General features: G+C 39.4%; 1 protein-coding gene across 1 annotated transcript; it reads right to left on the reverse strand.

The window, feature by feature from the left end:
- Positions 1–22193: 22193 nt before the first annotated feature.
- Positions 22194–81714, reverse strand: SLC28A3 (solute carrier family 28 member 3). The gene is made up of 18 exons (XM_060762118.2): positions 81584–81714; positions 75473–75565; positions 72155–72231; positions 70666–70757; positions 65436–65625; positions 63731–63875; positions 59098–59211; positions 56658–56735; positions 48111–48191; positions 46868–46948; positions 42449–42574; positions 40715–40845; positions 38194–38362; positions 33955–34152; positions 29678–29759; positions 27782–27880; positions 27069–27168; positions 22194–25426 (listed from the first exon to the last, which is right to left on the reverse strand). The coding sequence occupies exons 1-18, from the start codon at positions 81641–81643 to the stop codon at positions 25309–25311; spliced, it is 2034 nt and encodes a 677-aa protein (XP_060618101.2). The 5' UTR covers positions 81644–81714; the 3' UTR covers positions 22194–25308.
- Between the last annotated feature and the right edge of the window lie 62465 nt (positions 81715–144179).

Below are 144179 nucleotides of genomic sequence, written 5' to 3' on the forward strand. Positions count from 1 at the left end.
CACAACTCCCCAAACTATTTCTATTCATTAACAAGGATCTGCCTGTAAAGACTGTTGCTTGACAATGAGAAAGGGAGAGGTAGAGAGGCCACATTACCTGGAAACAATAATGGAGTGCAATATTGCATGAAATTGTAATTAGGTATAACTAGGTCCAGGCCACAGTGGCTATAATCAGTATAACTCAAAATTCATTTCATACTTATGAAAGGATGTGAGGTGAGATTGATTTAACAGTGACCAAAGCTACCTGGCCTCCCAGAATCCACAACCTTTTGAAACGGAGACAAAGATGGGGGAAATCACTGTATTATTAGCACATTCGAAAGCATCCTGTCTCTTTCACGAAACAATACACCGCCTTTTTAATGAGCTGTATGGGAATAATAATGTGCTGATTATCATCTGAACCCTCAGACTTCTGTATTAACCTTTAGGTTTTAAAGAAGTTAACATCCAATGCAAATGTCAGAAATGTGTTTTTAACCTTTCAGTAAATTTTACATTTAATCAACAATGGAATGCACTCAGAAAGCATCAGGTAGGACACAAGGGACGTAAGACAAACCTAAATGGAGTTAAAGTTACACTGTTTACTATTGTTCTTCCATTGAAATCTCTATTCACACAACATATGCACATCAAGTCATAGACAATCAGTCCCATGGTCTCATGACATCACCAACATTTTTTTGTTCTGGCCCAGCTTACCTGTCTGAACGTATCTCTCCTTATGAACCAGCTAGGAGCTTAAGATCTTTTGGGGAGGCTCTGCTCTCGATCCCATCTTTGTTGCAGGTGCGCCTGGCGGGGAAATGAGACAGGGCTTTCTCAGTGGTGGTCCCTTGGCTGTGTAACTCCCTCTCTAGCGATATTAGGTCGGCCCCCTCCCTAACTGACATTCCAAAAAAAAGTAAAAACCTGGTTCTTTGAACAAGACTTTGCAATCCCATGTAATAGATAAATATGGAACGAGGAAAGAGTGAACATGGAATGGCTTAGATAATGCTTTTGGAAAATGAATTAACAGGAAGTCACTGGTGATTATATGTTTTTAATGATTTTTACATGGTTTTTATAATTTATGCTACATGTTTTTAATTGTGTTTTATGACTATTGTGCCATCAAATTGCTGCCAATTTGTAATCCGCCTAGAGTCGCCTTTGGGCTGAGAAAGGTGGCATAGAAATATCGTAAATAAATAAGTAATAAATTTGTACTGACTACAGTGGGCTCTTAATATCTGCTGAGGTTTGGTTCAAGGCTCCCCTGTGAATACTAACATCTGTAGACGCCCAAGTTCTATTATACACAATGGCATAGTAAAGAGTTGTTTTGCATATACAATGTTAAAATCAAAGTTTGTTTAAAAATATCTACATGACTTTTAATATGCTCAAATCATGGATAGCTGGATCTGCGGATGCAGTACAGTGGATGTGCAGGGCCGACTGTACAGTCGTTTCTTTGTGGCAAGTGTTGATTTCCAGAGATCCCCTGCTCCCTCCGCTCTCTCCCATATTAGTGATGTTCTGGCCTCATTAGTAAAGTTCTGCCTGCCTGTAATCCCCTGGCCACATTTTGAATATATTTCCTGTTGGATGTAGGGGACATAAGTATGTACAACTCTTTCACATAAGCTTTCATGTGTGCCGAAACAGTGGGGTGACATGGGTGTAGGGAAAGGGGGATGATGGAGAGGACCCATGTGTTGAGTAGTCGGCTGAGTTTGGAGCTGGCCTGCCCAAAGTGCAGAGCAGCTTTAGAGTTTCAGCAAAAGTCCAAAGACTTCCCCCACTTTATTTAACACAGGTTAAACTGTTTTAGCTCAGTTTACTCTGTGTTAAAGACATTTGTACGTGCAGGAGCAACTTCTGGCCCACTTGCTGTGCAATAATCTAATTGGAATATGTGCAATGACTATGAAACGGCCTTAGACTACAATTTCTGGGTGGCGTGATTTTAATATTGAATGTAATTTTAAATGTTTAATATGTATTAATTTTAATTCAATTGATTTCAAGCTTAATGTTTGTATGTGTTTAAGGCATTAAATAATTGCCATATGTAAGCCACTTTGAGTCCCCCTTGGCTAGAGAAAGGCAGGGTATGAATAAGGTAAATAGATAAATAAATATCATGCCCCTTGGCAGTGTGACACTGCATTCCCAGATGGGTGGCATGAATTCACCTTCTTATCCCAGATTATCTAGCAGGTGAGACTCATAATCCATTTTAAAGCAGATAATCTGGAATCAGATCTTGGATTATAGCGCATTGTAAAAGGGACGTTACACTGCCATATAAAATCCAGATTATCTGCTTTGAACTGGTTTATATGGCAGTGCACACCCATATAATCCAGTTCAAAGTAGATAATGAAGATTATCTGCTATCTGGCAGTGCAGACAAATCCTGGATCGACAATAACCTATATCCCAGGATATGATCCCAGATTATCTTTTTATCCCATATCATCTGGCAGTGTAGAGTCAGAGTGGTTCCAGACAGCACCAAATCACACACTTTGGCCAGGGACAAAAAAAATCCGGTAGCTGCGAGCAGGCCCTCACACAGACCTGGTGGTCCCGGGATTTCTGCCTCTGTTATCCACACTTGCTGCTTTGTCCTAGGATTAAAAGAATCAAGGGTCTGGAGAACAAGCCCTATTAGGAGCGACTTAAAGAGCTGGGCATGTTTTAGCCTTCAGAAGAGAAGGCAGAGAGGAGACATGATAGTCATGTGAGGGGAAGTCAGAGGGAGGAGGGAGCAGGCTTGTTTTCTGCAGCCCTGGAGACTAGGATGTGGAACAATGGCTTCAAACTACAGGAAAGGAAATTCCACCTGAACATGAGGAAGAACTTCCTGACTGTGAGATCTATTCAGCAGTGGAATTCTCTGCCTCGGAGTGTGGTGGAGGCTCCTTCTTTGGAGGCTTTTAAACAGAAGCTGGATGGCCATCTGTTGGGGGTGGGGGGGGGGGTGGGGTGGTGGTACTTTGAATGTGATTTTCCTGCTTCTTGGCAGGGGGTTGGACTGGATGCAAATATGCAAATATACGAATCATTGTATAAATTCAATTCCTGGATTATATAAGCTGCAGGGCCATCTGTGCAGACAGGTTTCATGGTATACTTGTGGCATAGAACAACAGGGTGTTATTTCTGGGTTATGCATGTCTGTTCCTGATTGCTCTTATTGTGAAAAAATATACAACGTTGATTAGAGGGCCACAACTTTGTGCTGGCCAGAGAAAATGTGCCCTCCACACATTTCATGAAGTTTCTGGCACACAAACAAAGTTTTTGCATTCTACTCAACTGTCACCTTCTTTTAGGAACTGACCAATCAGTAACAAACATCTAAAACCCAGAAACAAACCCAGATAAAAAAATCCCGCGCAGCAACACATAAACATTTAAAGATGAGGATTTTCAGCTCAGATCCGGGATATTTGTAGTAATTGTCTCTGTGTTTACAGGGAATGGCATTTGGCCACCCTCCAGGTTGCTGTGAGAGCTTCTGGGATAAAGGTACTGTCTGGACGGGCCCTCATATAATCCAGCTCAAAGCAGATAATCTGGGACCAGGTCCTGGGATATAGGGCAATGTAGATCCAGCCTTAATGACAACCATTACTTCTGATAGCCAAATGCACATAAACAAACAAGACTGTTATATCTTAGTATTCAGAAACAATGTACCTGGAAGCCTTTAAAAATACCATTAAGACTATAAACAACACTCTAAAGCTGCATTTCGTAAAAGGGGCACCAGGGAAGGTTCTATTTTCCCCCAGTATTTCAAGAGGTTAAAGCTCATAGATGGTCTTCCGTCTTCAACTTTGAAGATGAATGAATAGCCTACCCCACTATCAGATGTAAATAGAGTGTTTCTACCTAATTCAATTCTAATTATGGCTTGTCCTAGAAGAATAGCATTGTGTTGCATTTTACCTTTCTGCATCTCTTAACGATAACACGTTTTGGTAATTGAAGAGAGAGATTGGCTTGTCGTGCGTTTGGATTGTACCTTTATCCGGGAAAGTGGAATTCTTATTATGTTTCCTCGACAAATTATACTGTAGGTATGGTAAAAGAGGGAATGTATGTTTTAATTGTAGGAGATGGGGCAGCCACAACACAGAGCAGTCATGCTAATTGCTTAACTTCCTTTTCCTCCTTCTTTCAACATTGCAAGATTGCTTTTAATGGGGAATACTGTCAACCGTTTCAAACGCATTGAATGTAGGCAATAATTGTATAGTTTGGATTCAGATCAAGGCAATGTTTCTATTGCAGGAAATTAACATTTTTCACAGCATTCAAATTACAATGTTTTGTTTCTGAGAAATTGCTCTTTGCTCCTCCAGTTGAGCATCTGTTACTTTTGTGGGTGTTTCATGGGACGTCTTTGCATGACATGGACATCCAATAGGTAATGCCTTTGACATTACTAAGGAAGAACAGCATGACTTTCCTCCTTTGATTATGCCAGTTCAGAATTCTACTTGAATGTCTATAAACAATAATAAACAGAAACGTAACATTCCACCATTGTACTACACTGATGGTATAACCAAAAACTTTTTTTTAAAAAAAATAACATCATTAAAATGATCTTCCTTTGTGCACATGTAGCACATATTTTAAACTTTAAAAAATTGAAAACACAATGTGTTAATACTTAGGCCCCTTCCACAGAGTTATATAAAATCCACATTGAGCTGGAATATATGGCAGTGAACTGGATAATCCAGTTCAAAGCAGATATTTGGATTTTCTGCCTTGATATTCTGCGGACCCGTCTAGACAGTACCTTTAATCCCAGGAGCTTCTGCAGCAAACAGGAGATTGATCAGACACCATTTCCTGTAAACACAGAAGCAATCGCTACAAAAGACAAAAAACACGAGATTTCCAGGTATGGGAATATTGTGGTTTTGAGCCGAATATGTGATCTTTGCATGTCTGTATGTCCCTGATATCGGAAATCACGTTTTTTTTAAAAAAAATCTGGGTTTGTTCCCAGGTTTTAGATGTTTGTTCCTGATTGTGCGGTTGGATGCCCTCTATCCGCCCTCCATCTTGATCCAATACAGAGAAAGCCTGTGAGGATGGTAGGAGACCCAATCCTGGGACTAACAGGCCTGTGTAGGGATCTGCAGTCAGGTTCTAGGATTTTTTATCCCCTCCCCCATTTTAAACAAAGATTTTGACAAGTGCCTTATGACACCATCTACACGGCCATATAAAATCCAGATTATCTGCTTTGAACTGAATTATATGGTAGTGTAGACTAATATAATCCATTTCAAAGCAGATAATCTGTATTATCTGATTTGATAATCTGGAATATATGGCAGTGTAGATCCAGGGCCCTTCCATACAGCGCTATATCCCAGAATATCAAAGGCAGAAAATCCCACATTATCTGAGTGTGGAGTCAGATAACCCAGTTCAAGCAGATATTGTGGGATTTTCTGCCTTGATATTCTGGGATATAGGGCTGTGTGGAAGGGCCCCCAGCCTCAGTAGTTTTGAAGCAGTCGGTTTGCAGAATGTTCAATTTAGTGTAAAGTAGGAGCTGCATCATACAGTATGGCCACTTCAATGGTGTGTGTTTGTGTGTGTGAAAGAGAAGGGGAATACTAATTTGGCAAGTTAGATATAAAGATGACTTCATAAACATAAAAACTCATTGTATTTCAAGATTTGTTGTTGATGGAACATTCATTGTCAGTGCTCTGCTTCTAAAAATTGGTTATGTTTTGTTCATGCCCTATTACAAAACCCTTTTAAATGTAGTTGAACTTATTTCCCTAATACGTTTCTAGCATGCATACTTGTGATGTGCTGCCATCAGTATCTGGCACCTGTATGGGCTTCACAATGAGGGTTTTAAAAGCCACATTTAGTTAGGAGTTAAGATCCCAAGGTAGTAAATATTCATTAGGCACTTACATTATTGTTTTAAAGCAGCTTTTGTGATGTGTAGAGCATGCTTTCCCCCTCCCCCATCAGCTGCTCAATATTTATTTTAAATGTATTAAACTCCGTTGGAAATATTCATTGCACGAAACCCCTTTCGGTGCTTGAGTGAATTAAATTTACAAGTTCAAATTAACGCTATAAATTGAATTTACATAATTCATTTGCCACAAAGCAGCATTTGTTTTCCATGTATAGCTGTTAATATATGCACTGGAGGGGAATACACCAAACTGTATTGTTGCCCACATTGATAATTTAGCTTAAGCAGAGTATATAACTCATTTCTGTGCCTATCTGTTGTTTATCTACAGTATGCTCCACCACCAGACCCTTATTTCACAATTAAGCCAGGTTACTTGCCTTGTCAACTAATTAGAACTTTCTTTGGAAGGCTGAAGCATGTCCTCCAGCCCTTGAGAAGATAAAGTGTATATTTAAAATCTATTATTAATGCTTTGCTTATTAGTACATAGAAGAAAATGCACCTGGGGAGACTCATGGCAGTTAAGAGGGGAGGAAAGCTATGTTGGACAAGCAAAAGACTGAAAAGGAAATAACAGGAAACAGTTATGAGGATTTTCCTATTACATTTCAAGAAAGGCAGATTTAGAAGGTTGCAAATGTTTATTTAAAACAATACATTTATGAAGACTGGAAGAGTAAGCTGGCCCCAGATCTTGGGACAAACAAACCATGTCCCTTTCCCTCGCAGGGTAAATTTTCAGTTCAGAAGTATAGCTTTCACATTCTGAGTCTATAGAGCAGTGTTTCTCAACTTTCCTAATGTCGTGACCCCTTAATATAATTCCTCATGTTGTGGTGATCCCCAACCATAAAATTATTTTCATTGCTACTTCATAACTTCAATTTTGCTACTGCTATGAATAGTAATGTAAGTATCTGATGTGCAGGATGTATTTCCATTCACTAGACCAAATTTGGCACAAATACCTGATACGCCCACATTTGCAGTATCATATGCAAGTATCAAATGTGAGTACATCAATAGGTACCGCTCCGGCAGGAAGGTAACAGCACTCCATGCAGTCATGCTGGCCACATGATCTTGGAGATGTCTACGTACGATGCTGGCTCTTAGGCTTAGAAATTGAGATGAGCACCAACCCCCAGAGTCGGACATGACGGGATTGAATGTCAGGAGAAAATCTTTACCTTTAACCTATGCTACTGACATGCTTATCAAAACCATCTTCTATGTCTTGAGTTAGGTTCAGTACTTGTGATGTGCAGCCTTTCCCTTTCCTGAAACCAGCTTGCTGAGGAATCATACATGGGTCTATTTTTTTCCATAATTCTATGCAAAATAAGTCTCTCCAGAACTTTATAAAGATGGCACAACAGGGAGATTGGTCTATAGCTTTTTGGATCATTACAGTCTTTGCCTGGTTTCAAAATGGCTATGTCTCTTGCTTTCCTCCAGGTTTTAGGGATCTGATAGGATACAATGCAGTTGTTCATCAGCTTCAGCAGTCAGCAACTGGCTTTTGAATCAAATTTCTTAATTTGTTTCATCCGAAGATTGTCCAGGCAATCTGCTTTGCCATTTTTACATTTATTGAGAGCCATTTCAAGTTCAGTAGAAGTAAAAGGTTAATAAAGATTGTTGTTCTCATTTTCTGGTTGTTTGACTATTGGTTTCCTTCCTACTTTGGTGGCAAGGTTGGGTTTCTCATTCATCAGAAGCTGATGGCTACACAGTAAGGGGAATATAACATAGCCAGTGTAAATATCAATTTTGAATAGGGCATTCTTTTCCATGGCCAAAGCCTAAATGAAGCTTCAACTTCAACAACAGGAAGACTTTTAGTTTGTAAATACAATATTTTCTTTGTAAGCTCACATAGTGTTACCTTATTTTCCTGTTTTTCAGAGAAATGGGTCATGGGACAAAATTTTCTCCTATTCTCTTGTAGTTGGACATTCACGGCATAGAAATTATCTTTGAGCAAATGTTCACAGATGAAGTTACAATATTAATTTTGGGGAAAATGTCTTGTTTGCAACATAAAATTAAAATAATTATGGGAAATAGACTGAGTTTAGAAGTGCTGAAACTCTAGAGCAGTGGTTCCCAACCTGTGCTCCATGGAACCCTAAGGGCTCTGAGTGCACTTCCCAGAGACTCTGCAGCTGCTCCAGAAAAATAAAATAAATACAAATGAAAGGAAATTATAGAGTAAAAACAAAAAGTAGAATCAAAACAAGAATATTAGAAATTACATTCTGAATGAAAATTTGCCAAGTTGGTCATGCTACTAGCCCCAAAATTATTTTAGTGTGAGATAGACAGATGAAGAGGCTGAGTAGGGTGCTGGCTTGCCATGCATGCTCTGTTGCATGCTGTGCTTTAATGGCCTTTGCTTTAACTGAATGTCAGAGTGGTTTCTTGGAACTACACATTCGAGAACTTTCTTGCTCATTCTCAACCTTTCAGGAATTCCTGGAATATGGTCAATGCTTCTCAGAACTTAGTTCCATATAAACAGAGGCTGGCTAGTTGATTTGGAGGCACTTCATAGTGAATTTTCATAGCGATAACATTGTGATTTCGTAGCAATTCTGTGAGTTTTCTGTACGTTTGATTTTGTGATGTTTAGTTGTGTCATTCGTAGGTGTTCATTAATAAAGTATTGTTTTGTTCTACTTGCACTTTCAAACCCTGAATTACTATGATAGGCTTCTAGTAGAAAAATGTTACATTATTAATTGCTTTTATTCGTTTTCAAGTAGGTAAGTGCTTGTATTTTGTTATAAAAATTATTTGCTTTATTTTGTATTCTGGGTTATGAAATATAAATTTGGGGTAGTCTCTTTTTTTCTCTCTCTCTTAGGGTAGGTCAGTAATTGACAGGGCTATTTTATTTTCCACCTCTCTCTGTTTCTCCCGGGTGGTGTTGGAGAGCTTGCCTGTATATCCAATGCCCTTATTAGTCTTTCTTGATACATGATTGCCTTCTACCATCTCAGGTACTTCTGTGCCAAGAGGATCTGCACTGGCTGTGTCTTCTGCAAGCTCGCCATGGGTTTGTGGGAGGTGACCAGAATTTCTACTCCTGTCTTAGCTAATTCTCAAAATACAACAGGGCTTTCCCCTTCTCTTTTACATGTTGGTATGTTACTTCTACTTCTTAAAGACTTAAAAACGACAAAGAGGGAAATGGATGGGTCTCCCCTAGGTCCTGTGTTTGGAACAGACTGAAGGATTCTCTCAACCTCTCTCCTTTCCTCCCTCTAACGAACTGATTTTGTTTTTCTCCCACCAGCAAGTTCCAGCATATTTGATTCCTTGAATCTTCTCTAGATAGAATTTCAGGAGGGTTGAGGCTTTTGTCACCATCAATTCTTGTGGCTACTACTCATCTTCCTTTCAGTATTAATACCAATAATCCATCCTGAATCTGGACTATCTGTTAGAAGGATTGTGGTCTGGGAATCCCACAATGGACCACCTTGTCTTTATGCTGAAGGAGAACCACTCATTTTCTATTTAAAAATCCAGAGGGGTTTCCCTCAAGAAGTTGGTCCCAATTAGTTGGGAGCTGCACAGGCCCTAAACTTCTGCTTCCTCCACAGTACATCCATTTCTGGTTAGAGGCAGCCAGCAGTCAACATCAAGTCTAGTTTTTCTAGTGTGTCCATCTGGATCAAGATCCCTAAAGCCCCTCTGCTGCCTTCCTTGCCAAGCACTCTTAAGCAAAGTCTAGAATGTGAAGTTACTTGCTCTGGGATCAGACTGAAACACCCAGCAATGCAACTAATGCTCAGAGGAGGAAGACACAATTTATTTGGCCTTTCCTACATGAGGACCTCAATCTATCACCTCACAGTTAATCCTATTCATGATTGGGCTGAGCTGGGCAGTGGGTGGTAGCCCCGAGTAGAAGAAGAGAGAAAAAAAAAACCAAACTGGTCACAATCTGAATTTGAGTAGAGGGGTTTGAGGCAACTCCAGGGCAGATTATTCTGATATTTCAACTAGATTATTTTGCTGGTGTGTCCATAACTGGGATTAGGATATGTCAGACTGGGGAATGCAGATTCCTTTTCCTTTTGAAAAATTCTTCAAAAATATGTAATGCTGCCCCCGCCCTCTCATCTTGTACAACACTTAAAAAAAAGATCCCTTGGAAGCTTCAGTTTTGTAAAGCTACAGCTCTGAACTTGCACTCATCAAAATCTCCTTGGACTGCATTGATTTAAATAAATGGTGTTGCCATTCACTTCAGAGCTAAAATGAAATTGTTTCCATGGGAAGCTTGTAAAACAGCCTTCTTGAATTGGTAAGTCTTTATGTAAGTGGAATTAAAGAAACCTGGCTCTATGTTACCATAGCAATGGATCTACCTAAGAAACAGAGGAAGAAGAATGAAAAGTTCATAAATGGAAATGTAATATGTTGTGTGTCAATTAAAAGCTATGTTAGTGGATGAGTTCCCTGGGCAGTACAAAGAATAAATAGGACAGGAATTCTTAAATCCTTTGTGGTTGCTAGGAAGGGATGCAATAGAAAAGTGTCTTCACCCTTTCCCCCTTTCTCCTAGGATCCAATCCAACAGCCATTATCTGAGTCCATATTGCCATATAATTCAGATCAATGTGGATTTTATACCACTGCGTGGAAGGGCCCCTAATGTTCTTAGGCTGCAAGTACAGAAGCCTTAGTGCACGTCAAAGGGATCAGATTCTAGGATATCAGACAGTGTAGATCCAGCCTGAGAGAATAAGGGCCCTTCCAGATAGGCCCAAAAATTTGGGTCTGTTGTGCTTTTACCTGATGTGTCCAAATGATGCTTCAGGTAAAAGCAAATTAATTTGGATCAAACTAGGGGAGGGGAAATAAGGGATTTACAAGCAGGCTCCATGCCTGCCAGCTACTTTCTGGTAAGTCCCCACAGCCATCTCACACCATTGGGATCCTGGAGTTAAGGGTTCTAACCTCCCCAAAGGGTTCTAGCCCCTCAAAAACCTGGTTTACTCATGAACTTTAACCTGTTAACCAATTTATGAGTAAACCAGGTTTCTTTTTTAACCTGGCACATTTTAGGATAAGGTTGAACTTTTAAACCCCACCCCACCCCCAGCTATGGTCCGGTGGGATGGCCCCCACTCCCTTCCCCCAAACCCCAAATTTAGAGCCTAAAACATACTGGAAAGCAGCTGGCAGGCATGAAGCCTGCTTGTAAATCTCTCATTCCCCTTCCCTTCTCCTCATGCACTATTTTAGTGCACCAGAAGGACTTTATGAGAAGGCTTCATGACTTCCTGCCAGTTTTGGGTAATGCAGATTGAAGGGAACTGCAAAAGATATAGGACTTCTGCTGGAAGTTTTCTTTTCTTTCTTTTTTTCCTTATTGATGCTCTGAAATGTGCTGCACCTCATAAGCGCTGGTGCGGATATAACAAAATACACACAAGCAGATTTCCTGTCATTGCCTTTCCTCACTCTCCTGATGCCTTTAAGTTTGCTCTCTTGAACTCTGTTTCCCTTTGGAGTCACTTGCCTGCCATGGTGGTGCCTCCTGTGTAAATTCAGGCTCTGTTTAATTTCAGAAGTATGAGAACAGAGAAATGGTTGGAGATAGTTTTCATAAGAATTGCTTTCCACTTGAGCTTCCATTTGACTCCATCTGTTTACAGCCCTCATTAGCTGTTTCGGGATTATAAAACAAAGATAAGCGCTAGAGCAGTCTAAACCAGTATATTGTAAGGAACTCTTGTGGGTTTGTTTTGTTTGAGTGCAGGGATATACATTTCTCCATAGCAGCACATTTTTCACTCAAATTCCTGAGTCCAGTGAGTTAGAATGTTATAATTCTTTTGCTATGCAATACTGAACGTAACTTCCATGATGCAAGTTACTCAACCATGGAGTGGATTGTGATGCTGTATTTGTCCCTAATAAGTAGGAAAGCTCTTGAGTACGTTCTTCAGCATTTGTTGAGGATAAGGCTATTTCTCTTTTCTTAGTCTTGTGCACACAAATATTATATTTCCATACGCAATGCATACATAAAAGGGAATGTGGCCAGCCATTTCATTGGGAGAAGGTTTGTACTGTGATTGCCTTAATTTAAACAAACAAAAACAACATTATCTATTTGTATGGTCCTTAAGTTGAGATCCTGCATTGTCACATTTTCCAGTGCCTCTCCCAAGTGCAATTTCTGTGTTGTTGGGCCATGGGAGAATGACATTCAATGGTAATGTAATTAACTAACAAGATTAGTATTACTCTCTCCTCATTCAACATATTTGGTGCTTCCAGAAACTTGACAATGTGGTTTATCTATGAGGGAGAGGGAGAGTATGAGATTCTTCTCTGATCTAGTTATGTGATTTGTGGTTTGTGATCCACCGGGGGAGGGGGACAACAGCCTTGCGAACACTACTTTACCCATAATGTCTGGGAATCGCCAGAAGGCTAAATGGAGGGCTGCACAAACACAACAAGGACCAAGTACCAAAAGCACAATAATCCCAATTAAACAGCTCAAGGGAAGATCCCAGGGGCTCACATGTCTTTACACTAATGCACAGAGCATGGGAAATAAACAAGACGAACTCCAACTTTTAGCACAACACCACAAATATGATATCATAGGGATCACTGAAACCTGGTGGGATGACTCCTATCGCTGGAATGTAGATATCGAGGGGTATAACCTCTTTCACAGAAACTGAACAAAGGGGAGAGGAGGCGGAGTAGCCTTATATGTCAAAAACTCTTATGCTGCAGAAGAGATTCAAGACAGCAATCTGGGAAACCAGCTTGAAATCATCTGGATAAGAATCAAGGGAACTGGGACTCAAAAAGATGTCGTTGTAGGCGTCTACTACAGACCCCCAAGCCAGGAGGAAGAACTTGATGAAGTCTTCTGCCAACAGTTGACCAAACAGGCACAGAGAAGAGATGTAGTAGTCATGGGTGATTTCAACTATCCCGATATTTGCTGGAAAACAAACTCGGCCAAGAGTACAAGGTCCAACAAATTCCTCGCTTGCCTTGCAGACAATTTCATGGTCCAGAAGGTAGAAGAGGCAACAAGGGGATTGGCGCCGGTCTACATGGCGGCGGTGCTGGAGTACCTGATGGCTGAGATCCTGGAGTTGGCGGGAAACGCGGCCCGGGACAACAAGTAGACCCGCATCATCCCCCGCCACTTGCAGCTGGCTATCTGCAACGACGAGGAGCTCAACAAGCTGCTGGGCAGAGTCACCATCGCCCAGGGAGGCGTCCTGCCCAACATCCAGGCCGTGCTCCTCCCCAAGAAGACCGAGAGCCACAAGGCCAAAGCCAAGTAGACACCCCGCTTCCCTTCCTCCGAAGCCAGCAAAGCTACTCTTGATCTCATCCTAACAAATGCGGAGGACCTGATCGATGCGGTCGAAGTGGTAGGATCCTTAGGGGCAAGTGACCATGTGCTCCTGCAATTTGAGGTACAAAGGAAGGCCGAAACTAAGACAAGTCAAACCCGCATTTTGGACTTTAGGAGAGCTGATTTCCAAAAAATGAAGGAAACGCTGAGCAGCATTCCGTGGACACAGATACTAAAAGACAAGGGAGTTACGGATGGATGGGAATTTCTCAAGAGCGAAATACTCAAGACGCAATTGCAAACCGTGCCAACAAAGAGAAAAAATAGGACAAGTGCAAAGAAGCCAGAATGGATGTCCAAAGAACTTCTAACTGTGCTAAGACACAAAAGAGACATGCACAAGAAGTGGAAAAAGGGAGAAATCACCAAAGAAGAATTCAAACAAATAGCCAACACCTGTAGGGAAAAGGTCCGCAAGGCTAAAGCAAAAAATGAGCTCAGACTTGCCAGGGACATTAAAAACAATAAAAAGGGCTTCTATTCTTATGTCAGTAGAAAAAGGAAAAACAAGGAGGCGATAGGACCTCTTCGCGGAGAAGATGGGGCAATGCTGACAGGGGATAGGGAAAAGGCAGAACTACTTAATGCCTTCTTTGCCTCGGTCTTCTCACAAAAAGAGAGTCTTCAACCTCAGCAAGATGGAGTGGATGAGGGATTGGAGGACATCCAACCCCAAATTGGGAAAGAAGTCGTCCAGGAATACCTGGCCGCTCTTAATGAGTTCAAGTCCCCAGGGCCGGATCAACTACACCCCAGAGTATTGAAGGAACTAGCGGAAGTCATTTCGGAACCATTGGCAACCATCTTTGAGAGTTCTTGGAGAACGGGAGAAGTTCCAGCAGATTGGAGGAGGGCCAATGTGGTCCCAATCTTCAAGAAGGGAAAAAAGGATGACCCAAACAACTACCGTCCGGTCAGCCTCACGTCGATACCGGGCAAGATTCTGGAAAAGATTGTTAAGGAAGTGGTCTGCAAACACTTAGAAACAAATGCAGTCATCGCTAATAGTCAACATGGATTTATCAAAAACAAGTCATGCCAGACTAATCTGATCTCTTTCTTCGATAGAGCTACAAGCTGGGTAGATGCGGGGAATGCCGTGGATGTAGCGTACCTGGACTTCAGTAAGGCCTTCGACAAGGTCCCCCATGACCTTCTGGCAAGGAAACTAGTCCAATGTGGGCTAGGCAAAACTACGGTGAGGTGGATCTGTAATTGGTTAAGTGGACGAACACAGAGAGTGCTCACTAATGCTTCCTCTTCATCTTGGAAAGAAGTGACAAGTGGAGTGCCGCAGGGTTCCGTCCTGGGCCCGGTCCTGTTCAACATCTTTATCAATGACTTAGATGAAGGGCTAGAAGGCATGATCATCAAGTTTGCAGACGACACCAAATTGGGAGGGATAGCCAATAGTCCAGAGGACAGGAGCAGAATTCAAAACGATCTTAACAGATTAGAGAGATGGGCCAAAACTAACAAAATGAAGTTCAACAGTGACAAATGCAAGATACTCCACTTTGGCAGAAAAAATGAAATGCAAAGATACAGAATGGGTGACACCTGGCTCGAGAGCAGTACGTGTGAAAAAGATCTTGGAGTCCTCGTGGACAACAAGTTAAACATGAGCCAACAATGTGATGTGGCGGCAAAAAAAGCCAATGGGATTTTGGCCTGCATCAATAGGAGCATAGTGTCTAGATCTAAGGAAGTAATGCTACCCCTCTATACTGCTTTGGTTAGACCACATCTGGAATATTGTGTCCAATTCTGGGCACCACAATTCAAGAGAGATATTGACAAGCTGGAATGTGTCCAGAGGAGGGCGACTAAAATGATCAAGAGTCTGGAGAACAAGCCCTATGAGGAGCGGCTTAGGGAACTGGGCATGTTTAGCCTGAAGAAGAGAAGGCTGAGAGGAGATATGATAGCCATGTATAAATATGTGAGAGGAAGCCACAGGGAGGAGGGAGCAAGCTTGTTTTCTGCTTCCTTGGAGACTAGGACGCAGAACAATGGCTTCAAACTACAAGAGAGGAAATTCCATCTGAACATTAGGAAGAACTTCCTGACTGTGAGAGCCGTTCAGCAGTGGAACTCTCTGCCCCGGAGTGTGGTGGAGGCTCCTTCTTTGGAAGCTTTTAAGCAGAGGCTGGATGGCCATCTGTCAGGGGTGATTTGAATGCAATATTCCTGCTTCTTGGCAGGAGGTTGGACTGGATGGCCCATGAGGTCTCTTCCAACTCTTTGATTCTATGATTCTATGATCCAAAACTACTCCACTCATGGAGGCCCCCTTTCCTGCCATACCAAAAGATTCCCTTCCCAGAAGAGCTTTCCAATTCATACCTCACCAGCATTTTTCTTTCATGCTAAGAGCAAAGTGTAGAAGTATTATAAACACTAGTGTTCTTGATAGGTTTTTGCCAATGCTTTGGATGGCAGCTCAATTTCAGTTCAATATCCTTGCCCAGAGATACTTTGATTGCCTTTAAGTTGAGAATATTCAGGACTGTAGGAAAAATTACTTTAATAAACAAGGAATGAAAATAAGACTTAAAAAAGCAAGTAACTGCAACAGTATCTATAGTACAATTGAATGGCTTATTGGCCTATGCATTTTGACTAACCCTGTATTTGTGAGCAAGCAAGCTTGGAACTATTACATCTAATTGGGAATCAAAAGAATTCTAAACTTAATCCAGGGACTTTGTCAAGAGGGAATGCTTAAAGATCCCAACTGCAAACAAAAAGAAAGAGAAGCATAAATGAATGACAGGTGGAACTTTTCAAATAGTTAAGGACAGATGAAATGCAAAAGTGAAAGGTGACAGAAATAGGGTTAGAACCCTGAATGCAACTTTTCAATGCAGGGACACAAGAATACTATTATAAATGCAGAGAAATAGATGATGAAATAAAAAAGGAAGAACAAGATACTTATTCTACAAGAACTGGGGGACTGATGGAAACATTACACTGAAGAACTACAGTAGACTCAGGCCCATTCTACACTACCATATAATCCAGATTATAAAAGGAAATAATTCACATAATCTGTTTTAAACTGGATTATAAGAGTCTACATTGCCATATAATCCAGTTCAAGCAGATAACCTGAATTTTATATGGTTTTTTAGATGGGGCCTCACTTACCTGGAACATTCACACCTAGCTCCAACAGACAAGAGTTCTTTCTCCTACCTTGGACATTCCACAGATAATTAAACCCCATTTTCCTAGTTTCCAACAGACCTCACAACCTCTGAGGATACTTGCCAAGGATGAAGGTGAAATGTCAGGAGAGAATGCTTCTGGAACATGACCATACTGCCCAGAAAACTCACAACAACCCAGTGATTCCGGCCATGAAAGCCTTCGACAATGCAACACAGAATTTATGGTATGGTATAATGTGGAGTATAGTATTATGCCTATTTTTAATAGTAACTCTCAAACAAAGAGAAAATATATTCATCTGGCATCTACCAATCTCAATGGGTGCCAGTTCACTGAGAGTCAAGTATATCTAAAAGAGATGAAAAAGGGGCAGACTTGTTTAATGAAGAACAATTTGAAGATAAACCTTAGAAAACTTAAACCACTTGGGAGAAATGAAACTAGAAACAGATGGCATATCAATAAATAACAACAACAACAACAACAACCACAACAACAACACTTTATTTATATTCTGCCCTTCTCACACCAGAAGTGACTTGCAGTTTCTCAGGTTGCTCCTGACATGACAAAACAAACAAACAAACAAAACAAACCCGAAAGGGACTCAGGGTGGATCACAGTACACATACACAGCAAACATTCAATGCTGCTTTGCATAGACAACACACAGACAGACAGAACAGAAAGAAGGTGTTGTCGACTCAATGTCTAGCTGTTTGGTTGGTGTCAAGGAAGTTGAGTCCAGCCACACGGGGTGCTGTTGCCCCATTTTCTATGATGAAGAGCCAGGCCCGTAGCCAGGATTTCGATTCGGGGGGGGGGGGGGGTGAGTCTGAGTGAAAGAGGGTCTACCCTAGCAAACCTTTTGTATCATTACCCCAATACCCCCATGGATATGGGATATATTGATTATAGTGATCAGATCATGATATTAATAAACATAGCAGTTTAAATATTGCACCAGTAAGGCCTTTTCGCGAACCACCATGAGAATTTCGGGGGGGGGGGGGCTGAAGCCCCTCAAGCCCCCCCCCCCCCTGGCTACATTCCTGTGAAGAGCCATCAGGACTTCCTCCTTCCTTTTTGGTCGCCCAGCATTTTCTGATCGTCTTTCTTTATGGTGTCGTAAAACACCTCCCCCACTTTTAGCGATATCTAATTTCTCTAATTATAGCTAAAGCTGTTTTCGAACTGTTTAGGTAAATAGTGACCAGGGCTGACAGTCGACCACTCACGCAGACCCGGGACTTCAAACTTGCAACCTTTCGGTTGACAGATCTTCTAGTTGCTGGTGATTTATCAGCAGTGCTAAACCTCCAGCCCTATATAAAGCTGCTCCAAACTACAGAGGTTGAATATGGAAAACAAAAGAGTGACTTAAGATTGGAAACCCCAATATAAATGCCAGGTCCCTAAAACTGGGGACCTCAAGCATGGCAGTAACTACATGACCATTGTATTAATCTCACATGAAAGCAAAATGATGCTCAAAACTCAGGAGTGAAATTCACTCCTGAAAGAGTTATCCTGGGGAAAAGGTGCCTGAGCTGAAGCTTTCTCATTGATCCTAGTTTCTACAACAAGCCATTTTTTTTTTCAAAACAGGGGCAGGGACAGAAAATGAGGTGAAATCTTCTGAACAGGGGCAGAGATGCAAAAAACAAACACAGGAGTGTTAATCTTTCAGGAGTGAATTTCCCTTTGCTATCCAAACTTTATATGTGTGTGTGTGTGTGTGTGTGTATGCAAGTTTTGGATAGCAATGGGAAGAAAGCAAAGAATTTCAAAGAAAGGTAGACTGCACTTTACAGGTAGCAAAATCTTTCATTAAGTAAATCATGGAAAACTTTGGATCATGCCACAGGAAATGGGTGTGTCACAACACCTGAGTGCCCTGATGTATAATCTGTATTCAGGACAAGAGGCTATTTTCAGGGTAAAATACAGAGAAGTTGAAAGGTTTCCAATTGGCAAGGAGGTCAAGCAAGGCTGTATTTATCAATCTGCTTAATTTGTATGCTGAACATATCATGCGTGAATCAGATTAGATTTAGTCAAGGACACCATGGCCTGTAAACTGGAGGAAGGAAGTTCTTCCAGTTTCGAAGATTCTTGAAGAAAGTAAAAAAAGAAAATGCAAAGGAAGGTTTCACATTGAACATTAAGAAAAGAAAATAATGACCAATGATTCCTAATCTTTTATTTACCCTCAATAACGTTTGTAGCTGTGGATGACCAAGACAGCATTATTTAAAACCCTTAAGGGCATCAGATATGTATCTAACATTGCTCATCAAGGATCTTCAAATTTGGAGAGAATGGAGAAATATGTAAATGCTTAGGACCAAAAGCAAAGCTCAGAAAAGTTACATTTCTGAACTTCTATTTCCAGCACCCCCAAATCAGCTGTGTTGGAAGACAATGGGATTATGGCACCCTAGCATTTGATTTCTGTCTTTTCAAGACAGACAGACTCGCAGTTGACCTCAAGCCAGGCAGTGATGTGGAGGCACATTGTTAGAGTTGATATTGGGCAGTTCAGTGCTCTGAGGAGTGACCACAATTGACAACCAGGCTCTGTTTAATGCTACTACTCTTCCCCACCCCACCAGACCATGCCCATTCCCTTGTCTCTGCATTAGCATCCACATCAACATCAGCTGCTAATCAGGCCACAGTTTGCCCATCTCAACAGCTCCAGTTCACCAGCTCCGCTATGCCTCAACAACCATAGGATGCCCACTGAGCACACCTCCTGCACAATAATCTCAGTGCTAGTGCCATGGAAATGCCACCACAAACAATGGTTGGGGTGGAGGGGAGAACGTTTGATTTACTTCCTTTCATGTAATGTTTTTTAACTGTAAGAGACTTGGTGAATTTCCTGTAAGGATATTGTGGCCTCCTGGGGTTCCAAGGATGAAAGGTTAGGAAATGCTGAAATACAAGAGGACAACATTGAAACAGTGGAGGATTTTCTATGTCAATGATTAATGAGAATAAGAATCGGAAGGGCAGCTATAAAGGAACTACACGAGATTCTGAAGTATTAAATTTAGCATTGAACACTAAATTTAAGTTTGTCCATTCCATCATGTTTCCAGTTCCTATGTATGACTGTGAAAGCTAGAGAATGAAGAAACCTGATAGGAAGAAAGTCAATCCATTTGAAATGTGGTACTGGAGGAAAGTCCTACAGATCATGTGGACTGAAGACAAAAAAAAAAAAAAAAGACAAAGTCATCTTGGCTTCTAGGGACTCAAGCCTTAACTCTCCCGAGAAGCCAAGATGATTAAGCTGAGATGGAGGTACTTTGTACATATCAGGAGAAAACATGACTCTCTAGTATTCACACACAGACACACACCCTTTGGGGAGGTGGGAGGTAGTAGAAATTAAGAAGACTGCATTATAGCCCTGAGTCTGTAACATCTGTGAAGGAGGTCTCTCATTCATGGGATGCCATAAATTGAAGTCAACTTAATGGCAGTTTCAGAAGAATGACTGTGACTGACTGATTCCTTTTTTTAAAAAAAAAATCACTTTCCAAGTTTTGCATCATCATCACGAATGGGATGTTTCTTTTACAGTTTCCTATTGTGAATGTTAAATTTCAAAGGGTTAATTTTCATAAGTTCTGAAAAATACAGATGACATTCTCTGGGTCAAAATCGCAAGCAGGTCTTCCTATACAGAAAGCAAACTTCTACCTTCTTCCTAAGGTATAATTGTTGTAAAATCCTGCCACCTAGTGCTTCTTTCTTAAGAAAAATCTGGATGGGGTGATCTGCTCAAAGTACTTCAAGAAAAAAATGTAAAGACCACCAAACAGTAAAACACTGTATGTTCACCCTGATATTTAGGAATCCCATGACACTATTAGAGTTCCCTTTAGTTTGACTACAGCACAGTAAGAAATAATTTTTTTCATAGAATTAAATAAATCTTCTTTAGATAACCATGTATATTATTGTATAAGGTGTTATGATGTTAACTGTTTTTATACCGTGTTATTGTAGTATCGAATTTTTGCTGTTCTGTTGTTAACCGCTGTGAGTCGCCTAAGGGCTGAGAACAGTGGTATACAAATAAAGCAAATAAATAAATAAATAAATATGCAGTAATTTATTCTGCACATGGAGAATTAGTATTTGAACAAAACTCCAAACCAGCATGGCTTTAAATAAAATACTGCATGTTGGCAAGAACCTCTAGCTCAGAGGGAAGGAAGTCTAGGCAAGATACTGAAGTTGCGTCTTTATTTTTATTATTTAGTTAACTTGGGTACCCAATGATGCTCAGGTTATTTGAAAAGGTCATTTTTTTATTTTACAAAATAAAAAGTCACAGTTTATTTGCTTACAGCTCACGAGGATTGGCCCCCAATGGGTCTGGGTCCTGTCCCTGGTCAGCCAACCTGCCAGCCACTGTTGTCTGATAACTGGTCCAGCACAGGTTATCCATCATGACTGCCTGAGACAATCTGCTGATCCACCCCAACTGTGATCTGTCTCAGTCCAGAGGTTCCTGGTGTAGTTTGTGTCTACCTCTGCCTGGGCAGGACCCTTCCAATCTGCACCCCACATTGGTTCCACCATGGGAACCTTGGTATTTAACAGTGCCCACCTACACTTGGTCTTCTATCCTGGATCCAAGACTTGTGTCAACTGCCACAAAAGAGGGTTTAAACCTGACTCTCACCAACCCAAGGAGCTGCACTCAAGGAAAGCAAATTTAACCCAGAAATGCCCCATCAGCTGCTAGGGACAGCCTGATATAACCAAAGTCCCAGAGTCTGTAGCTTTAGTCTTCCACCACACCTGGCCCAATTCCACATGCTGCTTGCAGTGAGTACATATCTTGAGGGTCTTTTGTTTCCCCTATTAAAAAATTAAGTGCTAGGTCAAACAAAAGAAAAACAACAGAAGAGAAGACATGCTTATCAAATTTGCAGATGACACCAAATTGGGAGAGATTTGTCCCTAGAGGACAAGATCAGAAACCAAAATGACCTTTATAGATTAAAGAGCTGGGCCAAAACAAACAAAATGAATTTAAACAGGGAGAAATGTATAGTACTACACTTTGGCAATAACAAGGAAATGCATAGATATAGGATGATTGACACCTGGCTAGAAAACACTCAATGTGAAAGGAATCTAGGAGTCTTTTAGTAGACCACAAGCTAACCATGAGTCAACAGTGTGATGCAGCAGCTAAGAACACCAATGCAACTAGGCTACATCAATAGGTGTATAGTGTCTGGATCAAGGGTAGTCATAGTCCAACTCCATTCTCTTTTGGTCAGACCTCACTTGGAATATTGTGCCCAATTATGGGCACCTGGCAAGCAAGAACGTGTCCAGAGAAGGGTGACCAAAATGACTAAAAATTGGAAACCAAGTGTTATGAAGTATAGGTTTAGCTTGAGGAAAAAGAAGACTGAGAGGGGACATGATCGCCATGTTTAAATATTTCAAAGTAGCAGGGGGGAAACTTATTTTATGCTACTCTGGAGACTAGAACACAGAGCAATGGATTCAAATTGCAAGAAAAAAGATTCCACCTAAACATTCGGAAGAACTTCCTCTTTTGTACTATTTTAATTTATTTTTAGAAGGAAAGAAAGAAAAACATACTAAACCATAAGATACAAAGAAGAAAATACACACAAAAACCAAGAAAATGTAACATAATCCAATTCAACAATAAATAAAAAGACACTACTTCCTTCCCTCCCTTTGAAGAAAAGGTTCTTCTTAAGTCTTCTGGTCTCCATTTGGTAAAAAGAGGAACTTAAATTGTTATTTTTCATTCGCTCAGTCATTTCCGACTCTTCGTGACTTCATGGACCAGTCCACGCCAGAGCTCCCTGTCAGTCGTCACCACCCCCAGCTCCTTCAAGATCAATCCAGTCACTTCAAGGATACCATCCATCCATCTTGCCCTTGGTCGGCCCCTCTTCCTTTTTCCTTCCATTTTCCCCAGCATCATTGTCTTCTCTAAGCTTTCCTTTCTTCTCATGCTGTGGCAAAAGTACTTCATCTTGGAACTTAAATACCCAATGCTTATTTTTGTTTACTGCAACTACATCTTCCTTAAAATATTTCTCTGTTTTCTCCTACTCTTTCCACACCTTGCTTAGAGAGCTCCCTTTCATTATTCTAGTTAATTTGTCAATTTCCATGACTTATCTTAATTTCAGTTGCCAATCATAGATGGAAGGTACTTCAGTTATTTTCCACTTTTTACCAGTACTATCCTTTCTGTTGTAATCATATACACAATTCTTCTACTTGTAGGCTTATTGATTTGTACATCTATCATGTTGAGGAGGTACAACTGCAGCGCAAATTCTAATTCTAATGGTAAAATAGTATTAATTGTTCTTTCAATAGTTCTTAACGTTTTACAGTTCCTTAACATATGACAGAGTGTACCTTTTTCTTTGCCACATTTCCAGCATAAGTATTTCCTGGTTTTATATATTTTAGCTAGCATCTGTGGAGCTAAATCCCATTGATATTGGACTTTATAACAATTTTCTTTAAGATTGCTAGAACACATAAAACTCACCATGTCTTTCCAAATATTTTCCCATTGGTCAATATCAATTACCCTTCCAACATTTTTTGCCCAGGTTAGCACATATTCTTGTTCTTTCTGTTTAAAAAAAATATTTTGGAAATAGTCCTCTTGGTAAAGCTAAAAGGTTCCCCTAACATTAAGTCTAGTTGTGTCTGATTCTGTTCATATAATACCAAACAGTTGCTCATAGGAAGCTCACACACAGGGCTGGAGTTTAGCAGCCATTTATGGTCCATTCTTTATCCATTCCTCTTCTGAAACATCCAAAATTATCAGCCACTATTATGTCTTGTGTCAGTGAATCTGACAGTTTAACTTTGTGTGATGTGATAAGAAATTCCTTTTGTCTGTCCTGAATCCTTACAACATTCAAGTTCAGGCTCTAACCTTGCAAGAGAGAAACTCTTCTATGTACATGTTCCATTCCACAGATAATTTTTACACCTTCATTGTGCTTTTTTATTATGTCTTCTTTTACTCACCTCTTTAATATATCTCAAAAGCCACAACCATGGAGTTCAACTTTAAAGTGGTCATCATTTTCACAGAGCTTTCACCATAACCTGAAGATTAGTCACTGCCAGCGCAGATCTATGAGTTCAGACATTTTAAACTGGTTTAGGAGGCTAGATGGTAGAACTGCCCATTTTGTGCACTTTGTCTTTTTAAATTGTAGTTAATTTTGATTTGTATTATGTCCTGTTTTCTAGACTGTGCTGGTGCCGTTAGCTTACAAAATGTATACACCAACTCAAAATCAATAAATACATAAGAAAATAAATAATGTACCAGCACAGACTAATCTTGTTTCCTAGGAGGGGTTTTGAACATACATGGAGTTCCCGAATAGGCATGTATTTACCAAGAATGCAAACAGCAATGATATATGTACTACAGAAAGCATTATGCATGTGCTGAAGTATGTGTTCTTTTATTAGTCAGTTAAAATTATCTGCGCCATCAATATAGTCTTACTATAGAAATGATGCCCAGTTTATTATGGGAAAATGTTTCCAAGCATAAGGAGACAATTTCAAGTATTCAGGAAGGCAATGTCTTTTGGGTTTCTAGAACTGGATAAAGTATTATGAAGAATATGACAGAGGTTTACTCAAAACTTGAAACTTTTAACTTTTCATTCTGTACAACAAACCCTTTTGCTTCCCTAAGATAAATCATGCTGAAGACCCAACTATCCTTTGCCAATAGCCAATTAGAGTACAAGAAAGTTACTATTTCGCATCTCCTTACATACCATCTACACCAGTGGTTCCCAATCTTTTTTTGACCAGGGACCACTCTGACCAGGGACCACTCTCCAACTTTAGTACCAAAAGGGTTATGAATCAGTTTTTGGTCAACTTAAGATTCGGTTTGGTTATTTGAGGTGCTGATTCAGAAAATTGCATTGGCTAGACCACATCAGCTCTAGTTTCTGATACAGAACATATGCTATCCAGTAGTCACCATCTGCTTGTCCACAAAATTTAATAAGCCTCGGCACTATAAGAGGGTTTTGCGAGACCAGTCACTCTCGTTGTAATGGTGTAGCAACGATGAGGCTGGAGGCCATATTTTAGTTCTTGTGGACCATTGGTGGTCCATGGACTACAGGTTGGGAACCACTGATCTACACTGTTAGCATTTGTCTTTGTTTTAGTTGATGGAATATTTTCTTTTCTTCACTGTTTCATCACAAATTCATTTTGTAGAGACCGTGTGCCTTTTGATTGCTGTTTCAAAACCAGACAGTATATGACATTAAGTTCCAAATAACTTCTTCTTGGCTTTTAAGATGATGATGATTATTGAACAAAAAGACACAGATGAAAATATAAACAAATACAGAGGAAGGCTGAATGGGAGCAGGAACCTAACTCCTTGCCAAAAACAGTCCTTCAAAGAGCTTTTTTTGCTCTTGGAAGTATCAACTGGGTGAGGATAGTTTCCCAGAAGCAATGTGAGTTAAATAAGCAACACACTTAAATAAAGCAACACACTTAAATAAAGGATGCTGTGCTGCATGACTTGTCGGATATTTTCTCCCCCCCCCCCCATTTTGTTATTATGTTTGCCACAAGATACACTTAAGACCCCTTCCAGTGAGGAAGTTTTTATAGGTCTGTTTCTTACAAAAAACATCTCAGTTTAAAATAATGTATTTGTCCAGCTGCAGTTAATTGTGGGTTGGTACAGAAATGTACAACATCCAGTCAAGGTTACATTGCTGTTTGTTTTCAGGAAGATCTCTGTAGAACTGTTTGCACTGGTGGAAAAGGGAAAAGAAATTTGAATAATAAAACAAAATTAATTTGAAGCATATTTAATTAGAATGCTTTGGGACAAAACCAATCGTTTTCTTCAGCTAACTGCATAGGGCTTGGAAATAATAGCAAGGTGGTCCATGGAAAGATTTCTGGGGGCCCATAACCTTTGTTTGAAATCTTTATTTCCTCTGACCTCTGACTGAAATCTAGTATTTCCTTCACATGTGAATGTATGCAGTAGTATAAATTTACAGGAATATTAATTTCATATTACATTAGTTGCTGCATATCTTGAAAAATCACTTATGTTCATCCATACTTAAATTATGGTGATAGTTAGCCCCAATGCTAGATAACACATGATCACAGTCCTGATGTGTACAAATTATGGTGTGATATGCCAATGTTATATATAATAAATAATAAATAAAAAATTACTTATACCCCACCACCATCTCCCAAAGGGATTCAAGGTGGCTCACAAAACACTCAAAGGTGCAGATATGCAAAATATAAAAATGCAAAGACATAACACAGAAGCAATAACAACCAACATAAACATCACAAACCCCTGATTAAAATCAGTAAAAAGCAAAAATAGTTGCAGATATAAAACAACTGTAATTAATTTCAGTGTCATAAACTGTGCGGTGAAATAGTCTCTAAGCTCTCAAGTACGTACATCAAGAGACATGGCCAAAGGCTTGTTGAAATAGCCATGTCTTCAGCTGTATATGGAAAGCTTGGAAAGTGGGGGCTAGCCTAATCTCCCTCAGGAGGGCATTCCAGAGTCAGGGGGCCACCACCAAGAAGGCCTTCTCTCTCGTCCCCACCAACCGCACTTGAGATGGAGGTTGGACCAAGAGGAAAGCCTCCCGGTAGATCTTAGTGCCCGTGCCAGTTCATAAAAGGAGATGTGGTCAGAAAGATAAGTGGACCCTGAAGCGTGACCGCAACGTTGACTGTAATAAAATTATCTGCCGCTACAGTCATGGTTTTCACCTGACTAACAAAGGGGTCCATGGAACAAAAAAAGAAAGTTTAAAACCCCTGCCCTATGAGATTTTTATAAAATGGGCATATGCTTATTTCAAAAGTTTGTAAAACATCCAAGAACTTATTTATCAATAGCAAGCAAATATGTAGTAAATTAATAATCATAAATATTACATTCAGGTTCTTGCTTTGTGCAGTAAAGTACACTATGGTACAGAGCAGTATGAATCTGTGATATATTTCAAGCCAGAAAACATGAATTAACTCCTTCTGTTTTCAGCAAAAGCTGCCAGTACAAACAGTTGAGTGGATGGCCCTTGCGGCAATCAAGAAGTCTCTCCCTACCAATGTCTGGAGTTAAGTTTTAAATTTACAGATATTCTCGGAATAGAATCCCATCACCACAGAAGGGCAGTGCAATGGTGGGATCTCTATCAACCTCTATTTGACATATTCATAAAAGGAGAGACTATATATGCGAGCTTTCACAAACCCAGCATATGGGACACAACAAATCTCATTATTCTCAGCCAGCATATCCAGGTTAGGAAAAACTGATAGATACTATTCCTGTCACAATTAAGAGCAGCAATTTGATTTCACAGGTGATCCCTATGAATTGAGATAATATCCTTTTATAATTACCTGTTGATGAGCTTTAAACAACATGTAACTATCTCTGTACTATTGGTAGTCATGTTTTCTAATAAAGCAGTGCATGGATCTACTGCCACAGATAATATTCCTGAAAATAGAGCAGAAAAACAACCTATAAGCAATAATTGTAACTTTTGGATGCAAACTTGGAAAAACACAGGTGAAATCAAAACAAAATCAAACCTTGAAATTCTCATTACTTCCAGATATTTTTTCCTGTTCTTTATGAGACCTTATTCAGTGTAGTTTTGGTGAATGGGAAAAAAAAAAAACACTTTTGAAAGTGATGAGTAGGACCTTGTTTTCTAATACAGTAGATTCAATTAACCTGCATCTGGAAGATGCCAGATATATGTAGTTTCTGGTTGCTTGAGAGTTACTATTAAACTAACACTATTCCCCATAACATATTATACCATAAACTTTGTTGGCTGGATATTAATATTGAAATATTAAAAGCAAATAATGACAAACTTGACTTAATGTAACACAATTTTGCCATTTTACTATACAATGCCTGTTCTCCTCCCTACCCTGCCATTTTTCTTACTCAAGGTGGCCTTTCTGGGGCAGATTTTCATCTTATGGAACCAACATATTTTTATAATGATATTTATCACACTCCAGAGAGTCCAGTGTGCTGAAAACAGACATTGACAAACCAAAACAGTGCCATCGTGTGGTGTCTGAGGCTGTGTTACCTGCAATGCAAGCAGTCATGAAGCAGGCCACAGTGCCCGCAACCATGGCCCGGAAGGCCCCATTGGCAATGTCTTTCTTCCTGGAGGGAGCTAAGGCAGCTGAGGAAAACATTTGAAGAGGAGTTTTAATGTGTAATGTTTAAACAGCAACCAACAACAAAAGAACAACAACACACACTATCTCTCTCACACACACATTGCTTATTAAGAGACAGACATCCCTCAGATCTTTGAAACTGTTTTAAATTGTCTTAAACCTCTGTAAGTAACTCAAGCTATGATGGGCTTAATTGTAATTTTGTGTGTGTGCATTAGGAGCAACTTGAGAAACTACAAGTCACTTCTGATATGAGAGAATTGGTCATCTGCAAGGACGTTGCCCAGGGAATGCCCAGATGTTTGATGTTTTATCATCCTTGTGAGAGGCTTCTCTCATGTCCATGCATGGGGAGCTGGAGCTGACAGAGGGAGCTCAACTTGCTCTCCCCAGATTCGAACTACTGACCTGTTGGTCAGCAGTCCTGCTGGCACAAGGGTTTAACCTATTGTGCCACCAGGCAATGGGTTAAATCCTTTGAAAGCAGCAGAGAAAGCAACAAAAAGAAATCTTCTATGGGTCGGCTGGGCCACCATTTGGATAGCTCTGCTTTTGTGATAAGACGATGCCAGAGCCAAGGAATAAAATTTTGATTCTTTATCCTCTTGCGCTACTCAGACAGAATTCCACAGAATATAGTTGGCAATGATTGAGAAATAAACAACTTCATATTGCATCTTTGGCTGTAATTTCACCACAGCAATGAGGGAATTGCAAAACAATGTTTAAACTTCTGTGATTTTAAAGTTCTCCATCTTTTGAATCTTCAGTGCACCTGACAATTCACCTGTCAGTGCACCTTTCGAACGAGTTTGAAAGTAGACAAATTAATTTTAATGTATTTATCTTTTTTGACTTATCTTCTATAATTGAATGACTTGTGACTAACTGTAATAAATAATAGAATCAGTGAATACATATCGGGTATCAGAGCCAGGCCAGAACCCCCGGTGGCGCAATGGGTAAACCCTTCTGCTGGCAGGACTGAAGACCGACAGGTCAGAGGTTCAAATCCGAGGAGAGTACAGATGTGCTTCCTCTGTCAGCTCCAGCTCCCCATGCAGGGGCATGAGAGAAGCCTCCCAAAAAGATGGTAAATCATCAAAACATCTGGGCATCTCCTGGGCAACGTCCTTGCAGATGGCCAATTCTCTCACACCAGAAGTGACTTGCAAGGCACTCCTGATACAAAAAACAAACAAACAAACAAACAAACAGAACCAGGCTGATGTGTTCTTATGGAATCCCCACATTTCATTTCACCATTGCAACTATATAAAATCTTTTCATGGTTTTGCTATTCTCTCTACTTAAACTAAGGATAGATCTTCTCTCTGACATCTACAAAGATTTCTGGAGCACCTCTGTAATTAAGGTTAAGGGCAAAGGTTATATATCTTCCCAGCCATCATCAAGAGTGGAAAACAAGATATTTTCATTCTGTATAATAGCATGAGTTTTCTTTACTGGATTACAGTGAATCCTCCATATTTGCTGCTGTTAGAAATGCAGAACCCCCACAAAAGTGGAAAAACCATAAATTAAAAATGCTAGGATTTTTCAACTCAAAAGAACATCTCTTTAGGAATCTCTGCGTCCTCTGGGATGACTTTATGGTCAATTCCTGCTACAAATTAACTGTAAAGTTACATTGGATAAACTTAAATCATCTTGAGAGACAATATTAATGAAATCCACAAATAACAATAAAATCTGCAAAAGTTAAAGCTGCAAAAGTGGAGGGCTGACTGTAAACATATATAATAAAATATTCCATGTAGGATATATAACGTTCTTACTCAAAGCACTAATTACCACTCCTAAGGAACCAAAGTTGGCAAATCCACACAGGGCATAAGTGGCAATGGTTTCTGACCGGATCTGAAAATCAGGCACAAGAGAATATCTTATTCAGTTACATTAACTTACTATTAAATTAAATTAAATAGGATTCAGCAGTTCTTGCTAACATGGCCAAAAAGCATAATAAATGCACACTTTACAGCAAAATTAAAGGATTGTGAGTAATACAGTTTTTAAAAAGGTACCTTGTTTTGGTAATGTTACACTTTCCAGTAAATAGTTGTGCAATGATGTTATAGTTAAAAAAAGTAAAGGAATGAAGTTAATTTGTAACGAGTAACATTCTCTCCTAATGCTTGAGAAACGATCACTAAATATCTCTCAACATCCCCAACAATTAACAACATTTTATACAGAACAATACAAGGAGAAGGTCAGAAAACTCCTGGATCCTACTATATACAGAAAACTTAAACAAGACCCAACTTCCAAAATAACCAGAAAAACCAACACTCTGATTAAGAACTCCTCGATCAACTTCGACCTACACCAACAACTATGTAAATCGAAAGCCCTTCCACCTAGGCTTTATGGACTCCCAAAAATCCATATGGACTCCACCCCACTCAGATCCATCGTGAGTGCCATTTGATCCCCCACGTATGACTTAGCAAAATTTCTGGCTGCACAGTTACAAACCCATATTGGGCTCACTACACACTACATCAAGGACTCAGCCCACTTCATAGAAAAAAATCGGCAATCTCAAGCTAAATACCAATGACAAACTGATCAGCTTTGATGTGGTGTCTCTATTTACCATGGTTCCGGCAGCAGACACCATTGCACTAGTCAACCAGAAGTTCCCAGAAGACATCACAGATCTGTTTCATCATTGCCTCACCACCTGCTACTTTCAGTGGGACAATGAATTCTATGAACAGAAAGATGGAGTAGCTATGGGGAGTCCTCTCAGCCCAGTCATAGCAAATTTTTACATGGAACACTTTGAAAAACAAGCCCTAGAAAAAAGCAACAAAAATCCCACTATATGGTTCAGATATGTGGATGGCACTTTCACCATTTGGAGCCATGGACCATCTTAACAGCATCCACCTAAACATCCAATTCAACATGGAAAAAGAAAATGAAGGAAAACTGCCTTTTCTAGATGTCCTAGTCATCTGCAAACCAGATCAACAATTGGGTCACACAGTTTACAGAAAACCCCCACACACAGATAGATATCTACATAAAAAGTCCAACCATCACCCAAGTCAAACAAGAAGCACAATTAAAGCCTTGGCAGACCGTGCAAAAAGAATCTGCGAACCCCACCTCCTCCAAGATGAACTGAACCACCTAAACTGGGCTTTACAGACCAATGGATACTTCACCTCAGACATCAGAAGAGCTGCAAGACCGAGAACAAGCAACGAGAGTAAAGACAAAGATCCACCCAGAGGAAAAATGTTCTGCATAGGGAAACTGATGAGAAAACACAATCTACAAACTATTTACAGACCTACCAAGAAAATCCAACAAATGCTACGTTCAGCAAAGGACAAGAGGGATCCTCTCACTTCTGCAGGAGTCTACCATATACCATACAGCTGTGGAGGACAAGTCTACCAAATGCAGCTCCCAAACATGAATCAAGGAACATGAAAGGCACTGCAGATTACTCCAACCAGAGAAATCAGCCGTAGCAGAGCACCTGATGAACCAACCTGGACACAGCATATTATTTGAGAACACAGAAATGCTGGACCACTCTAACAACCACCATGACTACACAGAGAAGCCATTGAAATCCATAAGCATGTGGACAATTTCAACAGAAAGGAGGAAACCATGAAAATGAACAAAATCTGGCTACCAGTACTAAAAATCTCTAATATTACAACAGCAAAACAACAGAGGCACTAACAAGCCACACCAAAAAACTGCCAGGCCATCAGATGCTAATCAAGGTGGTCAGTTGAAACATTCCCACCTAGCTCCAACAGACAAGGGTTCTTTGTCCTACCCTGGTCATTCCACAGATGTATAAACCCAATTTTCCTAGTTCCAACAGACCTCACTACCTCTGAAGATGCTTGCCATAGATGCAGGCGAAACGTCAGGAGAGAATGCCTCTAGAACATGGCCATATAACCCGAAAAAACCTACAGCAACCCATTTTATAGGTAATTATTTCAGATAAATAGATCAAACAGGAGAGGAGGTGGAGTAGCATTATATGTCAAAAATATTTACACCTGGGAAGAGATGCAAGACTTCAATACTGGAAAACAGGTTGAGAGCATTTGGATAAAGGAAACAAGGGCTGGAAAAGAGGTAGTTGTGGGGCTCTACTACAGACCTCCAAGCTAGATGGAAGAACTGGATGAAGCCTTCCTTGACCAGATGACCAAACATGCAGAAAGAAGATATATAGTAGTCATGGGGGATTTCAACTACTCTGATATTTGTTGGAAGCAAACTTTGCGAAGACTACAAAGTCCAACAAATTCCTGACTTGCCTTGCAGACAATTTTACTGTCCAGAAGGTAGAAGAGGCAACAAGGGGATTCACCCTTTCTGGGATCGTTTCTCCTTATATCCTTCAATAAAACCTGGATGAAAGGCATCAGACTTAAGAAACTGCCCCTTCTGGGATCTCTTCTCTTTATAACTAAGCATAAGAAGAGTTCCTGTAATGTTTTTTGACTAGAGTAATGTTTTTTGACTGTTTTTTCATATTAATGAAATTTTATCTGCTGTCAGCTTTACAACGTCCAAAGAAAAAACTGCCTTCTTCTGAGCAAACTTTTCTGGTCTAAGAAAGAAAGAAAGAAAGAAAAGAAAAGAAAAGAAAAAAAGAAGAGCATCTTAGTTTATGGCAACAGACTCCACTGTGCACAGCCTTCTGTTCCCTGCTTTTAGTAAAATCATCTTAGTACTTGAGTTGATTAGATGTTCATTTCTGCCCCTCATGTTTGTAAAGAAGCAATTTGTAGATATTTCTTTTGCTCTATGCATATACAGAGAAAACTATTTCAAGGCCTCACTGGGCATATTTTTTCCAGGAAATGATTGAAAGCCAGGAAGCCTCATTGTTGCAGGTTGCGGAGGTGGACATGAAGCTAAGTACTCTCCCTTTGAGAGAGATACTTGTACCTAGTTTTATTAGAGACCTTCGAGGGCAATTTTAATTAAATGTTCCAACTTCATTTGTCAATGTCATGTTGAAAACATCCTGAAATCCACAAAACCGGAGACTTATTTATGATACAAATATTTGAACTTAAGAAGGAAAAACAAGTTCAGGAGTTAAGCAAAACTAATAGAAAAAAGAAAGAAAAGAAGAAGATTTCTCTAACTTTGAGTGCATATACATTGTACAATTAATGTAGTTTGATATTGCTTAAACCGGCATGACTTGATGCTGTTGAAAAATGAGTTATAATTTTGCAATATTCTTGGCCTTCTCTACGTCACCAAACTAAATGTCACACATTTTAACATGCCAGTTAAAGCAGTGTCAAATTACATTAATGTTACCCTTAGTCTCAATGAAACCTGGCAATTTTGGATAATTTATGGTTGTTTTTGAATGTCCTGAGAAGTGGATTTCCCTCTTCCCTCTCCTGATGAGTCATTCTTTGGGGACTACAATCTGCGCCAAAGCTTTAACCTGTTTTGGCAAAGGTTTTAGCCATGTGTGGAAGCGTGCCAAATCTCCATGCACCGTTTCTCCACACAATATAACCTCTTGCTATATTACAGATTATACTGCATAATTTAGATTTGGTATTGGGACATGACAGAAGCAAAGGAATATTGGTGATATATTTGCTTTCTTAACTTAGGTGTTACTGTTAATAACCCATGTACAATGGAAAAAATGGTTCCTAATTCACAATTCTGTTGCACCTCAACAGGATTTCACCTTGCTCACAGCACTCACCTAGAACCCAAACATGGTAATAAACAGTTTACTGAATATATATATGTGTGTGTGTGTGTGTGTGTGTGTGTGTATGTGTGTATAAATATACGGCCAAAGGCATCTTAACCAAATAAAAGAGTAAAAATCCAAGAATTAATAAAGGAAGCCAGTCCCAAAAGCAATAGTTAATCCAGAAAACAATGGTTAAAACATGAACATTAATCCAGGAAACAAAGAGCAGAACATGAGTATGAATCCAAATGTAAATCCACAAAACAAGGGCAAAACTTGACCATAAATCTTGGGACTTGAATCAAAAAATTATACAAGAATACTCACACTCAAATATTGTTTCACACCATTACTGTACAATTCCCCTCCTTTCTTCCTTAGCTGAATCAATTTTGATAGGTGTTCATAAGCCACAAATTCATTGAAGAAAGTCTTATAACCTAGAAGTCCACCGACAATAAAACTGTCTTCCCAGTCGACTCCCATGATGAAAGAAAATGGCATGAAAACATAGGCACAAATTATCTGCACAAAATTGAAAAAAAGAGAAAGTGAGATTAGATGAAAAATTGTAGACCACATATTGGGATTTCTCAAAATGGTTTCCTATAGAAAGTGAGATTAGATTAAAATCATCATCATCATCATCTTTAATTACTTATTAATCGCCCTCCATCCGAGATGCTCCAGGCAATTTACATAGCAGAAATTATACAGGATAAAACACATACATACAAATATTAAAATTAACATGGGTCAAATACTCTAGTAAAAAGCCAGGTCTTAAGTGCTAGGATAAAATGCCCTGAGTCACGTATGGCTCTCAAATATGGAGGCAAGGAATTCCATAAGGCAGGGGCAGAAATAGAGAAGGCCCTGTGTCTGGTGCTTTCCAAGTGCACTTCCCTAGGACCCGGTATATAGAGCAAATCGCGTTGGGATGGTCGTGGCGACCTCCCAATATGTAGGTCACATATTGGGATTTCTCAAAATGGTTTCCTATAGAAGTAAAAAGGACAGAAGAGATGCAGAGGTGTATCTAGATGTATGTTCTGCAGTAATTGAAGCTTGGAAAATTAGTTCCATGATCTAGCACCAGGGCTAAATAGCTCAGTCATAAGGGTTATTATTTTGATTTCAGAAAGTTACAAATTCCTTAACAAGCTTTCTTTCTGCTACATCTTTCAGTGGACACAGGAGTGCTTGGACACTGAGGCAGCATGTGCAGTTGAACATTAGCCTAAAGCAGATATTTCATTTTTGTGACACACTTTTTAGACCTGTATCATTTCATGACATGGTAATTCAGTTTTACTCAGAAATCAGACGTTAAACCAATCCTTTATAAGAGATACACACATATATAAATTGTAATAATAAAATATATGGTGACACAACATATCTCATAAAAACCTTTAATTCATTTTAAAAATACTGTATATGATTTATTGCTTATTTTACATCGAACCAGAAATGTTTTGTTACACACCTATACATTGCACCCGATACACTAATATATTGTGACACACAGTTTGGAAAGCTCTGCCATAAAACATCCCTCTAAATAGTACAGTATTATTGAACTACAACTTCACTCAGCTTTAGCTATAGCAACCAATGGTAGAGGACAATGGAAGTTTCAGTCTAACATCTGGAGGGCCACAAATTACCCATTCTGGGGGATCATGAAAGAGGTTTGCAAAATGATAAATGAAGTAGAGAGAAATTATTTGCTCTCCAAAATGCTAGGTTACAAAAGCAACCAATTAGGCTGATGAGCATCATTAAGTCCATTAGTCCAATGAATTGCATCTGGAAAGACAGGAGATGGCACAATTTAGATGGCAAAGAAGAGGTTAGAGAGGGATGCTTAATACTTCTAATTGCTTGCTTCACCCAGGCACTTCTGCCTTAAAGCTGAAATTCTGTCTTGCATTTCTGATAAAAGCGATGGTCAAATAACCTCTGGAGGGCTACAAATATCATGTGGAAATACTAGCCCAACTTTTCTGTTGGCTAGCATTGCCTAGATTTCTTCAGTTTGTTTTGCAGCCCAGGTAGCAACACAATTCTTTGAGCATACATAAAACAAGCAAGCCTCCTGTGCTTTAACTTAAAGAGGAAACCTACCCTATTAATAAACAATTCCTTCCTTTCTCTCAATAGTTAGGTTATGGGCGGATTGAACAATGCAGGTGATTAATTGCCATGAGGAGAGTGAAAAGGAAATGTCCTCCACTTATTAATAACCCTCTTGCGTAAATCTTGCTTTATTTCTTTGTAAATATCTTTTGCAATTAGTCAATGAGCAAATAAACGAAGCTCACATTTAAGGCCATATTGAAAAATATGCATCGTCTTTCATTTAAAGCTGAAGTGATTGTCTGTGTTCTCCATAATTAGGAAATATCAGAAGGAAGATGAAGGATCTGTGTTTTATTTATTACTAGCTTGGGGACCCGGCGTTGCCCGGGTTATTAGAGAAAGTGGGTAATGTTGGTTCTGTATGCCAAGTTTGGTCTTTATTGGTCTTTGTATAACGGCTGCATTATTTTCAGGAAGTGAGTGAAGGTACTTGAAGTCACATCATCCATGGCCCATCCTCCTACAAACAGCAGCAGGATATACAGTGGGTCATGGGGGCTCTGTGTGCCAAGTTTGGTCTTTATCAGTCATTAGATGAGGGTGGCAGTGGTGTCAGTAAGTGAGTGAAGGTAGTGCAAGTCCCATCATCCAAAGTCCATCCCCTTTCAACCTGCAGCAGGATGTAGAGTGGATCATGGGGGCTCTGTGTGCCAAGTGTGGTCTTGATTGGTCATTAGAAGAGGGTTGCAGAAATCTTCGGAAGGGAGTAGAGGTACTTGAAGTCCCATCATCCATGGTCTGTCCTCCTCCAAACTGCACCAGGATGTAGAGTGGGTCATTGGAGCTCCATGTGCCAAGTGTAGTCCTGATTAGTCATTGGCGAGGGTCTCAGTGGTCTCAGGAAGTGAGCAAAGGTACTGCAAGTCCCATCATCCATCTCCAAAGTTTTCCAAACAACACCAGGACGTAACGTGGGTCATGAGAGGTCTATGTGCCAAGTTTGGTCTTGATCCGTCATTGGATGAGGTTTGCAGAGGTCTCAGAATGTGAGTGAAGGTACTGGAAGTTCCATCATCCATGGTCCACCATTCTCCAAAACTGCAGCAGGATGTAGAGAGGGTCATGGGGGCTCTGTGTGCCAACTTTGGTCTTGATTGGTCATTAGATGAGTTTTGCAGCAGTCTTGGGTAGTGGAGGTACTTGAAGTCCCATCATCCATGGTCTGTCGTCCTCCAAACAGCTCCAGGATGTAGAGTGGGTCATTGAAGCTTCATGTGCCAAGTTTAGTCTTGATGAGTCATTGGCGAGGGTCTCAGTGGTCTGAGGAAGTGAGTGAAATGACTGCAAGTCCCATAATCCATTGTTAAATTCTTCCAAACTGCAGCAGGATGTAGAGTGGGTCATGCTGGGTCTCTGTGTAAATTGTGGTCGTGATCCATCATCGTTGGCAGTTGTAATGGTCTTCGGAAGGGAGTGCAGGTATTGCAAGTCCCATCGTCCATGGTGCATCCTCCTTCAAACCGCACCTGGATGTAGAGTGCGTCATGGAGACTCAGTGTGCCAAGTTTGTTATTTATTGGTAATTAGATGAGGGTTGCAGTGGTCTGAAGAATTAAGCAATGGTACTGCAAGTCCCATAATCCACGGTCCATCCCCGGCCAAACCACACCAGGACGTAAAGTGGGTCATGAGAGGTCTATGTGTGAAGTTTGGTCCTGATCAGTCATTGGATAAGGTTAGCAGCGGTCTCAGAATGTGAGTGGTGGTACTGCAAGTCCCATCATCCATGGTTCATGCTCCTCCAAACTGCAGTAGGATGTCGAGTGGGTGATGGGGGCTCTGTGTGCCAAGTTTCGTCTATATTGGTAGTGTTGTGACCCAGCCCCCAGCCTTTCCTTTCCTTTCTTTCTCATCTCGGAATGTTGGATTTGAGGCTGGCCAATCAGAGAGCATATGCAAATTTCCTTCTGTCATGCCCTGTTTCTGCCATGAACCCTCTTCTCCACCAGGGGCTCCTATTGAAGCTGGCCAATCAGAGACCATATGCAAATAGCACCACAGTTGCAGCCAATCAGAAAGCTGGCACATACACTTCCGCCCTCCACACTTCCTCTGTCCTATACAAACAAACACTCTTCTTTATTATACAGGGTTAGTCAAAATGCATAGGCCAATAAGCCATTCAATTGAATGGCTTATTGGCCTATGCATTTTGACTAACCCTGTATAGATAGATTGACAGATAGTTTGGCCACACGGACTACACTACATATTGTATCTAAAATAGAATCTGAAAGAGAAAAAGGAATGTTCTTGGAGAAACTATCCCGATTAGCTGTTTTCTCCATTGTTTGTCCTGATGCCTTTTTGAAGCCATCTTTTCTATTTGTATAGTTGAAGCATGAGAGGACATGTTGCATTTATGACGTGTGTGAGAGGAAAAAGAAGCCACATTTCAGCTAAAAGCTTATAGGCCAGTACCTCAAAGTTGAGCTGCGGATAGTCAAACATGTTTCCCAGCCAGGACAAGGCTGCATTACAGAAAGCCAAGACGGCAAGGAAGGCAATCAGAGTCGCAGCGATGTTTGCCACCAGGAAGATGGACGAAGAGGCACCTTGGCTGGCTGCTTCCAACAGATTTTGGGAGTCCCTTCGCCAAGAAAACAAGAATGAAATATGGAATGAAATATTTGGAATTTATTTGGTTAGCAAAGTAAATGCATGAATAAAACTTGATAGATCATTAAAAAAAAACAGGATAATCAAACCCAGAAAAAACAAAGAGACTAATATAATATTTGTAATGCCACACACACAGTTTTTGTAAGCACTGAAAGAACTTCAAACTTTCTTTATCTCCTGAATAATGCCAGGAGAGAAAGAATTCAAGTCACAGATACAAGGAATCTGTGACTTGAATTGCAACTGCTCCTACATTTAGTTTTATCAGGTCTATAGCTGTGTGACCGACACAGGCTGAGATCTAATATGGTCCAAGCAACAGACTATTTTTTCGTACTCCCTTTGAGCTCACACAAGGAAAGGAAAGTGGAGGCAGTGATGGTGGGCAGTGTAAGCTATCATCTCCATGTAACTTGTTCCTCAAATGCCCGTCTTCTGTTGGCTTGCATTGAACCAATGACACGGGACAAGCAATTGGCTCAGATTCATGACCCATGCTACCTCCCTCAACGTTTTGGATTGTCCACCATCAGCCACAGCTATTGTCTTGTCTTCTTCTTTTTTTTGGAAATAAGTTTTTTTCAGAAAAAAAAACAACAACTCAAATAAACAATTAAAAAAGGGAAAAATGAAAGAAAGGATGGGAAACATCACAGGATATAGAATGTAAGTTACGGAACCATGTTAGTTAAATAGTTCTATGCATGAGTCTATTGTATTGTTAAAGACATAGATGGGGAAAGAGTATCATTATACATATTATTTAGTATAGAAGGAAGTAAAAGAAAAGAAAAAATCCAATTATGACATCTTCTCTAGCAAGAGAAACAGATTATCCTTCAGGGTTCGCATTGACTTCTTTTATCTTTTTATATTGTCCTCTTTTTTTCCTTCTCTGCTCTTCCAACTCTGCATAGTATTCCTTCTCCTTATTTTATCAATTAACTAATTCAAATGCTATTTTTCTACTCTTGATGACTGCCAACTATATACATAATTTCTTTTGTTACTAGATTAGTAATATGCATGTAAGTATTTATTATAATTATCTATCATGTAGAATATACACATAATAGATCTTCTTATATAAATATATATTTCTATAGTATCAACCTTCTTGAAGTTATACACTTTTCTACTTTAATTCAGAAGAATTAACTCATCAATTTTCTAAAGCATTTTTACTCTTACATCCACAAGTTATATCATTTATACACATGTATTATTTCATAATACTTTTAGTTTGCAAATCCTGTTGCAGTCATCTTCTTCTGTTTTTTTTAAAATAAAATCCATAAAAGGTTTCCATTCTTCTTGCAGCTTTTGTGTATTATCTTGTTGTAGAGTTAATGTTAATTTGTCCACTTCAGCCAAATAAAGTAACAATGAAACCAGAAACTTTTTGATTGGGACTATTGGATAAGAAAATACTGAAACACCAGGAAAGAATCTTCTTATACATGAGTACAGCAGCAAGAATTGAATATGCAAAACTATGGTGTTGGTGTTCTTTGTTGCTTCCATAGTTTTGCATATTCAATTCTTGCTGCTGTAGTCATGTACAGGAAGATTCTTTCCTGGTGCTTCGGTATTTGCTTATCTAATAGTCTCAATCAAAAAGTTTCTGGTTTCGTTGTTACTTTATTTTTCATTTCACTGTTGGGTAGGTTTTAACATCAGGAACTTTTTCCTAACAGAATCAGATGACAAGGGCAGGGATTTCACCTAACCTTTGGTTTGTGTCCTAATTACTGGAGAAGTAGAAAACAAGCTTGTTCCATTTTCTACATGGCATGCCTGCAAATATTTGGTGATGGCTATTGTGTCACATCTTTCCTCTTGGCAAGGCCCAAAAATCCCAGCTCCCAAAACCATTCCTCATGTGCTTAGTTTCCAGATTGACTTGGTCACCTCTTCATTTAGAACAACTTGGTAACAGTGGTGACACAGAGGAGGTGGCAGCCCAAGAGGGCCTATGCAGTCCCAAGTCACCTGAACAATGGCCACAGATTCAGCATATAATGCTTGTTCCAAGGATGCTCTGGGCCAGATTTACAAGAGAAGGAGAAAAAAGAACAAGGCAACAAACCTGAATGATCCGCTTGTGTTACAAATAGTGTTGCTGATTTTGGTAACAATGGCAAATCAATAGAGGTTGCAAAAGATGTGTGTGTGTGTGTGTGTGTACAATCAGAAGCATATTTTCCTTGCCAAGTTTTTAGATAGTTTTTACATATTAACCAGTGTAACAGCTAAACCTGCTTATATGATTTTCCAGTTCTCAGTCAGTCTTGAGCCGTGCAAGCGTAGATCTCATTACCCTTTCCCAAGGTTCGTGCTCCGCTGTACAGTTATTTGGGGTTGCTCAGTTTCAGGCCAAAAGAGCTTGGCAATAGCCAAAGCTGCTGGAGCTGACATCACAGAAGCAGTTAATAAATGGGTAGCTGAAACCTGAGATTTGAAAGGACAAAAAAGAAACTCTTAAGGCTTATTTCTGTTTAGGAGAGCTTCCCAACAAAGTGCCCTTCAGATTTGATTGACTACAAACCTAATTGTTCAAAATCCATAATCTTTTTGTAGTCTAGCACATTTGGAAGAGGCTACAATGGGTATGTTGGGAATTAAAGTATCATACATTTGAAGTATCAATACATCAAAATGTGAACTGGCTTTTTGAGGGGCGGGGGTGGCTTTTCCCAACATAACACACTAGGAAAAATGAGAAGCAATATATCTTTGGTAGAGTTTGGCTTGAGTTGGGAAAGGTGAAATTGTATGAAAGAATTGTATGAAAGAAGAAATATACACAGACTCTGAAATTCATATATACTGGGAATGGGGTGGGTTAACTGGTAACAAATTTAAATTGAATTTATATCATGTTCAGATGTTATGGAAATTTTGCTTTTAAAATGATGCATTATTGATGTAGGAAGTTGGGGCGATTTATATATAATATTGTAATTGGATGTGTAAAGAGAAAACATTATGAAAGATTGTTGTTCAAACTGATAGATAAGCAGTAATGGATAAACCATTTTGTTGGATGAGAAATAAACCATTAGTTACTTTTTTAAAAAGTCTGGAAGCCCCCTATGACTTTTTGCAAAGGAAAAAATGACTTACTAGTTTGGATTTATTTATTTATTGTGTCAGAGGGTACAGTTAAAATGCATTTAAAAACACAAACAAAATTTTAAAAAAACTTGGCATTATGTTTTTTATGTTTTTTACCACACTGTGGGAAGCTTCTCTCATGTCTCCGCATGGGAAGCTAGAGCTGAGACAGGAGCTCACCTCACTCTCCGGATTCAAACCACGGACCTTTCCATCAGCAGTCTTGCTGGCACAAGGGTTTAACCCATTGCGCCACTGAGGTTCCAAGGATTTGAGTAAGAAAAGATGATTTGCATATATGTTAAAGAGTTAAGCATGATTAAATAAGGTATGCAATTATAGCCGTTGATAATAAGAAGTAATCTTTTTTTCATTCTTTAGTGTTTATTTTCAAAATTCTTTTAATGTACTGAAAATGTATAATTAAAAAATAAAAAGAAGAAAAAAGAAGAAAAAATTGCAAAAATGCTTCAATAAAAAAAAAGTTGAATACAAAATTGCATATTTTTAGAGGAGGGAAATATTTACAAATATCTGTATTAAAAAAATACAAATCTTCTAGTCAACACTGAAATGGAGTAGAATGAGATTACTAGTAGAATGAGATTACTAGTGGGAAGAAAATGAGAACAATAACTGGGTTTTCATATTCCTGGATAATACCAGGTTTTTGCTTTTCTGTCCATAGTGAAAACACAGCTTTTCTCAGATGAGACATTATTTTCCATCTGTGCTACTTGCTTTGTTTTTTCATATTTTTCATAGAACAAAAAAACAGGAAAAAAAATGGTTGGGAGACAAACTGGGGATAAAATACTTATTTTCTATAAAATTCTATGGTTGATGGGGAAACAGTTTTATTTCATATGGTAGCCTATCATTTTGGGAGGAGCAGGAAAAGGAGGGTTTGAAAATAATAGTGTATTTTCATTCTTACCCCAAAAGAAATATATGCCCCTAAGACACTTCCAGCAATGGTGGCAAACCCTGCTGTCATGATAGCATGGAGTTCTGACTTTGTAACATATGGCAAATAGGGTTTCACTAAGAGCGGAGATTCTGACTGCAGAAAGGGTGAGGAGAACAAAAGAAAAGAAAACAAGTAAATTCTGGTCATATCTTCACATTACCAACATTTTACTTTATCCATGGAGTGGAGACAAGTGGCCACCATTTCAGACAAACTTCATAAATAATACAAAAAGTGAAACACAATAAAATACATAAAATGGAATAAACAATTAGTTATACATCCAATTGATACAAAACAAAAAAATACAGTCATGTAACAAAATAAACAATAAAGTTATGAACATTAAATAAAACACACAGTCATTCCTATAAGCAAAAGGGGGTTTGCTATGTATCCCATGAACAGGCAGCATATTTCTGGTCAGTTATTTAATTTTATTACAGTTTCATTTTTTTACTGCAAGGAGGGGGAGGATGCTGTTGTGAGATCTTCTATTCCAGGTGCCAAAATACCTAGAGTAACCTAGAGTTATATGCTATGGGCCTTGACATTTCAAGGACATGTGCATGGATATGCAACCATGCCTTGGGCAGCAAAATGTTCTGAGTCAGCATTCCTTGTACTGTTTGGTTGCTTCAATGACACTATCTCTAATGTGTTCCTACCTATTCTAATCTGTTTACTACTTTTTAAAATATAAACTGTTTGCCCTTTTTATGCATCTAACTTTACTATTTTCTTTTTGTGATAGGAAAGTTTACTAATGATCCAGATTGAGTATCCCTTATCCAAAATGCCCAGGACAAAAAGTGTTTTGGATTTTTTGGGGGGATTTTGGAATACCTATATTTATATGAACAAAATGAGATATCTTGGAGATGGGCCACAAGTCTAAATATAAAATTAACGTTGTTGGCCTTCTCTTTTCCATACTATATGTAGGCATGCCAACCAAATCTCAGATTGTGCCCCTCTAGACTAAGTAAAGCTCGATTTTCTAATTTGATCCAGTCCTTTAGCCAACAAAAGCCTGCAGCTTCATAATAGTATCTAAGATCTGGAAACACCAATCCTGCCCTATCTTTTGCATCTATTAGATTTCTATATGCAATTCTAGCCTTTTTACCATTCCATATAAATTTAACCAATTCCTTTCTCCATTTTTCAAAAAACTTCACTCCCTTAAATATTTGTCAATTTTGAAATAGAAACAGCATTTTCAGTAAAATCATAATTTTTAGCATGGCTATCCTTCCTAACCAGGATAGTTGAATCCTTTGCCATCTATCCAGATCTTTTTTAACCTCCCTCCATACTTTCCCATAATTATCTTGATATAAATTATTATTTTTATTAGTTATCCATATTCCTAAATATTTCCTGATAACCTTGCAGTTTGAAAGGCAACAAAATGTATGGAGACACATGTGTTATGAAAAACTTTATCTTATACTATATATATACACGCACACACACACACGCACACACACATGCATATATACATATATATACATACATATATTTCAAAGATTTTTGTCATTTTCATTATGTTTGTGTGACACACTGTGGTGAAGTGTGAATTTTAATCTACAGTTATGTATAATTCAAAGTGCTGGCGTTGGCCTTTAAAGCCCTAAATGGTTCGGGCCCAAGCTACCTATCCGACCGCATATCTGCCTATGAACCCACCAGGAGTTTGAGATCTTCCGGGGAGACCCTGCTCTCGATCCCGCCTGCTTCTCGATCCCGCCTGCCCACCACCGAGGGCCTTCTCAGTGGTGGCTCCTCGGCTGTGGAACGCCCTTCCTACGGACATTAGACTAGCACCATCTCTAATGGTATTCCGCAAAATAGTGAAGACCTGGCTGTTTGAGCAGGCGTTCCAATAATTAGTGCAATGATTGGTTAATGAACACTGGAATGGAACAATGGATGACGAATCTGGAACATGTTTTTGATGACGAGACGACAGTGAATGGGTATTGTAGTAACTGTTTATTAATTGTGTAATGTGTTAGGTTGTTAACTGTTTCTATACTGTAGCACTGAATTTTTGCTGTTCGTATTTGTTGTGAACTGCTGTGAGTCGCCTTCGGGCTGAGAACAGTGGTATATAAGTAAGGTAAATAAATAAATAAATAAATAATAAATTATAGATAGGTGTTTAAAAGGGTAAGTATTTAAATTAGCATAACGGGGGGGGGGGGATGATAGCCAGCTCAGCTCACACTGAGCTGGGTTGCCATGGAAAAAGGGGTGGAGCCAACTGCCATTTGGCAGGGCAGCCATTTTAAAATGGTTAGTCTGTAGTCAGCAAACTACAAGGAAGGCTGGTTCTGTTGTGTGTTGAGAACCAGTAAGGTAGTCTGTAGTCTAAGAACTACAGGGAAAGGCTGATTCTACTGTGTTGAGAATCAGGAAGGTTTTGGCTTTTAGCCTGTGTAGTTTAGATAGGTCGAGTTGACTTATTTATATTAATAGTCAATGTATGAGCAAAAGGGGGAGAGAACCCTAATAAGAATCTTTACTGCAACAGAAATAACATAAGGAAAGAATAAGCTTGTACCTGAAGTAATCTGTTAAAGAAAGAAACACATTTTGAAGGAAAATATGTTTAAAACCTGTTTAGTGGAAGGAATAGTCCTCTTAAGATTTGTTTTATGAAATGTATTAAATGTAACCTCTGAAGAAATGTGCCTCTAAGAGTTAAGATGCATTGAAACCATCAAGCTTCTTCTATACTTCAATAAACTTGTTACAGTTTCTTTTAAAGCCAAGTCTCTGTTACAAATACTTTAAAGTTAAGCCACGCTACACATTGAAGAAAGACCAATTCAATATTACAAGCTATTAGTTGTGTTATCAATGTAGTAAGTCCTTACAAAGTGGTGGCTCCTTTACAAACTGTTACAAACTAGTGGCATCTTTACAAATTAGTGGCATCGTTACAAATTGGGTGCCTCCTTTACACACACCAACACACTGCAGCTGGCACACTAATGTGTCATGACACACAGTTTGGAAAGCTCTGGTGTAGATGCACCCTCAGTTATAGTTGGATAACTTCAGCAGTTCCATGTTGCGCTCTATCCCTGAGACGCCTTTTCACCCAGCACCACACCAGAGCCCAGTAGTCCTAACTGCAGCACTTTATTGAGAAAAGCATGTACAAAGGGAAAAAGGCATTTCCCAAAAAAGGCAGCAGAGAAGAAAATATAAAACATGAGCAGTCCATTTACAAATCAGTAGCAATCCAAAAATGGCAAGGCACATGAAATGAAGAGAGCTAAAAACTCAGTCATAAATCCATAAGCATGAAAGCAAGAACTTTTCTTAAGGCAAACACAGGAACATAGGCAAACACAGGAAACTTGAACTTGAGGATAGGCATACACAGGAACTTGAGAGTTAAAACAATGCTTCTTTTAGCAATGTTGTCTCCATTAAAGGCTCCAAGTAAACATTACCTAATTTAAGCCCAAACCCAACCAGGAAGCCATGAGGTCATGTTGGATGCAGCTGGGCTTCAAGGCCTTCTCACGGGCCTTCTCAGGGAGTCTCTCAGAATGCTTAATTAATCTATCTTTCACTCTCTCCATCCAGATAACTAATCTGGCTTCATGGGAAATCCCTCTATCATCCGAAGGTTGTTTCCCAACGGAGCTGCAATCTTCACTGTCTGTTGCTTGGGAACAAGCACAGGAATCCCAAACTGGGACCTCTTTGGCCTGCAATTCCCTCAAGTCACTAACAGAATCTGTACTTTGAAACCCATCAATTCCCTCATCCTCTGAAGAACTATCAGAAAAATCCCCAATCATTTGCTGAGCCACAACACTCCACAATACAATTTACACAAAGACACAATTGCACAAAAGATGGAGAAAAGTTTACGTTCTTCAGAAAGATTGGTATTCTAGCACTGAGAGAATTATCTTTGATAAATATCTACTCCTTCATGAGAAAAGAGAACAAGGTAGGTCTATGGAGTTTTGGAGGAGATAAATTAGAGCAACATGGATGGCCAGATTGCAGTATGTAGGGAAAGGCAAGACGCTTGGAGCAGACAAAATGAAAGATTGAGCTGTCCTTATTCCAACTGGGTGTCCTCTAGATGTAAGAGCACTGGGTCAGGAGAAGATGCCGCAATGGATGTCAATTTCCACCCCTGATGGCATTCTATGAATTTGAGATAACCATGTTCTTGTCTCATTAATGGAAATGCTTCTCTACTAGAGTGTACATAAGTTCCAAGGAAGGATATATATTTGCTCTACTTTATCTCGTAGGAGAGAAAAATTGCTTAGTATGATGACAAACCATGGTCTATTTCAAGAAGGGGGCTTCAAAGCCAGTAGATTATTTCTTTGTTGCCCAACTTACCTGCCCCACAAATATATTGCCGGCTGCAACTAAGGATTCAACAGGGGTTGTCCCTAAGGTAATTTGCATTATCCATCCAACCTAAGAAAAGAAAGTTATTATATGGAAAATTACTTTTCTACTGTTATCACACTGCTTAAAAGTACCATTTCCCCACCTTCCATGAGGTTGACTTATGTTCATCTCATTCACATAAATATAATTTTATTACAATATAGGAATTCACAAAAAGTAGGAGCAGGCTTGCCTGGGAAGAAGGAGATGATGACTGACTGTTGCCACCAGGGAGATGAAGTAAGTATTTTTTTCCACTGGACTAAATCTAAGCTGCAACTTCCTATATGACAATCTGTTATTCAAAGAAAGGGTGTCTTCAGAAACCAAAACAGGCTAAGAATTTGACCCTATTTTGTTAGGATAACATGTTTTGGTCATGTTTTGTACAGACACTTAAAACATCTAAAATGTGACTTCTATCAACCATTTCTTACCAATTGGAGAGGCCTAGAGAAGAGACCCCCATTATAGTTTGAAAAATGCATAATTTGGGTTGGTAAACTTTTAGAGAAGAGATGAAAAAGAGAGATGGATATTAAGAGGGTAGCTAAGAAGGTTTACAGAAGAATTTAGAAACCTAATTTTGGATTCTGAGACTAAGGCTGGATCTACACTTCTTAAGCTATGTAATGCAGAGGACTGGCAGGTTATTCCTACCAATGTGTCAGAGACTGGAACCATTTTTTTTATCCATTGACCATTCTTTCCTTCCTGGGAACTTGATGCAGAACAGTAGCCAACAGCTCATGGACCATCCCTAGGCCACAGAAGACCACTTTAAAATCTGTTTAAAGTATTTCTCCAAGGAGTAGGGCTGGTCCATTTACTTTAACTATTTTTTTAACCACCTTTGGTCATCAGGCCATAAGAGGAGTTCTCAGGAGCTACAATGATGGAAGACTGTGCAGCCCGCCACAAAGCAGGATTCTTGACATGCCTAGAATTCTTCTATTGATTCCCCCCCCCCCCCCAATTGCAATTTCTCCCAAAAACAACTCTGGGCACACAGAGTATTGCATTAAAGGCTTTAAAGACAGTTTCACTCCCCCCCCCTCCACTACCAAACTGAAACCTGAAAGCTGTGGTCCACTGGAGGGTTCAGCATTGCCAAAATTGAGGGCTTTCTGCTGCCAAAACCCTCTGTGTGTGCCAACCCCTGCTGTAAAACATGAGCCTCAGGCTTTACCTTTTTAATAAGCCACTGCATGAATCCAACGTGGTACAGCACAGACATCACAGTGCTGAAGAAAATGACTATAGGCAGCACCTGATTTGGATAAAAAAGAACAATTACAAGTATGAAGAATGTCCATTTTCTACATTTCAAAACAGAAATAGTGACAGTCCCCAAATTATGAACAAGATAGATTCTGTAGGTTTGTTTTTAAGTTGAATTTGTATGTAAGCCAGAACAAATACATTTTAAAGAAGTAATTCTAACCAAATATATATGCATATTTAAGCTTTCGATAGCATAAGGAAGGGTTAACGCCCATGTGGCCTTTATTTTGCTGTCTGTCTTCCTGTTCAGGAGATTTCACATCACTTTCTGTCCCTGTGAAAATTAGGTTTTGAAAAAATTGGCTTGTTGTGGAAACAAGAATTGGTGAGAAAGTTTCAGTGGTGACACGTTTTCCCCATGATAACTCTTTCAGGAGTGACTTTCCCTTCCTAGGGGTAGATTCCTGTTGTCTCACCCTCATTCTTAACTAGGAGACATTTGTAGGTCAGATTTTTGTAACTCAGGGTTCACCTGTAAAATGAATTGGAGAGGTCTCCAGGCTAAGGCCATCAAACAAGAATAAAACAGAACAACTTGGAAAATGACTAGCAATATTAACAGCAGAGATTATTTACAGACTACCAAAGTTTGTAAGCTACTAAAAGCACAGGTAAATAAAAATATCACTGACACTTCAGCAGCATACTAATGAACATGCCTGGAGATTAGGGATGGAAATAATATTGGCAAATATTTGAAAACTGTTGTTCAAATGTTGAGAAGATTTTATAAGAAGGATGTTGGGGCATATCTACACTGACATATTAACTCATTCAGGGCACTTCCAGATAGCGCCAAAATGAGGGACAAAGTGAGTTTTTAAATCGTGGAATCTCAAAGGGAATCCAAACACAGACCTGCCAGTCCCGTTGCATAGTCCCCCATTGTCCTCACAATTGTTTTGTGAAATGGATTAAGTGGAGGCAGGATGGGGGACATCCAGAGCAAGTTTATTAAAACTTCACTCCAGAGATGCATATGTGCATATGTGTATATGAGGTCCAGCGCATAATGGAGCAATTAAAAAAACTTCCCTCAGATCTCTGTCTTCCTCCAACTGTTAATTCAAGCTTTGTTTAACATTACCAAGTGTAAAATACAGAATTTGAGAGAACTGTATTTACTTTCCACTTGTGATTCCCTGAGCCACCCGTGTTTCCATTTGACAACTGATCAGCTGATCAGTTGTTTCAGGCTTTTGAGAAATGCATGGGCTCTCAAGAGTCCACACAGGGAGGAGGGAAGGAAAGCACATGTTTTCCATGCCTGTTGGGATCCACAGACATGGAAAGCAGCATGTTTCTCAGAAAAACAGGTTCAAAGTGTACCTTTGAAATGAGTGTTTTCCAGCCCTCAACTCGATTCCTCCCACACTTTGGCTAAACATCATTTAGCCACACACTCCTTTTTTAGAAATAACATTATTATTATGAAAAATTGGCATTTTTTTTCTCACACACAGAGAAAAGGAAAGTGGAAGTGTTGGGTGTAAAAGAAAGGGATATGTGGATGGAGGTGGAGATAATGGAGAACTAATTAAGTAAAAGTTTTACTTTCCTAATACATGGTCATACTAGGGGATAAAGGTGCCTGGAACATGAAAAGGGCATACAAAAATTTAAAAGTATTATTCAGCTGGCTCTGATTTACATAAATATGTTTGTGACTTGCTAAATAATTACAGGAAATGGTAATGCTGATTGGAATATAGACTTTTGTCCTATATTGCCTTGTTAACAATAATAAAATCCTGATTAATTAAAGCACGTTGCTAGCCATGAGTTTTACCTAGCAATGAACCACATTCCAACATTGAATTCTGTGGTCAGGGCCAGCTGTCCTTCACAATAAAGCTTTTGATTATTGTACCAATGCAAGGTACTTTGGGACTGTGCATCAGTGAGCAGGAACACAGAGTGCTTTTAAAATAATAATTTGAAAATTCTGCCAGGCTTGTAAGTAGAACAGAAACAGGAAGTCAAAACAGCACATCTGTGACCATCAGAATAGCAGGTAATTAAGGGTCTGTTTCCCTTCAGAACAAAATGTCTGTAGCATTGGTTTTCAGCCTGTGGTCCTTTAGATTAAGACTTTCATTTCCCAGAAGCCCTAGAGTACATGGATCACAGTAAATTATATTGGGAGTTGAAATCTAAAACATTTGAAGGACAAAAGGCTGAGGATCACAATTCTTTGGGCTGCTCAGTAAATATAAATTTTGAAAGCAGGATGATTCTGTTCTCCTGTGTAGCAGAAATACTAAAAAAAACCCTGATGTGGACCAGGGATGAATATGGACCTCCCTGATTTTCAGGTGCTTAAATATTTATTGTCATGTTTGCCCAATACAGAAAGTACCACCTATATGTATAGAGATCACGCTATGTAACACATTTATTTTTTGTTTTTGGGTTATAAATCTCATTTCCTAATTGGTTCTATCATAAAAATATGGAAAAAGTTTATTAAACTGACATCCTGCAGCATATTTTGCTATAGCTTTTCAATGAATATCTTGTAGAGTCTCGACCAATTCAACATAGTGTGTCACAGCCACAAAAACAAAGGTTCTGGAGTATAACAAATACTTTCAAAGCTAGTGCTGCACAATTAAACAGGAAAATAAAACTTTTGAACCAGGAACAGACAATTTTTTCAAATTTGTTATATAGTCTGATAAACTGTTGTAGAGTGATTGAACTTTGGATGTCAGAAGGCAAATCAACAAGTTGGAGGGGAAGACATACTCCTGTGCTGGCAATGGGTCTAGTCTGGGGTGGACAACAATATGAAGTTAGGGACCTTATTGTCCTCCTAGGAGACCTTGGAGGCCCATACTCCCTCAAATCTTTTGCTTTCTCTCTTTCTCCCCCTTGCTCTTTTTGTTGCTTCAAAATGTACCTGAATGGACATTAAGACATACCATACTTTTGATGTCCTCCCAGTCATTTTAAACTCTTTCCCAAACAACTGGAAGTCATTTCTTGTTCGCTTCCTCTTTTAAGCACACAAAAAGCCACTCCTGGGCCTGAAATGACCCGAAGGGAACACAAACCTGGCAAATTGCCCCTTCTCCCTACAGACGGCAATAATTAGAGTCAAAATTAGCTCTTGAGGCTCCACTCTGCCAATCTTTTCTCTAATAGCACTTGAATAGAAAGAAAGAGATGGACCTAAGGCATCAAACAGGGAAAAGGAACATGCATCTATCTCTGTATTGTTTGAATGCAATCCCCACCGCACCAGGGCAACACAATCAGTTGTTGGGGATAATGGCAGTTGCATTCCCATTGCATTTGGGGGAGGCAGCAATGTTTCTCATGTTCACATAAATGAACACAAATGGAAGAAGTGCCATCAACAGAAATTAGTAGGAAAAGGAACAAAGAAGGAGGAGGAAGAAGAGGCGGAGGAGGAGCTTACAGGTCTTGGGATGGGTGAAATGGCTGGATTTCACAAATGGACAACTGTGGAGGCAATCAGCCCAATGTTAATGACCCCAAATGGGAAAAAAACCCAGTATGATCTGCACAATGACCCATTAATTTTAACCATAAAACATTAGCAGATTGAGTTTCTAAGGCATTCTTTAATAAAAACTAAACATGACCAGAGGAAGAACAAAAAATGTGTATCCTCTCCACTCATTAGAAACAAATATTTTAGTAGTTTACACTTAAAAATATTTGTATTAAAAATCTTTATTTAAAAAAACCAACTAGCATTAGAAACTAATTTGTTAGGACTCATATACTCTTGGTTCAGTGGGCAGAACCAAACCTGCCATTCGTTTGAATATTAAAAGCTTCTGACTGAGTTGTAGGATCAAAGGTTTAAAGTTTGTCAGAGAGCCAGGCATATTTTGAGAAGTGCGGGGAGAAATCTTTGCCTGTTATCTCCTATGGCATGGAGACCAGGCGGACAGAGCCTTTTCTCAGCCTCTGAAGAACCTTGTGTTCCATTCCTACTGATAAAAACCTGCAGATGTTGTGCTGAGAGCTAATTCGATATTCCTTAAATGGGTTGCAAAGGTCCACAAACTGTGATCTGCTCAATCATTGAAGATTTCTCTCTAAAGTATATGTTCCTAGAGCCTGAAAGTATTGCAGTTATAATTAACAATACAAGTTACAATGAATTCTATTTTTGCATAACATTTGTTTATTACTTTCCACAAAGTAATAGCGTTAGTGCTGAGTACTCCTTTATTTGATGTAATAAGTGATCTTTCCTCATTTGGTAGGAACAGTACTTAGGGCAGCCAGCTGCTACACCCCACCCCCCCAAACCGTTCTTCATTTTCTTGACAGAGACTTGGCTGTTCAAGGCTAAGAACATCCTGGAAACTCTTCCAGGACTTCTAATATCTTAAGTCTCCTAGTTTTTTAAGTCTCCCCGGAGCTCTAATATCAAAGGGACATGAAACTTGTTTTTGGTGAAATTTCTATGGTTGAGTAGAAGATCTCCAATAAACACAGAGAGTAGCATACAATCACTACTGCCATGAGTCCCCTTGGGCAGGATATATTTTATTTATTTATCATATTTATATACCGCTTTTCTCAGCCCAAAGGCGACTCAAGGTGGTTTACATTCAGCACAATTTGATGCCCCCCAACATATAAAGCACAATTTAAAACATTATCATATAAAATATAGGTTCATAAAAAGTCAATAAAAAGATAAATCCTCATGTCTCCTTACTGAAATCACTATTCAATCGCATCGTCAGTTGTTCCGTGGTCTATCATTGCCTGTTACATTGCATTTGCAAATGCCTGCTCAAAAAGCCAGGTTTTAATCTTTGTGTGAAATGTTAAGAGGGAGAGGGCCGATCTAATATCCCTAGGAAGGGTGTTCCACAGCCGAGGGGCCACCACCGAGAAGGCCCTGTCTCTCATCCCCACCAAACGCATCTGAGATGGAGGCAAAACTGAGAGCAGGTCTTCTCCAGATTATATAAATAAAGATGATGATGATGATTGTTAATATTTATTTATTTATTTGTTTGTTTGTTTGTTTGTTTCATGCATTTGTACCCTGTCCTTCTCACCCCCAAGCAGGGACTCAGAGCAGCTTCACAACAGGTAACGATTTGATGCCAACACATAAATTATAAATAAACAGTTACGGTGAGAACAACAGTTAAAACCAATGATTAAAACATTGATTTAAAAATTCAGAATAATTGCTATTACATTTTTTAAAGTGTTATGGATCCTAGTTCTCAGGGACAGTTGCATGTGTTGATTGAGAAATAGGGTTTTTGTTGTTTGTTTGGGAAACACATCAATCTTAGTATACTAAATGGAACTGCTTCTTATGAATGGGACAATGGGCTGTTGTAGGTTTTTCTAGAACATGGCCATATAGCCCAAAAACCTACAACAACCCAGTGATTCCGGCCATGAAAGCCTTTGACAATACAAATGGGACAATGCTTCCTTAAGTTGCCTCTGCCAGTAGTTACATAGATATTATTTGTCATTGTTTCAGCTCAGTACTTGAACTGTTATGTTTGAAAAGTAATTCACTCTAATGTTTGAAAAGTAATTCACCTACAACCTCTGAGGATGTTTGCCATAGATGCAGGTGAAATGTCAGGAAAGAATGCTTCTAGAACATGGCCATATAGCCCGAAAAACCTACAACCACCCAATTAACTATTCGTTACACTCAACCTTTAAAAAGCAAATGTCACAAATTACTGAAAGAACAACTCCTTATGTCACCAGGACTAACAACTTTCAAATTATTAAAAAACACCAATTTAATAATTTAATTATCAATTTGATTAAATTCCATTTAGGTGAATTAAAAATTTTAAAACCACCCAAGGATACTAAAATATATTTGGCAAAAATTCCCTAACACAGCAGTCCCAGAGAATATTTCACAAAACATATCCCTTCAAAGGGTTAAAAGGCAGGTGGACTTTCTGGACAAAAATATGACTTTGTTTATCAACATGCCAATCCTGCAACTGATACATCTTCCTGCTGGGTATTCTATTACTTGAAGTACTCAAAATAAAAGGATTGAAAAAATGTAGGGACTTTTAAATGAATCACTTCCTGCCCTATGCAATCTCCTTAGTCCAATGAATAGGAGCGCTGAGAGAGAAAGAGAATGAGAGGGAAAATATCTGATTGCTTCATTTCCTCCATCCAAATAGTCAAGAGACATGAAGGACAGGTTGCTGGGCAACATGTTCCTCTTAAGAGGTCAAGGATTATTGAGCCCTTTCCTCAGTCCATGAAAGAAATGAGAGAAGGCCTTGGAGAGGCATTTTATTGATTTCTGTAATAAGTACACATGTGGCCCAAGACCGCTTTTAAAAAAAAGACCTTCCTGATAATCCACTCAAAATTTCAGAAACTTTCCTTTTAACTGTTCTTTAACAAAAAAAACCCCAAAACAAAACAAAAAACTAGACTTCATGTATGAGTCTAGAAACTTTAGACTTATCTTTGAGTCAATGTAAGTCTGTACCTTAACTCTTATTTAAAAAAACAACAACAGTAACCATTCCTTTCTCTGAGTAGAGTGGCAAATTTTATTTATTTATTTACAGTATTTATATTCTGCCCTTCTCACCCCACAGAGGACTCAGGATGGATTACAATGTACATATACATGGCAAACATTCAATGCCATAGACACACAACATATATAGACAGACACACAGAGGCTATTTAACTTTCCAGCTTTCATGAGGGTATTCTGGCCACCAGGGGAGCTGTCGCTTCACCATCCATTTGTGACACTGATGGAGCACTTCCTCATTCTTTGCTTGTTTGCTGGAGATTTTATGGCATCATAAATTAGTTAAATTAGCCTTCCCGCATAAGTGGTACCTAAATTGCCTACTTGACAGATGCAACTGTCTTTCGGGCTGCAAAGGTCAACAGCAAGCTACACAATGGTTGGAAGCTCACTATGACCTGGGCTGGCTTCAAACTCATGACCTTTTGGTCAGTAGTGATCTTAATGTAGCTGACTCCCAGCCAGCTGCACCACAGTTCCGGTGCAGGCAAGAACTTAGCCCATCTTGAGAGAACCAAAAGAAGCACTCACCCTCTCTATTCTGTCTGGGCCCTTCCAGACAGACCCTATATCCCAGGCTCTGATCCCAGGTTTTTGCTTTAAACTAGACTGTTTATCTGGGATAAACAGAAAACCTGAGATCAGATTCTGGGGTATAGGGCCTGTCTGGAAGGATCTCCTGTCTCTTCTGGTCTTTTTGAATCTCTGGATGAGAAAATGGCACTAGTGCCTTAGCACTTTCTTGCAAAGGAGCATTTTTTTTAAAAAAAGAGAGTTAATATTGCATTTTAGCTTTTATTTTAAAAGGGACCTTCTCTTTCTATGAGTACAAATTGAGGAGAAAATGGTTCCTTGAGGTGGTGCTGGTGCTTTCTTCTCTCTGAAGAATGACCCATGGATCATGTCAAGATCCATAATTGTGCCCTCAAAATCTTTCCTCTTCACTTATTTATGATATTGATGTATACATGAGTATATACAATATATCCAACTATTAATCCCAACTAGACTAGACCCACTTAACTGAAACTCAAATAAGTGTTGATTTATCAAGTTCCTTCTAATTCAACCGGTCTGCTCTAGATGAGACTAGAATTTACATTTTGGCAAGAATGGGATAGTATTAGTGCTCAACTTGGGGATAGTGGAACAGCCTAAGAGGAACACTTTAGTAAATTACTTCTGAAGAAATCTTTCCCCCTCACTAAAAAAACAATACCTGAGATAGGGTTATCATAAAGTGAAATTGACTTGATGTTGACATAATTATGACAGATTATCAAGGTTATATAAGCAGCAGAATATGTTGGAGGCCTGCACAGTTGATTTAGCCTGTAGATCCTTAATAAAGTTTGTCTCTCAGAGAATCGCATTATTCTCCGATCTTTTGCTTTCTCTAAACTCAGTATCTGTGTGCTGGTAAGTATAGGAGAGTCTCGCTTATCCAACCTTTGCTCATCCAACATCCTGTATTATCCAACACAGTCTGCCTCCCACCCGGATCCATAGCTGTTTCAATAAATTGCAATGTTTTGGTGCTAAATTCATAAATACAGTAATTACTACATAACAGTACTGTGTATTGAACTGCTTTTTTTGTCGATTTGTTGTAAAACATGTTTTGATGCTTAAATTGTAAAATCATAAGGTAATTTGATGTTCAATAGGCTTTTCCTTAATCCTTCCCTATTATCCAACATTTTCACTTATCCAACTTTCTGCCAGCCTGTTTATGTTGGAGAAGCGAGACTCTATTGTATATCGCGTTGTTTTATTAGAAGATAATTCCCACTATTTTATTCTTACACAGCTCATTTCTCCTGCAGAAGAGAGGACCTGGTAAACATATTCCTAAACAGATACTCTCCTCTTTGATGAGATAAAACAACAACAGTTGTAACTTACCTTGAAGGCAAAGAAATGATCCATGTATTTTTCCCCAAACACAAATTTAGACCCAGCATCTGTGTATCCCAAGAAAGTCTTAAATGAGAAAGAAAACACACAATTTTTAAAAAAACCAAACGAGCAATAGATAATAATATATTGCAGTTTATTCATATATAGACAATAATTTATTGCAATTTCTTAACTTATCCCAGTTACCTTGAATTGAATGGATGTGTTAGTATGCCTCAGCAGGTGGTCCTGTTCACTTGAGAACAGTTAGGAAAACAGATCCTGGAAAAATTGGATTTTCAAACTACAAAGTTAGGGATCACCCAGAAAGGCTTTTGCATATTTTTTGGGATATCAACCAACACAGATAAGCAAAAAAAAAAAAAAAAAGTTTTCACATAATAATCCTAATTATGTGCTGCCCCATTCAGAGACCATTTGCAATTATAATGTGAATTATGGATGGCAATGATATTTGTAGATTCCATTGATATCTACAACATTTGCTCTTGATAATCACACAATCTTAATGTTTCAACTAAGTTTATGATTTTGTGTTAGGCTGGATTTATGGGTGTCTTGGGCTCACATGTGGCCCACGGGCTGCAGGTTGGACAAGCCTGATCTAACCCAACACTGTTTATTATATCTCTGAGGTCTCAAGCCAACTTATGCCTCATCTCCATTACTTATGATCCTGGGTGAGAAAAAGTGGCCATCATTCTCATATTTGTAAGGAGTTCCACATATCCATCTGATGATCCCCTAAGCAGCCACTATATGACTTGTTGGTTCCTTGCTGCTTTTTGTTAGCAATCAATGCCTCTCCAGATAAGGGTCAAAATCTTATGAATTGATGAATTGTTTATTGTACCAGCCATAGGCAATGACATGACAATAAGCACATTCCAATAAAACTTTAAAACTTATTCTATATATTAGCACTTTAAAATAACAGTTGCAGTGACATGATAACAATAACAATGCCTGATTTGCAGCATCCCAAACTATCTCCATTTCCATTTCTAGCCTTTACTGTGGACTTTACTAATTAGGCTTGAATTTTTTGGGTTGAGGCACAAAAAATTATGGGGTGCTGATGGAAAATAAAGTTCCACCAGCATACTTATACTAAAATTCCAGGAGGAAAAACTACCAACAAAGTTATGACTTGAGGAAACCTTCACAAGGCCCTCTTCTCTGACTGACCCGTGACCTTTTAGATCAGAGAATAGACTGAGATGTACCCAGGCATTCTCCAAAAAACCCAAACCATTGTATTGTACTGCAACATCATTTTGATACAAACAAATATTGTAGATGGTTGGAAAGAATATTCGTGTATATTTGAATCCATTATTTTAAAAACCCAAGGAGAATCATTGACAAAGGTAGAATCTCCATAGCCAGGGACTTACTTTGTGCATAAAATTCATGTGGGATTCTGTGCTGAATATGGCATTTCCTGCGCAGCTATGTTAATTTCTATGTAGAAAACAAATTTTCTCAAAAAGAAAATATTATTTTCTACATAGAAAACACATTTCTGTACAGGAAACAATGTTATGACTATTTTCTAAGAACTCCCCTCCTCGATATTTATTTATTTATTTAAAACATTTATATTCCACCCTTCTCACCCCGAAGGGGACTCAGGGCAGCACAACATATATACGGCAAACATTCAGTGTCAGAACATAAAATAAACTATAAACATACATAAACACTAAAATAATTTATCTCTTCATTAAAATCAACTGTTTAACACTGTCCCAAATCATCCATACCAAATCTGGTTAGCAGAGTAAAGTTTCCTATTGTTGCCTTTTTGCACTGTCCCAAAGGTTTGGTCCTGAAGTGTGAATAAAAATTTCCCACTGTTTTTGGAATTTTTTTTATTGTGTCAGAAGCGATTTTAAAAACTGCAAATTGCTTCTGGCGTGAGAGAATTGGCTGTCTGCAAAGACATTGCCCAGGGGACACAATGCTGCATTACTATCCTGTGGGAGGCTTCTTTCATGTCCCCACAAGAGAAGCTAGAGTTGACAGATTGGGAGCTCACCCCATCTTGCAGATTCGACCCACCAACCTTCGGGTCACTAGTTCAGCTGGCTCAAGGGTTTAACCCATTGCGTCACTGTGGCTCCTGTTTTTGGGGATGATTTGTTAAATGACACATTCCTACTCATAGAACCAAAATTTGTGTTGATTTACTTATCTTTGTATTATTCAGGAATATACAAGGTAATTCCTTATATAATATCAAGGAAGTACAACATGCTAGAACTACTGCCAGCTATGCTAAATTAAATAATCCTACTGATCCCACACTGATTTCCTTCACTTTTCTATAGACACCAATTCCGGTCCTTGCTAATGGTATACTTATATATATATTTTAAAGGAAGGAGGGAGAATACAGCCATATATTTCAGCCAGTGCTTACCTGTACTTGTGCACCAAGCCAATCAAATGCATCAAATCCTACTTTTGTTCTTAATGTTATTAGTCCAAGGACAAATTGCAGTCCTATTCCCCATAACACTGGTCTCCATATAACCTATACGGAAAAACAAACAGTAGAAGCAAAAAGCTTTTTAAAATGGTTTTTATTTCAATTATGTTTTAATAGGAAAATATGTTTAACCACATTTTACTATAATTCACTGTGTTTTTGTGTCTGGTGTTTAAAAATCCTATTACGACCTGCCCTGAGTCCTTGTGGGGAAGAAAGGCAGGATAGAAATTGAATACATACATTCAGCTGGCTGTTCATATTCCTAGATTCAACCATCCATGGCTTGAACGAAAATATTAACAATAAAAACCAAAAAGCAATTTGGATTTTGCCATTTTATGTAAGGGACACTATTTGTGTGTGTTGGCTTTTGTCAAATTGACCATACTATTATGGGAAAAGATCACATGGAAGAATCCCACTAGTACTGGTTATTGATTTTAGAGCCCAAAGCAATCCACTGTCCCCCCCCCCCCCCTTTGACACTGTATCCAGATGTGCCATGCTGAACAAGTTTAGGAGTGCCGGGATCAAGCGAAGCTCTATGATACATCCCATATTAATGTAATACAGTTGGGCAACGAAGACATAGGGATGAGTACACAAGAGTAGCTCATTAACATTCACTTCAGCTGTCTACTCCATGTGGGATTATGTATTAACAAAATTATCAAGGTAGTCATTGTTCCAGAAAATGAAGTGTTATTGGGAGACTGGCTTATTGGAATTTTTACCTGTAAGAAATCCCTTGCTATATTTCTTATTTCCTCAGACAGAAAAAGACTTGAAAGTTTTAGAAAAGAGATCAGTGACACAGTGAACTGAAGCAGTGAATTAATAATATATGAATCAGATGAAAGCCTTGTTGGGACTAGAAAAGATTGTTCTTCTAACGTCACTGTCACATATATGATCGGAGCAGGCACTGTTGTAGTTCTTTTCAAAATAAACCTAGAACAATAGGAAAGCTGGGATGTTCAGAAAACAAGGTGAAGGAGAAAATAGACTACTAAAAAGATGAAGTTTGGCATATGCTGTGGCAAATCATCAACAACATCCTTCTTTTTTAATTAATTGATTTTTTTCTCCCTTGAAATTGTCCCAAACCAGTGGTTCCCAACATTTTCTTGACCAGGGACCACTCTGATTTTTTTGTTGTTAGCGGGGACCACAAGTTTCAAGAATAATAAACTATGTTGTTGTAGGTTTTTTGGGCTATATGGCCATGTTCTAGAAGCATTCTCTCCTGATGTTTTGCCTGCATCTATGGCAGGCATCCTCAGAGGGTGTGAGGGCAGAGGTTGTGACCTCACAACCTCTGAGAATGCCTACCATAGATGCAGGCAAAACATCAGGAGAGAATGCTTCTAGGACATGGCCATATAGCCCGAAAAACCTACAGCAACCCAGTGATTCCGGCCATGAAAGCCTTCGACAATATATAATAAACTGTATATATAATAAAGTTAATCTAAACATTAACTAACTTTAATCAAAACTTTTAACATAACTTAATAGTAAGATTAATTAAGAGTACTATTATAATATAAAAAGGACATATTTAATAGAAAATTAAATTTGGTTTGCATCAATTTTATTTATTTGTTTGTTTGTTTGTTTACAGTGCTTATATTTCACCCTTCTCAACCCAAAGGGGACTCAGGGTGGATTACAGAACACATAGGCTCAAACATTCAATGACGATTATACAATGACAAGACAGACAACAGATTTTAGGCTTTTTTCTCATCATTCATCTTTTGCAGGTTATGCTCAGTTCTGGCCACAGGGGGGTCCTGTCTCTCCATCTCCTTGCTGAAGAGCTTTCTTTGTTTATAAACTTTCCTTCGAAATGCCATGCCTAAAATACCTCCCATTGCTGTTTTCAATCTGCTAGGTGGACGGTGGAGCTGGGCTGACAGTCAGGAGCTCAATCTGACCCAGTTTTGCACTGTCAACCTTTTGGTTGGCAAGATTTACTACAGCTGCAGCTGGTGATTAACTTGTTATGCTAATGTGATTTTTGAGCTTGCATCTTCTTAACAACTTGGGTTATTCTGGGGCTAATATTATTGTTCAAAGCTACACACATATCATTACTTACTTTCAATTGATTCCTGGATTTTTTTTAATTATTAGCAAAGCAGAAAACCTTTGTTTGCATAAATAAGTTGTGGAGAAGAGCATAAGATAGCACAAGGCAATTCCTTGAATTTTAGTATAAAGATTGCTTTTTTACACTAAAACTCCTCAAGAAAATTATTATTATTATTATTATTATTATTATTATTAACTTTATTTGTACCCCGCTAGCATCTCCTGAATGACTCGATGCGGCTTACAAAGGCCAAGGCCTCAAAACACAACATAACAATACACAACCTAAGTAAATTAAAAACACTCAGTTCTTGTGGGTTTTTTTGGGCTATATGGCCATGTTCTAGAGGCATGCCTCTAGAACATGGCCATATAGCCCGAAAAAACCCACAAGAACTGAGTGATTCCGGCCATGAAAGCCTTCGACAATAAATTAAAAACAGTTAAAGCAATATTAAACAACAAGCAATAAAACAATACACCAAGACGCAATAAAACTGGGCCAATGGGTACAGATTAAAAGTGCTGACGTGACAAGTGGTATGTAAGGATTATGGGGTAAGTGCAGTGTGTCAGAATCAGATTCAAATGCATCCTTGCAGTTCCTACCATTTTGAAATTCAGTGAGCTCTTCCTGGATTTATTCTGCAATCTCTCTAATTTCAATCATCATTAAATAAGTCCAAAATTAATATGAATATTGAGGGCTCACGGTCAGTAATAGTACTGGAACCATCAAATACCTAATCAGCAAAACAGAATCACTGACACAGCCGAGGAAGACAAAAGAATGTGTGTGACTGACTGACACTGGGTGGTGTGAGTACATGACACGTTACCTCTATTGCTTGCCCTCCCCCTGGCCTCATAATCTTTTTCTGGATGACTCCCAGGGAAAGATCATAGGCTAAATGTCAGTTTTATTCAAGGTAAAAATCATCATACTGGCATTAAATGCTTGTTTTAGATTGTCCAAGCATGTCTGGAAGTGGACACAAAACTACTCATATCGCCAGTATTTCCAAGTTCTAGACAGGCCTTTCTAAATTGTTTCATAAGAAGGTTTCTTGTCAAAAGTTCAAGGATCTGTGGCCATAGGTTCCATCTGCTATATACCCATGAGTGATAAAGATCCCATTCAAAAATGTATGCAGGTCAAGGCAATCAAAATGAAGACTGGCCAAGAAATCAGAAGGAGATTAAGCCTGTATCTACACTATATAATGCAGTTAGTCACTTCTTTAACTGCCATGGCTCAGTACTATGGAATCCGAGATTTGTAGTTTGATGAGGCACCAGAATTCTTTGACAGAGAAGGCAAGAGACCTTATCAAACAACCACTCCCAGTGTTCCATAGCATTGGCAATTAAAATAGCATCAAACTACATTAATTCTACAGCCTAAGATTCTGAAGGATAGCTATGCAAGAACTAGATAAGATCCTTAAGTGTAAAAACATATTATTAAATACCAAACCCAGAAACATCCATGCCATATCATTTCTGGTTTCTAGATATGATTTTGAAGGCCTGACAATGAATAAAGCTGATACCAAGTAATCAACTCACTTACAACGTGATGCTGACAGAGACATGCGCTATGGGTTTCCAAAATGACTAATAATTGAGTCTTAGAGCAAATGAAACCTGAACTTTCCTGGAAGCCAAGATGAGTAAACGGATACTGTTGTACTTTTGACAATCCATAAGAAGACATGACTCACTAGGAAAAGAGCCAATAAAGTTTGGGATAGTAGAAGTTTGTAGGAAAGGATGAGTAGAGTCAATCATGGAATATGGTTAGACTCAATCAATCAATCAATCAAACAGATGGATAGACTCAATCTAGGAAGGTGTGAGTCTGAATCTGCAAGAAGAAGGGTTTTGATGACAGGATGGTTTTGAGGCCCTGTCTGAAAGATCTGAGTGGTGTGGTCTGTAATCCACAGAATAGCCATAAGTCTGAGTTAATTTGATGATGAATAACAACAAATTTAGGTTAACATCCCTCACCCATGGAAGGCTTTCTTACCCTTTTATGAAGATTGGTGTTTCACAAGTATTCAGAAAGGGAGAGAATGAGAATAAACTCTGGTTAAGGTTGAACAACCAGAGCTTGGGACACACTACATTTTTGGCCTATAAATCATTCAGCTTTCTGCCAACACTTGTCATTCTGACTTGGAGATTCTGGGATTTAATACCCTCACCCACATGTACTGTTACTATGTATTATAAATATTTTATAGAAGGAACTTAAGGGATTCTTCATTTTCAGCTAATGCAACTTTCTCTAACCTTGACACCATCCAATTTTGTTGGATTAAAACTCATATCATTCCTACTCAGTGACAGCTAGTCATAGTCCAATGCATCTGCATAATTCAGCTCAGGAGAGGATGAATTAATGCCTAGCAAATATATAAGCACCAAAATGGAAAAATGAAGGAACAGAAACACTCACCTTTGTTGGATATTTAGAAAAAATCAGCATCAAGAGAACATACACAACTAGTCCACCAAAGGATATGAGCTGTCTGGTTCCTTGTTTGGCAGTGTCAAAGATAAGCCAGCATACAATGGCAGTTATTAGAGAGATCCACACTACCCTAGGCAAAATGGGTTTGAAAATAGGACAGTGAATGACAAAGGCTAATGAGAAGCTCATAATCTGATAAGAACACTTTATCTAATTTGCTATATCTTTATCTAATTTCCTTTATCTAATTAGACCATTTTGTTACCACATTTCCATTGAAGAAACTATATCCTCTAAGCCAAACACAATATGTCATTTGTATGTAGCTATCTATGAGGGGCTCAGTAAATCATTACGTGGGTTGCAAAGGACCAGGTAAGGCATCAAAGTGCTCTGTTGCTCCTGGAAATAATGGATTGGATCTGTTGTGAGGGGAAGAGGAAATTCCTTCTCTAAAGCTCCATTGCATCATTTCCAGGAATGGTGACTCTGTACTTTTTAAGTGTTTATTAGAAAAGGAGGCGAGGGAATGCAGGGTGGCAGTGCAGCAATGCCATCTTGGTTTGTTTGGGCTCCTAGAGCCTGAAAAACCAGGATGGTGTAGAGATTGACCCTCAGGATCATGGAAGACAATCCTGAGACTCAGTCACAAGAGGGCCCACACCTACAAAGATCCGGATCTTATTGAAAGGCCTGAATCTTTGCAGGTTTTTCCTGAACCTGCAGTTAAACCTGGAAATCCAGGTTTACTCTGGGTTAATCCAGATTAACCTGCCTCAGGCTAATCTGAAATCCATAGTGGGCTTTAGGCTTGTGTAGAAAGGCCCTAAATGTTCATAGCTGAGAGCTCTGCTATAGCTCCCTGCTCACCACTCCAAAGTTTGCTGCAATATCCCTTTCAACAGCCATTCTGTGACTAGAGGAGAACACAGGGCATCCAAGAAGCATCTGGCTATGCTCTTTAACCAGACACAGACAATCAGCATCTTCTACCAAGATCACCTGGAGTCTTCCAGAGGTTTCAGTGGATAAGGTAATAATTTTGCATCTGGCTACAGGAACATAGCCAGATGCGTCTCCAATTCCCCATGTTCTCCATTAGTCATGAAATTATTATTCAAATGGATAATGCAGGAAAACTAAGAGTTGAGGAGTGGGACTTTGGTCATTGGGGGTGGAAGAGAATACTAACCTCTCCAACAACCAAAAAGCACATGTGGGTACAAGTAGACTTACACTTTTATATCACCAGCAGGACACTAGTCAATATGTGTTAACTGCTGCATGATAGATCAGTGTTTTTTTATTATAAAAAACGGTTATAGGGGTTGTTTTATGATATAATCACATATTTTATAGTTTGCATGTTATGGATATATCGGCTGTTATTTGTTTAGGACAGAGGTGGAAATTATGTAGGCCTCCATAACTACAAGCCCAACATTTCCCACCATTGCCTTTTCTGGTGAGGGATGATGTTACAGTCTAACAAGATGGTGAGGATCAGATTATTCCCACCCTAAAGCTTTCTTTTTATTTTCTTTCTATTTTATGATTCTAAAATGTAATTCTTAATTAACTAATTCCTACTACTATATCTAAAAAAAACAAACAACAAAAGAAAAACATCAACAATTGAGTCTCCTTTTTGATCTAAAACAACAAAGAAAGAAATTCATCACATATTTACCATTTCAGCCAAAACCACTGTTTACTCAGAAACTTTCCAAAAGGAGAAAGAGATTTAGCAATTCTGTTCTCATATTTGGCCATCAGAAAGTCCCAGCAAATGAAAAAGATGGCAAGGACGGTCAGGACAAAGAGAGGCAAAGCTCTGTGAAAATTCAAGGTACAGGCTGCAATTACCATTGCCAGATAAGCTGTCATGGAAACAAGCACATGGACACATCAGTTAGTGGTAACTCAGTCTACTTCCTTGCTTCCTCCCAAATAAAGCCCCAAAGTTTTAGCTAAGTTTAGCCAAGGATGCCCAGTTTTAGTCAAGTTTGCTTGGAAAACAATAATCCATCAAACAATCCTGCATGTAGGATTCAGGGTGCTTAGCCACAGATTTTTCTTTCTACTTGCAGAAAAGCTCACCCTTAGAAAGCAGAAAGCAATAAGGATAAGAAGTAAAGGTGTCCCTTTGGTAGACCAGGGTTCAAATCTCTGGTCTTCCAGAGTAGCATTTTCTAATTCACTTCTGAGACAATCATAGAGGAAAGTCCAAAGAAATTTCAAGGAAAGATATCTTCTTAAGATATTTTCATAAGTTCATAAGTCAAGCATAAGGAGAACAATCACACAAAGCTTGGGGCTTTGCTACTAGTCAACAATTATAGTTTCAGTCTGAGTTTTGAGTCACACAGATTCTTCAACAAAGTATTTTTAGAAAGCACTTAACTGCATATACCATCAACACACACTGCCACTATACAACACTTATTTTCTTTAATATCGGACTTGTAAAATTCTTGGGGTTCTTGGAACATAGGGTCAAAATTTCCCAAAGCATAATAGATTGAGACTGCATCTACAGTGTATAACGAATGTAGTTTGACACCACTTTAACTCCATGCTATAGAATCCCAGGAGTTGTCATTTTACAAAGTCTGTAGTCTTCACTGCCAAAGAGTGCTAGTGTCTTAGCAGACATCATCTTCCAGAATTCCACCCCATTGAGCCATGACAATTAAAGTTGTGTCAAAATTGCTTCATTTTACTGTGTAGATGCACCCTTTCCTTACGCATCAGAAAGGATATGGGTTGGGAGTATGAGGAAGGAAGAGAAAATTGTCCTAATTACTACAGTGAGTGGAATGTAATGAATAAATGTAGGAAGGAAGAGGAGGGTGCCCGTTATCCTGCCTTTCACTGCTGCATCTCTGCTAGCCTCAGCTTCTGTATTCTGGCTGTTTCACGGAAAATGAGTGCAGACATTCCTGTTTACTAAGAGTTTTAAATCATGGAACAAATTTACGCACTCCTCCTTGCAGAAATTCCACCCACCACCCCTTGAGACTAGGGGCGCATCCAGACAGTACCTTTATCCCAGGGGTGAGAAAGGTGGTATATAAATGCAGTAAATAAAAATAAATAAACAAACAAGCAAATAAATAAGGGAAAGTATACTTAGGAAACTTGATTTAAATCAACAATGGGGGTACAAATATTTTTCTTGCAAAATTTATATCACTATTTAAATCAATCCACCCTGAACAAATACCCTATAATGAATGTTGACTTAATGCTAGCAGGGATAATTTCATGATTACAGGTGAAGTCAAACACTGCCAGTTACAAGGAATCATCCCTTTGATACCTGGCCAATTTCTGGGCTAGTTCCATTGAGACCAGTACTAGGGCAACAGTCCAGGCAGGGCCAGTCGTTCCAACATAACCAGTCCGGCTGATCATGCAAAAGCACAAAAAGAAACAAAGAGGCTAATGAAAGGAAATTACAACCATGAACTAATAAAATCGGTATTGATTCTGTTTGTACTATTTGACCATTCTAGAGAGAATGGGCTTTCAATCAGGGGCTCTCATGATGGGGAAAACAGATATATTTTTTGGTTCACTCCATTCTATGGGATATTATAGGGAGGATAATCTCTTTGATAAATAGAATAAAAGACCAATTTTTTCCTCTTACATACTGGTCCCTAGGTCCTTCAGAGAACAAAAGAACTGATTACAAAATTGAACAATTTATTTGGAGAAATGTTTTTGGAGAATTTTTTTCTTTTCAAAGCAGACCAAAGCCAGATTTTTGCAAATAATCTGATCCTATGATTGGCTCTCCCCATTCTTGGAAGTAAGAAACAATAATTACAATAATGGACAAAAAATTACCTAAATTATGAGAGTTCAGATAGTGACTCCCAAACCGTTTTGGTCATGGACCCCTTCAGAGGATTTTTTTGCTCCACAGAACTCTAAATTTGTTTCTGATTTTTCCACAGAACCATACGTTTGCCCCTAAGCATTGTGAACCTGCACAGTTCTTTCTTCTTTCAGCTACTCCTATTATCTGTGTGTTTTGCATACCATAGTAGCTTTGGAAATAAAGAGACGAGAGTTTCATTTTTAAAGTAGAGGTACATTGAGTTTCAGTAAGATCTTCCTACTCTAGTACAAGCATTTTTACAAGCATTTTTTACAAGTCTTTTTGTGGAACCCTTGGGTTCTGTGGAACACAATTTGGGACTGTTACTCTATAGAACCAACTTAAAACATGTGGGGAAAGGAGAAAGGGGGGAGAAAGAAGAAAGGCTGGTAGTCTAGAAAGTATTTTTTTAAAAATAAAAACCTCAACTTGCTCTCCTGGTAGGAACAAAAAGACTTTTGAAAAAAAGGAAAGAAAACCTGAAATGTCCTGGAATTACCAATGCCACATCTGGATTTTGGAAACAAAAGAGCGAATTTATACATGTGTATGTATTCATGTTTGTACCTCAAAGGCTCCTACATGGCTTGATGGATCAAGAATTAACTTGGCACACCCTTTATTATCCAAAACAAATAAAAATGTATGTATGAATGCAGAAGTCAAATGCAACCAAAAGGAGAAGTACCAGTACATAGATAAGAAGTATTATTAGTTACTTACATTCCACTCAAGCCCTGACTGCTTAGGTTCTTTTCCTTTAGGCATCAGAAAACCTCTCTTTCTTTGGAGGTCTTGTAATGCTCTATGCATGGCACTTGACATCAGGGCATCCACATGAGCTGCAAAGCCAGGAAGGTCCCTTTATATTGATCTTATTTTTCTCTTTCTCTTAGCACCTAGGTGACCTCTCTTAGAGGAATTTTGGTACCAGGAGCCACAGCAAAGACTCTTGATGACTTATCCCTCTTCCATTTCATTACGAAATATTGGAGGTGAACTCGAGTACAAAATGAAGCATTTTCATTCATCACTTTAGGTGCAAATCCAATATTTCCCTGTACCAAACTAAAGGTGTGTAGTTATATTTAAAATGTTTTCTCTTTATTTCCAAACCAACCACATTATACAAAACCTGAGTCCCTCTGCAGAGGTTGAGATAGGACAAGATACAAATGTCCGAAATAATAATAATAATAATAATAATAATAATAATAATAACAACAATAACAACAACAATAATAATAACAACAACACTTAAGCAATAGGAGTAGATGAAAAAGGAAGATCTTTGAAGGTTCACAATGCTTAGGAACAGAGTTAGGGTTCCGCAGAGGACAAAAGTCTTCTGATAGGTTTCATAACCAAAAAAAGTTTGGGAATTAAATCATGAGAAGTAATAACCTCACTCAATTCTGCTTTGGTCCGACCTCATCTGGAATGCTGTGTACCATTTCCTCGCAGAAATGCTATTATTGTTTTCCAATCTTTTAAAAAACAACTTTATTATTTTTCTCTAATCAAGATCATTATTCTATCTCAGTTAAATCAGACAGTTTCATCAGCCCATCTTCTTGCGATGGGATCACTATATCTTTTCACCTCTCTGCATACAGCATTCTAAGACCTGTATTCACCTGTATTCACATGTAGGGAAATTCTTCCACATTTCGTTTTCATGTGTTTATCCATCAATCCCCAATAAGAAGAGTCCTGGTTTCAGCTGAAATAAGTCTGATCCATGTAGCAATACTGCCCCTCCCCCCGCCCGCAAATAATTCAGTTTTTCATCTAAATGTAATAGCAAACTGAGAGATACAGTTTCAAGTTTTGGAGTTTTGTGATACTTTGAATCTAAATCTAGGAGTGTTGTCAAACAAAATTGGAGCTTTGTTGGGGGGGGGGAGCATTGCTCAACTGGTATTCCATTAGAATTGTTTGAAACAAATGTGGCATCTTGAGTAAAATATTCTAAGAAAGGAGTCTAAGAATGCTTGAAGTGTGATGCTAATACCATCTCCAGTGGCTGAAATGTGGTGGGATCTGGTGGCTCTTTCCTGGTGATTTGGACCACCTGAGCACCAGGAATGGGACTCCTGCGTGGAATCCCATGCCAAGGAGGCAATTTACGCTGATTTGTGACTCCTCAAAATCACAATTGCCAAATCGACTGCCTGTTACTCATCAGATCTGCAAAGGGCCATGACCATTTGGTGCCAATTCAACCTAGAAGTCCCTCAATGGAGGTCTGTGGTGATTTGTGTGTAAAGAGAAAGAAAACTATTGCCACCATTGCTGTAATCAAACTGAAGAAGATAGCAGAAAAGGTAGAACAAGAGACCTCTTCCACAAGATCTGAGAAATTAGTGAGAAATGTAAGATGAAAGTATGGATACTTTATAATCAACAGGAGGACAAATATATGATCCACATAAAATAAAAAGACCACAGAAGAAATATGCCGAGGAACTCCAGCAAAAAGATTACTGTAAAAGAATGGGAGTGCCACATAAAGGGATTGTTCAGATTAGGAAGTAACTGTCAGAATATACAGACATAGAATGACTTCCAATTGGCAAGTGGGTCATACAAAACATTACATTTTCCTACAATGGATTTGATAGAAGGGTGGGAAACATGTAACCCTGACTGCAAACTCCATCAGTCCCAGCCAGCATAGTCAGTAATGAGGAATATTGGGAGTTGCATTCCCTCAATAACTGGAACGCTACATGATTCCAACTTTGTCAAAGGGTGATTCTATGTAACTAATATTGCAGGCTGGAATCAGCACCCAAAATGTAGGCGGTTGTTATGGAAATCCCATAAATGGTATTTATAGCATTTTGATCTCAAGCTTTTCAAGGCTCTGAAGGTAAGTACCAGCAGCTTGACATGGATTTGAACGTGAATAGGAAACAAACAACACAATTCCTTCATAAAGGAATGTACAACTTAGGTTAGAAGCTTCTAAACCTAAGTTGTACATAAAAGGAAGACATTTCATTTTACCCAAACTTCAAATAAATACCTGCGGCCAATATTCCATAAACCACTCGTCGAATTATGGTTTTATGTTTCTTGAAAAAGTGAAGGGCCATATCATATTTCTTTTCAAGATACCTGGAATAATAATTGAAAAAATGGTGTACGGCTGTGAATAAATAATAATTCTCAAACATCAATATATGAAATGTTGACAAATGTTGTTGTAATCAATATAATGATTGTAACAATTTGCACACTGGTAATGTGGGTATTTTAGACTTCTCATACTTATCTGGTAAACCATTAAAAACATAATAGAAATCATGCAGTCAAAATTAGACCCTTGCTGGGATACCATTGCTTTAAATGGAAGCACACAGTTCCATTTCTCCTATTAACAATTGAATGCTAGGCATGTCTACCCAAACGTAAGTCCCATGGAGTTCTATAGGTTTTTCACCTGAAAACAGTTTAGAGGTTTATAGCCTAGGTCAATGAGACGTCAATCTACTTATAGCATGCAGAATTTAAGATTTTTCAGCCCAGGCACCAAATGAGTGGCTTGAGGTAAAGTGATAACATTAGAACAACTATAGTCTGCTTCACACTGTGTCTTCATTCATTCATTTACTTATTTAGAGAATGTTTATCCTGCTTTTCAGCCACAAAGGCACTGTGTGTCTTGCTGGCTGCCTCCCTCCTACTCAATTACTACCAGAATGGCAACTGAAAGTAATGGGAAGGAGGCAGCCCATGAGACATTGCTACATCATTATATACCATGATCCTATTTAAATTGTCATAGCTGCATGCTATGGAATCCTTGGAAATGTAGTTTGACGAGTCACTGGTGCTCTTGGCAGAGAGTTTGAAATACCTTAGAAAACTACAAATCCTACACTTTTCATGGGATGAGGTCATTATAGTGAAAGTAGAATCAAAGTACTATAATTGCATATTGTACAAAAATACCGTAGTCAATTCAACCATACAGGGCTGTTCTAAGGGCCCTTCTACACAGCAGAAAATGTGCAGGGAACCGGAGCTTAACATCCAGTTCCCTATTCTTTTGCTTCTCATGCAGGGGGCTTCTTGGCAAGGGGACAGCTAGACAACTAACCAGCCCCTGCCCCCTCTCAGGCTTTAAAACGTTAAAAAAGGACTCCTTTCAAAGAATGGTGGCTTCCATGGGCTCCATTTTGCATCTAAAGAATGCAACAGCGTTTTGGAGAAGAGGCAGGTTGCTGTGGAGACTCCTCCTGAGCTGAAACATGGAGGGAGATAGTTCTTGCAGCTCCATTCTGGGGCCAATGCTAGGCTCCAAAAACATATCCTGCTCTATTTCAGCTACCCTTGAACGCCTAGGGAAATAGCTGTCACCTTACACTGTGCCAGAGCCTGCTCCAAATTTCCCAGATGTAAAAGGGCATCTGGAACATGACTACATCCACCCGGATAGTAAATCAGTGGCCTTTGGGACTTCACATAAAGAGGAAAATTGGTAGGTGGAGAATCCAAAATGAAATGATTACCTTTGGAAGACAGATTTTGAATGTGATTCATGTTTACTCACTTGGTCATCCATCTCAATATTGATGTTTGCATCATGCTGTGGAAAGAAAGGGGGGGAAACCCCATGATGATGTGATTTGCATCTCTTGTTTTTGCATCATACGTTTTTGACCAGTTATAAGGAAAGCAAGGTTTTTATTTGCAAACAAACCTCAAGCAGCCTCATGTCAATTGTTTTCCCACCACCAGTGTCACCATCATCTCATAACCAGATACTCTTAATAATAGCTAAGATCAGTTATTGGGAGAATTGAGGAACTGTACTGAAAATGTCACATTACGAACATTGTAATAAGCTGTGGATAAGCGAGTGAGTGAACTTCTATGTTATTCATATCGTTAGATAAGGAAACTTTGATTTTTCTTCTTCCCAGATTTCAGCAATGTGGGGGATCCAATTTAAATCAGGACACATAGTACAACCAAATGTTTACAGCCCCCCCCCCCCCCATGTCACAGTCCTGAAAAGCTTACTTCCTAAACTTTTAAAAAATAAGCAAGCCAGGACTAAAGTTTTGAATTTCAGCTTCTTTCTCACATAAATTATAAGTGCCATGGGGCTGAGGGGAAGTACCTCCCTCCCTATGCATATATATATATATATATATATATATATATATATATATGCATTTTAATTAATTTTAATTAATTTTTATTCAAAGAAACAAACCTACCATTATACAAAGACATATGCAAAGAAACGAATTGCAGCAAACAAAATGACAATATTCTCCACACAAAACCAAACATTTTTCTTAATATAAAACTGACAAAACTACTTAAACAAATACACCAAACATATTATACACTAAAGCAAATCTAACTAAGAAAGATAAAAACTAATCTACTGATCTCGCACTCTCTGATGGTTTTTTTTAGCTGTGACTTGTCTGCTTCCTTTAAGAAATATTGTCTAATCACACTTCTATATTTAGGAACATATCACTAACTTATAAATCCCACAATTAGTCAATCCCCAACTTCATATTAATCAATATATCCCCAATCGCTATTAAAGTTAGACAAATACTTCTCCTCCATTAACCTAATCAATTTGTTGATCATAATTATTTTGCAAATCTTTGTTAGTTGTTATCTTAAACTCTAGACATCTCTTTTCCATTCAATTTTCCATTCAGAAGCAGGAGATCATCCTCCTCTTCTTCACTTCTCTCTCATTGTATATTATGGATGTTCTCATGCTAATGCTTCCGCAGCACAGCCCAATCACAAATCTGCCCTCTTATGAAGTTCTCACTGCTTGTCTATGCAGATTTTTCTGTTTGGCTTCAAGCCTCTTATCATCCCCTTTTTGAAGACTTTACGTATAGCTTCCAGGGAAATTCCCCCCCCCCCCCCCTAATCTTACTATTTCCTGTTGGATTTTGAATTTCAATTTCACCAAATTCTAGCTTGTCTGAATTGGCTCCCCAGTCAGCTTTGCCAGAGAATTATGTATTATGTATTATTATTATTATTATTATTAACAACAACAACAACAACAACTTTATTTTTGTATCCCACCACCATCTCCCCAAGGCAGCTTACATGGGGACAAGCCCAGTTAAACATAGAATTAAAATATAGCAAAATAAAATTAATTAAAAACAACATCATAGCACAACATAAAAGCAACATAAAATAACACCATCAAACAAACCGACTGACATAGTAATCAACTACTAGACTCGGGTGGGAGGGGCTTGTGCAAAAAAGTTGTGATTATAGGACAGGGCAGGTGGAAAAAGTGCAAGAGCCAGATGATACTGTAGTTAGGATTAGAAGGGCGATGTCGATTAGAACACTATATCTTTAGGGCAGGGAGCAGTGGCAAAGTTTCATTGCTGGTGTTACTTCTTTTCCCATCCTACTGGTGCCAAGTAATTGGCCATTGTGCCTTTCGTAGTCATAGTCATACAATACATTTTCTATCTTTCTTCAGTTTTTGTTGTTGCTGCTGCTGCTGCGAACTACTGGTTTACCCCCAAAAGGAGGTGTTACAGTTCAAATATATATTTCCTGTTTCTTCGCCCTGGGAAAAGTAATTTCTTATGGTTTTGAGGGGAAAAAAACTTTAACCTTTGATGGTTATGTATACTTCTAGGTGTCACAGTCGAAATAATTTGTTAACCTTGGCATTTCTTAAAATACTAGCTCTGGGGGAGTTGATGACAGCTGTTTCTAGTTGCATTCCATTTAGTTCCAGATAAGAGATTTAGATAACTCATGTCTTCAGGAGCAAAAGTTGAATGCTGGTGGGATTATTAATTGTCCAATATCCAGAAGTGAATCACAGGATACAGTCCTGAAAAATCTTCTTTGAAGATGGCAATTAGACATTCCTTTTGCTGTTAGTTACAGCTGCCATGCTGGAGCAGGAGTTTTTTCTTCCCCTACCTCTTCTGCTTGCTGAGACAAAAACAATGTCTTGGCAGGACATTACCGGCAGAAACTGGGTTTTCATGAAAACCCCCCGCTTTTTTCCTTGCCTGGCAAAATGCCAACACCAGTCAAAGATATCTTGAAACTGGTGATTATCCACAAGTACTGACGTCCCCAGAAGCTTACTGGGGGACATGTTGACAGATGGCCATATTTGCCTACTCTGTCACCATAATATCATTTATATATTTTCTTTAACAAAACAGATGCAATCACACAGTGAACACTGAACAGTACTAGGAACATTGTCACCATACTGGTTTTGGTGGACTACAATTCCCATCACATTTTACCATTTCTATGCTGGTTGGAGTTATACTAGAGTCTCAGTTAGACAACCTTCGCTCATCCAACATTCTGTATTATTCAACGCAGTCTGCCTCCCGCCTGTATCCACAGCTATTTCAATACATTGTGATGTTTTGGTGCTAAATTTGTAAATAAGTAATTACTACATAACGTTACTATCTATTGAACTGCTTTTTCTGTCGATTTGTTGTAAAACATGCTGCTTGGGTGCTTAATTTGTGAAATCATAACATAATTCGACATTTTATAGGCTTTTTCTTAATCCCTCCTTATTATCCAACATGTTCGCTTATCCAATGTTCCGCCGACCCATTTATATTGGATAAGCAAGACTCTACTGTATAATCCAAAACTCTGATATATATTTTGATCAGAGCACTTTTTTCATCAACTCTTATGCTGGCCTCAGGATATTCTGAGCCATAGTTCAAAAAGTAACTTTTCCTAGTTTTAAATTGAACAGTTAGTTCGATTTTGGTTTAGATGTACCACTGTTTGTAGTAATCTAGTAGGAAAAAAAATCTTACTTCTTCAGGATGTAGAGAATTGCCATTTTCCAAGTTTCTGTTTCTAAATGCAATATTATTTTTCTCATTTGGACTGTCTTTTTCAATATCCCCCTAAAAGACAAAAAAAAAAAAAAAAGGAAGATGAGATAAGCAGCATATTGACAGCACTTTACAAGAATGAGTATTAAGTATACCTAATAATGTTTTTCACAAAGGTCTTTAGGAGTTCATCTACATCCAACAGCCTCAAAAATGCAACCCTCCAGCTATTTGGGCCTCCAGCTCCCAGCAGCCCTAGCCAGCGTGTTCAATGGTCAAGATGTCTGGAAGTTGGAGGTCCAAACAGCTGGAAGGCCACAGTTTGAGTGTCCCTGATCTACATGGACCAAATAATTTGCAACACCTTGTAAGGGGTCTGAACTGGACACATGACATTTGCAACAGTTTATTTACAATATGTTTCTTTGGGCTTTAAACCGCATTACAGAAAATACAGACTTTTAGGCATATGTCCAGCCCTCCAGGAAGCATTGTTTTGCTGCGGCATTGTGGGGATGAGTTAGTGGTGGGCAAAATTAGTTGACGGGAGGTGATCCTTCTCAATAGGATTGGCTCTTTCTTGGGTTGAATTTTTGAAAATAAATACCATTTATACCATTGATACCAATGGTATTTAACACCCCAAAAAACTCTCAAAACATTACCAAAACACTACAGACAAATGTTGGAAGTGCAAAGAGAATATTGGGACTTTCTATCACATGTGGCAGACATGCAAAAAAGCAAAAATATATTGTAAGGAAATTTATGAAAAAATCCAAAAAATATTAGGTATACATTTCCAATCTAAACCCGAGTCTTTCTTACTTGGAATGACAGACTTTGAAATGGAAAAAAGCCAAATTATTCTACTATTTAATAACAGTGGCTAGAATAACATACGCACAAAAATGGAAATATTTTTTTTTACTAACAATGGAACAATGAATACTAAACATGACAGAGCTAATGAAAATGGATCTATTAACACAAGTAATTAACCATGATTCACAGAAAAAAAGACAACAGATTGGCCAGCAATTATACAGTTTATGAAACAAGATTTCCTTTTTTCCCATCTGCTAGCCAGAGCTGACCCTGCTTAGTTTTCAAGATCAGATGGGATCTGGTAAAATTTCCAAACTCCAAAATCCATATTATGGTAATACGTTAATTTAGCCAATGAAAAAGAGCTTGCTAGGATACGTGTAAGTTTTTAAGACCTCCAAAAGTAATGAAGAATTTCCCACCTGACTCCATTCAGAGCACAGGTAGCTCATAATAATTTCAGTTAGGATGTGTAAATTGTAAGGGGACCAACAGAAGAAAACCAGTCTGTTCTGCTAACCATATCTGAAGGAACATCCTACTTTTCTCTATGTCCAGTTTAAAGATAAAAAAGGAAGATGAGGACACAACTGCCATTTATGGTGAGATATATCTTCAATTTCAATGATAACAATTTCCCCATATTTGGATCTGTAAACATATGTTAATGTATGTTCATTTCATGCACATGCCTGCATATTTAAGGGGAAGATGCATTGTCTCTTTATTTCTCTGTGTGGTGTGCAGCTGGTCAACCAATAGGCCAAAACAGTGCTTCACAGGCAGGTCGAAACAGATAGTGCCAGCTGTTTTGGGCTCCTTGTAGAAATACAAACATGAGAAATGAAACTCACTCAATCTTTTCCACAGGGTTAAAAAAACACTCAAATTGTGAAAATACACCTCTTTCCCCCAGCTTTTATCTATTTCAGTTGTGCAACAGAGAGTCTGTAACCCTACCAAAAGACTGAAAAAATCCATCTAAGCACAGCCCTGCCCTACAGCTGACTCAAAGTGAATCTGCATTCTGAGTGCTACTTTCATTCATTTGCAAGGAATGCAGGTCTACATCAACAAGGGATGGAAAAACAAAGGACTTAAGCAGCTAGCTTTGAGGCAAACATGCAAGTACGAGCTTAAAGCTCAGCCTCCAGGCAGACACAATTATTTGCTAATTTCCAGCATAAGATCTGTTTGAAAAAGAAGGTGCAATTGCACATCATCCGAAACTGACTGAAAAGTGACATTTCCTCTTGCAATCTTAACGAATGCTCTGCTGAACCTATTATTTCCCCTTTCTTCCTTTCTCCTCATCTTCAGCTCCTTCTCCAGAGTCTAGCTGTTTAGCAGGAAATAGCTGGTAGGAGGAAGAGAAAGGATGAAATTTGTTCTTCATCACCCAACCCATAAAAGTTTTGCTGAGTTAAAAAACTGCTTCTCAGAAAATAACAAGTTGTGAACAGTTCTGGAGATTATTCTGAAAATCGGAAGCTTTAATAAACCAGCAACTTGAAAATCAGAAGCTTTAAAATACCTTAACATTGATGCAAGAGGAGATTAATGTCAGGCATGTAGCTATGCTTCCTGGTGTTACCTCCTAAACTACCTTTTATGGGATGCAGCTTTGTCTCACAGCATGACCATTTTCATGTTGCTGAAGAGCATTCCTTTAGCTTGCCCTATTACAATGGGCATTCACAGGAACCCAAAGGAAAACAGTTGGATGTATCTGCTGATTCACCCCTGCTTTCCAATGATACAGAAGAAGCCCCTGCTAGACTAGGGACCTCTTCACATGGGACAAAAATGCCCTGTTTTGCTGCTTTATTTAGTGGGCTTGAACAGGGCCTGCTGCACTCCATCACACAATGGTAATAATGATGATAATAATAATAATAAACTTTATTTCTATCTCGCCCTCTCTCCCTGCGAGACTCAGGTCCCACCCATGGCAGGCCCCACTCACTTTTTTCTCAAAGTGGAGGAGAAGTGCGGAAAGGTGCTCTGTCCTCCACCATGGGGAGGAAAGTGTTGTTTGGGTAGCTCTGACACAGCTACCCACACTTTCCTCCCCAAATCCCCATGTGATGGCAGAAAAAGCACTGGGGAAATGTGTGCTGCCACCCTTTCTGCCCTCTGATGAGGGAAGGGACCCTTTCTCACTCCTACCATGTGATGAAGGGTTGAGGAAGGGAACGCGGGGGGACCACGAGCTGCACTGGCGAAATGGCGCAACCTAAAAAGGCAATGTGACAGGTTGTATGTCCAGAGGAGAGCAAAATGATTAAAGGTCTGGAACCATTATGATTGGTTTAATCCATATGAAGAGTAGCTTAGGGAGTTGGATATGTTCAGTCTGGATCAGAGAAGATTAAAAATAGATGTGACAGCTATGTTTAAATATTTGAAAGGATGTTATATTGAAGCTGGAGCAGGCTTGCTTTCTGTTGCTCTAGGGACAAGGACACAGAGCAACAGATGAAACTGCAGGAAAAGAGACTTCACCTAAATATTAGAATTTCCTGATGGTAATAACTATTCAACAGAAGAATATGCTGCCTGGGAGTATGGTGGAATCTCTTTACTTGGAGGTTTTAAAACAGAGATTGAATGTCCATCTGACAGGAGGGCTTTGATTGTGAATTCTTGCATGGCTGAAGGGGGTTGGACTAGCTGTCCTTTGGTATTTTTCCAACTCTTGAAATATATTATTCTAGCTGCATGTGATTGTTGCATGGTTGAAAAGGTTTCCTGACCTCTGTAAGTCCAGGTTTTCATTGTTGGCATGTTTGGTAAAAAATTATGTGGTAACCAAAACAAGAATTACAATACTGTATGCTGAACTTGTGCTATTAGAACGCATTGAGACAATGTCACCCTGCATCTCTGCCTCAGTGTCATCCATAGGATATATTTAGAAGTCCTCCCTCAAATAGAGAAAGATGTCTGATTGTAGAAGCACTGTGCCATCAGTGTGGTTTATCTCACAGTTTATTTAAAAGGTTTTAAAAAACCATTGTGATTGGTTTAATCGTTGTGAGCTGCCCTGGGTCCCTTATCAGCAGCTTATAAATAAAGTATTAAAAAACCCATAATAAATACTGCTGTGAACTTTTTGAACATTCAGAAGAAGCTAGGTGTTAATGGCTTACCGTATTTACTTCCAATAAAGAATTAACTGGAAAAGATTTACTTGAGTGATACACTGTTTAATTTCAATCATTAAGCTATTTACCTCTGAGAACTGAGGTATGCAATTTGGGACCCAATCACATCAGATATTGGAGAGTCTAAATACTTTTTTTAAACTTTCAGGTAGCTATGCAAGATTGTAGGTTTGATCAATGGCAAAGAGGAATAGGTGTCAGATCTCTTATCTTCCCTTTAGTTATCTCTTTTGGATTTAACAATAGAGGAAAGAGGGAGCACAGCAAATCTGTTGCCTTGTACGCAGCACCCTCTTGGCAATGCTGTCCAAAGTATCACCCTTCATGGAGGTCTCACATGTTGAGAGAGAAGTCGTAACGTTTCTCTCCAGTTGGAGAAGGACCTTCCACATGACGCTCACATGTGCTATCTGATGAGCAGCAAGTCCATCTGTCCTCCAGCTGGAGTGGAAATGTTGTAGGACGTTTCCCAAGGTAAATGCAATGAGGTGGGAAGTGTCTGTGTAGAACCAGCCAAGCAGAAAACAAGCATGCTCTATCTTCAATATGACATCTTTGCAAATATTTAAACATGGCTAGCATTCCAAGATTCTCCATGAAGGTAGGACTAGATGTGCCTTCATCTCCTCCTCTGCACTTCTGTGTGTACTTTCTCCCCCACACTAATAAAGAAAGTGAGGACTGATGGAGGCAATGAAAGCTTTATTCCCAGGTGACATGTTTTGTGAACTCAGTATGAAAGGAAATTGTTAATCCTATTTTTGTTATTCCCAAATCTTGAATGTGATTTCACCCCCACTGCAGCCAAAAATACTTCTGGAATTTGAAGTGACTTATTTTGCATATAATTTGTCAGAGAATAGGGCTATATGTGTGCAGCAAAGCTTTTAATGGCTTGTGAACTTTGTCATCTTGTGAATGATTGCTACTGTCCATTTGGATGATAGGTCTAACTATTTTTATTTGTTGCGAAATGGTTGAATAGAAAAACAGCCAGATTCTTTTCATTCCTACATGGGGTTTGCAACCTCATCACATGGGCTTTCAGCTCCATCCTAGGACACTGCCGAGGCACAGCCAGGACGGAGCCCTCCGGAGCCCATCAAATAATTCAGGGCTCCTTCCAGCATGGCTTCATGCTGGCTCCATGCACACTGCATCTTGGCAGTGTGCTAAGTGCCAATCCTGACAACTGCCTGTGCTGTCATAGGACAAGCCGAAGACAGCTTGGACGCAAGCCGGGGCCAAATGGATAAGAGTGTGGGATGGTAAGCAGGCGATGTTGGGTGGTGCCTGATAGATTTGCCACCCCAATGGATTTGCCACATTGCCTCACAGATGTGCTCGCTGTCCCCCGGGTTAAGGACCTCCATGTTATGAGGTCCTTAGAGAAAGGAAAACTCTTGCAGGAATGGATCTGTTTTACTTCTGCATTAGCTGCTGCTTCTCATCATTCCAGGTACTGGGTAAAGCTCCACTAAGAGTTATTAACAGTGCAGGTGGTATAACTGTTTTCTGTCCTTTTACTGCATACATAAAAAGCACGACAAAGCAGGATTCTTCCAAACATGAAGGGTTTGTAAAACAGGATTCCTACTAAGGTTTCCTAACTGAGGTAGGCATGCCATCAACATTATATTCACAGCCACAACAATCCACTTTCAGTCTGAGGTCTTTGTATACAGCTGAAACTGTATACCAAGGGATCATGTAATATCTTTGAGACTATAACTGAGAGAAAGAAAATTGTAGCAGAAGCTACAATAGACTATTTTCTCTAATGAAACAGTGACAGTGAACAAAGTGCTTGTAATATTTTTAAGTGTAATGTCGCCTGACACAGAACTCAAAGCAAAGCAAAGACTGGTCTACAAGAGTGATACTATACATTTACAAAATAAAACCAGTGCACACATCCTCTGTTCACATGGCCCCAGCTATTTCCTGTATTTGATTGAATTTTGTGTTGACAGAGTGGCACTTGATAGGCCTTTCAATGATTGCCAAAATAATTTCTGCCAGAAAAAGACAACCTTAAAAAAAGATTCTGAGAAATTTTCACCTTCCATAAAAAGAGGAAAAAGTTTAGCCTTACCTCAAATGCAGGGTTCCTGTAGCTATTAGAAGCAATGTTGTTAACTTCTGGCGCAGCCATATGTTTAGCCAGAATAACTATGTTTTTCAAAACTTTGGATTCTTTTCAACCCTGTGCAACCAGCAACAATACCCAAGGAAGCATTGGGTGCAGGAAATCTTTTTTACTATTTCAAGTTTACCTGACTGTAACCACACCCAGAACTCTACGGCTGAATTAATTGCTCCACCTTCCTCTCTTTTCTCTCTGTGTCAATCACACACTTGCATACATGTCTACAATCCAAGCTTGTGAAATTCTACAAAGGAGGATGGCTAAGACATGGTTTTGACACATCCTAAAGTTCAAATGATTCTTTAGTCATTACCTCTCTTACATAGCCACTGCATGTCAGTCTCTATGAAATCTGCTATATTCTGCTGGTCATGTCAGCTGAGAGTTTCCTGGAACTGTAGGCCAAAACAAGTGCATTTCTCAAGCACTGCAGAAGTTTGTGCTTCTTCAATTGTTTGTCCAGGACCTGACACAAGAGCAAATTCAAGGTTCCTGTTGCCCTTCTTATAGTTCTTTATTTTAAAACCAGGCTTCAATTGGACAGCCATTTCAGGTTGGATTCTTGCAAACAACATCCTGTTCTCTGACAGCCCTTCATAAAGCAGAACCCAAGACCATGTATTAGGTTTTGCATTAAATATAGACCAGTGTTTCTCAACCTGGCGGTTGGGACCCGTGGGGGTTCTGTGTGGGAAGTTTGGCCCAATTCTATCATTGGTGGGGTTCACAATCTCTTTGATTGTAGGTGAACTATAAATCCCAGCAACTGCAATTCCCAAATGTCAAGTCTATTTCCCCCAAACTCCATCAGTGTTCAAATTGGGGCATATTGAGTATTCATGCCCAGTTTGGTCCAGATCCATCATTGAGTCCACAGTGCTCTCTGGATGGAGGTGAACTATAACTCTAAAACTCAAGGTCAGTGCCCACCAAACCCTTCCAGTATTTTCTGTTGGAAGTTGTGTGTGCCAAGTTTGGTTCAATTCCATCATTGGTGGAGTTCAGAATGCTTTTTGATTGTAGGTGAACTATAAAGCCCATCAACTACAACTCCCAAATAACAAAAATAGATACCCCCAACCCCATCAGTATTCAAATTTGCGTGTATCGAGTATTTTGTGCAAAATTTGGTTCAGTGAATGAAAATACATCCTGCATATCAGATATTTACATTACAATTAATAACAATAGCAAAATTACATTTATGAAGTAGCAACAAAAATAATGTTATGGTTGGGGGTCACCACAACATGAGGAACGGTATTAAGGGGTTGTGGCATTAGGAAGGTTGAGAACCACTGATGTAGATGGATCTACATTAGATCTACGTTGCATTAGATGTAGATAGCTCTACATCTTCTGATGGCTCATTAGGTGATTTTTGATAAATCTGCAAGGATTTTTGATTGTAGGTGAACTATTAGCCACACTAACTTTTTCCTCACTTGAAATTATAATAATGAAAACTTGAAATAACAGAGTAGAATTGAGAACAGAAGAGCTTGTGAGCTCCATTCAAACACAAGACATATCCTGCATGTACTACATTGGCCAGTTGCCCTCACATGTAGTGGGGAATCCTGTCCCATTGATGGTGTTTAATGTAATGTTCCAGGTATAGTTTCTATATATAGAAAGGGGCAGGGAACATCCAATTTTTTTTTCATGTCAGGAGTGACTTGAGAAACTGCAAGTTGCTTCTGGTGTGAGAGAATTGGGCATCTGCAAGGACGTTGCCCACGGGACACCTGGATGTTTTGATGTTTTACCTTGTGGCAGGCTTCTCTTATGTCCCCACATAGGGAGCTGGAGCTGACAGAGAGAGCTCATCTGCGTTCTTCCTGGATTTGAACCTCCGACCTGTCGGTCTTCAGACCTGCTGGCAAAGGGTTTAATCCACTGCGTCACCAGGGGCTCATACCATCCAAATGTATGTGCTCAATACTTACCTTTTGAATAGTGTCAGAGTTCTATTAAAAACAATGAAAACCCATCTGCTGCCCCTGATGTCTTCTTGTGTCTAGGGAAACAATAGGCGCTATTTAAATGTACAGCAGTTCATTTCAATATTGATGTATGCCCATTGAATATGATGCCATTATGCAAGCATAGTTTTCAGAACCATTGAAAAACAAAAAGATGTAAATGTAGAAGACTCACACATTGTGAATCCGGAAGTACTGATTGCAAAATGGGGTGGGGGTCATTTCAGAACTTGGAAATACTTTTAACTCAATAGGGCACAGCAAAATTACATGTCAAAAGTAACATGCTGAACAAGAGGAAAGTACTTGATTGGTACATCGAGTAATACTTTGTAGTTACTTTCACAAGTCACTTTTGAAATCATGTTACAAGCATTTGGGAAGAAAGTTTTCATGTATTGTCGAAGGCTTTTGTGGCCAGAATCACTGGGTTATTGTAGGTTTTTTCAGGCTATATGGCCATGGTCTAGAGGCATTCTCTCAGAGAGAATGGCTCTAGACCATGGCCATATAGCCCGAAAAAACCTACAACAACCCAAAGTTTTCATGTTTTACATCATAAACCCTCAGAGTTTGTTTTTTCAAAAAAGTAACAGAAAGTAATAGAAGAAATCAACATCACAATAGGCAACAGGTTATTTTTCAAACACTGTAATAGACTGTTTATGGACTGTAATAAAACTGAAACACTATAATATATTTGCAATTGTAATGGGAATGAGTTACTTTGAAAAAGTAAAATTACAATATCTGCTTCTGCTCTAATTAAAAAAAATGAGGCTTAACTGACTTGTGTACCTATAGCACTGCTGATTTCAGTTAACACCACCCTAAAAATGTTTACTTAGAAGCAACTTCTACTGAGTTCAGTGAGAGTCACTCCTAGGTAAATTTGCAAAGGATCATAGCCAATGCAATGTAAACATTTCCTGTAATTGTATTTGCTCTCCAATAGACCCAGCCTGGTGTAGTGATTTGAGTGCTGGACCATGACTCTGGAGATCAGGCATTGAATCCCCATTCAGCTATGAATCCCATTGGATGACCCTAGGCAAGTCACACTTTCTCAGCCTCAAGACAATTGCAAACTTCTTCTGAAGAAATCTTGGCATGTAAACCCGGTGATAGGCCTGACTTAGGATCACCAGAGGCCAGGAATGACTTGAATGCCCACAGCAACAACAATATCTAATGCCAAAAAGAATAAGTGACGTAATACAAAACACCACCAACAACACCAAAACAGTACAATTACATGATATGCCTTAAACCATGTCAAAGTTCAACTAGAGCCTTATTATTAGCTGCTTCCCATTTAATTTATAAGGAGCCCCCAGTGGCACAGTGGGTTAAACCGCTGAGCTGCTGAGTTGTTAATGGCACTCCATGCAGTCATGCTAGCCACATGACCTTGGAGATGTCTACGAACAATGCCGGCTCTTTGGCTTAGGAATGGAGATGAGCACCAACCCACAGAGTCGGACACGACTGGACTTAATGTCAGGGGACAACCTTTACTTTTACTAATTAATTTATATTACAATCATGCACATGCCAGTCATAATAAGAATAAGAATGGGATCAAGCATTAGTTGTTGATAAATAAGAAATAAGAAAATAAGATGCATAAAAATGCTGTTATAGCTAAATTACATAGCTGTCGCCACAATATTTTCCACCCAGAATCTGTGGAAGATTTGCTGAAACCAACCAGCAAAACACCTGGCTTATGCACTTCATCCAGACTCCACATGTTCTAGAATTCCAGAGTCAGTGGTTTGAATCCGGGGAGCAGGGGGAGCTCCAATCTGCCAGCTCCAGCTTCTCATGCGGGGACATGAGACAAGCTTCCCACAAGATGGTAAAACATCTGGGCATCCCCTAGCCAACATCCTTGCAGATGGCCAGTTCTCTCACATTAGAAGCTACTTGCAGTTTCTCAAGTGATTCCTGATACTGAAAAAAAAATGGAAAAAAGAGCTCCAGAGTCACCACTACCAATAAAACTTTTTGCTTTATTTTTTCTTTTTGAGCAAATTTTGGTTCTTCAGATAATTTGGATTAAAGCTCCTGGTATACTTAAACTTGGTCAAGTTAGCTGCTACTTCTGCGATTTGAAGTCCAAAACACATAAAAGACTAAAGTTAAAAAAAGAACGTGGTGTTCAATATTATTTATACCCCCCCCCCCCCCCCCCCGTTTACTAAAATTATTTGAGTACAGGCAGTTCTCAAACTACAAACATCTGACTCACCTATGACTCCTAATTAAAATGGGAGTGAGACAACAGGAAGTGAGAGAAATCTATTTCTAAGAAGGGGAATTCACTCCTGGAAGAGCTAGCATGGAAAGAGGTATTTCCATGGAAGATTTATCACCAATCCTTGTTTCCATGACAATCCAAATTTTGCAAAATCCAATTTTCTTGGAAAGTGAAAAGAAATCTTCTGAACAGGGGGCACAGACAGGAAAACTAGCATTACAGGGGTGTTAACCCTGCCCTATGATATCCAAAACAGGAATTGCACTTAAAAATGTACCTGTTCCAACTTACATACAAATTCAGCTTAAGAACAAACCTACAGAACCAAAGCATGTATATACATATACATATACATGTTTTGGATGAGATCTCTTTAAATTATAAAAAGGGCAGGGCCCTCCAGATATTATTGGATTGCAACTTTTATAATAATTGGTGGTTAGCTGTGATGAGAGTTGCAAAGCATTGGCATCTAGAAGACTGTTTCCTGCTATGTTAAGGCACTGAGTTGAAAAACGAATCATACATAATGAAATATAGTCATGGGAAAGATGTGCTATTGATTTCACAAGACCTTGTGACAATTGCTCCTTGTGGTTGGTGATTGTGCCATAATTTCCTTGTTCAGCATAATGGTTGTGATCATTGTTGGTGCTTCACCATGATGTAAATATTTTTGAAAGGCGGTAACTATAGAGCCATGTTAGAGCCCTATCAAAAATGTGCCTATGTTACGTTACATGTAATTGCAAATATTAACCAGACTAAACAGATAATACTTTTGTCCTTTCACATTTGCAGCCTTGACTTTTACAGATTTGATTATTCATGGATTTGATTAAAATATTCTTTCTAGGAATCTCTAGGTTTTCCAGTGTGATTCTATGGTCAACTTCCTCCAGTCCTTCCTCCTCCTCCTCTTCTTCTTAGTTTATTTATATTCTTCCTTTCCCTCCATGGGGCCTCAAGGTGGCTAACAATCCCACACTTTAAAGTTTAAAAAGTGCAATACAGAAATAATAAATAACAATTAAATAAAAACAGTGAGGATTAAAGTAAAAAAGCAGTTTAAAATATAATAAATGCACTTAAAATAGCCTTTAAAACTCATCCCTCCTCCAGAATCCCACCCACACTTCCCCAGCAGCATGCCTTTTATTCTTCCCCAAATGCCTGTTGGCAGAAAAAGGTCTTGATCTACTTGTGGAAGACCAGCAGGGATGGGGCCTTCTTGGTCTTTCTTGGGAGGGAGTTCCACAGTCTGGGAGCAGCCACCAAAAAGGCCCCCTCCCATGTGCCCACCCAATGCTCTTGTGCGGGTAGTGGTACAGAGAGAAGGCCTCCCCATTAGATCATAGATGTCTACCAGGTTCATAGAAAGAGACGTGGCCCTTCAGATAACTTGGTCAGGAGCCCTGTAGGGCTTTTTAGCTCAAAACCAGCACTTTGAATTGTACCCAGAAACATGTTGGCAGCAAATGGAGCTGCTGCAGCAGAGATGCTGTATGATCCCTGTAGCCAGCCCCAGTTACCAGTTTGGTTGTTGCTCTTTGGACAAACTAAAGTATAGATGGCACCACACTCCAAAACTCAGGATGACCTCTCCTGGTTTCATGTATATATTGAACAGCATGGGGGACAGCTCAGAGCCCTGGAGGACCCCAAAGGCCAGTGGTCAAGGAGTTGAACAGAAGTCCCCCAGCACCACTTTCTGAGAATGTCCCCCCCCCCCCCCCCGGAAGAAATGGAGCCACTGAAGAACAGCACCTCCCAGAAAAATACCATGGTTGATTGTATCAAAAGCTGCTGACAGGTCCAGGAGAACCAACAGGGATACACTCCCTCTGTCTAGTTCTCTGTGTAGGTCATCCACCAAAGCAACCAAAGCTGTCTTTCTCCCATAACCAAGCCTGAAACCACACTGAAATGGATCTAGATAATCTGCTTTATCCAGGAACGCTTGGAGTTGCGAAACCACCACATGCTCCAGTACCTTGTCCAAAAATGGAAGATTGTAGGCTGGTATGTACTTGTCCAGTACAGTGCTGGCAGACCTTGATATTTCAAGAAAGAATACTTCTCTAGGAAGCTTTAGATATTCCAGTGCAATTTTATGGTTAGCTTCTAGCAAAATTCAACCATAGAATCATGGTGGAAGATCTAGACTTTTCCAGGGAGGCATTTGATCAGGTTTTTTTAAAAAAGCAAATGTAGAGTGTTGGCTGTAGATTGTTTCTAAAAAGGTGTTAACAGTGGTTCAGAATGCACACAGAGTTACTGATTGGTATAACATTATATGATAGTGCTTGCTGCTCCCTGTACAAAACCCAAACAAAATATGTCATAAGATGATTTGTTCCAGGACACTAAATAAAGGACAGGTGGTTTCTTAACATAATGGTTATAATAGGTTGGCAGATTGTAAGAGCACCCCAGCATTCGAGAAGTCTGAGCTGGCAGGGGATGGCCAAGGAAGAGATTATGGCTTTGTGGGTTTTTAAAATAATTTTTTATTGTTTCATAGTGTATGCAGAAAACAAAACAAATGAACAAAAGAAAAAAAAATAAACAAAGATAATATATGCAATTTTTTTTACAAAAGAGTCAACATTCAGCGCTCATCAAACACATGTACAATCAGATTTGGTTGTACAATTATTTATACCTTAACATTACATAACCCTCTATCCCCCACCCGTGAACCCCACCCCCTGACCTCCGAAACCCCTCAAAACAGGATCACATTCCTGAACAACAATTACCCAAATAGAAGATATTATGGCTTTGTGATGGACAGCAAACTGAAAGTATCCATCAGTGTATGGCTGCTTTAACAAATAAAAAGAAAGGAAAAGGTCAATTCCATGCTGGATATGATTAAAATGGATTTGTAAACATTGCTGCTAATATCATAAAAAACCCTTTATATGTACCCATATTGCAACCACATTTGGAATGTGTATTTTTATATCTTTTCATAGGGTTTTCATAGGCAAAGAATGCCCTGTGCATGTGTCTATGACTTTAAGTAACCTGACTTGGGGCAACCCCATTAATTTTTTAGGGTTTTCATAAGCAATTAATACCCATAAGTGTTTTTTGCCATTGCTGTCTTATTAAATATAGTCAAGAGCGTCTACTATTCCTTTGCAGTCCTCCATCTGCTTAGCTTCCAAGATCAGATGAGATTCACAACATTATCACATGGGACAATTGAAGTGTCCTAGGATGTTACTTCCCTAGTTTGCCCATGGGGCCCCACATCATCCATCAATTGACATATGGTGACCGTGGGCAAACTGGGGCAGCAGCATCGTGGGACGCTGCCACTGCCAACACAAAAGCTGCCCGGTTTTCCATAAGGAACAATGGGGCTTTGATGGAGCGGCACACTTCCCGACATGGGATGGGAAAGTGTCAGCTAGTGGCTGGGGTGCCCGGATTGCCCCACTGCCATCATGATTTTCCACAAAGGTGGGCGAATCACAATGCTGGACCTCATCCATGTGATGAGATCCATAGTGCCTTCACGATATTTAGGCCCCACACTGTGTAGAACAGGTATGGGCAAACTTGGACCCATCCATTGTTTTGGACTTCAACTTGCATAGTTCCTAACAGCCTACCGGGTGTTAGGGATTGTGGGATTTGAAGTCCAAAACACCCAGAGGGCCCAAGTTTGCCCATGCCTGGTGTAGAATGTTGTGAAATCTGTGATTTGTAGTTTGGTGAACATCAGTGCTCTTTGGCAAAGTAGGTTAGAGACATTATAAAACTACAAGTCCCATAATGCCATACCATTGGGTCTGGCAGTTAAAGTGGTGTCAAACTTCAGTGTAAATGCACTCTGGCCTTCCTAGACAGGAAGTGCCAAAGCTTGGGAGCAGCCACCAAAAAGCTTCCTTGCCTTGCTTGTACCTAACATGCCTGGGAAGATGGTGAAACTGAGTGGCAGATCCTACTGAATATTTGAGGTTACATCTACACTGTCATATAATCCAGAACTGCATTGTAATGGGCAGTGTAGACTCATACGATGCAGATTCTACCACATTGAACTGGATTATATGAGTCTACACTGCCATATGATCCAGTTTAATGAAGCCTTAGAGACCCAACAGGTTCATACAGAAACTGGTTGTCACTATTATTGTTGTTACCTTCTAGTCGTTTCTGATTTATGGCAGTGTTCTTGGCAACATTTCTCCAGGAGAGAATTCATTATCTTCCTCTGAGTTCGAATTCAACAAGATCACCTGGTGGGTTTTCATGGCTAAGTGGGGATTCAAACTTTTGGACATGATCTCTTTATCAGGAATGAAGGTTCCAGATGCTGACATAGCATGAAGAGAATAGGAATAGGTTTTTACATGGGGGAAAAAGAAGAGCAGTTCAACATGATATTTTAAAATAAAAAAATAACAATGTGCCCATGTGTTATTGAAAAATAGACCCCCCCCTTGCAAAAGATGGACTCCACGTGAATTCTGATATACAGCAGAGTCTCACTTATCCAGCCTTCTCTCATCCAACGTTCTGTATTATCCAACGCAGTCTGCCTCCTGCCCAGATCAATACATTGCAATGTTTTAGTGCTAAATTCATAAACACAGTAATTACTACATAACGTTACTGTCTATTGAAATGCTTTTTCTGTTAATTTCTTGTAAAACATGATGTTTTGGTTCTTAATTTGTAAAATTGTTTCATAAGCTTTTCCTTAATCCCTCCTTATTATTCAACATTTTCACTTATCCAATATTCTGCCGTCCCATTTATGTTGGATAAGCGAGACTCTACTGTATATGCATTTTATTATATATATATTTACATTTTATAAAGTTTTGCAATATCGAAATAATAGCATTTTCCCTCCCTACATTTGATTTCATTCCCAGTAGTCTGACCAGGAAACCACACATTCCAAAGGGTATTAGCTAACCTTTCACAAACAAAACACCTTAAGGGAACTGAAGAGGAAATATGTGCCCACTAATCCCAGACAAACAGCCTATCTATAAATACCCCAACAAAAGGAGTTTCACTCATTGTTTCATTTGTCTTCTTTAAAAAAATGAAGCTTATATGATCATCTTAGTTATCTTTAATATACAACATATAGGTGGGACTTCCACTTATATGTTGTATATTAAAGATAACTAAGATGCACTAGAGTGGGAAGTCATATCCGGGCATATGAAGTCCAGCTATTACTTCTTGGGAAAGACTTTAATAATATAAAATGCTTGTGTGTGTATCTCTGCAAGGGCTTTATCAGCTCCCCATCTACTGTGAGGTGGTTCCATCAGAAGGAGACAATGCCAGCCAAGAAAGTTAATTCTATCAAGTAAAGTTTCCAATCTCCCAAGGGAATCCGAAGATAAGCCACTACCCGACATTAGCAGCATATAGATAAAATATGTATGCTTTACATTGAACTGTTCACATTACATAACAGCCCATTGTGTTGTTTGGGGCTCTCTTTTTGTACATACAGGACTTAGAAAATAATTTCATTTTTATGTGTAGTATATGTGGCATATACTTGAAAGAGTGCCTTGGACCGCAAGAAGATCAAACCAGTCCACACTACAGGAAATAAAAGCCGACTGCTCACTGGAGGGAAGGATATTAGAGTATTTTGGCCAAATAATGAGAAGACAGGAAAGCTTGGAGAAGATAATGATGCTGGGGAAAATGGAAGGAAAAAGGAAGAGGGGCCGACCAAGGGCAAGATGGATGGATGGCATCCTTGAAGTGATTGGTTTGACTTTGAAGGAGCTGGGAGTGGTCATATCTGATAGGGAAGTCTGGCGTGGGCTGGTCCATTAGTCGGAAGCGACTGAACAAATAAACAACAACAACAATACTTGAAAGGTCTACCAGGCCTAGAGTAAGCCTGGAACAAGATTAAATCCTCCCTTTATGTTCATTAGTGCTTGTGCATTTTGCTTTTATGATCCTTTATGGAGAAAAACCTAACTCTCCTTTACAAGCAGAAGTCTAAGAAGGAAGACAGTGTTGCTATTCTTGAAGAATGAGTATTTATACAATGACTACATATGCAATTGCCTTATATGGAGACAGATATCTAGCTCTAAATCTTGCCTAAATATATGATTGTCCATGAGTCAATGTTAATAATTGACTAAAATAAGTGGTTGTCTTGTAGCAGCAGTAGTAGCTGTTGTAAGAAAGATAGTTACACATTTGGATCATGCAGAATTTAAATATAATCAAAGAGAAAGATTAGATGGATGGATGGGTAGATGGAAATGAAAATGCTCCAAAAGCTGAAATGCAGATAGGATTGGGCTTCAGCCGAGGACTCACACAGGGTTTAGCTACATATGCATCAGAAGCATAAAGGCTTTAGACTGGCTCTGGATTCAGTGGAGCCGGTCAGATGTTCTGTCTCCATTCCACGGAAGTGGTAGAAACAGAGTCCAGACTGTCCAATCAAGCCAAAATTAGTTTGGCCTCACCTTTACCTTAACAGCAACCTGCCATTGCTAATGCTGTGGCAGTCAGCCAAGGAGCTCTGAAGCACCCTTGGCCATCACCGGATGCTTTTGCTGACTGCCCCCTCTTCTCCCTGGTCAGCAGGTGCCTTTGCTGATCTCAGCAAAGATGTCTGGTGGCAGCCAGGAGCTCTCTGGAGCTCTCCAGCTGGCTGCTGCCATGACATGAACAACATGGCTTCAGTCTATCCCTCTTTCCTTGCACTGGTGCTACTGCTAGCCTGTGTTGAAAGCAGACACTTGGAGTAAGATCTGCAGTGCCCATTGACCAGAAGTACAGGGTTGTTCTGGAGGATTCTATGACTTTATGGAATGTAGGATAAAACTAGGCTAACCTGTTTTACCCTGTGTTATTGTCTGGAAGTCCCTGGTTGTCACCTGGACAACCAGGTTTGTCTTCTGGTCCTAATCAAAGGTTTGGGCCAGTGTAGATAAGCCTGCAAATCAAGCAGAAATAGAGACAGCCATAGTGTTATTAACCAGTTCAGGACAGAATTAGATATTCTCTTGTCTTACTGGAACTGAGCAATTTCCATGAACTAAGCTTCTTTAAGCCCTGACCTTTCCCTCTTTACAAGCATCATGGACTACTTTAGAGCCAATCCCCTGCAAAACCAGTTGGTTGATGTCCATCCAAAGGATCTGACATTCTGAATGACAAATGTTTCTCTTAAATCTCTAGGTGGAGAGCTGTGGTGTTTATACAAAAGACAGAAGGAAGAACAAACTTGATAAATTAGCACTGCCATAAGATCATAGCAAGGCTGCAACCAGAAATACAACTGTTTTTTAGGGACAATACCCCAATCTTGACATGGTCTACTTGTAGGTATGATCACCTGAGAATGTCAACTATGGGCCAGATTGATTTATCATCATATGACATTGCTGATTAGTTTTCCCATTAAAACAATCAAATACTAAGCACATATTTTAAGTGTGTATATATGTCTGTGTCAGAGATGGAATGGAATTCAAATCTGGAAAACAGTACAAGGATAAAAGCTTAATGGGTTCTGTCTCAGCAGCAGAACCGATCCCAGAAACAGCAAATCTGTTCAAACACCCTGTTTCCAACACACGGCATCAGGCTTCCAAAGTAATATTGCTTATGAAAATCATGAAAAAATGAACATTGGCATTTTGTTGTTATGTCTGGCTTGCTCTAAAGATCCTACTAAGAAAGACCCCTTTCAAGAAAATTCCTTGTCATGTAGTCCAAATTAATGATAGCAGCATAAAATAATGGTTTCAGTGTATCTGATAACTACTACTAGAGTAGACATACTGAATCAATCAAATTTCCATGGGTGTTGACTTGTTCTTGTGTGCCTTCAAGTTGTTTTTGAGTTTTAGTGACCCTAAGGCAACCCTATCATGGGATTTTAACGCCAAGATTTTTTCAGAGTTATTTCTTGTCATTGCTTTCCTCTGAAACAGAGAGAGTGTGACTTGCCCAAGGTAACCCAGTGGGTTTCATTGCTAAGTGAGGATTTGAAACATGGTTTTAAGAGTCATGGGCCACTACACCATGCTGGCTCCCTGGTTATTGACTACTGTTGAGCAATTGAGTCACTGGACTTTATCACAAAAGGCAGGCAAATTGACATTGCACTTCCTATCACACAATGCCATGTGCATCCTCCCTGATTACAGAAAGAGAGATTGGTGAACCAGAGCAGTTTGCTACTGAAGAAATGATTAATATCGAAGGTGCTCAATATGATATATATCCATTGTCTATGCTACCTCAACTGTTACAGAATAGCAGTTTGGTGTGATAAAGTCCAACCTCTCTGTTCTAATCAGGAGTAGCCCAAAGCTTCCACTGACAACTGCATGGTTTTAGGATATTTGTTGAAAATGCCAGATGAAGATAAATGCTACATTTTTAGAGCATCATCATCATCATCATCATCAATATCATTATTCATTTATTGAGAACCGTCACTGTACATGGCACTTTACAAGTAAAAGAGCAATGAAACAGTAATGGGTCTGTTAATGCACCTTTCATGATTTCAGTCCAGATCTTGTTTCTCTTCTGAATTAAACTGAAAAGACAGTTTCCAGTGACAACTGTCTTTTCATGACAACTATTGGCTAGTGCTTATGATGAGAAATTTAAAGAAATTTGAGCAAATTATTAAGTGAATGAATGGGAAGGTGGATGGTGCACCAAGAGTCTCTGGGAGGTTGAACAAGCATTCAGTTTGCTAGTTTGTGCATCTGTTGCTTCGATTGTGAAATTGGAATGAACCTGGACTCCTTCCATGGCTAAGGAAATCATCATCTTGTGATTGGTTTCACCCTAAAATGAACAATTCTTACAAAAGCCATTGTTTTCTTTGCACCACACTCTGTCCATAATTCATCTAGGGTGTGGAGGAAATGTTGAACTCTGACAATTAATCACGGAAGATTGCTGTAATATTTCCCCCTCTGCCAGGATTTGCAGGTCTTAATTTTTTTTCTTTAGCAGGAACTGAGTGTAAAATGTTATCTTTATCTATCTTGAAAATGTTGATAAAGCATTAGCCTGTGGCCTCTGCATCTGAATCAGCAACAAGCATGATGTGGGGCTGGCACTCCCACTGCTGTCTTTCGAAAGTAACATCAGGAAGAGATTACAGATCTGTGTGCAGCCCCACCGTGTGCTGAAACAGGAAACTGTAGTCATTTTTTGCAATTTTCATGCTGTGAAGTATCTCCTTTGTCTCTAGACTGACTTTGCCCAACAAAGGTGGCATGTGTCGACTGCACCTGGTGGGAAGGAAAGCAATGTCACCAGGCACAATGCCATGGAGTTGCCAGGATCAGAGTCAACCACAAATCCACTGATCCATTCCTTTATTTATATTGTTTCTTTCTCTCAGACTGAGAATGCATCAATACTGTAGAATTACTGCAGTCCACCCATTAATTAGTGGAATCCTGGGAGTTGTAATTTGTTGTGAAAGCAGAAACTCTTTGGTGGAGAAGGCTAAAGACCTTGTAAAAGTACAATCCTCAGAATGCCATAGCATTGAGCCTTGACAACTAGTGGTGTCAAACAGCACTAATTCTGTTTGCAACCCAAGACTCAAGGTGGCTTACAAAAGGCAAAAAAAATGACAATTTGGACCACCCTATGTAGTTAAAAAAGGGGCAGTGGTGGTGCAGCAGGTTAAACCACTAAGCTGCAGAACTTGCTGACTGGAAAGTTGGCAGTTTGAATCCATGGATGGGGTGAGCTCCCATTGCTAGCCCCAGCTTCTGCCAACCTATCAGTTCGAAAACATGCAAATGTGAGTAGCTCAATGGGTACAGCTTCAGCGGGAAGGTAACACCGCTCCATGAAGTCATGCTGGCCACATGATCTTGGAGGCATCTATGAACTCTTTGGCTCAAGAAAGGAGATGAGCACCACCCCCCAGAGTCAGACTTGCAAGAATCACATGGGAGTGAACAAACAACTTTACTCCATTCATTGAAAGGTGATTTTTGCTCAGAAAGATGGTAATAAAATCCAATGCCTCTTGAACAACTCAGATTTAATACATAAAATCACAAGTTTCTCAAAACTAGTCTAATACAGATTGACTTTCTTTGGGAAAATTTGTGTTAATAATAATAATAATAATAATAATAGCTATAACAAGTAGTTGTGTGTGACTGCAAACCCAAACTTCCTCCTCCTCAATGCCAAGCGATCACATTATAATACATAATCTAATCTAAGTGAGAAAAGATACTTCTCCTTACCTTGTTACAAGCATATGTTAACCGGTTAGAGAAATGCACAAAGCTGATTTGTTTCTGACTTAACGAACTCCTTTTGGGGAAGGCCTAATTATTTATGATTGAGTATTAATTTTACGCAGCTTTACACTTAAGTCTCTTAAAACATATTTTGCAATTTTGACCGGAAAGCTGAAAGTGAATTACCTTTCAAAAGCAGGCTAAAAGCAGCTACGGAAAAGATTAATTGTCATCATCAAACTATTATGGCTGTAATACGATTCCCATCCATTATAGTGACTGATGTGGAATTACGGGCTAAATTTTGTCCCTAATCACCCCTTGCTTCCCTACAATATAACTGCAAGTATTACATGGTTTAAAGATGATGGGATTAAGGTTCGCTAGGCATTTGGCGGAAGATTCATCTAAGCTAATAGCAAGCAATTCTTCTGACCTGCTGAACACACTTAGGGCTATTCTTAATGTATATTTCACAGAAAAACTCTCACATAGCCCCAATGCAGTTAAACCGCACTGTATGAGTTTACACTGACCACATAATGCAGTTTGAAACTGCATCACGTGGCAGTGTAGACGGGGACACACATGCAGGGTGGTGTGAGTGGGAAAATGCGAGGGAAAAGTTGTCTATTTGTGATTTGGAGAGTTTTTAGGCTATTAAGCAAAAATCAAAAAGTTACTTATTTTGGATTATAACTCCCAAAATTCCCCATTGGTGGTCCGAGAAATGGGTAATAAGCAGAAATCTAAACAGTTACTCACCTTTGGACTGTAACACCCAGAATCCAATTCTGGAAAGTGTAACTCAAAGGTTTAAGAAAAATGTGACTATTCTACACTGTCAAGTTACTGAAATTTGTTGAAATGCTAATCCTCTCTGGTTGAGAATTCTAAATAGTACATTCCAGAATTTCAAAGGATGAACCAAATGCAGATCCCTAGGCAAAAATTCAGGATCTGGGACATAACACAAGACCAGATGTTACAGCTATGGGTCTAATCCTTTAAGAGGGATGGGCAACCATGGAAGTCTGGAATCTGCAAAGACCCCGATTTCCAGCCCGCTTGATTGCCAAGGAGGCAACCACTCATTAAAAAAATCCACTACATTAGGTCCAAGGAAGATCAGGGAAGGGGGCTTTATTATGGGGAACTGTACTCCCAGGTGCACTGGGAACTTATATAGAGGGGTATTTCAGTGGTGTGAACATGCTTGGAGCATAATTTTCATGACAATTTTCATAAAGATGAAACATTTAATAATTTACAACCATAAACGGGCAAGATGGAAGTCATATATACTATTTGTCAATGAGGTGTTTGTATGTATTTATATGCAGTCATGGAGGTAGCTTAAATGTGGTTAGTTAATAGATAATGTATATATGAATGTAAGTTTGTTTTAGTTTTGGTGAGTTTTTTTCCGGCTTATTTTATGTAGTTGAACGTACACACACACACACATAATGCTATTTGTATATGTATATATGTGTGTGTATGAGAATAAGTTGGGTTAGATGTGCTTAGGTCCTTTTATTACATTTATTCCAGGATTGGTGAATGGCAATGAAAATTTAAAATGGTCTCTTCTGTTTCCTGAAAATGAGGGTGGGCTGATACTTATCCCATTTACATACATAGTTTCCACATGCCAGTGCCACCAGAATCACTCCCAAAGTACTGCTGATATTCTGTACATGGACACCAAGCTTCTTTCAGCCCTTGGCCTTTCTAGAGGGAAATAGATGCAATCCTGCCAGCGCTGGTGCTGGAGAATGAACATTAATCTTATCTGAATTTGTAGTACCATCTCCTGTCAGCTCAGTGATCTTGCAGAGAGTGCTGCTGTACTATAGTGCCATCTCCTGTCAGCTCAGTGATCTTACAGAGAGTGCTCCTAGAAATACTATAATTTATGGTATAATAATAATAATAATAATAATAATAATAATAATAATAATAATAATGTTTTTCTTGTCAGGAGCAACTTGAGAAACTGCAGTTTGCTTCTGGTGTGAGAGAATTGGCTACCTGCAAGGACGTTGCCCAGGGGATGCCCAGATGTTTGTTTTACCATCCTTGTGGGAGGCTTCTCTCATGTCCCTGCATGAGGAGCTGGAGCTGATAAAAGGAGCTCAACCCACTCTCCCTGGATTTGAACCGCTGACCTAGTGGCCAGCAGTCCAGCTGGCTTGAGGCGGATTACAACACAATTAAAAAACATTAAGATTTCAAAAATTCAACAAACATACATATTTCTTAAGAAGATCCATGTCTCATGGTAATGGGATACATAGGAACTGCTGGTGCTTGGAAAAGTAGGGTTCAAATTACAAAAAGGAGATTCCAAGGAAAAGCGACTCCACCTGAACATTAGAAAAACCTTTCTGACTGTAAGGGTTGACAACACTGGAACTCTCTGTCTCAGAGCGTGGTGTAGACTCCTTCTTTGGAGGCTTTTAAACAGAAGCTGGATGGCCATCTGTTGGGAGTGCTCTCATTGTGCTTTTCCTGCATGGCAGGAAGTTGGACTGGATGGCTCTTCCAACCCTGTAATTCTCTTTTAAAAAAAAAGGATGATTGATTCTGTCAGTAGTGATTCAGAAGACTAACTTTCCTAAATTCTGTTGATTAGGCTGTCAGTCTCTAAATGACTTTTTATTTATTTACTACTTACTTGCTCCACACCTTCCTAGTCTTCTTATTCCATCAATGTTTATGGTGACTTTGATTCCTGATAACAATATTATCCAGTCAAAATAATGATGTATCACTTTGCTTTCCTAAAAATGGGATAGATTTATTTTACGTTGTGCAGAAAAATAAAAAAATAAAAAAATTTGCAGACAAAATATGACTCAACTTCGAATACAAAATACAAGATATGCTTTAAATTTCAGCAACAGTAAGATGCAGAGAACCACAATGAGGATCTCAGGACAACTGAGAGAAAATTGTACAGAAAGACAAATGGCGGTGGTAGTGTGCGTATGTGCCTTCAAGTTACGTATTGATATATGGTGAGTCCATGAATTTCATGTTTTTCTTTGGCAAGGATTACCCAGAGGGTGTTTTGCCAATTGCTTCCTCTGAAATATAGCCTACAGCACCTGGCATTCCTTTGCCATCTCCCATTCAAATACTGACCAGAACTGATCCTGCTTAGTTTCCAAGATCTACTGGTATTTAGGCACTTCTGGTGTCTTTGGGATATTTAACTCACATATATTAGCATTCTTCAAATGATGAGCTGATGTTTTATCTCAGTCGTTGCAGCTGATAAACACTTGGTGGCAGTGTTTCACCTGAAATGTCTTGCTGATGCTGCAGCAGCAAAAGCAAGAAACCGGATCAGAGGGCAAAACGTGTGTGTGTGTGTAGCTCTAAAAATGTTCCTTCTGAAACAAGTAGAACTAGCAATCCAGGGCTGGAAAACAAGTTCAGCAGAGCTGTTCAGTAGTGGAACTCTCTGGCCCAGACTGTGGTGGAGGCTACGTCTTTGGAGGCTTTTAAACAAAGGCTGGATGGCCCTCTGTTGGGGGTGCTTTGAATGCAATTTTCCTGCCTCTTGGCAGGGAGATTGGACTGGATGGCCCATGAGGTCTCTTCCAATTCAAGGATTCTATGATTCTATCTATGATTCTAAGTTGTCCGAGTTAGTACTCATTGCAGTCCTGAGTTCCCGTTACACAAATTTTGCAAGGAACATATTCCACAATGGATGGGGATAAGGTAATGGGCAAGGTCAAAATGGAATTTACATTTTTCCCATTTACCATAAAAACATAGGCATGTGTATGAGAATAAAAGGAGACTGAACTCCATTTTGGGATGTGATAGGGAACATCAAGTGTTTCCTTGTACTAGACAAAGGTCAGATGGTGACAGACCCAATCTGGGAAAGAGAGAAATAATGATACTGTGGTGACAGGGGTCTATTACAAAGGTCAACTAAAGAAGAAGGTAATTAATGAGTTAACAGAATTAAATAGGACATTGTCAATTGGCCTCTCTCCGTACCCATGCGTTAATGATGAAAGAGTGGGGGAAATTGAAGTGATGGCTGGGAAGAGTGTTGTCAAGATCTTACTTGGGTAGTATGGATCAAATCCAAGCAGATAGCTTTGCGGTGTTTAAAAATCTATTGAGTTCATAGGAGAAATATCAAATAATTGTTAAGAACAAGGCAGAATATTAACAAAAAATGAGATGATTTTTCTTAAAAATCTGTGCTGTATGGGTTTTTTTTTCCCCCTATGAAAATGCAGGTTTGCAACTTAGATGTACTGTTGCCCTCAGCCCTCAGCAAGGAAACCGGGATTCAGAGTTCGCCAGGAGTGTATTCATACAGTTAAGCCTCGTGTTACCAGTTACGCCCATTGCTAGCGAACAGGCCCATATTTTAAAGACAGAGGTTTGGTAGATAGGACACATAATAACCAGTTCTAGATTAACAGATTCAGCAGTGAGGGAATTTTACACTATTGTCTTCCACTCCTTGAATTTTGATATATTTTGCCAATTATTATCCCCTTTACATCCATTAATTCCAATCTTTTGGGCAGTTTGCAGTGACTTCCTGGATCCATATTAGGGCACTTCAAACAACTTTTTTTCAAACAAGGGGACATGGTTTGTTGAGGGTTTTTTTTGGGGGGGGGGGTTGTGCGTCAGGAGCGACTTGAGAAACTGTTTGTTGAGGTGATTCTATGATTTGAAGAGTATCACTATACTGGTGACACACAACTCTGTCTCTCCTTTCCATCTTTTTTCAAGCTGATTCTGTATTAGTGTCCGCTGCCAGGAATGGACTGCTGAGTGTGAACAAACTGAAACTTTATCCAGACTAAACAGAAGTGTTCCTGGTCAGTCGGATGGAAGATCAGTGAACAGCCTGTCCTGGATGGAGTTACTCTTCCTCTAAAATCTCAGGTTTGCGATTTGGGTGTGCTCCTGAGCCTGCATGCCCAGAAGTCAGTTGTACCTCGGAGGTCATTTGTACAGTTAAAACGAGTGTGTCAGCTGTGCCTGCCTATCCCTTGAGAAGTCAAATTTGGCTACAATGACACATGCCTTGTTTACATCCTATTTGGACTAATGTAATGAGCTCTATATGAGACTGCCTTTGGAAACTGTTTGGAAACTTGGTAACAGGCTAAAAAATGCGGCAGCTAGATTGTTGTCTTGGGCTGGTTGCATGATAGCCCCATTCAGGACCATTGAAACAGCTTCTTGCTCATTTCCAGTAGAAATAAAAGCTCTGGTTTTGGCCTTTAAAGCTCTGAATGATGATGATGGTGATGATGATGGTGATGATGTTATTTCTTATGCACCTCTCCTTGTGGCTTGAGGCGGGTTACAGAATAATTAAAACACAAACATTGTAAAAATACTACATTTAAAATTCATGCTTAAAGACTAGCTGAGTAGGCCTGCTGGAAGAGATAGGTCTTTACATGGTTTTTAAATTCCAGCAGCTGATCTAGCTGTTGGAGCTCTACCAGCAGGTCGTTGAAAGGTTCTCTGGGTAGTGGTTGCCAGTAGGGTTCTAGCTGGTTGGAGAAGCTGCACCTCGGTGTTTGGGGCAGATTGTATGGGAGAAGGCAGTCCTTTTGGTAACCTGGACCTAAACCATGTAGGACTTTAAAGGTCAAAACCAACAACTTATACTTTGCCTGGAAACTAATTGGCAGCCAGAGGAGTGGCTTTAGGATAGGTGTGATATGCTCACTTCTGGATGTTCCCGTAACCCATATTTTGAACAGCTGTCATATTTTGAACCAGCTGGAGTTTCTGAACTTGGTACAAAAGTAGTCCAATGTAGAGCACATTTCAGAAGTACAATTTTGAGGTTATCAAAGGAGGAGATAAGAGAGAGAGATTTTTGTTCTGGAATATCTCATTCTGGAATATCTCAGAATTTCTGAGATGGGAATAAAATGTTGCAGCTTTCACTGGAAATTATCAGAATATAGTGTATATCATAAACTGGTTAACTGTGGAAAGCTTTGTACTGAACAGTGTATCAAAAATTAAAGTGCTTATATCAACCAAGAAAATGCATTTTTGTGATAAATCATTTGTCTCCAAGAATGTAATTTTTTCTCTCTAAGTTAAAATTAGAGAGAGCAAGGCAATTGTTCTTGAGAACCCTACTTCTATTTGATTCATAGGGCAAGACTGCTGCCTTCCACGTCGTAAAAGGACTCATCTTTCCAAATAAAATAGCAGATCCTTCCTTAATTGTGCTGATTAGGAACATCTTTTTTCTGCAGTTTTAGTGGAAACCATCTATTTTCCCATAGAAGTTGACTTTGGCTAAGAGTACAAGCACTGCCTCATGTATATCAAAAGACTTGTTTTGTTGGGGAGCACCGTATATATGAGAATAGAGAGGCAACAAGGTTTTCATTTCTTGCTCCCACTGCCATGGAATATTGATTCACTCTTCAAACAAAAGCAAAACGCTTATCTTAAAAAAACCCATCTATGCCTCAGTTAGTCAGCTTTGGCAAGGAATCAAAAGCTATGTTCTATCAAATGTTGAGTATAATCGTTCCAAAACAGCACTATGGAGTAATACATCTTCCCTCAGACTTGTAGTGAACTGACCATGTATGTGTCCCATAAGGGCAAGTAAGTGATGCGTAATAAAGAGACAGCATCAGAAGTGGAGAACACTTAATGGGTTAAGCACTGAGTATACAACATCTTTCAGAGTATACAACATCTTTCAAGGTACATCAGAAGTATGCAGCCTGGGAAGTATTGTTTATGTGGAAGATATCCAAAAAAGATCAGCTATGGACTTTTAGGATTATTACTTTGTGCTTCTTTATTCAATGGAAATATCAAAACAAACACAAAATGATCCCGATACAATGCTTACATTTGTCACATGAATCCTCAGAGCACAATCTGATATTGCAAGAGTGGGCACATTTTGTTGTTGGCCTATATTCTCAGAATTTTGCATCAGTAGCCATCTTCACCAAGGTTGATAGTAATTTCTCTCTCAAGCATGCTGACAGTGCCTATTTTACTGACTTGTTAAAAGCTCCCATTACTAGTGGACTCCTAAGGAAGTATCTGCTGTGTGTCACATAGAATCATAGTGTTGGAAGAAACCACAAAGGCCATCCAATCCAACCCCTTGCAATGCTGTACCTTCTGCAGTACAACCCACAGAATCTCTCAAATAGTAATGAAAATTCCAAGAATTGTAGTAAAAAAAAAAAGCTAATGTTTCTGAAATCAGGTTTGATGGACAAACTCTTGTTCTGATTATTTCCCATTGTCCTTGCAAACCCAATAAATCTGCTCTTGATGGTTGATAAGATTTGTCAGAACACTCTGGAAGGAGGTGTGGAGAACTGGATGGGTAACCATTAAAATTGCCTCCCTGTTAGAAACTTTCACTCTATCAAAGAATCCTCCACCTAGAGAAGGGATAACAACTGGGTACAACTTGATATCCATACAATAATTATTATGTATCTGGGGGAGATGAGAGACAGAAAGATCTGGCATGGCTCCATAAAGCCATTCTCTTTCTGCTTTCAGCTCTTCCTTCTACTCAGACTGTCCACATATAGGGACACTCTGGTCTCTTTCAAAGCCATGAGGATTTCAGTTGTTGCTTTCATGAAGCTCTGCGGCCTTTCTGTTTTGATCAGCTGGGCACACAACAGCACAGCTTCACTTAGCATAAATTATTAATTTATTATTGAACATTTCAAGGGAATATAGAGGAATAATTCAGCAAGATAAAGACATCAGTTGGAACATTATAATCGCTTGACTCTTATGGGCTTATTAGACCCTGACTTTTTTTCTCTTAACAAGAGACTCATGTCTAAATTTGTAATAAAAATGTCATGAATTATGTGCTGTTTGTGTTATTTCATGCCTTGGCATGTGTCTACATAATTACACACAGAAAAAGATAAAATCTTCAGCTGGATGGAAATGCACATAGCTCCACAGAAATATGTCAGGGTAGGTAGTTTTGGGCGCTCCAGATGTTTTGGCTTATGATTTCTACAATATTTTGGCTATGGATGGGAATGATGTTACTATATAGACCAAAACATCTGAAAAGTTCCTTGTTTATGGTGTCTAGATATGCATTATCCTTGCTCCAATATGATTGGGCAAAAACACACAAATATAAATTGAAACTAGAAAAGCTTTCTTGTTATTTTCTGTCAAGCCAACCTCAACTTATTGTGATCCTGGACCTTGATCCTGGACCTGCTCAGGTCTAGCAACTCAGGACTGGCTTCCTTTACTGAACCAATCCATCCGTAGCACAGTCTCCCTCATTTCCCCTTTTACCAAACATTTTTGTCTTTCCAGTGAATCATGTTGTCTCATTATATGTCTAAAACAGGATAGCCACAGTTTAATCATCATCACTTGTAGTGAGAGTTTAAGCATGATTTGTGTGAAGATATCTTCATTTGTCTTCTTAGAAGTCCATTTTGTTGGCTGAAATCTTCCCTAGAACTAAATTTCAAATGCGCTGATTTTCTTCCTGTCAGTTTTCTTCACTGTCCTTCTCCACCGTCCAGCTGAAGGACACATAGAAATATAAATGCTAGCTAATACAAATTATATCTGCTAGTATAAAAATGGTGAGGTGTGGGCATCTGAGTTGTCTGAGTCTACAGATGTTGAAACAGAAGCTCAATTTTTGATAGCCTGGATAATTCCCAATAGAGTTATAGGAATACAGTATCTATTTATTGGCAATTGACAGTATCTATTTATTTGCAAGTGTGGATGGTGTGTGTGTCCTCTCTAGGAACTGGATGCGCATTGTGTAATTGAAAGGGGGTTAATTCTGTCCGCAAAAGAGCAGATGTTTAGCTTGGGGGTATGTTTCACTAGCAATGAAGTCATTCATGCACATTATCACTTAAAGATGGAAGTCCCTACAAGGACATTAAGGGATCGTTCTTATCTGTATGTCAGAATTATTAGGACTAACCTCACTCTAATCTCTCTTTGTGCTGGGGTTGTGGATAGGCGGTTTGGATCTGGAGTATTTCAGCTCTTCTGTCACCCCATTCCTCCTTTGTCTCACTTTTTGGCTTTTCTTTTCCTCTTCAGTTAGTTGATCACTTCGCACATTGTCTCGAGGCACGTGTTATATATTAGGCTGAGCCTTTGTTTAGGAAAAATCTGATGTCCCAAAACTTTTAAAAAATGCTTTGTAATACAAAAATGTACACTTGGAAACACATAGCATTAGGGAGGTTTGTTTGTCTTGGATTCTTGCTGAGTCTGTTGTGCTTTCTACGCAATCAGAGAAAGATTGAAATTGTTTGACACACACTGCTGAAAACTCCAATACAGCTTTGAACAAGATTTGAAACATATCTACATTTTCAAGAGTATGAAAAAGTTAGATTTAAAATTTGAGTTTTACTATAATGTGTGCTAAAAGAACAAAAGGGAAACTTAAATAAAGACCTGTCATTCTTGCTCTTAAAGAGAGGCTTACTTGATTTATTTGGCTAGCAGACCTAGGAGACTTGGGGTCCCCTTGCTACTCTTTGGGGATGGGGCCTGCTAAGCGCCATCACACGATGCTGGCTTGGTCCTGCCCCATTGATCCCTGAAGTGGTGAGGAGGCATCACAAGAGGCTTTCTCACCAACCACACAAGGCAATTAGTGTATTGGGTAGTTCTGTTGGAGCTACCCGCAGGGTAATGCAGCAATGCACATTGCTATCTTTTCTCCCATTTGATGGGAACAGGGTGCCAGTTGCCCTGTCCTGTTTTCCCCATGTGTTGGGGGAAGGAGGGAGGGTGTGTGGGGCACCCCAAGGTGCCCCACACGTCTGCCGTTTCACCGGCTATGGCTGGCAAAAGGGGAGGGTGGCTCATCTGTGTGATGAAGTCCCTAGTGAGCAAACCTGTTTCAACAAAAGTTATCAGCCCATTTCTGGCAATTATTGCTAGAGGTATTCCATCCATTGGTCCCGGGATCTAGTAGCCTTATGCTGTGCAAGACTAATCCCCATTATTTTATTTAAGCAGAGACCTGTTTATAGACACAGCTTTTTCTATTTTCCGTTCTTTCCTTATAAACAAAATTGCATGAGCATTATTTATGTAGCTTCCTTCTTATATTTTTGCATTTCCTCTGACAGCCCTGCTCTCAGTTATCTGCATATTTAATTCCAGAGTTGGAGAAAAGGCATTATTTTGGACTACATTCCACAACTTACCTTTTTGGAGTAACAGCCAAAATCCCTAAATGAGCTTTTTTTTTTTTTTTTTGGACAACTTTGCTGCCCTTTCTTTATAATTCAAAGTATTTTTTGGACCATGGCCATGCTTTCTAGGGGATTTGGGGAGTTTTACTTCAAGAAATAAATCACTCCAGCTCTACTTATCTGACAGCAATCTGACGCTATCATTGTGGGAAGGCAGGATACAGGAGAGTTTAGGGAGAGGCCTAGGTTTCCCCAACCTTCCTGGTTGCTAATTCTTTCTTTCTTTCTCTCACTCACTATATGTTAACTTTGGAAAAGGCTAAAAATGATGGCAAGGAGGATAACCAGCAGATAAGAGGACTGGTTTCAGTGAAGAACTGGCACTAAGCCATTGCAAACTGAGCCAAAATTTCAGAAGGGTTGGGCTTCATTTATGATAGAAATGCCTGTAGCAAGATGCTGAAGGGATAAGAATGAAACATTATATATAGTTCCTGTATGTAGTTCCTCAAGTTTTAAAAAAAGATAAAACTTACTCTAGGAATTACTACTCATCTGTGCTCTTCAGTGTTATTTTTATAGTAAACTTTCATTGATTGTTGAAGAAAAACTGAATTTTTGATATAGCCTTGAAGGAACAAACAAGATTTCAGAAATGTTGGAACACAATTGAGAAATATTGTGTATTCAGTTCAATATACAACAGATTAAGAGTCTTGGAAGCGATTATTTATGCTTTGGTTGACGACGACACTGCTTGATAGGGCAGTTCAGGAGAAACAAGATAAAATCAAGTTGTACCACTTGGCAGATTTGATTTACTATGATCAGGAGACACTTTGTTGATATATACTTTCGAATCTATGGCTGTGTACCGACAATTTTATTTCAACTTAATAGGATGAGATAGAGCTGAAACTTTCAGCCATGCAGGCAGTCCTTTTGTTCCTTCCTGCAAATAAAATGAACGAACATACAAGAATGTCTTCTATAAACTATTTTTTTTACTTTTTCCAAAACGGAAATTATACCTAATGGCATCCAAAGAAATCAAGATATGAAAACATGGTTTTAATTTGGTTTCATATCCTGTCTTATTCTGTCACTATATGATTATTCAAGTTGTCCTAGGCTCAATTTTGAAGGTCATCTTTTAGACATAGTTGCCATTAATGTAGGCTGCCCAATGGTTCCATTCCTATTAACGAGCATTTCAAAACTGGACTATGTAGTAGTTGTGTTGTCGAAGACTTTCATGGCTGGAATCACTGGGTTGCTGTGAGTTTTCCAGGCTGTATGGCTATGTTCCAGAAACATTCTCTCCTGATGTTTTGCCCACATCTATGGCAGGCATCCTCAGAGGTTGTGAGGATGCCTATCATAGATGCCAAAACTACACAACCTCTGAGGATGCCTGCCATAAATGTGGGTGAAACATCAGGAGAGAATGCTTCTGGAACATGGCCATACAACCTGGAAAACTCACAGTGACCCTATGTACTAGTTCTTTCATATTATTTAGAATCTCTATGCATCCATATGCATAATATTTAACTAAGAGGGACTCCCAAAGGAAATACAAAATCGTTAAGTTGTCAGCTGTGCAGCAAAGATTGAAACAGTTGCTGAGGGATTTCCAAAAGCACCCTGATAATGATTAATCATATTAAGAACAGGGTTGTGGTTTTTAGTAATTGTCCTACTCACCACAAATAGCTTCTTGATAGCCATACAGTAAAACAGGTCCATCATATCAATTATGTGTGTTTGTGGGAGCTGTTTAAATGGTCTGAGAGTTTCAGCTGACTTAAACTATCCAAAATCTTTAAAAGCAGTCTTGGGTTTAAACAAAGCAAAGTGGATAAATTTGAATTCCCCTGCTTTCTGGATATTAGTTGTAAAACATCTTAAGATCAGAAGACATGGGAAGACAGAACATCTTGATGGTTTGCAAGAAAACAAATGGCTGAGATTGCTCTTTGGAGTCCCAGCAGGAATTGCAAGAGTAGTAGTTTTTATGTGCACTCTTATGTCATCCTTCCTGTATTAGAGTAAAAGGGATAGAAAAGACATCAGGAAAGAATGCTTCTGGAGCATGGCCATACAGCCTGGAAAACTCACAGCAATACACAGCAAGGAAATTGGTCAATTAAAATACACAGAGGTTTAGCTGGACAAGTGTATGTGAAAATCATAATGTAGACAGATGATTCTGATCGGTGTTTTCATGCCACAGAGATTTTTGTCCACAGAATGCGGAGAGAGGTGTCTGTGGAAAATGTGTTGTTGAAGGCTTTCATGGTTGGAATCAGTGTATTGTTGTGAGTTTTCCAGGCTGTATGGCCATGTTCCAGAAGCATTCTTTCCTGATGTTTCACCCACATCTATGACAGATATCCTCAGAGGTTGTAAACCTCTGAGGATGCCTGCTATAGATGAGGGCAAAACATCAGGAAAGAATGCTTCTGGAATATGGCCATACAGCCCGGAAAACTTACAGCAATTCAGTGTCTGTGGAGGTTTTTCTTTTTCTTGACTTTTTTTTTTTTGCAGAGTTTGGAAAAGTTCGTTCTCTCTTTTGGATTAAAATCCCAGAATCACTGGCCAGTCGAGCAATGTCAGCATTGTAAGAGAAGCATCATACTTTAACAAACATACTGGGGCCTGCAATGGAAAATCTTGTGCTGAATCCTTCCCCCTTCATTCTGTAAGTCATCCTAGAACATCTTTGTCCTGCTTCTTCTAATTCAGTGGTTCTCAACCTGTGGGTCCCCAGATGTTTTGGTCTTCAATTTCCAGAAATCCTAATAGCTGGTAAACTGGCTTGGAATGCTGGGAGTTGTAGGCCAAAACATGTGAGGACCCACAGCTTGAGAACCACTGATCTAATTGGTAACTACTTTGTGTAACGATGAAAGGTACATATTGCTATACCATGTAAACATGTTTGAACTACAATTGACAGAACCCTTTAGTTAGTATGGCCAGTGGCTGATGATTTCTGGAAGATGTAATCCAAAAAGTAAATTTTCCACGCTTTCCTCGTGTGTTTTATTGACTCTCTCCCTCTGCTGCCAGCCTTATGACTCCTTTAAATGTGGTCCTGACACGACAAAAAAAAAAGTGATCCAGAGGACAAATCCAAAGGGCTTGCAGAGGGTCAGAGGAGAGGGGGAGAACTGATGGAAATCGCCTTCTTTCCTGTTTTACTGATAAAACCTGTGCTGGATCAAAGAGCTTAGCATCGGTACAGGAACATCAGTGAATGCAGCCCATCTGATAGGAATAATCTATCTGGAGAATGGTTCCAACAAAATGAGAAAAAAAGAACCAAACTGAAGGAATTCTTTCCAACTCATAGATCGTATCTTAAAATGAGCATATTTGCTGCCTTAACATTAAACTGGAGCTAAGCACGGGCTTGCTTATAACATTGGTTAGTGTTAGCTGTTGTTCAGAAAGTCTGATTGGATTTAGGGAGCAATAATTAGATGTTCAATGTGTTTGGTGTTGAGGTCACAGATGTATATTCTCCAGGTATAAGATGGAGATTATCTGTAAGCCTATTGGATCAAGGGGGAAGTAACAGGAGCCCGTGGGAGGCATGTGGTCCCCATAGACTTTATGTGGCTTCCCAAACTCCACAAGCTACCTGTCCTCCCAATTCTGGAAGAGGGAAAATTGGTCCATGTTATTTAATTATTATTCCTAGAGTCCATGTGGGCTGAAAAATAAAATGCCTCCCTGCATAAAATGTATTTTTGAAACTGCTTCACTCCCCAAAGGGAGATAATGAGTTGAAATTGAAACACAGGTTGTTTACAGATTGATTTTGGCTAGGGCTGAGGAGCCTGCTGGAAGTGGGCAGACTGACCCCTACATTTCCCCTGCTGCCAACTCTTTCACAAGATCTAAATATTTGTATACAGTATATCTCTTTCATTTCCCATTCAAGTTGCCATGCCTTGCACTGTTTCAGCAGGGGATCATTCCAAGTTAGTGACTTTTCTTATTCATTTTGATGGATTAGAGCTCTAAAAGTAAACAAAAATGATAACTTGATCTTTGGTTTAGGTCATGCTTAGCCATTCCCACTGAAATCAGTAGGACTAATTTCAATTCAAACCATTTGTTTTCTGTTAGAAGTGCCTTTGTTGTCTCCAAACTCTTAAACCATTCAAACATGTTGCCAGACACTGCTTCATCTTTCTGACTGCCATACATTTCCTTTTAATGAAGTCTCTAAAAATCATTATCTGTAGGTCTAGTCTACAATTGCTACAACCTGTTATTTGCCTTTGGTTTATGGACTGGAGTTATGGCATCTCATTGATTGCTCTCAAGGAGACATATTTCAGAGACAGCTAGGAGCAGAAGATCAATGATCCCAAAGCCTTTGGCACAAGTAGCAAAGACATGTGAAAGAAGGAACCAGCTTTTAACCTTCTCTTCAACTGCAATCCTGTGGTTTTCAGAATGCATCCCTCGGGTCCGTGGATGAATTGGAAATTCTTCACTGAGCACCTCAGTGATGCTTTGATGTGGAACATTTCTTACAGTGGGAGATCAGATTTTGGTGCCCCTCCTTCCAAGCCTTAGCAGACACCATATAAGGTGGCTTTCCCTTAAGACTGGAACTTTAACCCTGTAGAAAAACAAATGAAAAAGTATGCTGGGACAAGTATGCTCGCAAGTTGTAAGTATGCTTGCAAGAGTTAGAAGGTTCTCCAGCTGCTTGTCAGCGTGGATGAAGAGAACTGCCGGCTGGCCCCGCCCATGGGCTATTTATACCAGGGGAAGGTGGGCGTGGCCAGGGGTCTAACTGTCAGTTTTTTGCTTTCAGAAGGTTCCGAATGATGCTGCGCAGGCGCAGAGATTACCAAATGTATGATTCGCAGTGACTACGACAGGAAATTTTGATAAACATCTCCCAGAATCACTTTAGCTAGCAGGCTGGTGGGGAATTCTAGCACATATAGATGAACAAGAGTAACTTTTGAGGGAAGTATATCATAGAATCGTTTGGAGGATCAAACAAATTCCTAGATACTGTTTCATCCCCCTCATTAGTAGGTGGAACTATGGATATGGGTTCCCCAGTTACAAGGCTCTTACTGTATGTATTTATATATAGTGGAGCTAGAATTTATTACAAGAGCAAAGTGTGCTTCATATTTGCTTGATCCAGTGTACTCTCATTTAAAAGCACGCAGAGAGGAATGGGAATCAGAGGACCATGGGGGCGGGGGTGAGATCTAAAGGAGGGCACCTTAGCAACTTATTCTAATACTTTCTGAGTTTGGAAAATGTGAGAGGTTGATGTCTTTGGTTTTGTTTTAAAGTGAAGGATCCCACAAACTGTGTATATGGCAAGAGAGGCACTAAGAGTGCAACCATATAGCCAATATAGGGGGTTGGGGGCAGTGTGCCACCCTTTTGAGGAAGGATGGTCATACTTTTGCTTTCATCCAAGGATTTTTTGAGTCATTGGGGAAAGACACAGGGCAAAATGTCTACAAAAGGCCAGAAGATATCAGTTGGTGTGGACATGCCCCAACATGGTTGGAAGCAGGCATGTAGCTGGGGGGGGGGGGCTTGAGGGGCTTCAGCCCCCCCCCTGAAATTCTCATGGTGGTCCGTGAGAAGGCCTTACTGGTACATTATTTAAACTGTTATGTTTATTCATATCATGATCTGATCACCATGCTCAATATATCCCATATGCATGGAGAGGGTATTGGGGTAATGATACAAAAGGTTTGCTAGGCTAGACCCTCTTTCACTCAGACCCAGCCCCCCCTCCCTGAATCAAACTCAGCTCCCCCTGAAACAAAATCCTGGCTGAGGGCCTGGTTGGAAGGATACTGGGTGGAGCTTTTCTTTTCCTTGCAATTCCACTCTTTGGAAGTTTCTATTCATAGCAGGAAAATTTATCCCTGCTATCTCTGATCACTGATCAGAGATAATATTGTGGCTTCCTTGGAAAAGAATAATGATTCCCATTACTTTCCAAGAGCTCGGGACATCCTGGGGGGAGCTCAGGTCTTGGGAGGAGGTCGGTCAGCAAACCAGATCCAGAATCCCAGTGGGCTGGATTAGGTCCAAGAGATGGACCTAATTCAACATAAAATCTTAGATCAAAATCTTGCCCTTGCTACTTTGTGACAAATGTCCTTACAGTTTCTTCTTGTGTAGCTGAGATGTATTGCCTCAACAAATTACTTGCTTGCTTGTTATCTCCAGTAATATATTTCTGCCAATATTCAATTTTTGATATTTGCCCAAGCTGTCATAAAACTGTTTTCTTTGTGTCAAAAGGTTAGAGTGCACTTTCCTTTTGAAGATGAAATTTGGTCAATAAATAACGGCCCCATTTGCTGTTTTAGAAATGTCAATGTTCTGATTTACTTTTAAAGGGAGATAGTTTAATGTGCTGAAAAAAAATCTTTGGTACACATTAAAGTGGAGACTTGTACTCTGATGCTTGGTATCTGTGCTTCAGATGGATAGATTCTCATATATTACACACTCATTTATTATTTACTATGCAGTTACCATAAACATAAAGTTTGAGCATTTGCAGTGCCTATGAGTAATTGACAATACACACAACCAGGAATAAATCACTGCCCAAGAGATCTAATCCTCTTCAATCCCATATGATGCATTTATCATTGTCTGCTAAAATACACCAGATGGGGAATCGAAAATTTGGGTCTGTCATCTTGCATAGAGTTTGGATAACACAGAGAGAATGACAAAACATAGTTTCAGTTCTGTTTAACAGTGTTTTAAATGTGTGATCTGAATTCAGGAATACAGCCAGGAATTCCAATGAATTGTAACATCCGGAGGACTGGAAGTGTAAAGCACATCAGGAGGTACTGGGAACATGAACTTATACTTTATACCTTCCAACATTTCACAGATGTAAACCAGGATATGTGTAGCCAAGCAACAACAGAGCATGGTCAAGAGGGCAAAAGTTATAAATCTTGAAAACACACGTTAGGAGGGTTCCAGTAGTTTGCTTTTGTCTAAGAGCAAAATGCTGCCCTCTCCTCTTTTCCTCACTGTGTTCACTGAGGGCAAACTACTTTTGTACTTTGAATTATGTTTGCAGTAATTGAAGTAAGCTGAGGATAAAAGAGGAGAGTGGAAGGAGAGAAGAAAAAATTGGACATTTTAAAAGCTGCTAAGAAAGTGAAATGACAGAGAAAATACCTCATCACATTAAGAAACTGAAGCGGGCGGAAAGTGGTGGCATTTGTGGGGCAGTGGGGCAAATCTGGTGGCCAGCGATGGAAACTAACACCTTACACCCTTCATTGCCCCATACCATGGGGCGGGGGAATGTCACCGCCCAGCTTCCCCCCACACATTACCCTTCTTTTCTGGCTCCTAGGAAGCTTGCAGGATGGAGACAGGACAGAGCCCTGCCAGAAGTAGCCGTGCATCATGTAATGGGCTCCGGTGGACTTCCTGCAAGTGTCCTAGGACAGAGCCAAAGATGAATGTGAGGAGGTGGTTAATTAGGACTGTCCAAACCAAATCTGTACAGTCGGAGAGTCTGTGAATTAGGAACCAACTCTCACCCTCAACTCCTGGCTCCTCAAGCTCAGAGAGAGTAGTGTTGCCAGGAGATGTAGATTACTAGCAGTTTGACTCCTTTTCTCTGTTTGAATCGTCAACTCCAGTGAGTGAATTATAACACTAACTGCCTTGATTTTGCATCTGTAGTAACTATTCTTTTTGGCATCTGCTGGAAAATCAACACATTTCAAAGGATATACAAAAGTTTGAAATCCTATGTAAAGATATTTAGCTGGACAGTGAGGGGCTCAAAACTGTCACCAAGGAAGCTGAGGAGTCATTCCCTGAAATATCAAATAACAGAAAAGAAGAAAAAATCCTCCTGTCGCCAGATGATACTAGTCTCCAGGATGCTGCAGGTCCTGGTGACTCACTCCTCTTTTACTTCCAAATTGTTCAACCAACCATCTACCTCACTGTTCTTTCCACCAACCCACCTGGCTTCCTTGTCACTGAGAATGCTGCACCCTTGCCCAATAATAGGTCACTGGACCATGTAGGAAGTCAGGAAGAGAGGGAGGAGTGAAGGGAGAGAGAAGAGCCCTGTTTTTAGAGATCCCCAGTCTCACTCAGCCCAAAGCCACCACCCTCACCCAGAGGTGCTTACCCAATCAGGTGGCCAGCCCATTATTATCATGGTTGGTCCTCATCTGTTGAACAGATCTGCTCCTGATGAACAACCTGAAGAAAAGAAATCCACCATGTCCTCAAACTACACTTGGTGCCTCTGAATTTGCCAAGAATAAGATGGAGGCATTTCAATGAATGTGGCATCAACCTACTATAATTGTGCAATGCAGATATACTCGATGGCTACAGCTGCAATGTGTCAGAAGGAGAGTTCATATCTGCACACAAGTTTTCTGAATAAACCTCGGAGCACAATAGGAATTGTATTCAACACAGGTGCAAAACTCCCCAATGTATTTGTAAGTTGTATGCGTAAGCCTGCCAGAATGAGTCCCCTTTACTAAACAGATGCTTTTAAAATGAACACATTTACAATTAAGACCATGTTTGCATTTGTAGTGGATTACGTGTGATCTAATCCTCTTTGCAATGAAACCATTTGGAGGGTGGAAAAAAAACACCCACATAGAAGACTGAAAAGGCAGATGTGAACTGACTATGTAATCACAGAGTGCCTGCCAACAGCATGACTGGAACTACAAAGAAAGGTGAGATCACTTGTGTGTTCTGTACTGGTACAAAATGGAGAAGCCAGCCAAATTTTCTAGGATCCAGGAAGGGGCACGAAGTGCAGAGGGGAAGGGACTAGAGAAACCTCAAAGGGTGCCATGGAGGAGTCTCCTATTTGTTTATTACATTTGCAGACTATTTCACGACTTGCATGCACAATTTTTATGCACCATTTATCCTTGTCATATCAGATGATAAATGTGCATGCTAGGATCGGCAAATCCATATTTATTAATGCCAGGTGAATTATTTGTACTTCTCAGGTCCTAAGTGGAGAGCTGAGCAAATAGCCCATGGCTGCTACTTCACAAGCCTGGCACACTAAGCAGTCACCTGAGTTTTCTGCAGTAAACTGGTTCTTGTTTTGTTGTGCCCTCCTCCCTTCCCAAATGAAATACTTAGTTGAAAAGTGTCAAAGCTTCTTAGTTGCAAAGCACCAAGCCTGCTATGCCTCTTGACTTTAAAATCATTCCTCCTGTCAACAACTGCTGACAATGTACTCAGGTACTATAGCTATTGTAAGGAAAGATGGCTGTGTCTTCTACAAAGAAGCCCTTGAAGGAAGAGGGAAGTGGTACCCTTCTTTCTGCACTTCAAAACCTACAATTGAGGACAAGGTTTCTGTGGTTATTGGGTATCTGGATTTTTGTGTTCATTTATCTAAATCAGTGGTTCAGAACCTTTTTTTGACCAGGAACCACTTGACCAGGGACCACTCTCCAACATTCATACCAAACGGGTTACAGATCAGTTTTTGGTCAATTATAGATTTGGTTTGGGTATTTGGCGTGTTGATTAAGAAAAGTGAATTGAATACACCACATCAGTGCTTGTTTCTGATACAGAACATATGCCATCCAATAGTCGCCATCTGCTTGCCCACAGAAAACCATTTTTAATAAGCTTTGGCACTATAAGAGGGTTTCACAAGACCAGTAGCTCTTGTTGCAATGGTATAGTGACAGTGAGGCTGTGGACCGTATTTTAGTTCTTGTGGACCACTGGTGTTCCATGGGCTACAGGTTGAAAACTATTGGTCAAAATCTTACTTAAATTTCACCAGCAAAATCCTTTACAACAGAGGTGTCAAACTCATTTTCATCGAGGGCCACATCAGCATTATGATTGCATTCAAAGGGATGTTGAATCCATGGTCAGAGGAACCATAGGGACAGAGGACTGGCTATATATTTTTATATAGTGGTCAGTGCTCTTGAATATTTACCTAATTTTGGTCTTCAGATGTTATTGAATGACAAATCCCATCACTTTTAGTTATCTGCCATGAGATTATGGGAATTGCAACCCAACACCACTTATGGCTTTGAGGCTGGCGAAAGATTAAAGGCAATTTTAAAGTCAGACATCATATCCACAGCCCTTGTATCTAACTCCAGATTCCACTATCCTGACTAAACAGAACAAACTGTATCCTTCCAGATGTTACTGTAACACAACTCCCATCAGCTCCAGTCATTATGTCTAATGATGATGAGGAGTTGTGGTCCAGCATTTGCAGGGTCACATAAAATGACATAGTGAGCCAGATTTGGTCTATGGGCCTTGCGTTTAAGTGGGGAGGTATTTTATGGCAGGAGCTGTGAGTAGAGAAATTAGGCACCGCTTAAGCGGGAAAGTATTTTATGGCACCATAAAATAAGTATCAGAAAATGCCAGCAATCAAAGGAAGGAGGAAATCTGTGATCAAGGCTCTTTTTGATAGAAGATGGAGCGATAGCACTCCCGTGTGGCCAGAGTCGAGCACAACCTCCAGGATGCCAAAGTTGGGAAAAATGTCTACATAATATCTCCATCTGTTGTCTGTCCTGTCTGTTTAACGGCACTGAATGTTTGCCATGTATATGTTCGGTGATCTGCCCTGAGTCCCCTTCGGGGTGAGAAGGGTGGAATATAAAGGCTGCAAATAAATAAACAAATAAACAAATACACAATCTTTTAAATACTTAAACTGAATGTGGGATTCCAGGCTATTCCATGAGTAGCCCTATTAAACCAAAGTAAGAGAATACAGAGGACCATTTGCCATGTATAGCAAAGATTATGTAGCTACTTTCCCTTCCAGTAGTTCCGCACCAGAACTATTGCATTCATTCTAAAGAGAGTCCCATAGGGAACATTCCTGGAGGATTGTTTCCTCAGTATATATATTTTTTTACATGATCTGACAATGTTGGGACAAGTTGTACTGTTTGCTTTACCAGTGAATCATTTTCTAAATTTCTCAGTCTTTGGCTACCTCAGGACACTGCATTTCTTTGAGTTGTCTAAACAAATTACAAATGACTCCTTCTCTCTTCAAAACAATGAAGCAGCATTATAGAACTCAATTAAAAGAAGCTGGCGATCAAAGGGATGTGCTTTCAGGTGTGGCTCCACTAAAAATACGTGCCAAAAGCTCAAGGGAAGTGGTGTGAAATTAATTTCAAAGAGTGTGATACCTTCATTTGTTACAAATTATTTCGCCAGCCTGCCCATGAACTTGTCTCAGTGACATTCCATTAGGATAATAGCAACACAGAGAAAATGATGCTGTTCTTTTTGATAGGTCCTTCATCCAGCATGTTCTTTGCATGGGGGCACTTTGGTTTACAAGATAGAATGACTAGTGGTTGTTCTATTACACTAACATTAACTTTAATGGGCATGATTGTTTACAGAATTGCACAGGCAAATGTAGGCAGACAGCCATTCACCCCACTTTATGATTTGTGACAGGCAGAAATAAAGAAGGGAAGGAAGGAGAGTTGAGAGTAAGGGGCAGAGAGCCAGATGTAGAAAAAGGTGCAGCCAAAAGAAATCATGTACTTGTGGAAATCAGCAAAGGCGTGACCAGTCAGATCTTGGAGAAGCTACTTTTGTGACTGCATTTCCAAGACGTCTACAGCCAACATTATAATTGTGGACCTGTGGGATTCTGGGAACTATCGCTTCAAAAGTAATCTCTGGAATAGATTACAAGGGTGCATCTATGTTGTAGAATTACCACTTTACCTGCCATAGCTCAGCCCTAAGGAATCATGGTAGTTTGTAGTGTTACAAAACCCTTAGCATTTTTTTTTGCCAAAGAGTATTGGTGCCTCACCAAATTGTACATTCCATGATTCCACAGCACAGAGCCATGTGAATTAAAGTGGTGTCAAACTGCATGAATTCTATAGTGTAGATGCGCCCAGGGTACCATGATGTCTTCTCTTTTTGTCTTGTCTGCTCCTCCACGTACTCACCAATAGGCTGATACTCTCAGACTTAACTTTACTTCCTCTCTCAAACCTTTCCCTTTTTCCTCTTATAGTCATATACCAGTGACAGCAAGATCCAGTTTTTTAAATTCTAACTCTCCAAGAATGTAGTCCTCCAATGATCATCTTTCTCTCCACTGAAGTTATTTTTGTTGGTTGATAATTTAAAGCACCAGCTTCCATATAGAGAACAGAAAGAATGTGAGCAATGCAGTGTATCATATAAAACTGCCCCTGTACTCACCATAGTTGTCCTGTGCTGCTTAAGGGCATGGATCTCAGGTATTGTGTAGGTGCAGGATACTCCTTTGGAGATCTCCAGTGAACAGAGAGATACCAAACAGATATCCCCACCTTAAAAATATCCAGTGACCAATGGGAGAACATTCCAGTCTTTCAAAACATTGGGTGCATCTACACTGTAGAATTAATTCAGTTTGACACCACTGTAACTGTTATGCCACATTACTATTGTGGGAGTTGTAGTTTTGCAAGGTCTTTAGCCTATTCTTACCAAGAGTGCTGGTGTCTCACCAAACTACAACTCCCATGATTCTATAGTAGTGAGCCATGGCAGTCAAAGTGGTGTCAAATTGCATTAATTCTACAGTGTAGATGCACCTTCCAATGGTTTGAGCTGATGTAAATGGCTCCAGCATGTAGAGATATGAATTTGTGGAGCAAAATCTCACTGAGCGTATACTCACCTAATAATGTGTTTTCAGAACTGGAACTCATATGCAAACCTGTTCACACACAAATATACTCCTGAAGAATAGATGTCCCAACTCAAGCTTTCTTGGCTCATTTTGGAAGGAATAAGATGCCTTTTGTTGTTTCTATTTTTAAATGATTGTGAGTTGGAAACCCTTGCTGCAAACCACCTGGAGATCTACCAACAGATCGACCTTCTGCTCTCTCCTGTTCTGAAATACTTTCCAATGTTTCATCAGTTTGTTCCAAATTGCTTAGAGGAGCACACAAATGTCTCCTAGAAGATCTTTCTTATAACATAAAGTGGAAATGTTTGCTACAAAATCAACACTTTCCAAAAACAGCTGGAAACTAATGGAAACATGGGTTTGATGTATTTTTCATTTATACTGGGCAGGTTCTGCAAAACAGATATTAGAACAGCAGTTGCGATCGTTACCAGATACACTTCCCAGGCAAAGGATGGAAAATTCTGGAAATCACAACACTATTATTCCGGGTCTGGTATAAATGGCTGTCTGTACTGATGATATACAACTAAATAAAGGACTGTACACAGTACCGGTTTTGGGAACTGTCTGTTTTTGCTTATATCATAAATAACGTTAATGTTATTAACATAGATTTCATGTTCTTGTCGGAGTTTGGGTTCATATGGTCAAAAGAAAGTCCCACTAAATTATTCAGGGGTGGGGGGCATGTTTCTTTTGTGTTTGTACTCTGATATGTGAGTATGGCTTCATGCTAAGATAGTTGCAGCAAACTTGTCTTTTCACTGCAAGAAGAAATATTGTTCTCTCCCTTGCAGAGAGCATACCATGATTAACCCCTTGGAAGAGCACTTTTTTGTAGCAGTGGTTTTCAGGAGAGTTTCCATCCTGCGGTGCTGATGCAGGGAGGGGTATTCTCCCAAGTCAGTCATCACTTTAAGAGACACCTTATGGATTCACAGCTGTATAACGCCATGGAATGCAGCTGTAAAAGCGCACGGATTAGCACAAACCAGAGCATCTGGTAATCTAATATTTTAAGCCTCTTGAATTTCTAGGATCAGAACTCTAGTGGCATAGTGCCTCTTTGGATTCTGCTCACCACATTCATGCACTGCTTCAAAGACAGTGATGTTGGCAAAAATATAAAAATTAAAAAAAACCTTGATGACTCCAGTGAAGATTTGAGAGTGTGCCCAGAGTCTGTTCAGGAAAACAGATATATTTTTTGCAAGAGCAAGCAAGGCATATGTGTGTATGTGTGAGTAAGTGTTTCTTCCTTTGCCCATGCTAGTATCATTTGCAGGCATTATGTTTTATTTTGGGTAGATGTACTTAGCAACAGAACTTGGAAGTAGTGCATTACAAATAATAACATTATGTGTAGCACTAGACTTTGAGGGATAACCAAGGATGTATTATTTTGGAAAAATAATAATGTAATCATAAATAAAGAGGTTATAATGCATTATATTTACTTGTTACTCCAAAAACGTTAGTATTTGGAAATTATTGGGGCTATTTGAGGTCTTATTTTGTATTTTAAAGCAGATCATTCTCAAAACAATAAGAAAAGTGACAATGTTAGTAAGCTACAAGCTTTAGAAAATTATCAAAGAAGTGAGAAAATAATTGAAATAACATTCTGCTCTGAAAACATTTCTGGTTCTTTCTGTTAATTCAGGGTGATTCTACACAGATATAATGCAGTTTGATGCCAGCTCAAGAACAGGTTGTCCAGAAATCACACATCCGCAATATGTGCTGCAACGCACATCAAGCAAAAAAAACAAAACCCAGTAAATTAAAAAAACCTAACCAGAAAGTCTAGAATAAGCCAGATAATGTGCCATAGCTGACCAGAGTTTATCCCATGTAGGGCTCAAAACTAGTGTGTTCCCGAATGGACATGGATATGTGCATCAGTACATCTCAGTGGGTTGGTTAGGAAACATACACATCTGCATTTTTGGGTGGCTATCTAGCCACGAATACTGTGGTTCCTGGGTTTAATTCCAATCCGCAGCCATTGGATACTGTGGTCATTGTCCCTGCCTCAAATCAGTTCCTGGAATGTTGTGTAGTCACTGCACAGTGAAACTGGTTTGTTTTAACCCACTTCCAATCTAGATTATAATGTCTGTGTAGATCCGCCCTCAACCTTCCAAAAGTCAACAACTTTTAAGTTCAGGGTTCATCAGGCTATCTATGGTGAGGTTATATCATCTGTACAATATGAACCCCCTCCCCATTCCTGGGACTATTTCCCGCTGTTTCATTTATTGACTTCCAACAAAGTATGTCATCTACAGAAATCTTCTAGGTACTCCAGACCAATTTTGTTGTATTCTTGTGCCAGAAGACCTTCATTTCATAGGGTTCACTATTATTGATTGTTTCACATATCCAAAGTCCAGGAAGGAATCATCCACAGATACATGTGTATGTATGTGCCATACTGTATTCTTTGACAATGTCTCAGTGTTGGCATCTACACTGTGGAATTAACGCAGTTTGGCAGCATTTTGACTGCCATGGCTCAATGCTATGTAATCATGGGATTTCCCCTCCTCCTACCTTTTTTGTCAGCAAAAGCACCCAGCAATGCGCAGTTGCTGCAATGACAGAAGCAACAGGACAGTGGACAGTTCCATGGGTTTGAACTGATTTCAGCCCCACTAGATCATTTGGGCTCTGCCCCACTGCTGCTGCGGGTCATACTGAGTAGCCTCTGGTTCCTCATCTACATCACCTTATAATGCAGTTTAACTGCATTGAGTTGCATTATATGAGTCTACACTGCATTATACGGCGGTTTAGATGTGGTCTGTGGCATCTGTTGCTAGTCCTAAGCATTTCTGTTCTGGACTTGCCTAAATTTGTGTAGACGTAAATGAATTCCAGTGGTAATGTAGTAACAGGAGTAAAAATCATGAAAAAATTTCAATATTTATCAACGGCTTTATTTTTTGTATTTAATTTACAATACCACAACATCAGTATACAATCTGTAGGAAATAAATTTACATTACATGTGGAAAATCAAATCTTGTAAATGGCATCCAGTGCTTTAGAACAGTGGTTATCAACCTTACTATTGCCGCAACCCCTTAATACAGTTCCTCGTGTTGTGGTGACCTCCAACCATAACATTATTTTCGTTGCTACTTCATAACTAATTTTGCTACAGTTGTGAATCGTAATGTAAATATCTGATATGCAGGATGTATTTTCCTTCACTGGACCAAATTTGGCACAAATACCCAATACGCCCAAATTTTAATACTGGTGGGGTTGGAGGGGGGATTGATTTTGTCATTTGGGAGTTGTAGTTGCTGGGATTTATATTTCACCTACAAACAGAGCATCCTGAAGTCCACCAACTATGGAACTGAACCAAACTTGGCACACAGAACTCCCATGACCAACAGAAAATACTAGAAGGGTTTGGTGGGCATTGTCCTTGAGTTCTGGAGTTGTAGTTCACCTACATCTAGAGGGCACTGTGGACTCAAACAATGATGGATCTGGACCAAACTTGGCATGGATATTCAATATGTCCAAATGTGAACACTGGTGGAATTTGGGGAAAATAGACATTGACATTTGGGAGTTGTAATTGCTGGGAGTTCACCTACAATCAAAGAGCATTCTGAACCCCACAAATCGCACAAGTTCTGTGACAATCAAGAAGTAAAGAGGTCATAATGCATGGCTATCGCTGTGTCCTTATTCTACAATTATACTAACTTTTCTTCCTGCATATCAATGAAGATTTCCAGTTGAACTGGTGAGGGAATTATAGTCCTACAGATATACTGAATACAAGGCTATGCCTCACCTTTTAAAATGAGGAAATAGTTCATGAATTCCTGCGTGAAGTACATAGTTGTTTGGAAGAAATTCTCATGCTTGTTTGTGATATAAATAAAATAGATAAATATCACGGAAACAGATAAATATCCCAATAACTTTCACTGATATTTTGTGAAAGATGAAGTAGGGCAATGGATCTCCAGCCATATATCAAATGCACAAATTTACAAACATTACAGAGTCCTTGAAAATGTTTCTCATAGCCCAGTATCTCTGCCTCACCTCACACTGAAAGCACTTCAGTTTTTTGGGGGAAAAGCCAACACAAAATCCAGTATAATACTTCCAACAGCCAGAGGGAACATTTCTCACACTAAGTTGTTCTTTGGGCAGTGTGAAGGGATTGTCCAGCACCTCTGTTTTAAATAAAATTACACTGAGTAATGGAGAGTTCCACTAACCCCCTTGGATAATCAGAGCTTTCCACAGATTGGTGATAGATTTTTGTGTTGTGATGAATGTGAGGTTGCTGAAAAGGCAAAGATATCTAAACATCTGTTACACATTTATAGTGGAGGTGTAAGTAAAAACCTAAAGCTTCATTTTTTAATTCTTTTTTTTTTTTTAGCAAAATGACATATATCCTGCCCTGCTTCCATCCTATTACCATTAGGTTGCAGCCTCACTGCACACTGGAAGGGAACCGAATGGGAACGGAAATAGGAAACATGTGAATCTTCACCATTTTTCAACTACAATTCCCACTATCATATATCTTACCACTGGCTGTGCTGGCTAAGAATGATGGGAGTTGTAATCCAGCACCACCTGAAGGATCACATCCTGTCCACTTCTGATATAATCTGCTTTATATAAGGCACAGCCTCTGAAAAAAAATCTTCCTTGAAAAAGCGTCAACTTCTGGTTGGAGGTGTGTGACTTGTCTTCTGATTGTGGCACATATGAGCAGTGTTTAGCTGAGCCTATGCTGCTCTTTTGCTTGCACAGTGAGGCCTTTGATACAGATCTTCTTGTGTGAGCACTGAAACTGTCCAAGTGCTCTGTTCTGCCCTAGGAGACCTCTTCACATGTTTGTGTGCTGTAGCTGTGGAAGGAATGAAAGAAAATGCTGGTCCCAACCCATGGGTCTAACCCTGAGCGACTGTTGAGAAGGGGGACTGTAACTCCATCTGGAGTTACAGATGAACTCTCTCAGGTTTACAAGCAGTGATTGACACATTTTGCTGAACATGTTTACACTATCCTTTTACCATTTCTGATTCAACATGTCTTATGTTTGGTTCCCCACATCCTATTCATGGTTGTTGGTCACACTGTTGTGTGCCTTCTCTTTGACTCTGATCTTTGATGATCCAGTTTTTTTTCAAAGTTTGCTCAGGAGAGATTGCCCATTGCTTGACTCTTCATTTTTTAAAAATGGTGTCAGAAGTGACTTGAGAAACTGCAAGTCGCTTCTGGTGTGAGAAAATTGACCATCTGCAAGGATGTTGCCCAAGGGCACCGGGATGTTTGATATGTTTGATATTTTACCATCCTGTGGGAGGCTTCTCTCATGTCCCTGCATGGGGAGCTGGAGCTGATAGACGGGAGCTCACCCCGCTCCCCGGATTCCAACTGCCAACCTGTCAGTCAGCAAGTTTGCTGGCACTAGGGTTTAACCCACTGTGCCATCAGGGGCTCTTAGGTTGAGTCATTACGACTTGCCCATGGCCACCAAGGGTGCATCTATATGGTAGGGTTAATGCAGTTTGGCACCATTTTAACTTCCATAGTAGTTTGTGGTTTGGTTAGACACTAGTCCCTTTGGGCAGGGAAGAATAAAGACCTTGTAAAATTATAATTCCCAGCCTAAGTGGTATCAAACTACATTGATTCTACAGTGCAGGTGCACCCCTAGTGAAATTCCATGGCTGATTGGGGATTCGAACCCCAGTGTTCTACGGGCAGCACTCAAATAACTGTGCCATGCTGGCTCTTGTCTGTGGTTACAATGTAATGAACATGGATGCATTACATGTTTTGTTCCAATTGAACATTATGGAGATTCTGGGAATTCCCCCCCCTCCCCCAAAGAAAACTCTTCTGAAAATGGCATGATTTTAGTGTAGTTTAGATTTTTAGTAATTCTAAAATCCTAAAATTCATGAACAATATGTAAACCCATCCCAAACACCATGTTAGCAAAATACTCCTGGGTTCATATATTGGGAGCATACTCCCATGATTTTTGGCTCAGTGAAGCCATTTGTTAATAAGCACTATGAACCCTGAGAGTAGAAAGGAAGATTGCTTTCCTCAATTGTGATTTACTATGGTTAGTTTGTACTAGCTAATTACTCACTGGAACTACAAATGTTCGAACTTTATGGTTATGGTGACTGCATGATGAATTATAGATGACTCTGTATTAGGTAGCATAATATATGAGATCCTATAATAAAGAAACGAAGAAATCTAAATGTGAGTTTCCCCATTTTTAATGAATATGAAAGATTGCTATGCATTAAAGGTCTGCGTTCTTGAATCAATCAGAATATTGCAATTTACAAAATGCCAAATGCAAGCACTGTGCACTGTTATTCATTGATCTAATTATGTCTTCAATTCTTGCAAAAGGGATATGAGGAAAGTGGCACAGAGGAGCCACAACGATCATGTTAAACAGCATGAATGGAAAATACAATTGTAAGGAATTGTAAACAAGCTTGTTTAGATGAGATGGTAGACAGTGAGGACTTTCCCCTTTTCAATGAATGAGAAGATGGGATCTTTTCACAGGCTTATTATGAAGAAAAAATAGCTATAGAAATGAGTATACAACGTAATCATCTCCATAGCCTGTTGTCATCAACCATCTGTTGTCATCAACCATTATAATGGCAGTATACATGAAGCCACAATGTGCCTGTGTTAGTGGTAGGACTCTGAAGATCTTAAAATTCAGACCCAATTGTATAACATGCACCATCTTTTATGTAGTCTAGATCCAAGTCATGGTGGTAATGTGGTTTAGACCACTGCTTCTTAAGCTGTGGATCTCGACCCCAAATGGGGTCCCCTTAGCTCAATGTTGGGGTCTCGGAAAATTTGGCAACAGTATAAGATTTTGAATGCCACCCATAATAATAATATGAAATACATCACCCAGTCCTAGAGGCTTGGGAAGTGTTCGACTTGTGATTTTGTGATACAAAATCCAGCATATAGATCTCGTTTGCTGTGACATACTGTGTTTTTGTGCCAGTAAAGTAATAATAATAAGTCTGTTGAGCAAGCCTTGCAAATGCAAATCTATTATCATTAACTTTTGCTTTTTATAACAATTTTATAACTATTTTATATATACCTATATACCTGGGGTCACATAAAAATGTCTAAAGGCTGAAAAGAATCACAAGTAAAAAAAGGTTTAAGAAGTCCTGATTTAAATACAAATATGATCAAGGTTTGATTCCCAAGTCAGCCATGGATACTCACTGAGTGACCATAGGCAAGTCATATACTCTGAACCCCAGAAAACTTAGTCACAGGGTTGCCATAGGGTGGTAATGACTTACCACCTCATACACATACACAGCTTTTATTGTCATACAGCAACAAAGTTGGTATATAACACAGGTATATACAACAAGAGGAAGTCACAGATAAAAAGAAAACATTCTGTAATTAAAAGTTACTAATTTCAAGGATAACATTCATAACAGTCTCACAAAAGAATGCAGCAGAGTTGTTCAGAAGATATTGAACTTTATAACACCCTTGACATTGAGAACATTATGAATAAATGGAATCCATGTATTTTATCTGTATGCTATCATATTTGGGGCAAACAATCCCAAAGCAGTTACTATACTCCCAACTCAAGAATGGAAAACGGAATGTTGGTGGACAGAAAAAGAGATTTAAAGATGGGTTTAAAGCCAACCTTAAAAACTGTGGCATAGACACTGAGAACTGGGAAGCCCTGGCCCTTGAGTGCTCTAACAGGAGGTCAGCTGTGACCAGCAGTACTGTGGAATTTGCAGAGGCACAAATGAAGGGTTAAAGGGAGAAACGTGCCAAGAGGAAGGTGTGTCAAGCCTGGAAACCGATGTCCTCACTGTGGAAGAACATGTGGGTCAAGAGTAGGGTTCTACAGTCACCTATGTATCCACTGCCAAGACCCTACATTTAGAAGGCCAACATACTTGGACAATGAAGGATCGCCTTAGAAAGTAAGGGGTAAACAAACAGAGAATAATGAAGTGTTTCAACAGAGACAAAGTCACAAAAACCAAGCCTTTTGAAATGTTCCTCTTTTTTATTTCTCCTTTCCAACGGAGTCAATGGCAACACATTACACTTACCACCTCATGCAACAACAACAATCTTTATTACACTTTAAAGACACAATTTGTTCATCAGAAATATGCACAGCAGATTCATAAACGAGTGTGATTCCAGATGAGGATCACATGGTGCTCAGCAGGCCCCACTCCATTGATGCTCGAAGTGTCTCAAGATGCTTCCTTGGCCATCATACTTGGGTAAGTGTTTTTTCAATGGAGCTACCCACATTTTTACATATTTTCTCCATCTGATGGGGACAAGCGCAGTCCCATTCCCTCGTGATTGGGGAAGGAGGAAGAGGGCACCGGTAATTGTTGGTGAAATGGGCTCAAGGAGAAGCAAGTGTGAAAAGGTCCTTGGAGGCATGCAACAAGATCCAAACATGGACCAATTTAAGTTCATAATGAACACTTTGAATTCTGCTCAAAATAGACTGATAGTCTTTGCAATTGTGTAATCCCTGTACCAAATCTGATCAGCAGCCTGACTATAGTGTTTGAATAAGCTGAAGTTTCTAAAAAGTTTCCAAATGTGGCCCCACAAAGAGTGCATAACAGTAATCCAACAGGAAACAATTAAGGTATGTGCCTCTGACACACTCCCGGCCACTGCCTAAACATGAGCTTCCGGGACAAGAGCTGAGCCCAAGAGTACAGTGTGAACTTGAGATTTTGGGGTGGGGGGTGGGGGTGGGGAAATGTAACCTCTTCTAGCACTGACTGAATCCCTATTTCTCGGAGCTGCCTTATGGCTATCCAGGTTCTTCTCTATGTTGTCTGGATTAAGTTTCAAGTTGTCCACCTCATTCTTGGAGTTAGGTGTGAAGGAGAGAAAGAATTGGATATTACAAGAGTACTGGTGACACAGAACTCCAAAATTCCAGAAGACCCCTTCAGTTGGTTTTGTGCAGATATGAGACAGCATGGGGCCCAGAACCAAGTCCTGAGCAGCTGGACAGTCCAATGGACAGTCAAACAGACATCTCTAAGTACCATATTCTAAGTCAAACTCTTCAAGAAGAATTGGACCAAAGCAGAACAGAGCTCCAAATTAGCATCCTTGAGTAGGGATCTGCAAGGATACAATGGTTGATGGTATTGAAAGCCATGGAGGCCCCATCTACACTGCCATAAAATCAAGTTTCTGAATACAGATAATCTGCTTTAAACTGGATTATATGAGTCTACACTGCCATATAATCCAGTTTAAATCAGATAATCTGCATTCAGAAACTGGATTATATGGTCAGTATAGATGGGACCGGAGAGGTCCTGCAGAATCAGGAGAGATATGCAACCCTTATCTAGTTCCTTAGGCAGGTCACCTATCATGAGGACCAATATTTTTAAAAACAGATGAAATAAAAAACCAAACGCAATTTTAAAGCTCAAATGTTAAAAGGAAAAATACCTTTTTAATTGCTGAGTGCCTACTGGAAATTCAGCAAAATGGAGTCAGCTTGACTTCCATTGGGAAGGAGTTTCATAACTGATATTGGTATGAGGAAATAGTTGACCTTTGAAGGAGGGGGAGGGGTCTTATTCTTCCATAGGTCTGTCACTTCTTAATGACACCAGTATGAGGACGTACAAACCCTGCAGGAACTGTAAGGCATGCTTTTCTGCATTTCTCATGCAGAAATAGGGGAACAGGGGGAGGGATAAGAGTGCCACCCCATGTTCTGCTGAGCCAATCAGGAGTTAGCAAAGCTGGGCTGTGTGGCCGGTCTCCCATCTCTGAGGTTGAGTTTGGCAACCAGATGGAGATGAAATGGGGCATGTCCAGATAAAACCCCGTGATTCAAAGCGCCCTTGTTTTAATTGTTGTAAACTGCCTTGAGTCCCACATTAGAAAAAGGTTGGAATATAAATAAGACAAACAAACAAACAAGGAAGGAAATAAATAATGAGCATGTGAAATCCCATCTATATGTAGGGTTTCCTTTCCATACAGGAGACATTTCAGAAGAAGGTATCACTAGGATTGTTTTAGCACTGCTGGGTTGCTCATGCATTTTGATTTATGGGCTTCTAGGATTTGCTGCTGCTTACCCTAAAGTGCCTTGAGAATTTTCTTTGTGATGTGTATTCTTTAAAAGTACAAAGATGGTTTTGTATCTCAAACATAAAATCCAAGCACTTCTGCCTAACAGAGTTGTGAATCAGGCTTTCACTTGCACACTGGAAATAAGATTATCAAATGAAACACATTGGACACTCAGTTTAAAGGCTCTGTAGCAATGGGGGAGAAAAACCACTGCTCTATTGCCCAAATTTATTATTCAAGCTTATTCTGAAATGTCTCATTTACTATAAGCAGAGGCATTCAAAAATGCCATTTTTTATTTCCATAGGAAGCACACTGACTTGGAAATAAATCCTGTTGTACTCAGAAAAGTAATTAGGATTAAACTGGTAGTCTCACTGGAGTCTGCCAGTAATACCTGAGTCACTTGTCTGAAACTAGTATTTATTCAAAAGCTTAATCTTTCAAGGCAGAAAAATAGATTTTAAAGGACTTTTGGATTTGCTGATCTCCACTGCTTTGTTGTTGATATCTGATTAATCTTATTGATCTTTCAGCAAAGTACCACATCGACAAACCTGTTCAACTCATCACTCAGTGCTGCCTATTAGATTCTATCCTGGATACCTTTATGCCTCAGAAATGCTTAAAGATACCTGTTCACATATGTGAACACAGTACTTTCTGAGTAAAAGGCTGTTTTGTGATAGAATCATACAACCTCATCACACAGCTGATCAACAGAGCCCCACACCACCCATCACACAACATAGGCTTACTTCTGGCAAGGCTCTGTGGATGAACTGGGGCATAAACGTCCTGAGGCACAAGTGTCCCAGGAAGCTTGGCCCAGTACATGGGAGGCCTTCCATGTTCCATAAGAAACCACAAGGCCAGCATGATGGGGAAGCCATGTGGCAAGGCATCCCCACATGTGATGGGGAACCGTTGCTGCCAGCAAGGTGGGGTGTGGGACACTGGTATTGCCCTGCTGCTCCGCTGATTTGTCACAGAGGTTGGCAAATCACTTCGGGAGACCTCATCAATGTGATGAGGTCCATAGAAGCATCTATTGGAAGTTGGAAGAGACCACATGGGCCATCCAGTCCAATGCCCTGACATGCAGGAAAAGCACAAACAGGGTGTCCCCAATGGATGGCCATCCAGTCTCTGTTTAAAAGCCTCCAAAGAAGGAGCCTCCACCACACTCTGATGAGAGAGTTCCACTGTTGAACAGCTCTTATGGTCAGGAAGTAAGTTTGTCTGGTTTTTATATCATCATCATCATCGTCATCACCATCACCTATGCTCCACTCCCCCCCCCCCCAAACCCATTTATTGCTTAAACTGATACATGCAAGTTACTGACTCCCAGAAACTCTATGCTAGCTAAACAAATGTGGGAGTTACAATTGAAAAGCAATGTTTTCAGTAGTCAGTGCTAGTCCAAGATATTGCTCATTTTCCAATAATGCACAAGTTTTCATGGATATATCCTTGGTAATCTTTTAGGATGTTCACTAAGGCAAAGCTGTTCATGGCTGAGAGGTTGTTTAGCTTGACCAAGATGAGAACATGTATTGGTTTTCAGTAAAGTAAACATGGGCTCGTTTTTACTAAAGTAGGAAAATCGATGACTATAAGTGGACTAGCTTCAATATATAGCTTCAATAGATTGGTTAAGTGAATGAACCCAAAGCGTGCTCACCAATGCTTCCTCTTAATCCTGGAGAGAAGTGACGAGTGGAGGGCTGCAGGGCTCTGTCCTGGGCCCGGTCCTGTTCAACATCTTTATTAATGATGTAGATCAGTGGTTCTCAACCTGGGGTCCCCAGATGTTTTTGGCCTACAACTCCCAGAAATCCTAACAGCTGGTAAACTGGCTGGGATTTCTGGGAGTTGTAGGCCAAAAACATCTGGGGACCCCAGGTTGAGAACCACTGATGTAGATGAAGGGTTAGAAGGCATGATCATCAAGTTTACAGACAACACCAAATTGGGAGGGGAGCTAATACCCCAGAAGACAGGAGCAGAATTCAAAATGATCTTGACAGATTAGAGAGATGGGTCAAAACTAACAAGCTAACTGTGAGAGCTGTTCAGCAGCGGAACTCTCTGCCCCGTAGTGTGGTGGAGGCTCCTTCTTTGGAGGCTTTGAAACAGAGGCTGGATGGCCATCTGTCAGGGTTGCTCTGAATGTGATTTTCCTGCTTCTTGGCAGGGGGTTGGACTAGAGGGCCTACGAAGTCTCTTCCAACTCCATAAGTCTATGTAATTATTCACAGTTTTGCTGTGTTCAGTTGAGGACTTGCCTTTCTGACATAAATCCAATAGTTAATTCCAGCTAGAATACAACCACTGAATCAATGGACACTTGGTATATATGTTCCACTGCCTGGAACATATACCGTATATACCAAGTATCCAGTGTTTTCTTTTCTTTTTGCTGATTTACTGAAAGTAGTAGTAGTACATCAAGGTGGTGTACTACTACTAATATAAATACCAAAGTTCAGTCCTTGTTATAGTTAATCATAAATCACAATCAAATACTTAATAACAACAGAGCTTCATTTCAAAATACTCACAGAAGCTTAACCCCCAGAGGTAGAACAATGATCACTTCTAATGGCAGCTGCATTCATATTGTTATAAATCAGAATTTAGAGAATTTGAACATGAACTTGTGACAAGTGGATAGCGTTTAACGTATTGATGACTTATGAAACAGTGGCATCAGACAGGAAAGCATAAAGAGATCTGGCTGATCCTCAGTTCTGGTTATTAACCTGGAGGCTTAGCATCTGCTCTGGTTTTTCCTCTCCAACAAAAATATTGGTTGTTTTTTCAGGTGCTGCCTCCATAGCTCCATCCTCTAGTGAATCTAGTCCCTGATGATTAGCTGAAATCTGGGCTTTTATTTAATCTTACTCTCCACACTATCCCACACTGTTTAACTTCCAGGAACAGGATGAAAGAACATTCACTGGATCACACTGAAATCAATAGAGCAAATATCTTCAGTATAAAAATGCTCTTATTTGGATGCTGGTGCTGGCTGTGTGTCTAGATGAAATCGCTTTGAAGACATTGTGTCAAAGTTTAGCAAAATAATCTCGAGAATTTTATGATCTTAATTGGAGGGAATTTGCATTTGAGCAATTTCCCTAGTCGAAGGGTTAGAAGATCCAAAGGGTGGAAGTTCAAGATAAAATAGAGAACATTAATAAGCAAAGGATGAGTCCAACGCCAAAGAAAACATACAAGGCACAGAATAAGGGGAATAGATCTGGACCTCCTTGCAAAATAAAGACATTCATTTGGAAGCATGCAGGAATTAATGTTGCACTTTCTCCAAGCTGATTGCCAATTATGTACAAAGTAAACAGTGACACAGATAGTTGTCTTGCCCTCGGTGAACGAGTGCAGTGTAATGGATGTGATGGACTGGCTCATTTCCCACAAGCCAGTTTCTCCTGGAAGTCATACTGATAACCAAGTCAGAGCTCAATGATTTATTCATACAGTCCTATCATATATTTCAATACTTATTCTCCCCATACAGCATAGAGTCTAGCAATAATTACCTGTTGCACAACAGCACTCACAACATCCTAATTGCATTCTGCGTGGAGTTGCAAGAGCTTGTAATAAAAGGGGGAAATCCAGTTGAAATAAACTGCTTGTTTGGAAAAGTTGCTTTCAAGGAGTACAACTCCCAGACTATGCTGGCTGAGGGAATTCTTGGAATTTTAGTCCATGGAAGTAACTTTTTCAAGCTCTAGCTTTGGAAACTATGTAATGAAATTTGAAAAAAACATCTGTTCCTGATTTGAAAATATTATTCCTGTTTGTTTGTTGTTGTTCATTTGTTCAGTTGTTTCCAACTCTTTGTGACCTCATGGACCAGCCCATTCCTATTTAATTGTGCAGTATTTACTTTGAAAGTAGTTGTTATACTCCAGAAACTTCGTTTTTGTGGCTGTTACAAACTATATTCAATGGATTGAGATTTATGACAGTGATTCTCAATCTTCCTAATGCTGTGACACTTTAATATAGTTCTTCTTGTTGTGGTAACTCCCAACCATAAAATTATTTTCAATGCTACTTCATAACTACAATTTTGCTACTGTTATGAATAGTAATGTAAATATCTGATATTGGAAATATCTGATATTGATTCAGTGGATCAAATTTGGCACAAATACCCAATACACCCAAATTTGAATACTTGTGGGATTGTGGGGGGAGGGGTTGATTTTGTCATTTGGGAGTTGTAGTTGCTGAGATTTATAGTTCACTTACAATCAAAGAGCATTTTGAACTCCACCAATGATGGAATTGAACCAAACTTGGGATATAGAACTCCCATGACCAACAGAAAATATTGTGTTTTCTGATGGTCTTTGGCAATTCCTCTGACACCCCCTCGTAACCCTCCCCCGGTGGGGGGGGGGAGTCCTGACCCCCAAGTCGAGAAACTCTGCTCTATGAGATATTATTTGAAAACCATAGCAAAATGTGCTGCAGGATGTCCCACAAAAAACTTTTTGCAGTTTAATAAACTTTTTCCATGTTTTAATGATAGAACCAATTAGGAAATGACATTTATAACCCAGGAACAAAAATCGTACTACATAGTGTTATGTGGTTAACATAAACATTTGAAAGATTAAAGACTTAATAGTAAATCAAGGGCCCTTCATCAAACAGAACAGAAATTTAACTGACAGGCACTTAAGTAATTTAGGACTCACTAAACCATTACAGGTGTAAGCAAAAGAGCTGAGACAGCAGGATTTCAAAGGAAACCATTTTCCAACAATAAAACATTCCCATTTGACAAATAGTCTTATATAGAGTTGCAGTAGTTTGTCTGTCCAAAGGCAGGTGTGAGATGTCATATGTACTTCAACCTGTTTATTATTAATCCTCAGCATATGATAGTTCAATGTCGCCTTTTAGACAAACATTCTCAGACAGTTTCCATAGTAAAACAATTCAAATGGCCTAAAACCTCTTAATGGTAGTTTTCATTGCCATTTAATGTCTGGCTTCTTTCCTGAATGGCCTTGAAATCTGTCCTCTAGAGAGAGGTTATCAGCAGCCTCCAGCTCTCTGAAACTACAGGAACCCACTGGAAATAGTGCTATAGGAAATCCTTGCCTGCTCATCTTTTTATTCATTTTTACACATTGTTGCATTGTGGGCACTATGACAGTGTTTGGAGCTGTTGGACAACAATAATAACAACAACAACAAGTGGAAGAGAAAATTGGCAAAAGAAGGCTCTCCATGGATAGTTCCTGAAAAAAAATGAGAGCAAAATTGACAAGGAAAAAAATGGATGTGGCTCACAAACTGAACTTTGAAAAAGGAGACAGAGTGCCTGATTCTTACAGCCCAAGGACAAGCAATTAGAACCAATGCCATCAAAGCCAGAATTGAAAGGTCGATGACAGATTCCAAGTGTAGACTGCAAGGAAGCAGATGAAACAATGGATCACATACTTAGCTACTGCAAGAAGATTGTGCAGATTAACTATAAGCAGAGGCATAATACTGTTGGTCAGATGATCCATTGGAACTTGCACCACAAATACCATCTGACTGTGACAAAAAAACTGGTGGGATCACAAGCCTGAAAAAGTAACAGAAAATGAACATGTCAAAGTACTCTGGGACTTCCGAATTCAGACAGACAGAGTTTTGGAGCACAATACTCTTGACCTTACAATCATGGAAGAAAACAAAGTCATTGATGTTGCAATCCTAGGCAACAGCAGAATTGATGAGAAGCAACTGGAAAAGCTTATATGATACGAGGATTTAAAGATCGAACTGCAAAGACTCTGGGGCAAGCCAGTAAAGGTGGTCCCAGTGGTGATCAGCACACTGGGTGCAGTGCCTAAAGACCTTGGCAAGCACATAGAAACAATCACTATCTGTCAGCCCCAAAAGACCACCCTATTCGGATCCGCATGCATCATTCGCTGATGCATCACATAGTCCTAGACCAGGTATGGGCAAACTTTGGCCCTTCAGGTGTTTTGGACTTCAACTCCCACAATTCCTGACAGCTGGCTGTTAGGAATTGTGGATGTTGAAGTCCAAAACACCTGGAGGGCCAAAGTTTGCCCATACATGTCCTAGACACTTGGGAAGTGTCTGATGTGTGATACAATACAAAAGCCAGGATAGTGATCTTGCTTGCTGTGCACTAATCTTGTTGCATATCTAATAATAATAATAATAATAATAATTATTATTATTATTATTATTATTATTTTGCAGTTTTCTGGCAATGTATATTTCTGCCCCTTCTATGAATGTTCATTTGTATTTTGATTCTATAGCTGACTTGTCGATGGATGTCCAGAATCAGCAGCATCCACAACGGTCCTTTTTATTCTGGGCATCAACTGAGCCAGTATAGACTTCATTTTGGTTTGTTTCTCCATAATGCTAATAGGTTAGGTGCTCTTAGTTCCACTCCTCAGCTGAGAACTCTTTGACTTGGTTGAACCTGCTGGTAGTTACACAATTGCCAGCAAAGCTCTCACCATCCTTGGAGCAATTACGCCCCCCACCACGACAAGGTGGCACCCATCGGTGCCATGTCAAAAGATCTCAGCCGGCATTTGGAAACAATAAACATCGACAAAATCACAATCTGTCAACTGCAAAAGGCCACCTTACTTGGATCTGCATCATTTAAAAATGCATCACACAGTCCTAGATGCCTGAGAAGTATTCGACTTGTGATTTTTTGATATGAAATCCAGCATATAGATCTCGTTTCCTGTGACATACTATGCTTTTGTGTCAATTTAATAATAATAATAATAATAATAATAATAATACTATCCCCGTCATTAGATACACTGCTGGGATTATGAACTGGACACAAGCAAAGCTGGATGATCTGGATCCACTACTCATTACACCCGCGTAGTGATGGTCGACAGATTTTACCTGCTCAGAAAATCAGGAGGCAGAGGGCTTCTGGAAGTGAAACAAATGGTAGAAGAAGAGAAACACGCACTGGCAGATTATGTGAAAGGCAGTCAAGAACCAACATTGAGGGAAGTCAATAGTACTAAACTGCTTACAGTGCAAAAGACAAAGAGGGAATACCGTAAAAACACAATCCAGAGCAGAAGAGAAAACTGGCAAAAGAAGTCACTCCATGGACAGTTCCTGGCAAAAATTGAGAGCCAAATTGACAAAGAAAAAACATGGCTGTGGATCACAAACGGAACTCTGAAAAAGGAGAGTTCTATTCTGGCAGCACAAGAACAAGGCATTTGAACCAATGACATCAAAGCCAGAATTGAAAAGTCGACAACAGATCCTAAATGTAGACTCTGCAAGGAAGAAGATAAAACAATAGATCACATCCTCAGCTGCTGCAAGAAGATCACGCAGACAGACTACAAGCAGAGGCACAACACTGTTGCTCAGATAATTCATTGGAACTTGTGCCACAAATACCATCTGCCTGTGACAAAGAACTGGTGGGATCACAAGTCAGAAAGAGTTACAGAGAATGAACACACCAAACTCCTCTGGGACTTCTGGATTCAGACAGATAGAGTTTTGTAGCATAATACTCCTGACCTCACAATCATGTTAAAAAGCAAAGTATGGATCGTTGATGTTACAATCCCAGGTGACAGCAGGATTGCAGAGAAACAACTGGAAAAGCTGACATGATACGAGGATTTAAGGATCAAACTGCAAAGACTCTGGCACAAGTTAGTCAAGGTGGTCCCAGTGGGGATTGGCACAATGTGTGCAGTGCCTAAAGACCTTGGCCTGCACTTAAACACAATCGGCGCTGACAAAATTACCATCTGCCAGCTGCAGAAGGCCACCTTACTGGGATCTGCACGCATTATTCGCTGATACATCACACAGTCCTAGACGCTTGGGAAGTGTCCGACGTGTGATCCAATTCAAAAGCCAGCAGAGTGTCTGCTGTGGACTCATCTTGTTGTGTTTCTAATAATAATAATAATAATAATAATAATAAGTAGTAGTAGTAGTAGTAGTAGTAGGTGTCCCATGTTGTAAGTTCCTGAAATGTATATTGTACCATTGTAGGAATGTTACATGGGTTGAATTTACAAGACCATGGATTCTTCTTGACAGAAAGGATAATAGGAAGATTTAATAATAATAACAATAATAATAACAATAACAATAATAATTTTATTTCTTACTTGACTCACCTTGTGGCTCACGGCAGGTCTCAGCACAGTCAAAACACACTAACATTGCAAAAATTGTATAAACACACATTAAAATATAGTTCTAATACATATATATATATATATATATATATATATATATATATATATATCACACACACATATATTAAATACACAGGACAGAGATTCAAACACAGGGCATGAATGTAAAAATCATGCTTAAGTCTGGCTGGGTAGGCCTGCTGGAAAAGATAGTCTTTAGATGGTTTTTAAATTTCAACAATTTAAATTCTAGTCCTGCCCTGAACTCTAGCCAGAAAGAGTACTTCTAGATAGATGTCATATTCCCAGTTCAGAGGTTAGCAATACTCTGAGCATGCATCCATTCTATAAAATTGCTACAGTTTGACACCACTTTAACTGCCATAGTTCAATGTTATGGAATCATTGGAGTGGTAGTTTTACAAGACCTTTAGTCCCCTCTGCCAAAGAGTGCTAGTGCTTCACCAAACTACCAACCCCAGGACTTCCATAGGATTGAGCCATGGCAGTTAAAGTGGTGTTAAAGTGCATTAATTCTACAGTGTAGATGCATCCCAAGTCCAACAAGAGCTGCTCATGCCACTTCAGAGAAAATCCTCACTCATATACCTTCTAAGCCAGGGACGGCAGCTTTGACCATGTGACTTCTTCTATCAATCAGCCGCACAAGAATATGATGCTAGACAAATAAAATTGAATCCATTATGGACTAAAGCTTACATTCAATGCAGAAAGCCTGAAAGTTTTGGGCCTCTGGGTTTCTTCTGTCGCCTACAGGGAGCAGTCCAATCCAGTGAGTGTCCCCTGCTGAATGCTGTCCAGGGTCCTGACAGTAGCCTTTCCTTGCTGTGGGCATTCTCTGTGGTTTTCAATCTTTGGTCCTCTGGGTGTGCTGGTTTTCATCTCCCAAAAGCCCAGCTGCCTGGGTTCAGTGGTTAGGAATTCTGGGAATTAATGTCCAAAATACTTGGAGGATCAAAGATTAAGATCCATTGCATTTAGTTGAGTCAGGGATATATGTGAATCCTTGAGCTATAGCAGAGGTGAGGAAAAGTAGTAAAGATAATTATTTGCCATCAGGTTGACCCACTGTAGACTGGCCACAAGTTAAACCTGAAGGTTACTCCTGGTTTAGGGATTTTTGCCTCTCTTTTATACTTCAGATAGGGAGAGTTTAAAGTTAATCCGCCACTTGTGAAGGTCTCTAGAAGTGACAGTCAACATTTGTTTGCTTGTCATTTGGACTATAATTTTTAAAGGAGAAAAAACTGTGTAGGCATGAAGCTGTTACTACTACAGTAGAGTCTCGCTTATCCAAACTTCACTCATCCAATGTTCTGTATTATCCAGCGCAGTCCGCCTCCCGCCCGGATCCACAGCTGTTTTAATACATTGCGATGTTTTGGTGCTAAATTTGTAAATATAGTTGTTAGTACATAACATTACTGTGTATTGAACTGCTCTTTCTGGTGCTAAATTTGTAAAATTTGTAAAATTTCTGTTTTGGTGCTAAATTTGTAAAATCATAATGTAATTTGACGTTTAATAGGCTTTTCCTTAATCCTTCCTTATTATCCAACATTTTCGCTTATCCAACATTCTGCCAGCCCCTTTATGTTTTTAATTATTTATTTATTATTCGAACTTATATGCTGCCACTCCCCTGGGGCTCGGAGCGGCTTACAAGAACAGGCTAAAATCAAACACAATTTAAAAACAATTTAAAACAATTTGAAAACAGCAATATCAGAGATCAAAGGCCTGTCGAAACAGATATGTCTTACATGCCCTGCGGAAAGCTGATAAGTCCCGCAAGGCACAGACTTCAGGTGGCAGAGTATTCCAGAGTGATGTAAAGACTCTGCATCTGGTTGCTGTTAGATGCAAGGTCTTGACACTGGGAATTTCCAATAGATCTTGGTCCTCAGAATGGAGGGATCTCTGGGGTTGGTAGGGGGGTGAGGTGATCCCCCAGGTAGATCGGTCCCTGACCATGCAAGGTCTTAAAGGCGAGTACCATCACTTTGAAAGTGATCCATTGCTCAATTGGTAACCAATGCAGCTGCAGTAAGATTGGTGTTATGTGGCATCTCATCGGAATTCCCGCAAGAAGCCGAGTAGCTGCATTTTGTACCAACTTGAGCTTCCAGATCACCGACAGAGGAAGGCCAATGTAGAGGGCGTTACAGTAGTCCAGTTTTGAGATGACCGTAGCCTGGATCACCATAGCTAGGTCGTTCCTGGATAGGTAGGGGGCCAGCCATCTAGCCTGCCACAGATGAAAAAATGTTGGATAAGCGAAACTCTACTGTATTTTGAAGAAGGGGAAAAGAGTACAAATCTGCCATCTTATTAATTATTTCCCCCCAAAGAGGCTGTTGAGCAGAATCTAATGAAAATATGGAAATATGCATTGTTTTTGGAAAAGGTAGGATAATGAATCAGTTTATTTAATCCCATTTAATTTTTAAACCTCAAGTATTTTCCTATCCCAAATAAAGGAAATTGGCATATTTTATAAATACATCCAACCTTTTATTCTAAACCAAAAAAAGTTCTCACACATCTGCACTGACTCAATTACACAGATACAGCTGTTTCTGGAAAATCCAAATTTCAAGTTTATATTCCCCTTGTCCATGGCTATTCTCAACACTTGGAAGTTACTATTGAAAAGTAATGTAGCTTCCCGTAAATGAGGAAGTTCCCTTGTTATAGTTAAGAGCTGATGTGTGTGTGTTTTTTTAGTTTGCGAAAATCACAACCAGTCTTTTAAGCTGGTTCGTTCTATTAAAGAGAAAAATCTTTCTTTATTTATATTTCCTTTTATTTCTTGTCTACTTTTACCAGCATCTCTCCAATTGTTTTATAGGCCTGCAATAACTTAGGTTAATGCCAAGGACTGTTAAGTGCATGCCTTCTAAATTTTTAACAAGAATAAAAGTTTATCCAGAGAGTGCATGGGGTTGTTGAATCATCTGGATCTGTGTGAAAAATAAACTGTGAATGTTTTACATACAGGTTTAAATATTTTATCAGGAGTCACAGATGCTATTGATTTCCTTTTCCATGAGGCATCTGCTCTTTAAATTAAAAAAAATCAGCATCCTGAAAATGAACCGCTCAAATATTTATATGAATATGCACACCAGTGTTTTCCATAGATTAACGTTTGGGAAACCTCACCAAAGGCAATTTGATTTATAGAACATGTTACAATAACCCACTCCTTCAAGATAATAAGTAAGAAACACTTTTATCATACTTCTTTATCCAGTTTTCTTTAATTCACATTGCCAAATAATTGGATTTCACCTTGGATTTCAAATGTCTGTTTACTCTCAAGGCTCAGTCCTTTAGGGAATTGAGTTCAAGTGAGTCTCGATGTTTATTTTCCAGAAGCATAGCTGTAACGATGAAGTACCTGAAAGACTAACACATTTAGATATGTGGCACCTGAAAAACTAACACATTTATTACATCACAAACATTTGTAGACTGCAGCCTATTTCATTATACACATGAAGCGATCCCTCAAGTTGGCAGACTTATATACACATGCTTGGTTGGGTGAAGATTGTAAACAGTGAGCTGCAGTCCAAAAATGCAGGTAGTAATAATTTCTTTAACAGGGGCATTCACAGACCTTTGTGGAGTGAGACTACAGCAATCATTGCATTACCACATTAAAACATGTAGTACATTTTAAAAAATCTTCTGCTTTGTTTTTGATTGTATGATATGTGTGCTGTATAGTGTTATTTTATACTGTGATTCCATTTGGATTTTAAAAAATTATATCTGACCTGGTTTGCATTAGAATAGCCCTTACAGAAGGATATTTGAGAGATTTTATGCTGCCAAAGTTGAATACAGTGTCTCCACCTAGTCTGAGTGCAGTCATGGAATTATGGAGCACACTTTCTGCTTTGCATTGAAGCCCATTATAGAAGATATATCTCAGCTGTTGATTAGGATTGCTTGAAGCTTACCACCATTGCAAAGGATCCCCGGAGGATCTTTTTTTCTGATTGAATGGCAGTAGCCAAAAAAAAAAAAAAAAAAAATTAACACTGGGATAGTTGTAATTCATAGATCAGAAACATAATTCAGGGTATGATTGTGTGAAAATGCCAATTTCCCCCCTCCAGATATAGGTCTTGGCTTCGCCTGTTACTACTCTGTTTCCTGTCTTGCATGTTTATGCTCTGGAATCTCAGCTGCACTGGATTAAGTTTTTGTACTTTCATTTTTGGTCTAAAGCAGGCATGGGCAAATTTCAGCCCTCCAGGTGTTTTAGATTTTAACTCCCACAATTCCTAACAGCCGGTAAGCTGACTGGGACTTCTGGGAGTTGAAGTCCAAGACACCCGGAGGACTGACGTTTTCCCATGCCTGGACTATAGTCTCAATTACCCTTGCTTCAGCTTTTATTGGCTTATTTTTCTCAAGATGGTATCTTTTAGAACTCTTTTTTAAAAATGGAGCCATTGATTTGGATAACAGCTAGGCCATTTCTATGCTTAGAAAAGTCTGCCACCTAGGGACTGAAGATGGTATTGTAGGATTCTGCTACATTAAAAGTAATTAATGCATCTCAGAAACGTGCCCCCTAGGGTCCAGTTAGCATTTACCCACATTTTTGCTGTCTGGGCCTTAAGGTCTTGCAGCTGTGGTGCACAGCACATCTCCTTTATTATTATTATTATTATTATTAAACTTTATTTGTACCCCGCTAGCATCTCCCGCAGGACTCGATGCGGCTTACAAAGGCCAAGGCCTCAACACAACAACAGCAAAAATAACTGTACAATTTAAAGCAAAATAAAACACTAGATGAAACCATTTATATTGTGGTCTGTTGTCAGCAAGAAAAATGTTATAATTGTTCATCTTATACCACAAATACCACAAATAAATTAAGTTCTCCCTGTTTCCTTGTGGAGATTATTTGTTTGTACTTCTTTTTAAGTACAAACAAATAATCTCCATAAGGAAACAGGGAGAACTTAATTTATTTGTGGTATTGTTATGAAATCCAGTTGAGAAAAAGAAAATTTATTTATTATTTATTTACCATATTTATATACCACCTTTTTCAGCTCGAAGGCAACTCAGATTTGAATAATTGGGTAGTGATTATATGAGAACTAAAACACTGAAGTGAAATGCAGAAAAACTGAACTGTAACACGCTGCTCAACAGTTTCCATTCCTGAGCTAGCTGGGGTGGTCTTGAGGTTGGCGTTGAAGTCTCAACAGCTAATAGTGCTGGGAGACTTTAACATCCATGCCGAGACTGCCCCGTCAGGAGTGGCTCAGGACTTAATGGCCTCCTTGTTAACCATGGGCCTGTCCTAGGTGGTGCCTTGCCTACCTATACTGCAGGACACAGTTTGGACCTTGCTTTCTGTGCAGGATGGGATGATGGTGATTTTGGTGTTTAATGAAGTGTGGCCTCACAAAATGGTGGAAATTAATATCACACTGCAAGTGCTGCCTTGTATTGGTCACAATGAGTGTGGAGAGAGATTCTACTTCACAGGTCAATCTATAGTAATCTGTTCATCTTTTTAAGTTTACTTACCGTATATCTGCTGGAAAAAGAACTAGCAGTTTCACTATGTTCATATTCACTATTGCATTAGTATGTAGGGGAGCCAGCATACTGACTGTTGTACATTTGGACAAGTGCATAATGGGACCTAATGAACAATGGGACCCGATGCACATCAGGATACCAACTAAGGACTACCGTTGCACATCAGTAGAGTCCAATGCCCATCTTTGCAATTCAGTAGGAGGGTTCCTTAGCACCTCTCTCCATAGCCAAGTATACATAAAGTTATATAACATTGACTGTGATATAAAATTGCAGCTGCTCACATGCTTGCCTCAGCAAAAGGACTAGTTACAGATGAGGCATCACATTTAGTACAGAAATGTATGCCAATCTTTCATGCAAAGTAGTTTAATTTTCTTGGGATTAAAAACAACTCCTTAATTAATTCTTTAAAATTAATGAATCCCATGGAACTTAATAAAAAACCACAGCTCAAAAGCAAACAGATTGTACTTTATGCACTTTTGCTTTGAAGCTTTGAAGCTATCAACTTGTAGCAGAGCCCAGACATCAGTGGCACAGCTTGTAAAGGGGTGGGGATGCTGTCCATGGCATTCTACGCTAATGCTTTATGTCTGGGCTACCAGCAATGTAACGACTTCTCATTTATTAATGATGTCAGTTTTATGCTGGAATCCAATTTGTAATCTGGAGGCTGAACCATGCAGTTTCCAACTTGGGGAAGGAGAATAGCATCATGCAGTGATGAGCAACATTTAAAATAAAGACAACCACAAGGATTTAGAACACTCCCCCCTCCCCAAATCAAAAGCTAATTTAATCTGAATTTACAGAGGAGAGGTCCTGCTGTTTTCATCTGTTACTGTCATAGCGGTTTTAAACTTAATAAGAAAACTGTATAAAATATGTAGGATGTGAAGAAATGCATAAAAACAGAGAATACCTAACCGGGGTCCTCAGTGTTTTCACATAGAAATATATAAGTACTTCTCAAAACTTATTTTCACTTTTCCA

Source organism: Anolis sagrei, chromosome 2, assembly GCF_037176765.1.
Source record: "Anolis sagrei isolate rAnoSag1 chromosome 2, rAnoSag1.mat, whole genome shotgun sequence".
NCBI classification, from domain to species: domain Eukaryota; kingdom Metazoa; phylum Chordata; class Lepidosauria; order Squamata; family Dactyloidae; genus Anolis; species Anolis sagrei.

Excerpts from the sequence above, each read along its gene's own strand:
- SLC28A3 (XM_060762118.2), bottom strand. The coding sequence starts at position 81,643 with ATGGCTGCGCCAGAAGTTAACAACATTGCTTCTAATAGCTACAGGAAC. Across the intron at positions 72,232-75,472 it reads ATTCTCTACATCCTGAAGAA|CATGATGCAAACATCAATAT; the intron begins GTAAGATTTTTT and ends TTCTTTCCACAG. Across the intron at positions 34,153-38,193 it reads ATCCGCAGCTCAACTTTGAG|ATAATTTGTGCCTATGTTTT; the intron begins GTACTGGCCTAT and ends AATTTTGTGCAG.